Source organism: Vitis vinifera, chromosome 3, assembly GCF_030704535.1.
Source record: "Vitis vinifera cultivar Pinot Noir 40024 chromosome 3, ASM3070453v1".
Taxonomy (NCBI): Eukaryota; Viridiplantae; Streptophyta; class Magnoliopsida; order Vitales; family Vitaceae; genus Vitis; species Vitis vinifera.
The window spans coordinates 9863249-9984542 of NC_081807.1; the positions used below are offsets into that span (position 1 = coordinate 9863249).

General features: G+C 36.9%; 5 protein-coding genes across 10 annotated transcripts; 3 read left to right on the forward strand and 2 right to left on the reverse strand.

The window, feature by feature from the left end:
* The first annotated feature begins 22620 nt into the window (after positions 1-22620).
* On the forward strand, positions 22621-24142 carry LOC100257670 (probable E3 ubiquitin-protein ligase ZFP1). The gene has a single exon (XM_002264222.4). It carries the CDS (start codon positions 22621-22623, stop codon positions 23884-23886), a length of 1266 nt encoding a protein of 421 aa, XP_002264258.1. The 3' UTR covers positions 23887-24142.
* Positions 24143-25580: 1438 nt separating this feature from the next.
* LOC100247582 (exocyst complex component SEC6) lies at positions 25581-69521 on the reverse strand. The gene is made up of 26 exons (XM_002264696.5): positions 69327-69521; positions 67924-68096; positions 66981-67019; positions 66706-66794; positions 66487-66577; positions 65900-65989; positions 65724-65803; positions 64845-64937; positions 63433-63459; positions 44777-44884; positions 44454-44592; positions 44315-44359; positions 41842-41897; positions 41201-41309; positions 40503-40643; positions 40236-40415; positions 38285-38368; positions 38102-38188; positions 36216-36260; positions 34049-34127; positions 31202-31271; positions 27248-27335; positions 27042-27131; positions 26791-26907; positions 26443-26505; positions 25581-26053 (listed from the first exon to the last, which is right to left on the reverse strand). The coding sequence occupies exons 2-26, from the start codon at positions 68050-68052 to the stop codon at positions 25922-25924; spliced, it is 2271 nt and encodes a 756-aa protein (XP_002264732.1). The 5' UTR covers positions 68053-68096; positions 69327-69521; the 3' UTR covers positions 25581-25921.
* Positions 69522-69548: 27 nt separating this feature from the next.
* LOC100252683 (protein RMD5 homolog) lies at positions 69549-86522 on the forward strand. 3 transcript variants are annotated; one of them, XM_002264658.5, is made up of 3 exons: positions 69549-70352; positions 70437-70642; positions 85130-86522. In XM_002264658.5, the coding sequence occupies exon 3, from the start codon at positions 85155-85157 to the stop codon at positions 86304-86306; it is 1152 nt and encodes a 383-aa protein (XP_002264694.1). In that variant the 5' UTR covers positions 69549-70352; positions 70437-70642; positions 85130-85154; the 3' UTR covers positions 86307-86522. The 3 variants fall into 3 exon arrangements, with proteins under 3 accessions (XP_002264694.1, XP_010648051.1, XP_059591961.1); XM_010649749.3 differs by having other exon boundaries at positions 69639-70352; positions 70437-70592; XM_059735978.1 differs by lacking the exon at positions 69549-70352 and adding an exon at positions 73638-73716.
* Positions 86523-87624: 1102 nt separating this feature from the next.
* Positions 87625-88333, reverse strand: LOC100267945 (uncharacterized). The gene has a single exon (XM_002264156.4). The coding sequence runs from the start codon at positions 88206-88208 to the stop codon at positions 87711-87713; it is 498 nt and encodes a 165-aa protein (XP_002264192.1). The 5' UTR covers positions 88209-88333; the 3' UTR covers positions 87625-87710.
* Positions 88334-99067: 10734 nt separating this feature from the next.
* LOC100257829 (phosphoglycerate mutase-like protein 1) lies at positions 99068-118078 on the forward strand. Of its 4 annotated transcripts, none has more exons than XM_059735980.1 (10): positions 99068-99373; positions 110154-110221; positions 110376-110483; positions 110626-110705; positions 114078-114240; positions 116390-116468; positions 116600-116684; positions 117356-117475; positions 117624-117668; positions 117757-118078. In XM_059735980.1, the coding sequence occupies exons 1-10, from the start codon at positions 99247-99249 to the stop codon at positions 117878-117880; spliced, it is 999 nt and encodes a 332-aa protein (XP_059591963.1). In that variant the 5' UTR covers positions 99068-99246; the 3' UTR covers positions 117881-118078. The 4 variants fall into 4 exon arrangements, with proteins under 4 accessions (XP_059591963.1, XP_059591964.1, XP_059591962.1 ...); XM_059735979.1 differs by having other exon boundaries at positions 99120-99373; positions 110307-110483; XM_059735982.1 differs by having other exon boundaries at positions 99332-99373; positions 110297-110483.
* Positions 118079-121294: the final 3216 nt, after the last annotated feature.

Here is a 121294-nt window from a genome sequence, read left to right on the forward strand (position 1 = left end):
ATGATGATGTCCTCCCCTTAAGAAGATAAGAACTTCTTTACCTAGCCTAATTTAATCTATAAATACCCTTGGACCATATCTCCTATTTGACTTAACAACCCTCAAATCCTGTCTTCCCTGTGTTGGAATTTTAAGGGTATGGAAACTAAAGACTAGCCCAAAAGACACAAACAAAGAATATAATGAGTAAAAAGAAAAACTTATCGATTGAGGCGTGACAAACACTGTCCTTGAAATAGATCCACCCTCCTCGAAGACGAACTCGGTGCACTAGGGTACCAGTGGTCTACCTCTAGGATTCAACAGTCAAATCTCGCCTTGGGTGTTGTAGACCCCCCGAGGAGCTTTGGTTTTTTTTTAGGGTTATTATTACTTTTGGGTGCGGCTTCTGACAGGTCTCTCAAGTGGGCTGCTTTGGGGCAGCTAGAGAGGGGGACGACTAGCCACCAGAGGAGACAGGTCTTCTCGTTGCTGTAGAGAGGGGGGAACCAGGGGAACCAGAGGGCTGAGGATTTTTCTGGGGATCTTTCAACGGGAAAACGGACTGGAGAGGTGGGACTGAGAGAGAGACATACCGAGGAAACGAGCAGGAAAGTGGAATAACTCAGGTATGGATTCTGAAAACCGGATTCATTCATTTATTTATTTTTTGTTTGTTTTTGATGCCATGTTATGATAGTTTCTATGCATGAGGATTTTCATTTTTGATGTCTGAACATGCATATTGTGGATCCTTGTAATTTATTTATTTTTTCTGGAATCTGAGCTTACTTTCACCCACTCTGTGCTTGATTCCTAATTTCTTTTCTGAGCTCATTAATTGATATATGGAGTGAGGCTGGTACGGGTCCATTTTGCTCCTATTATTTGTGTTCTGTTTCGCTGTTTTCCCCTGTTCTTGAAATGGGTATTGGGGCCTGGCAACGTGGAAGTCTTAGATATTGTTCATGTCAGCAAAGAGGGTGCATTTTCCATGCTCTCGACTTATCAGAGAAGGAGTTTGTCCGGAGCATTATATTGCCATGGCGAGGGTGTTTGCGCTGTTTCTCTTGGCTCTTCTTGCCATTTCCATGCTTCACACCATTGTTTTAGCTTCGCATGGCCATGGCGGTCACCACTACGACCAAAGGAACCATGGTCCGGGGAGTCCGAAGAGCTTCCAATGCCCGTCACAGTGCTCGAAGAGGCGCAGCAAGACACAGCACTACAAACCTTGCACGTTCTTCTGTTAGAAGTGCTACAAAAAAAAAAGTGCCTGTGCATTCCCTAGGGTATTATGGTAATAAAGTCGTTTGCCCAGGCTACAACAATTGAAGGCCAAGGAAGGAGGACCAAAATGCCCCTGGGTTGTTACCTTATTTACCCTTCTCACCCATTTTAAGTTGGCCCGTTTGCTTGCTTTAATTTTAAAGTAATTTCCATGTTTCCAGCTTAAGTAATGTAATTTTTAAAGCCCTAATTTCTGGGTAAATCTTATAAATCCCAATTTCTAAACCCTACTTACAAAACTTGCATATTTAAATAATTCTCCTAAATTCCGTTTTTTTTAAATTTAATCCAGATTTCCGAAATTCCGATCTTTTATATATTTATCTTTATCACCTTATCCATTTATTTATGTACTTAAATTTAAAATTTACATCTTTAAATAATCCGCTTTTTTAAATTTAATCCAGATTTCGTTTTTCTTTTATATGTATTTATCTAATCGTTATCACCTTATCCATTTATTTATTTGTTTAAATTTAAAACTTACATTTTTTCAAATAATCTTCCTAATCCAAATCTTTAAAATAATCTTTCAAAATTCTAATTTCTAAATTTAAATTCCACTTTCCGAAATTTTAAATTCTCACATCAATTTATTTAAATCATCCTTATTTTATTTATTTATTTGAAATTCTATCATCAAGCAATTCCTCAAAATCCCGTTTTCCAAACTCAATTTCCTAATGTTCGGAATTCTAATTCCCATATTTATTTATTCAATCATTATTCTTGTTATTTATTTATTTATTTGAAATTCTATCATCAAGCAATTCTTCAAAATCCCGATTTCCAAACTCAATTTCCTAATGTCCGGAATTCTAATTTCCATATTTATTTATTCAATCATTATTCTTGTTATTTATTTATTTATTCAAAATTCTATCATCAAGCAATTCCTCAAAATCTCGATTTCCAAACTCAATTTCCTAACTTCCGGAATTCTAATTTCCATACGTATTTATTCAACCATTATTTTTGTTATTATTATTATTATTACTATTTATTTATTTATTTAAAATTCTATCCTCAAGCAATTCCTCAAAATCCCGTTTTCTGAACTCAATTTCCTAATTTTTGGAATTCCAATTTCCATATTTATTTATTTAATCCTTATTATTTTCATTATTATTATTATTTCATTTGTTTATTCTAAAATTCAATTTTAAACAATTCATTAAAATTTCCGACTTTCAAATTTAATTTCTAATTCCAAAATTCCAATATTCACATTAATCTATTTAATTATTATTATTTTGATTATTTATTTCAAAACTCCATTTTAAATCAAATTCTCTAAAACTTCTGATTTTCGAATTAAATTCCTAGTCCCCCATCTTCCCATTAATTTATTTAATCATTAGTATTTTATTTATTTATTTCAAAACTCCATTTTAAATCAAAATTCTTTAAAACTTCTGATTTCCGAATTAAATTCCCATATTCCCATTAAATTATTTGATCATTAGTATTTCATTTGTTTATTTATTTCAAAACCAAATTCTTTAAAACCGCTGATTTCCGAATTAAATTCCTAAACCCGAAAATTCCCGTATTCCCATTAATTTATTTAATCATTAGTATTTTATTTACTTATTTCAAAACTCCATTTTAATTCAAATTCTCTAAAAATTTTGATTTACGAATTAAATTCCTAATCCTGAAAATTCCCATATTCACATTAAATTAATCACTAATAGTTTGTTTATTTATCTTAAAATTCTATCTTAAACAATTCTTTAAAATTTCTAACTTCTAAATCTAATTTCCAAATTCAAAAATTCCAGCATTCTCATTCATTTATTTAATCATTATTTTCGTCCTTATTATTATTATTCCATTTATTTATTTCAAAATTCCATTTTTTTAAACATTTTTTTGAATCCCAATTTCTGAACTTAATTTCCGATTTCTAAAATTCTAATTTCTTTCAAGTTTGACATCCTAAAATTTCAACTCTTAAATTTAATTCCCAATACTCCAATTTTCAAATAAACTCCAATAATCCAGTTTTCACTCGAATAGTTTTTAATCACATTTCAGTTCCTAAATAATCTTCTGATCTTCTTAATTTTACATAAGCAATACTGATTCCTTCATAATTCTAAAACACGGGATCTGTGAGATTAGCTCATGAACAATAAATCGGGCTTTGTTGGGGGTCCTATGTTTGATCCCTTTTTGACTGTCAATTGTCGTGCTTAATGTATTTCGTTTGAGCTTCGTTTCGCACTCTGATATGCATAGGATATATTTTGTATTCATTAATTGTGCACTAATTCCGTTTCTTGATAGCGCGTTGCTGTTTGCTGCCCAGGTACACATTCACTCATTCTGATCATACACTGTACATATTCTGATTCTCATATATGCATGATTGATGTGAGTATCCATTGACTTTCTTATTCGAGTGCCACGTCAGTTTCACTTTATTAGTAGAGACCCGACTTTAGGGACTTAGAGGGGTGCTACGGTCTCTACCGTACCTTCCTGATAAGTAACCTGACCCCTGAACCCGATCCGGTTTTTCACAGACCACCTTTTTCCAAAACAAGGAGTCACACTTAGGGTTTTTCTTTCTTATTTTGTTTACCCTTTAAAAATAAAACAAGAATAAGTGGCGGCTCCAAGTCATTTTCTTAATCAATAAAATCATTTCTTTTCGAATTAAAATCAAGCTCGCCATCGAGTAGGAAACGCATGAGCCGAAATGCGGGGTCCACAAAATGGCGACTCCACTGGGGATTTTTAGAGGGTCAAGCTTGAACTTAAAGTGAAGCAAATGTGGCGTTTGGTGAGTCAATCAGTGGGTACTCATCTCTTGATTGCATATCAAGAGTTCCCGAGGTTTCACTTGGGACATTGACATGTTGATCATGTTGGTTGATCATGTTGGTTGATTATTTTGATTGGGGATTCTAATATAGCCAGTTTCCTAATGCTTCATTGATATATTTGTATGAGATATTTGACATGCTGATTATGAGATTGATTATCTTGATTGAGGATTTTGATTTTTCTGTGCTTCATTGCCATGTTTGTTGAGTACATTGACATGCTGATTATATTGATTGATCATCTTGCCTTGCTTAGCATAGTCATTCTGATTTTGTCATGTTTGTTCTGATTACCTCACATGTATAGACTCACCATTGTATATCATTTGATTTGACATGATTGATTCTCTCAGTTATATATTATCTTGTTTATCATAGAGCATGCTATCATTTGTCAGGTATTCTTCTTGATTGGCTTGTGTGTAGATTTGGATGATATATACCTGTTTTGCATGACTGTCCGTTGCATGACTCTTCTCATCCTGATGCGACTACATGAGTTGTGTGTCTATGTGGAACACACACTTATCCCCTTATTTCCAAGTCCCTAGTCTCGGTCGACATTGTTTTCCTTGCTCTCATATTTGATACGAGACTTGTTGCCTTGTTTGCTCTTCGACCGAGCTAGTGATTAGGAATAGGGTCTAGCGACGGGCTATATCTATGTTTGGGAGCATTCTGGAGGTGGTCGACATATTGATGCTGATTGGAGTCCGAACTTTGAAGACTTGTATAGCCCAGAGCTAGATTTCAGGATATTTGTGTGGTCAATGTGTTTTCTTTTAGTTTCATAGGGTTTTCGGATGCACCCACATACTCACTGTGGACTTTAGTCGATTATTGAGTGCTGAGAGTTGTGAGAGCTTTCCCCATAGGAGCCCCTTAGGATGCGAGGTAGTGCATGTGTGGAGGTGATGACCACCTTGCATGGAAGCACCCCGTCTCTTTGGAGGCGTGCAGAGGGTTGCGTACCGCCGGAGGGTACGATCGCTTCTGCTAGGGATCTTTTGAAGTCTACCCATTTCCTCTTAGAGCCACTTTGACCTTGTAAGTTGAGCCGTAGATCCTTCGACTAGGACTTCATCCCTACGCGTGGGCGCATCTGAGGGCTTTCAGAGCCTCCGTAGTCATAGTTTGGATCGATACTCCATCTTTTTAGTCTCCTGTCGAGAGTGCACTAAGATCAGGAAGAGTTTGAGTATGATCGGATAGTCCGTCTTCGCTTGGATGCCTTGCTTACTTCTGTTCAGATTATCATTTCTTTCATACTCTCCCTAGGACATGTTCTTATTCCGCTCTTCATGCTTTCTGGATTGGGTCTTGGTTCTCAGTCTGGATTTACCTCATTGAATCAGAGTAGAGGGGAGATTGATTCAGTTTTTTTCAGAGAGGTCGGATATGGATCAGCAGCTTGTCACAGTTGATCAGTTCACGACCGCCATGGCTTCTATTCAGGAGGCCTCGACCAGTCCCAAATAGGAGATAGACAGTCAGCAGAGTAGACAGTTTGTAGTTCAGGATGAGACATCTTGTGATTCACTGCCACATCTACCACCACCACTTGGTTCGACAGTGCCACAAGCCCCACCATATATGTTACATGGTCATTTTGAGGTTGCCTCACCTGCGGTAGTCTAGACCACAAACCTTGAGGATGCTCATACATGTATAGATCGTATTGAGTAGCGTATCAGGCAGTTGAGATTATTTGGTAGTTCATCGACTTGGGACGATCTTGATAGTATACCAGTGGCCAGTCTACCAGCCAAGTTCAGGATGCTTGACATTGAGAGGTACATGGTCGTTGGTTGTCTCTACACTTATCTGCGACTCTACAGTACTGTGATGAGGGCCCATGGGTTAGACGGGTCACAGATGATCACTATGTTTCCTTTATCTCTGAGTGGTGTAGCCCAGCGCTAGTTCACATCTTTGGAGTCCTTGCGAGGCAGGACATGGGATGACCTAGCTCAGGAGTTTTTGTGACAGTTTCCATTTAAAACTGTCGTAGAGGTATTGAGGAGAGAGCTTGAGGGTTTGAGACAGAGATCAGATGAGTTCATTTCTTCCTTCATCTCCCATTGGCAAGGGAAGATAGCAGAGATTGTTGATAGACCATTACAGAGGGATGACTCAGTCGTGATGGTCATTAGAGGATTGATCATAGATCCTAGAGGGAAGTTCAGACCCAACTGGAGCGGACCTTATTTCATCAGGGAGTTGACCCCAGAGGGCGCTGCATGGTTGATGGATTTAGATGGAAACCGATTCTCAGAGCCAACCAATGTGGATCAGCTAAAGAGGTACTATGTTTGAGACCATGGTCGCAGGATGGGTGGCCATCATTTCGGTTAGCCATTATCTTGTTATTCCCTTTTGATACATAGTCCGTTGCTAGCCCATTGAGTCTCGCATGCGCATTGCAGCCTTTCTTTCTTATCGCCTTGCTCATATTTTCACACCGGGATAGGGGCCCTTTAATGTATGCATGCATTGTTTGGTAGTTTCATGAGCTTTGGACCTAGGGACATGTTTTTCTCATTATCTTTTCCTATCACTGCACCTCTGCATTTTCATCTCATCTTATTGGTTATGTTATTCATCTCTTCTTCCTTATCCTATCTACTATTTGTTTGTTTCATATTTCTCTTTACCCTGGGTGGTGATCCTCCTTATTTCATCACATGGAGGATAGTCACATCATTTCCACCATCTATCTCGTGGACACTGGTTTAGAGATCCTTAGTTTGAGAAGGTCATCTTGTCGGAGAGAGTTTGTTTGTTACCTTAGCGCTTGGGGGTGTGTTCATTTGTTATCGATATCATCCTTGGGGTTCATTTGTTCATGTTCAGGGTGTGTGTATTTGTATATATGTAAAAAAAAAAAAAAAAAAATGAATGAATAAAAAAAAAAAAAAAGAATAATAAAAAAGCGCATGTGTGTATGTGCATAGTGTTCTTGATCATTGAGTATGTATATTGATGTTTGGGGGTCATTTTTATCGAGTATGTTCGTTATTGGGAGTTCGTATGTGAGCTCTCTGAGATCCCATGTTATTTGTATTGCTTTGTCATATCTATTTATGAGAGAGATGAGTGACCTTCTCCTAAGGACTCCGAGTCATTGTCATTTCCATCATTACATTCATTATTGATGTGACTTCACTTCATGTTTGATTTGAGTCGATCACCACCTTTCTTCACATATTCATTGTTTCGCTGTCGTTTTTATCATTGCTTGTGATTCATCTCATTCCCTTCACGTCTTGTTCTCTCCTTACAGCGACCCATCTCGGGTTCGATGCTCACTTCGCATCATCATTACACATATCACTATCAACTCATTTTGCTTCATTTGTCGCCTTATCTACATCATATTCACGTTAGACATCCTCAGGTCCAGAGCTCACGAGACTTACTATACATGTTGCATTTCATATATGAGGGCATGGTTTTCTGATCATCGGGTATTTGGGCCTAGTTTCTTTTCATTTCTATTACCCTATCACCTTAGCCTACGTTACGTCCCGTGTCTTAAGACCACCCTGAGGCCGTGGGATCAGATGTCGTCTTTGATAGCCTCTACTCGGACAGGTGATTGAGATCTGGTTGACATTTAGATATCATCATGCTTTTTCTTCTGGGAGTCGCCTATTTGATATGTAGGACCGATTCAGTTGTGTTCGGATTACTGGGATCGTGAGTTTGACGATGATTGACTTGGTGTCGCTTGATTTTTGACCTATCGTACCTCTGGTGCCACACCGGGGGCATATCCCACTTCATTTGGAGGTTTATGGATCCTTACAGACTTGCACGATCATTATCACTTGTCGGATGCTCACTGAGACGTGGACATGATCGTTACCTTACGGAGCCCTGAGATCCATCTAGCTAGGTCTGCATTTCTCGACACTTGGATGCCATCATGCCTCTCCATCTGGGAGGACATCTTGGATATATGTGCATGATTCAGTTATGGATTCGGATGACTAGTGTTACATGTGCGACGATAGATGATTTCATGACATTTGTCCTTCAGACCTGTTGCGCACTTGATGTCATACTGGGGCATATTTTCCGTTTCAGATGTGATTTATGGATTTTCACTTATGTCGCATGATCGATGATAGATGATTTCATGTCGCCCGATTTTTTACCTGTCATACGTTCGATGCCCATACTGGGGCACATTTCCTTTTTCGATTGAGATTTACGGATCTTCATGGAGTTGCACGCTCATCCCCACTTACGAGATACACATTGACACGATGTTTCCTCCGTGGAGCCTCTCGGGAGTTACCTAGTTAGGCCTGCACTTCGCGACGCTTCGATGTCATCATGCTTTCCTTCCGAGAGATGCCTCTTTGATCTATGGGTCTGATTCAGTTGTACACGTGGATGACTTGGATCGCGCATTCGATGACGGGTGATCTAGGCTCATCTGGTTCTGTTGACTCATCATGCATTGTGTTTGATAGCTCTTATGTGAGCGATACTTGGGATTGATTTGGGAGCATTCTGTTTGTGATGGACCAGGAGTTATGGTATGACCCTACACTGGGGCATAGCCATCTCAGAGAGTTTTTTTTTCTATCGAATGACCATTATGTCGAGACATACTCTTCTCAGTCGATGACGGATTTTTGAGCTATGTCCATTCCTCGGGGGATATCAGATGTCTTTTTTTTCACATTGGAGCATGAGACATGATTGGCGCATTTCATCTGGTGTGCTTTACACAGGGGCATACCCCTTTTCGGTCGATAATGGTTTTAGGTATGGCTGTTCCTTGGAGGTGTTCAGATTCATTACACATTGGAGTACTAGATATGATTGGGTGATATATTTGATGTGATCACAGGAGCATAGCCTTCTCATCATTGTTGACATATTTTTGAGATGATTGGATCAGGACACAGAGACACTTATGAGAACATGCATTGGAGCTTAGTCATTTCAGGGTTTGATCTTAGAGATATCAGTTCACATTGGGACATGCTCTTTCTTTGGGGGAGGTCAGATATTCTCTTCACATTACCACGATGGATTTGATGAGCAGATGTTCATTTTGATCAGATGATGTATGATTGGTTGTACTCCTCTCATTGATGTTTGATTCAGAGATGCTTACACTGGGGCATAGCCCACTCATTGATGATGATTTTGTGAGATGACAGTTTATGCCAGACACATACTTCCCAGGGTTTATCTTGCACTAAGGACTTACCCATTTTGAGATGATGCATTCATACTGGGGCATACCTACCTTGCTAATTTTGACATTGAGACTCCACTTCCTGTTGATGATTGCTGCTCTCGATGGATTATAGAGTCATTGGCACCCTGGGTTCAATCTTCTCGACGTACTTGGTCCGACTTGGGTACCCACTTTCCTTTGTTACACACCTATACATCCCACATTGGACTCTATTATACCTGCACTCATCTTATCAGAGCCTTACATCTTTTGAGCCCGCATATTTCACCATCTTACATGACCTTATCCTCTTATCTTGATCAGAGGAAGATATGGACTAGTCTTGAGCTTTTTAGTTGAGTTTTCACACGTCTTTGGACATTAGGTTCAACATCTTCCGTGATGGTAGGGCCTGTTAGATTGACGATGTATTTGTGATGATGTTCTCATATTGATAGTTGACACGTCGTGTCTTGATTTGCTTACATTTCAGACCTAGAGTTTTGGTCAGCATTTGTTTGATCCATTATTTTAGTTTTGCTTTGTCAGCATAGTTTTAGTGATGCTTGGACTTGTTTTAGCATTTGTTCATTGAGGCTATGTATGTGTTTTTTCGTTGCATCATCATTGAGCATATCCTAAAGTGTCTTGTTCGATGACATTCTGCGTCTTATCTTGGTTACTATTTTACACTGGGGCATACCCCCCATCCTTGAGTTTACCAGATCTTTTGCGAACTTTCTCACTGTTCGATCTATTTCTTGATCTTTGTGGGTCATCACACTGGGGCATACCCCCCATCCTCGAGTTTATCAGGTCTTTCGTGTACTTTCTCACTACTCGATCTATTTCTTGATCTTTGTGAGTCATCATACCGAGGCATACCCCTTTAGCGCTTTTCCTACTGGGTCATACACCCCTTTCTTTGGGTTTGCCATGCCTCGTGCTGATTTCATAATTGACAGACGCATTTTTCGATCTTTGCGAGTTATCACCTAGGGCATCCCCCTACCGTCAGTTTGTTTAGGGCATCCCTCTATTGTCACCTTGTTTAGGGCATCCCCCTACTGTCATTTCGTTTGGGGCATCCCCCACTGTCATTCTCGTTTTGGGGCATCCTCCCACTGTCATTTCGTTTGGGGCATCTCCCCACTGTCATTTCGTTTGGGGCATCCCCCCACTGTCATTTTTGATTAGGGCATCCTCCCATTGTCATTCTCGTTTTGGGGCATCCCCCCACTGTCGTTTTCGTTTGGGGCATCTCCCCACTATCATTTTCGTTTGGGGCATCCCCCCATTGTCATTTGCGTTTGGGGCATCCCCCCACTGTCATTTACGTTTGGGGCATCCCCCCACTGTCATTTCGTTTGGGGCATCCCCCACTGTCATTTCGTTTAGGACATCCCTCTATTTTCATCTTGTTTAGGGCTTTCCCCTACCGTCAGTTTGCTTAGGGCATCCCTCTTTGTTTCAGATTTATCACCACCGTAGGTCTTCACCTATGGGCCTTCTAGTTTAGTGTTTAGAGTTAGCTTTTTGGTTTGACTTCCAGAGCTATTATTTTCTCAGTTTAGCATTTAGAGTTAGCTTTTTGGTTTGGCTTCCAGAGCTATTATTTTCTCGGTTTAGCATTTAGAGTTAGTTTTTTGGTTTGGCTTCCAAAGCCATTATTCTTCTAGTTTAGTGTTTAGAGTTAGCTTTTTGATTTGGCTTCCAGATCTATTATTCTCCTAGTCTCGGCATTTAGCCATCATCACTTCTCAGTATCGGCGTTCAGAGCCATCATCACTTCTCAGTATCGGCGTTCTAAGCCATCATCACTTCTCAGTATCGGCGTTCAGAGCCATCACTTCTCAGTATCGGCGTTCAGAGCCCATACTGAGGGCATATTTTCGTTTCAAATATGATTTTACAGATCCTCACGGGTTTGCATGCTTATCCTCATTCACGATATAGGTGTTGAAATGATGGCGTGGTCGCTATTTTATGACGATCCTTCAGTGGAGCCTCTTTGGGCCATTCAGCCAGACCTACTATACACCTGATGCCATGCTGGGGCATATTTCCGTTTTGGATGAGATTTGCCGATTTTCATGGAGTTGCTATCCCCACTTGCGGGGTATGCGCTGAGACGATGACGTTTTCACTATTTTATGATGATCCCTCAGTGGAGCCCCGGTGGAGCCACTCATCCAGGTCTGCATTTCTTGACATCGGGTTGTTTTCATACTTTCTATTTTGAGAGACGTTCCCTGGATGTTTGGATTTGATTTGGATCACAGAGATCACATGTCCGATGATAGATGACTCTGTATTACCGGATTTCTGACTTATCGTATATTTGATGCCACACTGGGGCATCTTTCCATTTCGGATGAGGTTTGGAGATCTCCAAAGAGTTACATGATCGTTCCCACTTATGGAGTATGTGCCGAGACGATGACTTGTTCGCTATTGTTATGATGATTCCTCTATGGAGCCTCTCAGGAGTCATCCAGTTAGGCACGCACTTCTCGGCACTCAGATGCCATCTTGCCCCTCTATTTGAGAGATGCATTTTAGCTTGATGAGCGTGATGCTGTTATGGATTCGGATGATCGAGATTACATATCTATTGATGCATGATTCGACGTCATTTGACTTTCCTGACTTGTCACACATTTGATGCCATACTAGGGCATATTTTCACTCTCGATCGAGATTTGCAGATTCTCGCTTTTGCATGATCGCCCTTAGTTACGAGATGTGTCGGGTTGATGATTCGGTTTCATTCTGTCATGACTCTCAGATGGACTTTTCCTTGAGTCGTTTCATCGGGCTCACACTTTATGATATCATTACGATTTTTGGATGGAGTCATCTCAGGCTCGTGGACTCTCACATCATCATTTCATCGGATCACATGTCAGATCTTCTATGCATCCCCATCGAGTTATTCATGAGTCATCAGGACAGATCGGATACATCTGATGGCATACTGGGGCATATTTCCTCCCTTCAGCTATGGAGATGGTCGTTCTGTCATGGATCTGTTACAGTTTTCATCATTTGATCGAGAGATATCGTATTTGCTTCATGGGTCACTATTTTGGCGATATTCATCGAGATGAGCTTTCAGTGTAGCGTGATGTTCGGGTTGCGACTGCCTCGCTATCCATGATTCTTCGGTAGAGGGTTGTATTGAGATCACAGTGATTACCCTATCAGATCGTTTTCTCTGGGGGCTCCTTATTGGATCATTTGGTTTGATCATCCCAACTCACTAGCCGAGCATCTTTCGAGACTTATGGAGTCTCTTCTAGACCCTTCCGATGGATCGAGAGTTGTGGTGACACGCTACACTAGGGCATATTTCCTCCCATCATTCCCTTTCAGTTCGGTGTTCGGAGCTTTCGTGCCTTTCTTGTTATGACGTTCAGAGTCGTCCTTCTCAGCTTGACGTTCATGGTTATTCAGTTTAGTTGGCGTTCAGAGCCATTGTTTTCCATTTGGCGTCCAGAGCCATTGCTTCATTTTGGCGTTCAGAGCCATTGTTCATTTTCCTATTTGGCGTTCAGAGCCATCATCGCTTCTTAGTTCTGGCGTTCAGAGCCATCACTATTTTCCATTTGGCGTTCAGAGCCATTGTTCATTTTCCTATTTGGCGTTCAGAGCCATCATCGCTTATTCGGTTTGGCGTTCAGAGCCATCATTCTTCTCAGTTTTGGCGTTCAGAGCCATCATCGCCTCTCAGTTCTGGCCTTCAGAGCCATCACTATTTTCAGTTTGGCGTTCAGAGTCATCATCACTTCTCAGTTTCGGCGTTCAGAGCCATCATCATTCTTAGTTTGGCGTTCAGAGCCATCATCGCTTATTCGATTTGGCGTTCAGAGCCATCATCGTTCTTAGTTTTGGCGTTCAGAGCCATCACTATTTTCAGTTTGGCGTTCAGAGTCGTCATCACTTCTCAGTTTGGTGTTCGGAGCCATCCTTATTCTCAGTTTCGTCGTTCAGGGCCACTATTTTCAGTTTGGCGTTCAGAGTCATCCTTGCTTATTTGGATTGGCGTTCAGAGCCATCATCGTTCTTAGTTTTGGCATTCAGAGCCATCATCTATTTTCAGTTTGGCATTCAGAGCCATCACTATTTTCAGTTTGGCGTTCAGAGTCGTCATCACTTCTCAGTTTGGCGTTCAGAGCCATCATCGTTTCTCAGTTTTGGCGTTCAGAGCCATCACTATTTTCAGTTTGGCGTTCAGAGTCGTCATTACTTCTCAGTCTGGTGTTTGGAGCCATCCTTATTCTCAGTTTCGGCGTTCAGAGTCGTCATCTTCGTTCTCAGTTTTGGCATTCAGAGCCATCACTATCTTCGGTTTGGCGTTCAGAGCCATCATCGTTTCTCAGTTTTGGCATTCAGAGCCATCACTATTTTCAATTTAGCGTTCAGAGCCGTCATCACTTCTTAGTTTCGGCGTTCAGAGCCATCATCATTCTTAGTTTGGCATTCAAAGCCATCATCACTTATTCAGTTTTGGCGTTCAGAGCCATCACTATTTTCAGTTTGGCGTTCAGAGCCATCCTCGCTTATTCGGTTTGGCGTTAAGAGCCATCATCGTTCTTAGTTTTTGGCATTCAGATTCATCGTTTCTCAGTTTTGGCGTTTAGAGCCATCTTTATTTTCAGTTTGGCATTCAGAGTCATCATCATTTCTCAGTTTTGGCATTCAGAGCCATCTCTATTTTCAGTTTGGCGTTCAGAGTCGTCATCACTTCTCAGTCTGGTGTTCGGAGCCATCCTTATTCTCAGTTTCGGCGTTCAGGGCCACTATTTTCAGTTTGGCGGGCCATCTTCGTTCTCAGTTTTGGCGTTCAGAGCCATCCTTGTTCTTGGTGCGACGTTCAAAGCCATCATTGTTCTCAGTTCGGTGTTCAGAGTCATCACCATTTCTTTTTTAGTTTTGGCATTTAGAGCCACTTTCTGTACCCATTCATGCATTTTGATCCACTATCTTTAGTTTTTGGCGTTCAGAGCCATTCTATAGTCACTTTCTCTCTTAGTTTTGGCGTTCAAAGCCATTTTTCATGCCCATTCATGCATTTTAGAGTCACCATCTTTCTCAGTTTTGGCGTTCAAAGCCATTTTTCATACTCATTCAGGCATTCGATGTCACCATCTTTCTTTAGTTTGGCGTCCAGAGCCATCGTATATATCCCTTCGGGCACCTTGAGTCATCAACTTTTGGTGTTTTGATGTTCAGAGTCATTCCTTCTCATCTGTATCATTCAGAGTCATAGGCCCTGACATTCATATCCATTAGCATTGCGCATGTTGCCTTCATGGATTTGCGTTTATCCTCGTTTTCCTCACCTTGTCACCTTGTGCTTATCGCCTATTCGTCATTGTCCTTTCATATCTCCCTTCTCACTGCTTATGACGATGTCCTTTGAGTTCATGATACGTATTTCTGTCATGTTAGTGAGCACCCTACACTTGTCATTTTCATATAGTTCATTTAGGATAGTCTCCTCCTACCACATTCTTTCCCGTACTTCAAAGTGGTTCGATCGTTATTCGTTCTTGATATGGTTTTTCGAGTCACTTTTGGAGACGTTTTAGGGGGAGCCTAAGTCCTTAGTGAGGCTTCAGAGGCATTTTGAGACGTTTTTCTCTTTTAGGATTAGAGTCTTTGTGTTCGTCTACTAGCTTGATTAAGTTTGCATTTCACTAGCGTCCCTATGGGGGTCTCCTTGATTCTTCGGTAGATTTCACTTCATTACACTCACTATTCACACTTTCTCTTCACTTCAGTGTTCATATTCCTTACACTCGTGAGCTCTACCGAAGAGGGGCATATTTGTAGACCCCCCGAGGAGCTTTGTTTTTTTTTTAGGGTTATTATTACTTTTGGGTGCGGCTTCTGACAGGTCTCTTAAGTGGGCTGCTTTGGGGCAGCTAGAGAGGGGGACGACTAGCCACCAGAGGAGACAGGTCTTCTCGTTGCTGTAGAGAGGGGGGAACCAGGGGAACCAGAGGGCTGAGGATTTTTCTGGGGATCTTTCAGCGGGAAAACGGACTGGAGAGGTGGGACTGAGAGAGAGACATACCGAGGAAACGAGCAGGAAAGTGGAATAACTCAGGTATGGATTCTGAAAACCGGATTCATTCATTTATTTATTTTTTGTTTGTTTTTGATGCCATGTTATGATAGTTTCTATGCATGAGGATTTTCATTTTTGATGTCTGAACATGCATATTGTGGATCCTTGTAATTTATTTATTTTTTCTGGAATCTGAGCTTACTTTCACCCACTCTGTGCTTGATTCCTAATTTCTTTTCTGAGCTCATTAATTGATATATGGAGTGAGGCTGGTACGGGTCCATTTTGCTCCTATTATTTGTGTTCTGTTTCGCTGTTTTCCCCTGTTCTTGAAATGGGTATTGGGGCCTGGAAACGTGGAAGTCTTAGATATTGTTCATGTCAGCAAAGAGGGTGCATTTTCCATGCTCTTGACTTATCAGAGAAGGAGTTTGTCCGGAGCATTATATTGCCATGGCGAGGGTGTTTGCGCTGTTTCTCTTGGCTCTTCTTGCCATTTCCATGCTTCACACCATTGTTTTAGCTTCGCATGGCCATGGCGGTCACCACTACGACCAAAGGAACCATGGTCCGGGGAGTCCGAAGAGCTTCCAATGCCCGTCACAGTGCTCGAAGAGGCGCAACAAGACACAGCACTACAAACCTTGCACGTTCTTCTGTTAGAAGTGCTACCAAAAAAAAAGTGCCTGTGCATTCCCCAGGGTATTATGGTAATAAAGTCGTTTGCCTAGGCTACAAAAATTGAAGGCCAAGGAAGGAGGACCAAAATGCCCCTGGGTTGTTACCTTATTTACCCTTCTCACCCATTTTAAGTTGGCCCGTTTGCTTGCTTTAATTTTTAAGTAATTTCCATGTTTCCAGCTTAAGTAATGTAATTTTTAAAGCCCTAATTTCTAGGTAAATCTTATAAATCCCAATTTCTAAACCCTACTTACAAAACTTGCATATTTAAATAATTCTCCTAAATTCCGTTTTTTTAAAATTTAATCCAGATTTCCGAAATTCCGATCTTTTATATATTTATCTTTATCACCTTATCCATTTATTTATGTACTTAAATTTAAAATTTACATCTTTAAATAATCCGCTTTTTTAAATTTAATCCAGATTTCGTTTTTCTTTTATATGTATTTATCTAATCGTTATCACCTTATCCATTTATTTATTTGTTTAAATTTAAAACTTTCATTTTTTCAAATAATCTTCCTAATCCAAATCTTTAAAATAATCTTTCAAAATTCTAATTTCTAAATTTAAATTCCACTTTCCGAAATTTTAAATTCTCACATCAATTTATTTAAATCACCCTTATTTTATTTATTTATTTGAAATTCTATCATCAAGCAATTCCTCAAAATCCCGTTTTCCAAACTCAATTTCCTAATGTTCGGAATTCTAATTCCCATATTTATTTATTCAATCATTATTCTTGTTATTTATTTATTTATTTGAAATTCTATCATCAAGCAATTCTTCAAAATCCCGATTTCCAAACTCAATTTCCTAATGTCCGGAATTCTAATTTCCATATTTATTTATTCAATCATTATTTTTGTTATTTATTTATTTATTCAAAATTCTATCATCAAGCAATTCCTCAAAATCTCGATTTCCAAACTCAATTTCCTAACTTCCGGAATTCTAATTTCCATACGTATTTATTCAACCATTATTTTTGTTATTATTATTATTATTACTATTTATTTATTTATTTAAAATTCTATCCTCAAGCAATTCCTCAAAATCCCGTTTTCTGAACTCAATTTCCTAATTTTTGGAATTCCAATTTCCATATTTATTTATTTAATCCTTATTATTTTCATTATTATTATTATTTCATTTGTTTATTCTAAAATTCAATTTTAAACAATTCATTAAAATTTCCGACTTTCAAATTTAATTTCTAATTCCAAAATTCCAATATTCACATTAATCTATTTAATTATTATTATTTTGATTATTTATTTCAAAACTCCATTTTAAATCAAATTCTCTAAAACTTCTGATTTTCGAATTAAATTCCTAGTCCCCCATCTTCCCATTAATTTATTTAATCATTAGTATTTTATTCATTTATTTCAAAACTCCATTTTAAATCAAAATTCTTTAAAACTTCTGATTTCCGAATTAAATTCCCATATTCCCATTAAATTATTTGATCATTAGTATTTCATTTGTTTATTTATTTCAAAACCAAATTCTTTAAAACCGCTGATTTCCGAATTAAATTCCTAAACCTGAAAATTCCCGTATTCCCATTAATTTATTTAATCATTAGTATTTTATTTACTTATTTCAAAACTCCATTTTAATTCAAATTCTCTAAAACTTTTGATTTACGAATTAAATTCCTAATCCTGAAAATTCCCATATTCACATTAAATTAATCACTAATAGTTTGTTTATTTATCTTAAAATTCTATCTTAAACAATTCTTTAAAATTTCTAACTTCTAAATCTAATTTCCAAATTCAAAAATTCCAGCATTCTCATTCATTTATTTAATCATTATTTTCGTCCTTATTATTATTATTCCATTTATTTATTTCAAAATTCCATTTTTTTAAACATTTTTTTGAATCCCAATTTCTGAACTTAATTTCCGATTTCTAAAATTCTAATTTCTTTCAAGTTTGACATCCTAAAATTTCAACTCTTAAATTTAATTCCCAATACTCCAATTTTCAAATAAACTCCAATAATCCAGTTTTCACTCGAATAGTTTTTAATTACATTTCAGTTCCTAAATAATCTTCTGATCTTCTTAATTTTACATAAGCAATACTGATTCCTTCATAATTCTAAAACATGGGATCTGTGAGATTAGCTCATGAACAATAAATCGGGCTTTGTTGGGGGTCCTATGTTTGATCCCTTTTTGACTGTCAATTGTCGTGCTTAATGTATTTCGTTTGAGCTTCGTTTCGCACTCTGATATGCATAGGATATATTTTGTATTCATTAATTGTGCACTAATCCCGTTTCTTGATAGCGCATTGTTGTTTGCTGCCCAGGTACACATTCACTCATTCTGATCATACACTGTACATATTCTGATTCTCATATATGCATGATTGATGTGAGTATCCATTGACTTTCTTATTCGAGTGCCACGTCAGTTTCACTTTATTAGTAGAGACCCGACTTTAGGGACTTAGAGGGGTGCTACGGTCTCTACCGTACCTTCCCGATAAGTAACCTGACCCCCGAACCCGATCCGGTTTTTCACAGACCACCTTTTTCCAAAACAAGGAGTCACACTTAGGGTTTTTCTTTCTTATTTTGTTTACCCTTTAAAAATAAAACAAGAATAAGTGGCGGCTCCAAGTCATTTTCTTAATCAATAAAATCATTTCTTTTCGAATTAAAATCAAGCTCGCCATCGAGTAGGAAACGCATGAGCTGAAATGCGGGGTCCACAGTGTACTCTAAAAGCGAGATGTGTACAGCTCAGGTTTTGAATGAATTCCTTCAAAATGATGTATAAAAATATACCTTGAAAAACTCTCTGGAAAAATTGGTTTTTCATATTCATGTTTAGAGAGTGAAGGGTGACCTGCTTTTATAGGCTACTAACACAGTCCTAATAGGAATCTACTTATAATTAGAAGATGACACAAAGTGGAAGGTGATTCTATTTATAAAAGGAATGAGATTCTACTTGCACAATCTCAATAGGACTCTTCCCAAAAATATAACACTAATAGAATAAAATAAAAAATAATTCTCAATAGGACACTTTCCAAAAATAAAAATAGAATTTTTTTTTTTTGGAGGAAAAAAGAATCCAATGCATCAGTACTAGTGCCCAAAGGCTATGAACCAGTCTTAGGACAAATACGTATTGAATCACAAAACATGGTGAAAATAAATTTCTATGAACCAGTGTTTCTTTATGTAACTCAAGGGACTTTTATCCACATTGGTTTTCTCAACTACACTACAAGTTATACAAAATGGGTTGACACAAATAGGTCATGCGCCCTGCCTGGATATTCATGAGAGCTCTAGAGAACCTACCTAAGTTCTCATAGGAAGCGACCCCACCTCCACTCTCATATAGGTGAATCCATCAAGTATGTTCTGCATTTAAACAAACCATCCATAAGGAATATGGTATTCATTAAGAGTGAACACTCAACCTTAGTCAATGCATAATACGCTTTATCTACACCATAGGGATGGACTCTCATACAATTAGAGTTGATAGAGCACATCAAGTCAACAAGTGATTTGTTATTACCCATATGAACTTACTTCATGGAATTTCCATTCTAATAGGTTGGGTTACCACCACTCTTGACTTATGTAATAGGCATGAGCCCTATCCCACTCGATGTTTCTTCCACTAGTTTCTTATTTAGTGGTTTGGTCAAAGGATTGACCAAATTCAACTCTGGCCTAACAAATTCTAGGGATATAACCCCTGTTTCAAGCAGTTGTCATACAATATTGTGCCTTAGGCGTATATGCATGTTCTTCCCATTAAATATTTTACTCTTAGCCTTAACAATTGCAGCTTGGCTATCACAACGCATAGACACAGACGGGGTTGGTCTCGTCCATAAAGGGATATCTGCTAAGAGGTTTCTAAGCCACTCAGCCTCAAAACTTGTCTTTTCTAAGGCAATAAACTCAACCTCCATAGTAGATTAAGTAATGCAAGTTTGCTTGGCAGACTTCCAAGAAATTGCACTTCCACCACAGATGAAAACATATCCACTAGTGGATTTCATCTCATCTAAATTCGAGATCCAATTTGCATCACTAAATCCTTCAAGGACACTTGGAAATCCACAAAAGCACAAACCATAGTTAATGGTGCCTCTCAAATACTTAAGGACTCTACGAACAGCAGTCCAATGGTCCTGATTAGGACTTTGGGTGTACCGACTCAATCTACCTATTGCATAAGCAATGTCAGGTCTGGTACAGTTCATTAAGTACATTAGACTCCCTATGATATGAGCATACTCTATTTGGGCAACACTATGTTCTCTATTTTTCTTCAGCTGTGAGCTGGGATCATAAGGAGTTGATAGTGGTTTATAATCAAAGTGTTCAAACTTCCTTAGGATCTTTTCAACATAGTGCTCTTAAGAAAGTTTAAGCCCATTAGGTGTTCTAATTATTTTAATTCCTAGAATCACCTCTGCCTCTCTTAGGTCTTTCATATCAAACTTAGAACATAGGAATTTCTTGGTCTCACACACAACATCTAGGCTAGTTCTAAAGATCAACATGTCATCAACATAAAGGCAGATGACTACACATGTGTTATCCTCATACTTTTTATAGATACACTTATCAACATTATTAATGGAATATCCATTAGTTACTAACATATGATCAAACTTATTGTGCCACTGTTTGGGAGCTTGTTTTAACCCATATAGTGATTTAACCAATTTACACACATTTTTCTCGTAAGATATTCTATTTTGAATATGACATGCAGATAGGATAGCTTCCTCCCACAAGTTCAAGGGTGCTCCTGAACTTACCAACATTGCATCAAAGGTTTTAGGACCTAATTTTTGCTTTTTAAGTTCAAGGAGAAGAAGTTTAGCTAAACACCCCCACACTTTCAGGTATGCTATATTAGGTGCATAACCCTTCCACAACTCATAAGAAGTTTTACCAGTTTTCTTGGTTGGTAACAGATGAGAACCATCTTCTGGTTTTGGGTCAATCAAAATGTGTTCCAAGTTCACCACATCAATTATAGAGAAAACCCTTTCTTGCCATCTCTTAAAGAATGTCCCATTGAAGGGATCAATTTTAGAGGTGTCAGGACAGGTGTGAACTAGGGAAGCTTCCATTTGGATATATTTCAAGATTGTTGGAATTTTAAGGGTATGGAAACTAAAGACTAGCCCAAAAGACACAAACAAAGAACATAATGAGTATAAAAAAAAACTTATCGGCTGAGGCGTGACAAACACTGTCCTTGAAATAGATCCACCTTCCTCAAATATGAACTCGATGCACTAGGGTACCAATGGTCTACCTCTAGGATTCAACAGCTAAATCTCGCCTTAGCTACACTCTGAAAGCGAGATGTGTACAACTCGGGTTTTGAATGAATTCCTCCAAATTTATGTATAAAAATATACCCTTAAAATTCCAACACCCTGAACATAAAAAATGGGGATTCACAAGTTTCTCTTAGCCATTTACATCTTAGGTTCAACCCTGGCTCATTTCTCACGACACCCACAATGCTGCATAGGCACAGGTAGGAGTGCAGCCCATCACATGGAATGAGACAGCCGAAGCCTATGCCAGGAGATATGCATCTTAGGTCACATCCATGTTTCATATCATTGAAGACCATCCTCTCCATTGTTATTCATGCACTTGAAATTCAACCTTGATCTCACATGCATTAAAATTTCCAACTTTGATGTGCCACCTTACTATGAAATTTCACTTTGATTTTTTAACAAATGCATCTAAATTGGTGGACATCTCCACCTGCCATGGCTGAAATTTAACAAACAATGAGAACTTTACCACTTAGGTGAAACTAATGTCAAGCAGATGAAAGAAATATTTTAAAAATTAAATATTAAAAAAAAATCCTTTTTAATATTATTAAAAATTAAAAATTATTAAATAATAATAATAATGGTTAAAGTCATGCTTTTTCAATAAAAGTTGTAAAAATGTTTTTTGGATGAAACTACAAAAATCTTTTTTAAAAAAGAGGTAATAAAATCCCATTGTGTTTTTTTTAAAAATATTTTTTAAACTCTTTTTTTAAAAATAACATCTTTTAATAAAATTGAAGAATTTTTTTTTAAAACGTTAAATTCAATTTGTGAAATACCTTTTCAATGAAATTAAAAAAAAAAAAAAAAAAACACTCTCTTCTTTCAATTGGGATTGGAGATATTTTTTTTTTTCTAAGGATTATGTAAAAAAAAAATTTTAATAAAAATGAGGTGGGATTTTTTTGAATTGAAGTTGTAAAAATCATTTTCTTAATGAATTGGATTAGAATATTCTTTTTAATAATTTGTAGAAATCACATTTCATAAATAAAAATTTGAATTTTGATTTTTCAATAATAATAATAATAATAAGATTTGGTTTCTAAAAAGTGAAAAGAGAATATTTTTTTCTTTCTATTTCTGAGATGTAAAGTTTTAAACGGTAGAAATATATTAGAATTAGAAGTTTCTATTTTCTATAAATGGAAGATTACCAAATGTTTAGTCCAACAAATTTCCCACACCATGTTTTCAGCTCCAGAGAATTCAAGTCATTTTGATGCGCCTCATTTACCTCAGCATTATGATGGCTCTGCTATGTTCTATGGGATTCGCCTTCATCATCCACTCCCAAGTCTTGATATAGCTGTTGCTCCTCGATCCAACATTCATGATCGAAAGAATGCTCAAGGCATCCTGGGGAATTTTCACTATTTTAATGGCTTTGCAAGCTCTAGTTCTTCGGCTCCCCCTTTCAATACAAGGCATCTTGAATTCGGGGTTCCCGTGATGGATTCTGCATCTTTGGCCTTTGCCCAGCCGCAGTACAGAGGGAATAATGCTCCTTCAATCATGGAAGTAGGATCTCACAGAAGTGTGAGGAACAGATCAGGTGCTGTTGGGCCGGATTCTGTTCTGGCACATAATCATTACCATTTGGTGCAAGGAAACCATATTGGCCATCCTTTTCAGCCTTCTGGCAATCCCTGGGTTGACCAACAATCAGGCAATAATGGTAGTGGTGGGGGAACTTTGGCCTGGAATCATGGACTTGCTTTACCTTATTTGCATGGGAGCAATATCAGTGGAGGTTCTAGAGAGGCTGGGAATGTGGGTATACAGGGATATCATGATACATCTAGTGGCAGAAGTTCCACAGATTACCTTCAACCTCCTGTCCTTCACCGGCACCATAATCTTCATTATCCACCACCACCACCACCACCACCTATGCAAGGAGCAAGAAGACATTTCCACCCTCAAGTAGTGGCATCTTCTTATAGACTTGCCACGATTAGTTCACGTAGTCCTGAGCCTCCTCAGGTTGGTGCAGAGGCAGGGCACAGGCATCCAGGACCTGTTCCACCTACTTGGATCAGGATAGATCGATCTCATCAAGGGGGAGTCGCACCTGAGGCAACATCGAGACATGGTAATCTGCCTTACTTGAGAACGCTCCCAGAAGAAGAAGTTGCCATACTAGATCTTTCAGCATCTTATCAAGTAGGGGAAGTAGGCACAGGGCTTTCAGAGGAATCCATTACAAATTGTCTAAAAACTAGAACTTATATATCTTCAACTTGTCTGAATCTGGAAGAGGGTGCAAGTATGGATCAGGAAAAGGATTCTTGCATTATATGCCAGGAGGAGTATGAGAATGAAGAGAAGATTGGATTTCTTGATTGTGGGCATGAGTACCATGCAGATTGCTTGAAGAAGTGGGTGCTGGTGAAGAATGTGTGCCCCCTCTGCAGAGCCCCAGCAATGACCCCAAAAAAGGAGGATGTATAGAGGAGCGACGATGGTTGAAAGCTTATTCAGGCAGCCCTTTGTTTTCTTATTTTTTTTATAGGTGTTTCTCCTTGTTCTTTGGTAGTTAAGCACCTGTAAACCTCTTCGGTTAAATCACCCGGAAGAGAAGTGTTGTTAACATCCAATTTGATGAGATGTCACCCATGAATAGCGGCTAAAGCCAACAAAGGTTTAACCGTTAGCAATTTAGCCACTGGGGAAAATGTATCTAACATAATCCACACCTTCTTGTTGGGTATATCCTTTTGCAACTAAGGGTACTTTGTGACGCTCCAGTGTACCATCAACTCGAAATTTTAATTTGTAAACCTATTTACATCCCATAACTCGTTTACTAGGAAGAAGGGTGGTTAAGGACCATGTACCATTCGCCTTAAGAGATTGGAGTTCTGCCTGCATAGCTTGTTGCCACTCTGGAATTTCCACAGCATGGGTGAAAGAAATTTGTGAAAGCTAATTCAGGTTCATTATCATTACGAACTGATTTGATTTTAACACCATATATGTGTGGACAAGACTATAAAATGCAGGAAAAACGATAGCAACATCAAACTTAACTTTCAACAAATACACCCAAGTAAAATAAGTAAAATCATCCACAATGGTAAGGAAATAATGGAACCCATCATGGGTTGGTAAATGGAAAGCACCCCAAGTATCCAAATGCAACAATTCAACAGCAGAAATTGACACAAAATTAGAATTAGGAAATGGTAAACATTTCTGATTTGCTAAATGACAAATTGAACAATGAGGTGTTTCAATAACTAGTTGTTTAAAATGCAGTACATTTTTCAAAATATTAAGCCTAACATAAGAGGGATGTCCTAAATGAGAATGCCAAACTTCATGTTCTTTCTTAGAGACATTATTACAAACACCTGAGATAGGAAAAAGGTTGGCTGGATCCAGAATGTAAAGGTTGCCCCTCCGTTTACCCATCTCAATCATCTTCCCTTGCAAATAGTCCTGAATAAAAGAAGATTTAGTAACTCTACCCATGTGGAATAAAAAGGAAAAAAAATCCAAATCTATTTATAACTTCCTTATATTTCTTAGTGAGACAGATCTCTGAAAATATTTGTTCCATAATCCACCCTAGTTCAAAAACCACGAGATGTCTAAAAATGAAGTTGTAGAACTTTTATGTGAGTGACATGAAGGAAGGATAATGAAGAAGGAAAATTTGAAAGTAGAGATGATTATCAATCACAGGAGAATGGAACAAGGGTCACACACAAGACAAGAAAGAGGAGTCAAATGTTAGGAGCTGGTCCATTATAGACAAATAAAACACGAAGAATGGCCCTACAAAGCCAGATTTGAAGAAGCAAGTCCCACAGGAGTAAGGATGTCATGAGAAGGCATATCATCCATGTTAGGGGGCACAACTGGATGAGGATTTGAACTGAAATGCTTGGTTGCTAGGAAGCATACACATTCAAATCTATTCTACTTCATCCCTCATATCTGCATGTAAACCATACAATCTACTCGTTTTTTTGCTTTTCCTAGTAAATGATAAATCTAGTGTTAGGATGAACAACTTTTACTAGTCTATATCAGAAGCTTTTTCCAAATGACTTGGCTTCTAGAAACAGGATTTACTGAAAAGGAAATAAACCAATGGCATTTACGGAGCCAGGATTTGAGGTATCTGAAACAACACAAACTTCAAACACATAATCCATAAGAGGACTAATACATCCATTAGATTTTGCAAGAAAGTAACACTCAATTCCAACATGGCTTCCAAGGAATCAGCAGTTCAAATACAAGAGACACCAAATAGAACAAACCCAGTTTGAACAACACTGAAATTCAATATCTACAATGAATGGAATGCAAAATCAACAATGTAGAGAGTCGTAAAACACTGAAGAAAAGTATACTCTTGGTTTGCAAAAAGAAATACAACTGCAACTTTTCCATCAGGGGTGGCTACAGGCTTGTGTAATGCACTACTTTGTTGTCTATGATCAAAATGAAAGCATTGATACTAGGGAGGGAGCTCTCAAGTCAGCTTCCGCCATAACGATCCCTTGGAAGCTGTAAGACACTTCACCTTTGGGAAAACAAAACCTGCCTTTGGGGGGTTACCGCCAACAAGGGAATTTTCGTAGATTTCTTTGCACTCTTGGACAACCTGTTTGAGAAAGACATGTATTGATATCAAATTTGAAGCAGATGAGCCCCTTCCCTCTAAATCAATATCATATTCATGTGTTGAAACTGAAACTGATGATGCTTCATACTTTGAAACTTGAATTTTAGAAGTGATAAAAGTTTCCCAATTACGCTTTATGGTTGCAGACCCAATCACTAAATTTCAGGGTACTTCCTACAAATGATAGAAAGACTATTTGTACTTCTTAACACTAGTGAAATTGTCATATTTTATGATTTTAGTGTCTCATCCCTGAATATTACACTTCCAACAGAATGCTATTTCATGGGATTTACATCCTCTTAAGGTTCCAAAGTAAATAATTTTGGGTTTGATGTAAGAGAAACTAATTATAAGGTTGAATTTACCTCCTTTGCATCCTTCCGTGGTATGCCTTCTCGCAGTCCAACTAGTTTCTCAACCACCTCAGACTGCAAACCAAAGAAAGTAAAGATGCTTGAGATTCTTAACAGAAACATTCTGAGCATAGGAATTCAGGAATTCCAAGAAAATTCTAATACATCGACAGTTAATTGGAAACAAAATAAAATGAACAGAATACAAATTACTGGGATGGTGACAAAGTGCCAATATTAAATATTATTTTCTTCGATATGAAAATAGCTAGAGGCTATTAGGTTATTTGGAATTTGATACTCAGAACCACAAAACGAAAAATGGTCACTACCATGAACACTATTTTTAATAGCACTTACTGGACAATCGGGTTGATGTTCAAGAATGTTTGTGTAGATGAGTGTGAAAGTATCCAGGCTCTCTGCGGAAGCAAGCTCTCTCAAGTCACTCAGTATCCTGACTCTGTTTTCAACTTTCTGTAACACATAAGTCAAGGAAATGTGGAGGAAGTAAGAAGCATTGCAGATGAATAGATCAAGAAAATTACACTAGAAAAAATATTGAGGTAACTGTATTTCTAGTAAACTTAAGTCAAGGTGGTGGCACTTACGGAGACACTTATGTACTCCCTAAAGAAATCCAAGATAACCTCTTCATCTAGCCTCATCCGTTCAATGGTTTCTTCCTTTATATAGTTTCTCTGCAATCACAAGCATCATTAAGCCATTCATGCAAGGAAACAAAAGATATTACAGGAGGATACATACAAAAATATATCCAACAAATGGGAAACTATAAATTCTTTTCAACAAAAACCTGTGTCAGGAGGTGATCAACATAAACAACCACAGTTTCTTCCAGGCAAGCTTCAACAAATCTCCTAAATGATCTTTCTTCAATGTACCTTTGTCACAAAAGATTTAGAGTAAATAAGAGATGTTTTTAACTTAAATATGAAAATGAGACACAGAAAAGTAGATCAACAGGCTGGATTCAGCAAACTTATTATGGAGCATGAACTTCTTGTAAACTTGAAATTATGCTTCTAGAAAGTGATGGTGCCCCCTACAATGTATTTGTATAATATGCTGCTCACCCTCATAACTTTGCATCTAACACCACCCTTTTCTCCCCCTTAAAAACATTGTTAAAAAATTATTAAAATAGATCAAGCATCATAGTTATTCTCTCTCTCTCTCTCTCCCTCCCTCTATGTATCTACCTATCTATCTACAAACAGAAAATACCACATTCCCTTGAAGAAGATATCAGACATCTTTACATAGCAAAATGCATCCTCTTTTCCATGAGAGTGTGAGCTGGGAGGTGAGGGGAGCAAAGAGATCAGAAGGAGGTTAGGGTTTCTTGAAAGACAGGGAGAGAGAAGAAAGGGATGAGAGGCCTAGGTTTAGGTCCTTTATTTGAGAAATTACCATGGAGTGCACCAGTGCAACATAGCTAGCATTTGTTTTTCATTAGAAAAATAACTAAGGTTTTCTGCAGAACAACCTACACAAATAACATGCCCAATAAAAAAAGCTGCACAAGAATTTGGGTGTCCTTTCATGTGCCTGAGAGGCACGCTCCTGGTGCCTGTTGCCAGGTGAAAGTTGCTGCATCCTGTCAAGTGTCAGGTGTCCCACCTGCCCTAGCCGCTTCTCTGAGCACTTTCAGTAACAGCACTTGCACCCATTACAAAATTCTTCACAATTCCTTGAGAGGAGAGGCCAATGCAATCAAGAAACCAACATCAACCGTCTGCTGCAATTCCTCACCTTCCAAATTAACAGGTGCAATGTCTTTCTATTCCCCACAAATTCTATGATCCTAATCAATCTCCATTCTGATTTCCATTTATCTCAACCAATTGAGTTCTGGAATCATCCCTGATTGATTTTTTCAAAATCCATTTCTTTCTCCAGTGCAGAAATTGGATTCAGTTGGCTGATGATTTCACTGACTTCATCTTGCTCAAACCATAAACTTCTCTCTAATAATGGAAAACCTAATTTCTCCTTGGCCATCTTTTTGCAAATTGAACATCTTACTTTGCACCATACAAAACCTTCTCTCCACTAGCTTGATTTGTTTGGGTGTCAGGAACACTTCAATAGGGGAAAACTTATGTCAAGGAGATTTTGCATCTCACTATACATTCTAAAACTTAACCATCATTAGGTTATCAACCTAATATTTTTTTTTTTTTTTAATAGGCAAACAAAAAGATATATTAAAAAGAGCCAACAAAAAAAGGAAAAAACAGAGGGGGTTTTGGGGGGGTGGGTGGGGGGTGTTGTTGCACCCAATGTACACAATAACCTAATGTGTACACTCTTTCTGATATCATTTTTTTTTTCTTGATAGGTAATGATGTAATATTATAAACACATGCCAAAGAAATACTGCATCGAGGTACATAGGAAATATACAAAGAGTGCCAAAGAGAACAATGCAAAAGAGTTGAGGAACAACTAAGGTGGGATTACAAAAAACAATTCCCTCCCTTACCAAAAACCCAACTTAGTGTTATCAAAGGTGATCGGGTAGCCTAGGCCACTAGGCCAAGGACAGACAAAAGTTGCCTCTTGAAGACTCAGGCAAGGCTGCTTCAAAGAGTTGATGCCAAGGCGGTTGTCTTAGGATAAGACATAAGGCATAGATGGATCAAGATTAAACACTCTTAGATTATAATTTGATTTAATCTAACATCAAATTAAATAAAGTATAAGATGAAATATTATATTATGGATCATAGTGATAATAAGATGGAGAACCATCAATCTAGTCTTGATGGAAATGATGACAATTTTAATTTCAATGATCACTATGATGATGACGCCCAAAGCTTCTTTAAGATGTTTATTCTCTTATTTTGTTTTTTAGATGCCTGGAAAATTAAAATATGCATTTAGATAGGGAGAATTTCTTTACACATCATAATGTTTTCTATGATGCGGAGTAAAATATTTAACACTTTGAATAATTATTACTATTTTTTTTTTTAATTTTATAAGACACAATGAGGGATAAAAAATTAATGATGTTGATTGTTGAAGACAATACTTATATTGGATAGCCATCTAATATGTAAATACATGTATATTTTTTAACTACTTACTATACCTAAGCTATTGCCTTGTTTTTCACCTTCCGCCTTAGGTTAAAACGAGTTCTATAGCCTTGACAACACCTTTTACCTTTTGACAACACTAAACCAACTAATCAACAAATTCAATTAGAGATATTCATCACCCATGTACAACTTTACCCTCAAATGAAAGATTACTAAGGAAAATGCTCTTCATAATCTTGATAGACTACTCCTCACTCTTATACGACTTTTGATTTCTCTTTTTCCAAATATTCTAAAAGATGCATAAAGGAGCAACTCTTAAAACCTTCTTATGCTTTTTTTGATGAAGGATCCATGTTACCTTAACAGAGTCTCTCACTGTGGCTGGCAGAACCCAAGAAACACCACATGAAGAAAACAATTGCCAAAGAATCCTTGCCTTGGACAATGAAAGAGAATATAATCAACTGAGTCCTCTTCCATTTTACATAGAAAGCATCTATTAACTAGCATTCACCTTCTTTCTTGAAGCAAATCTAGAGTCAAAACCTTTTTCCAACAAGCTTCCCACACAAAGAAACTTACTTTAGATGAACCCTATGGATTCCAAACGACCCCTGCTAGAAAAGAAGTTGAACTCTCCAACTCTAAGGCAGCATAAAGAGACTTCACTGAGAAGGTTTCATTCCTCAAATCCATCCACATTGATTTATCCTCCTCTCCGTTAACTATCTTTCCTTGCAATCTAGCAAAAAATTGTTCAATATCATTAAGCTCCTAATCATTAAGATTTCTAGAAAAACAGAGATTCCAATGACCCCTCTCCTCTAACCAATCCCATAATATCCTAATTTTTCCCCTCTAACATACATCATTCATTTTTTTATTTACTACTAGGAATAGGTTTCCACTTCTACATTTCTCTCTCTCAGCTGGAAAAATGAGTATGGACAAACAGCTAGAAGATATAATCTGGTAAATTTTATAGCCTCAATCATGCAACCATCAAATATTGTGGCCCAGCTAACTCAATATTTTTCTCACCATGTTGCTAAAGAAGTTATTGTTTTTATCGCAATCTAGTAACCATATTATGCAAGTGCAATGCTATCTTGTTGTGTTCACAGCTTAATAAGGATAGACATTATAATGCACAAGACTTAACCCTTTGTGCTCCATAACTTCAATATAATTAATCAGAAAACTTCATTTTCATAATTATAAAAGATAATACTGACAATATATTAGTCTATTTTTCATTTTGACTTGTCCAAAAAACGGGATGAAAGCATGGCAGAACATGCTAAGCTAAAACCTACATTACATGGATAGTAAAATCTATCTAAAACACCTGTTGTTGAGCAGGCCAGTTCAGCAAGGATGAGAACCTAATCCGTAGCACCATGGGTTCCTTCAGACACTTTTTTTTTTTTTTTTGATCAGAATTCCTTCAGACACTTTGATAATTCTATTTTTGTTTCAATTATCTTATGCCTTCATGTAATTACCCATATTGGAACTGCAATATACAATTTATTGCACTGAATGTTAAATAATAAAACCTGACCCTTAGATTATTTAGCCTTGTCGGGGGCTTAAAGAATGATAGATCCCCATACCAAAAAATCATGCTTTAGTTCATGTAATATAGGTTAAAGCTAAAGAATAGGGTTATCCAGATCTGAGAGAGGACTTACATCTTCACATCCATAAAATAATCACCAAATGTTGCAACCAAGTACTCTGTAACCTGTCCTTCGCACCACTCTGAATGTAGACAAACAGCGAACCTGGTTAGAATTTAAAAAATGATTCAAGAGATAGTAAAGAAATTCAAGTCGATCTTTTTTCTTTTTTTCTAAAAAAAAAAAAAAAAACTAAAAGAAATTCACCATTAACATTCTTACAACATTACATAAGAATGAAGCAACACAATGGATCTACTTCTCAAGCAGTTATATTTGATGTAACATGAGAACCAAGAAGTTTCATCAAATCTTCCATTGATGCCAAAATTAGGTTCAAAACCAATCTGACTGTTGGAATATAGTACTAATGGACGGATGAATTCTAGCAGGCTGTCGAATGAATAAGAAATTTTATCAAGACAGTCCCGGTATTTTGGCCTAGATACTTAGTATTGCATGTTGTCTAAAGGAATGCTAAGCCACCAACAGTTTGTTTTCCAAAAAATCATTGCATTCTCTCAATTACAACTATTACTTTGAAGACATCACTGAACAACAGTGTGGCGATGAGTTACATAATTGCACATATTGACAGCCAAGGTCAACCACAATAACTAGGCTTCAGGAACATCAGGTATTATCTTCTCATTCAAAAGGAACATGTGCTACAAAGGAAGGGGTTCAGCCAGAAATGGAGATCTTGGATAAGGGGCTGTTTGTCTTCATCAAGTTTTGCAATCCTAGTTAATGGGAATGCAAAGGGTTGGGTTAAGGCCTCTAGAGGTTTGAGACAAGGAGACCCCCTTTCTCCTTTCCTTTTTACTCTAATGGCAGATGTTCTAAGTAGGTTGATGATCAGAGCAGAGGAAACTGGGATAAGTGAGGGTTTCTTTGTGGGGAGGGATAGGACTAGAGTGTCTTTGTTACAGTTTGCTGATAACACCATCTTTTTCTCTAAAGCCTCTATGGAACATCTCCAAAACCTCAAGATTATCCTTTTGGTTTTTGGGCAAGTATCTGGTTTAAAAATCAACTTAGAAAAAAGTACCATTTCAGGTATTAACACTAGGCAAGAGTCGTTGTCTAGTTTGGCATCGGTTTTGGATTGCAGAGTGTCAGAGTGGCCTTTGTCTTATTTAGGCCTTCCATTGGGAGGAAACCCAAAGACAATAGGCTTTTGAGATCCGGTGGTTGAGAGAATTTCGAGGAGGCTGGACGGTTGGAAAAATGACTTTTTGTCTTTGGGAGGGAGGATTACTTTAATTCAGTCTTGTCTATCTCACATCCCTAGCTACTTCCTCTCCCTCTTTAAAATCCTAGTATCAATAGCTTCAAAGATTGAGAAGATGCAAAGGGATTTTCTTTGGTCTAGGGCGGGGGAAGGGAAGAAAGATCATCTTATCAGATGGGAGGTTGTTAGTAGACCAAAGGAGTTGGGAGGTTTGGGCTTTGGGAAGACTTCTATGAGAAATATTTCTCTCTTAGGGAAATGGCTTTGGCGGTTCCCTAGAGAAAGGAGTGGTCTTTGGCATAAGGTTATTGCAAGTATATATGGGACACATCCTAATGGAAGGGACGCCAACATGGTGTTTAGATGGTCACACAGATGACCTTGGAAGGCTATTGCTCAAGTTTTCCAGGAGTTTTCCCCTTTTGTCCGCTTAGTGGTGGGCAATGGGGAGAGAATTCGTTTCTGGGAAGATCTTTGGTGGGGTAACCAAACTTTGTGTTCTCAATTTGCTGATCTTTACAGAGTTATTTCTATGAAAAACCTCACTGTCTCAAATGTTCTTGGCAATTCCTTTCCATTGTCTTGGAATTTAAATTTCGCCGCAATCTTACGGATTTAGAAATTGATCTTCTTCAGAGATTAATGTCCTCCCTTAGTTTTATACTTTTCTCTCTTTCTTCATCAGATTCAAGAGCGTGGTCTTTGTCTTCGTCAAGATTGTTTTTAGTGAAATCTTTTTTCTTGGCCTTGTCAAAAATCTCAAATCCTATATTGTTCTTTCCGGCCAAGTTCTTGTGGAGTTCAAAAGTCCCTTCAAAGGTTAAGGCCCTCGCTTGGTTAGTAGCACATGGGAAGGTAAGCACCAATGACAAGTTGCAATTGAGAAGGGACAAAGCCCTCTATCCTCAATGGTGCATTCTTTGCAAAGGAAATGGAGAGTCGATTGACCACCTTTTTCTTCATTGTTCCGTTACCATTGGACTCTGGCACAGGTTGTTCAATCTAGCAGGGTTGGTTTGGGTCCCTCCAAGGAGTCTTGAGGACATGTTGGTTATTACTTTTAAAGGCTTGGGGAACTCATTAAAAGGGAAGACACTTTGGCAAATTGCTTGCCTTACTTTGATTTGGATGGTGTGGCAAGAGAGAAACAATAGGATCTTTGAAAATAAAGGGAAAACGGAAGAGATGTTATGGGATTTGATTCGGTTTTATTCTTCTCTATGGGCTTCTTATACTAAAGCTTTTAGAGGAGTTCCTCAAAATGTTTTACAACTCAACTGGATTGTAGTTTGCGCTTCAAAAGTTTGAAGATTGTTGGGTTTCTCTTTGTTTTTAGAGTTCTATTGTTGGGAGTTTTCTCCTTTGTTCAATTTGTGTAGGAAGGACCTCTCATCCTTCCCTTGGTTTTTTCTCTTTCTTTTGTTTCTTTTGTCTCTCCTGTTTCTGTTCTTCTATTAATATATTCTTCTTCGTTTCTGATAAAAAAGAAAAAAGAAAAAAAGGAAAGGACAAAGACAATTAGCTTTAATTGCAGACATGAAATATTTACAAGATGAATGAGCACATCTTTACCACAAGCACCATGAAAACCTCAAACAGGAGGTTTATAATGGTAAAATTTTCACCTTTCTGGTACAGCTTGACAAGTAACTCTTGAACTCCTGGGTCTTCAAATATAACACTCACAGTTTGATGCACAGCTTCCTACCATCAATAAGCAATTCAATAGTTCTCCAAGATATATGATGCTAAATCCAATATGAATAATAGCTATAACATTCCAAATGGTACATGAAGAAATAAACCGCCCAAATTTTCCACATTCAAACAAATGAATAAATTAATATCAGCTTTTTAACATGGAACTCTATTATGCATCTATTTTATTGCTGCAGTTAGGCACAGATTACTGTAGTCATAAAGCAAAACATGGTAACATGAGAAGAAGAAAAATCAATAAATTCTAAAACTTCATAGGAAGTAGCTACTTGATGTTGAAAGTAAGTATTCATGAGTAATTCTCCTATAGAAGAAACCTAGCCAGTAAAAGAAACTCTATCACTAATAGAATACATGTCACTACCACACTAATCTTGGGATGGATTTACAAGCATATCCTGGTTGTGGTTTGAGGTATAATGCACATAAGTTTCTAAATGTTCTCCTGGAATAGCTTTCTTTTGAATGTGGATATTGCAGAAAATTTTTGTACAAGCACATTTCAATGCTTGATATATATTTTGATAAAATATTAATGGAGTTTGAAACATTCACTTCAAGATGTGTAAAAATAGCTGTTTGTAGAAACTCATAAGATTATTAACATATGAACGTAACAAAAGACAAATTTTGCGTTGAGATATGCTAACAAAACCCTTTTTTTAAAAGATTAAAGCCCAGTGGAATGAATTCAAAGGAAAAACTAGTTTTATTTCATCAAGTTCAGTTTTCAAACCACCAAACACATTATAGCATTCTCCTATCAACAACGAGGCATATTTACACAAAGTCATGTAAAGAATAATTGGCAATCAACAAAAGAGAGACTTCTAATGTTAAGCTGAAATGGATCCCTCTATCTTAGGGCTCTTTTATGCTAAGATACAGACCATGTTAAGGTACAATGGCGAAGGTAATGACTTGACCTTGCAGTGGTAAAGTAGCCCTTCAGTAATGAGGTGACAAAATCATGGTGAGAGGGTCACAAGGATCTTTCCAGCCTGTCTTTCTGCTGTCTAATATTTTATTCAAAAGTTCACCAAGAGCTCCATGGACTGCATTTCAAGTCTCTAACTTCTTTGATTTTAAGTAATTTTGATATAAGATGTCCTTGGGTTGGGATTTGCGCTACAATGACTGTAAAGCTTTTTCTCAAATAATTGACACAGTTTTCCCTGAAAATTTCAAAATGCTCAGAGCCTATTGATAGGAAGACAAATACCTATCCTTGAAGGCTCGATATTTACCTTTTGTAAGCATATCCTCCAGGAGACTCTTGCCAAGTCAGTTAGTGCCACATGAAACAAAGTATAATATGAAAAATTGTTGTGATTTACTCCTCAATTCCCCTCAAAGAATGATGGCAAGAAGGTGGCCAACCCTGATTATAGAACACTAGAGACAACTAGCTTAATCCCAATCACCAAGTCAAAACTCTGATGCTATTCCACATTCAGTAAGGTACCTAAACTAAAGAAAACTGGCAACGAGTCCCAAAATACATTAGAATTCCTTGGATGTTGCCATGGATCTAGCTAAGCATTAAGCATCAAGATGGATAAAGATAAAAATGCCGTTAGCTGCATTTTATACACAATGTCCAGTGGGACCCACTTCATATCAGACATGGTGTCAGGTGGGCTCTACTTCAAGAGCCCTTCATGTCTACAGACTCATGTTTAGGTTATGTCATTTTTCTTCATCACCTTATGTTCCATATTCATTATCATGTCATAATGAAATAGCCAATTAATAAGCCATGTATATCTTTCTTATTGGCATATAAATGACTCTAATAAAAGATATTCCTAACCAATTTAAAGCAATTTGATACTCAAAGAAACCAATGGTAAAACCAAGCACAAGGAGAAGGATATATACACACATTTATCCACCAAGTCATTAAAAGCTTCAACAAGTCATAGAGGTGTATGTAATTGATATTGGAATAGAAGACCAAGAGATGTAAATGTTGCAACAAGAAACACTGGAGGTGCACAAAAAAATATGGCATGCTATATAATTTAAAAGTAAAAGAGAAAATAAATAAAAATGAAATAACCTTCAACAGACCTTTGCAACCTCCAGGAAACCTTTGCAAGTGTCTTCAAAATTAACCTGTAAATTACAGAAAAAAAAGGGAAACTCAATTGAAAACAAAATCAAAAGGTTCAAAGAAGTATTCTGCAATACATGCAATTTATGCCTCAAACAAAAATATTGGATTTTTTATTTTTTATTTATATTTCTGGGTGTCTTATGCAACCTTATTTACTCTAGTTAGTTTTGAGAGGCCAAGATAAAAAAAAATGAGGTTCATCAAAAGCCATTCAAAAAGGAGTGCAATTAACAAGTGTACTATCACATCAATCACATAAAGGAGAGCATCAATCTTAAGACAGATAGAAGCTTCATGATCTGCATTAAACTGTACAATCCTGAGGCATGTATTTGAGTTTTGCATATATATATGTTTTATGTTTAGTAGGAAATTCAATATACGCATGCATATTGCCTAGTTGATCATCCTTGTGGAAGGTCCATGATTATGTTGCTTTGACCTCATACCTGAACATTATTCATTCTTGTTTTTTCAATGAGAAACCAGAAAGCTTTACAAACATTAAGGGAATTACATGTAGGAAGAAGGATGAGCCGGAAAGAACAAAAGAAAATGAAAGGCAAAACATCTAGCAAAAAAGTCATGGCAACGTCAACAAATCACAAAAAGAATTCAGATTCATAGCAATCCTCTTGATTGAGGAATTGATTTTCTGTTAAGCATCCTCGCCAATCCACCTAGGCTTGACTCTAAGGGCTCATTTGGGAGTGATTTTGGGAAGAGCGCTTTTAGCTTTTAACTATTGTAGGTAGTGTTTCTATCAAAATGTCTTTTTTAGAAAATTGGATAGCATATGAATATAAACTAAACAAGTGCTTTTGAAGTGTTTTAAATAATGTGTTACGTAAGGGGAAAAAAAAAAAGATAATTTTTTGAAGAAACATTTACTGAGTGCTAGTCCACAAATCACTTTATGTGATTCCCTAGATTTTTAAAAATGTTTTTAGAGCTTTGTCAAATACCTGGTTTTTGTGAGGAAAATGCTTCTAAATTTAGAAAGTACTAGCAACCCTCCTAGAGTAACTCCCAAACGAGCTGTAAGTCTTATGTGCAGATTAATATCGCCCATGTAAAGTTTCCATAGTGCCAAGGAGCCAAGGTGCCTAGTCTCACCTTGGAGATGACAACAAAAGAATCTCCTGATGCTATATAATGGAAGAAGCCTCTATTCTGACATTATCTCAAGGCAAATGAAGCTCTATTTTTTACTAGCTAACCCTATCTCAGAGGATGGAAAAGTAAAACAATGTAGCACTTTTACTCTCACAAAGACTCTCACAAAGAGTGCCTTCCATGCCTAGAAGCCAGAGTATCCATTGTGCCAAGAACCAGAATCAGTCACTTTATAAGAGACTGGGAAGCACTTCATCAGAAATTTCAGCAGAACAAAACAAAAACCTCCATCTGAGTTAAAAACGAATAAAGGAAATAAGGGGAAGAAGGGTTATCATCAACAAAATCATAAAATCCTAGAGGAGAGGGAGGAGGAGGAGGGTCCTCATCCAAACCTAATCATGACATTAAGAGACATGCACTCACAACCTAGAATGGGAATAATAAGTTAATAAGTTAGTAAGGAGAGGTTGCTTTTTGTAATTAATAAATAGCTTTTTGCTTTTGGTATTCATTATGTTTAGCCTTTGTTTATGGGAGGATTCCTCATCTCTCCATTGTACTTCTTAATTTCTATTTCAATATAATTCATTGTTGTTTCCTATCAAATAAAAAAAAAAAACATGGGCTGGTCAGATCATGAACTCATTAATTGAAAGCTAACTGGCCTCTTCCTCTAAAGAGTGAAAAAAGATGCAGGGGAAAAAGAAAATAACGGCATAACCTGCTCAGCATAATTCTGTGGAAGAGCTTCCAAGGTGCTGCTACTCAGCTCCAATGCTAGATCATAGCAGCGTAGATTGTTGTTAATCTGGATACAATGTCAATAGCAGTAAAGAATTGGTGACTTAATTTAGTAGAAAACCAAGAGATAGAGTCACGTGGAACTTGTTTAAGAGAGACAAACCATTGCACATAAAGATTCCAGACCAATTTCAGAAGCAGGTTCTTCAAGTCTTCGCTTTTCAGCTGCTTGAAAATCAATCATTACCTAAAAAACACGAAGTGAATCCGAACATCAATTGTGATTTTAAATAGGACATTGACAAACCATGATAGACAACCACAATGAGAAGTAAAAAAAGGGGGTTTATCTATTTAGTATTATTTTGGTTGCATGTCCAAGTGGAGAACCCCAGATGTCCTGATAGGTAGCTGATTACTACCTTCTATTTTAGGGGCAGTTTCTAAGCTTAGCTTTATTCCTCTGGGAAGAATTCTGCTAGGTTGAAGAGAGATCCGCAGAGGCAGTAAGACTCAGGTTGGGTCGTTTATGGATTGGGAGCCCCTCTCCCTTGGGGATTTTGTTAACTGATGCTTACAAAGGCTTCTGAGTTAAATGGAGTTCTGGCGTTTCATTAGAGATCACAGTGGCAGTGTGATTATGGCTTTTGTATGAAGCAAAGCCTGGGATGCCTCCAAGAGGATGGGAAGACAGTGCTTGTAGACAGTACACATGGATTGGCAGAATCTTAAATCTCAGAAGGAGATGTGCTACTGTTCCACTAGAAGACTTGAACTGCCATCCCAGTTGTAAAATGGTTGGTAAACAAGAAGCCATTGTTAGAGGTCTTTATAGGGTACTTCAATCCCGTTAAGTGATTCTAGGATATATTAGGATGTTGCAAGTTCTTTTTTAATATCCTGTTTGTAATTTTCTCTTGGTTTGACTTGAAGAAGAGCACATCCTTCCTTGTAACCTTTTCACCCTTATTTTATAGTGACAAATAGTTAATTACAAAATTAAAAAGAAATAATAATGGAGAAGACCCTAAACAAAAGTATTACATGGTCAGAGTGAAGTCATCAGTTTCTGAAAGTAGCTTTTATCATCCATTATAAAAGGAAAATATTCTCATAAGGAAAACTTGGTGCTCAAGAGCCATCAATAAGCCTTATATAAAATTTTAAGAAGAAAAATTGCCCAGTTGAAGCAAAAATTCTGCAGACTCGAAAAATTAGGGGAAATTTTTTTTGAAGTTTTAACTTGTAAATGCTATAAGGTAACTTTGCAAGATTTCAACTTGTATCCAATTCATTGGGTGCATTGAAGCATCTAAGAGTGTCACCTAAGTTGGGCTTCTTTGCATGGGAGGCGACGTGGAGAAAAGCCTTAAACTTGGATCAAGGTTAAAAAAGGGGTTGGTCTTTAGCTAACAGAGGTTTCCTTTACCAAAACAATGAAGAATCCATACACCACACTCTTGTTCACTATGTAAAGAAAAGGGTTTTATGGCAGTTGCTTTTTGCTCTTTTTGGGGTGTTTGGGATGCTCTCCTCTTTGGTTAGAAAGACCCTTCTAGAGTGGAATGGTTCTTTTGTAGGCAAAAAGCTTAAGAAGGCTTGGAGGACAGTCCCCTTATGCTTCTTTTAGACAGTTTGGAAGGAAAAGAACATAATTACTTTTGGAAATGAGGAGTTTTTGATCCAAAGGGTTAAAAACTCTTTTGTTTGTATTTTGTGGTCGTGGACTAAGATGTTTATAGAAGATGGTCCTTTGTCTTTATTAGCTTCTTTGATTGGTTGGGCACTGGTTGAGGGTGGGTGGTGTTCTTTTAGCCCTTCTTTTTTCTTGGTTGTGCCTTTTGGCGGTCAATGTATACTTCTTGCATACTTTCAGATCACTCTTTTGGTGCCTCCTTTTAATATATACTCTTCATTACCTATATATAAAAACCAAAAAAAAAAAAAGGTAATGAAACTGTAACAAAGGGACCCAATGTAAACGTGAATATGTGGAAAAGCAAGATAGCACCCTACCAGCAGAAACAATATTTCCTAAGTTTCAGTTGTAAAAGGCATTTAGCATAATACATCTGATTTTTAGTATAACCAAACAACTGTGAAGCTGAATCTACCTGAATGACAGCCAAAGCAATTCTGTATAGCATGACATCAGTGCTATTCTCCCGAACAATTTGCACCTGCTCTCCTAGGATCCTAAATAAGTCAACAGCAGCTGGTGTATATAGCTTTCCATCTTCTGTTTTCTTTGGCGGTTGTACTTTATCAGCCTCCAGGATATTTAAATACCATTTCTAGAGAGCAGAATCAGGGAGTGATCTTAGCAATATGATAAGCTTATAGAATAGTAGTACAGTATCATCTATTATAGTATTCATTACCTTTGTTGTGGCTTGCATTCTTTCAACATATGAATTCATGAGAGGATCCATAGCACCACTCTCAGAACAAACTTGAGCTAAAGAATCATCAACACCAAGCCCAATTAGATTATCTTGGTATTCAACAACCCAACCAGTTACCTAGTTGCAAGAAACACAAATTATAAACAAAAAATTATGATGATAAAAGGGAAAAAAGCTAAAAAACAAGAACAAACAGTGATAAAAGTTCTGTGATAAGGTAAACCCCAACTCATGAAAACAGAAAACTCAAATGCAAAAACCGCTCTCATAGGTAATAGAGTAATCTTAGGCTAAACAAGAGGAGGTTCAGGTTATTTCAGTCCACAAGCCATAACTGAAACCCAAACTACAATATTACCATTGTTGCATGACCACATATTGCATCTATCAACTTGGAAACATTCATGCTATTGCTGCTATATAGAATTAATATACATGCCTACCTATCTTCTAAAAAATGGCCATATGAACATAAGCAGATGTGATCGAACCCCATAATATTAACAATATCCTTATTAATAAAAAATATATTTACATACATAAAAAAAACTAGAGCAAAAAGATAAAAAGAAAAAAATACCTTCAAAATCTCTAAATTCATCAGTTAATTTGACAATATCACTATTAATAATAAATATATTTGAATAAATAAAAAAACAGAACAAAAGGAATACCTTTAAAATCTCTATATTTGTCAGTTGATTTGCTCGGTCACTGAGCAGCCTGAGCATCTGAATGAACCTCTCAGTATAAAGATTTACCATCAGTTGGAATATTTCATATCTGCAAACAAGAAAGATTGAATTTGAACAAACAAAACATTTTCGTGGATGAAAATCTTCACAACACACAGATGCACACAAATGCATGAAACAAATGAGCAGCACCAATATAAAAGAAATGTTGTGGTGTCCAGTTCTGATCTGGACACATGATTGGAAAATCTAGGCCTCCAAGAAGCAAAAAGGATGATTTCCCTTGCAAAATACTGAATCCTCCTCAACCAGTGAAAAATAATTTAAATCTCTGATAAAATAGTATCAGAAGCTAAACCAGACCCTCCAAGAACACTGTAGGAGAGAATTTCCCGAGCAACTTAGAGGATCATGCACTACACAATAGAAGCATGAGCTTGTCTCATCACCAATTCAAAAGAATAAAACATAGAAAAGATAGAAGGATAAAAATGAAATTAACGAGCAAAAGATTCTTCTAACCTCAGAACAGAAATCATAAAGAAAATTGGATACGTGGCTAAAGATAGGTGTAAAACCAGAAGAAGTCAGAACAAAGCATATTTCGGTAAGGACCAAACCTTGGGGGAAAACAAGGAGCCACATAGTCATAAATATCTCCAAGCTCTTCTCCAATCTAAAAGTCAAAACAATCAAACCAGAGGCATCATTTGCAGGAAAAAAGGGCTTATGAATAGAGAGGACCTATTAAAGTTTAAAACTAGCAGCATTAAGAAAATTTTAGAAAAAGGAAACACCCTTGCATTTGAGTTTTGAGATGAGCAGGAAAAAAACACAATAGATAGATAAATGTATTTTCCATTGATTTCACGTAATGGTAGATACAAAGAAGGATGAGCATTCCTTCCAAGATCTACAACTGCGGATCAAAGAGTAGAAATGTATATTGCCCCACAAAAACTAAAACCATCTACACAGACTATAGGCAGAAAAAGCAATCTACACACACTACAAAAGCTCCATCAATTCACGGAGGAAAAAAGTCTCCAAATTAGCCTACAAGGCCACCAATAATGCTAGTATCTTCACCTCAATAGCAGAACCCACTCTGGCAGGTAGAGTAAGCTCCCAGTATTACTGCATGAATTAATTGTCTAATTTAATCTACTTCACATTAAGACATACTTAAGATTCCTTGTTTTGCAAATACATCCAGATGTTAAATCAGCTATTAGTAAAACTACTAAATATATTAGCAACTATTGAAGTGCTACCTCACTTTCTCGAAAAATAAGTAGCATACTAGTTCTCTTTAGATGGTTGTGATCATCTGAAAATAAGGACGAACCCTTTCTTCGTCGATTGAAAAAATATATTAACAGCTAAAATCAAGGAGTAAAACTAGAAAAACTAAGGGGAATAAGTTGCCTATACAAATATCACAAACTATGACATTTTGGACAAAGGAATACAGTAAAATTTAGCATTTACAAAAGGGTAGTAAAGTTAATAATTATAAATCCTGATCTAGAGTGTTAGTGGAGTAAGTAACTTGGAAGTCTCGAATAAGATCTATGAGGTTTAGTCAGGATGCCAAAGCATTTTAGATTTTCATTATTCAAATTGGCATGTAGTACCACTGATTTTGTGGTCCATCAAATTTCTATGGAAATCGAAGTTCCAATGCAGGGAAACATGTGTAACAATAAGAAGCTATAAGGGAACCCCTTAGCATAGAAGCAATGTGAAGACAGTGTAGGGGCCAGCAACATATCAATGGTCCATTGCTAACCGTAAAACAAAGATAGCAAATAAATTCTTGATATCCTTGGGATATAGCTTCACAAGTACATCAATGCAACATCTTGACAACAAAGTTGTTACACCACCAATTTACATGCAAATTGTAGATGCTTTTAATCAACTGATACCATGAGGACTCACACTTCAAAGGGCTCATACTTGGGTGTACATTCAATCAAAATGCTTACATTGACAGCTGAAATGTTAGATGCTATTATCAAATATATTATTCTGAACTCAGCCTTCCACCTTAAGAGTTTAACACACTCAAATCAGCTAAGTAGTTGTTATCGTGTAAAGGAGATATCTTGTGTTAAGGTTTCATTTTTATCAGAAGCTTGCCAGAACATTCCTATTAATTAAAAAGATCAAGAAGAATAAGTCATCCCATAACATATAAATCATATCAAAACATTGAGAGAACAAAATTCCTAAAAGAGAAGTAATACAAACATAAGGAAGATTACAAAAAATAAAAAGGTGGAACAAACAATAACTACCACTTAAGGGGGAAAAAAATTCCTCCACCAACTTTTCCTGCATAGAACACATCTTCTATTGCTGATACTTCAGAAAGGCTTCCAGTTCGAAAGCATATTATTGGTATTCACTTTCTTGTAAGACCAGCCATGAGGAAGCTGACTCTAGGGGGCTTGGGTTTTTCAGAAGAGTTTGACCGACAACAAAGAGGACAGCTTATCCTTCGTGGAGAGAGGAAGGATTTGAAGAAAAAGATCTTGACCTGTGCAAGACCTGACCCTTAGTCTGGGGCAGAGGAGACCATGCTTTCAAAGGAGGGAGAGGACTGTAATAAATCCACAATCTCCTGTTTAATGAGATTTCTACAAAGACGGTGCACATAGGATAATTGTGGGAGAAGTAAAACTATGAGATCGAGAAGTTGCTCCACAAAATAGCAAAAAAGAAAAAGAAAAAAAACAGAGAAAGACTGGCAGACCAGCTGATTATCCCAGTAAGGGTGCTTATAGAATCTAATTTTGGATCATAGCCAAACAGTGAATCTAATAAGAGGAAGACTAGCTTTAAACCTCATCAATATTTCTCAGCATCAAAGTCAAGCCATTTAAGTCAAAACATGTCACCTTTTGAAGTTTTCTACTCTTCTTTGTCTTTTCTATAAATGACTTAGTAATTCTCAAGGAAAACATCAAACTCCATCAAGCCGAAGCCAAGTCATATAAGGTTCCTAGATATGCAAATCCCTAAAGTCTAACAGAAAGAAATCAAACAAAGATATCTTAGGGGACTACGGAGATTAGTTCTTCATACCATTCTAGCTTCCTCCAAAGCAGCTTTTAGATCCTCAAAAACAAGCTGATGCATGAATTAATGTTAGAATAAAATACATAAGACAAAGTCAAACTGTTTCAATTCCATTCTCATATAGTAGGTAATATGAAATGTTCACCTCTGTCAAAAGCTTATTAAACCTTTGCTCAACTGTCTTCCTTATTTGCTCATAACACTTATCCTTATAGTCTTTCCCTTGGATCTTCAACTTCTGTTGTGTCAAGTTCCTCGAAGAAGCTGTTGCAGTTGTAGATTTTCTGCAGAGAATAAGGATTCAATCAACATCATGTAATGCATTGCATCCCCTTCAAGGACAGTTAAGTATACAACATGTCAGGACAGATGTATGGAATCCCAATGTCCAGATCAGAATGGGGAGAGATAATCAACATCAAGTGGAGAGATACTAATCAATCTTGGAAATCAGTTCAAGGTAGCTACTTTGCAGTTCTACGAGGATTTGCAATTGATGCCATGGTCCCTCCTCCCTCAGCCTCGGCTGCTTCCTCAGCAAGTTGTTGATCAAGGATTTCTTGCATTTCAACAACCCTACAAAGAGAAAACAAAGAAAAAAAAAACTATGTTCAAACTAAAGTTGAGTAAACTGAACCATGTGGTCAAACATAATAACATGCAGTGATCTATTGCACAACATATCAAATAATTAAAGATAGTGAAAGGACATATTTCTTGAACAAAGATAAGAGTTATAAGGATAAGATGGAGAATCTTAGGATCACTGTCAAGGTTACCTTACAGGCTCCCAGATTTAAAAGATCTACTTGTCCAAGAGATTTTGTTTGGGTGCTAATATGAGATTCGGTAGTCAACTAAATAAAACTCTTTCATCTTAATGGTAACAGGTTGCTCAAGTGTCTTGGTCCTCAGGCACACAATCCTAGAGCAGTTTAGTTTCAGGATCCAGTACTAGAAGATGTACCTAAGTGCCCTGATGGCAGAACAAAATATATATTTCTCGGGAATGAAAGTTACCTTGGATCAACCATCTTGTCAATATCTCAACTGTTAGAAGAATATGCCAAGAAATCGGTAATTATTTTTTCTACATATATATCTGATTTTTCCTTCCATATTTTTCCTTTCTTGTAAAAGTTGACCCATGATTCTTGTACCAAGAATCCAGGTAAATTCCATATAGGACCCTTGCAATCAGGTTGCCTGATTTTAGGGATTTTTTCTTATAGGTAGCCTAATTTAAGGGATCCCATCTGTCATTCTTTGTATATATGTATTGTAAATCAAAATATAAAAAAATATGGGAGATTATTTTTCAGCATGGTATCTGAGCCAGAAGTTTGACTCTGCCAAGATCCACAGAGCCTTCATTGCTTGGTCACATGCAGCCTTCATTCCTCGGTCACATGCAGCCTTCATTGCTGTAGCTTGTTCCCCTTTTTTTACCCAGCCTTTATTGTTGGTTCCTTAGTTCCCAGTATAATTCCCTCAAGGTCATCTCCTATTTACTCTGAAAAAAAAACACCAGAAACCTTGTTGTTTTTTCCCTAAAATGTCTTAAACTAGTGAAAATACACCATCCTCTCAAATAACCCTACCCTTCAATCCCTCCTCTACACTCTAAACCTTACCACTTTTATCTACCCATCATAATGACAGCCCTACACTCCAAATCACCACTCAAAAGCTCAATGGCCAGAATTTCCTACAATGGTCCCAATCAGCCAAACTTTTCATTAAAAGTAAAGGGAGGATGGGCAATATCACAGGTGCCAAATCAGAACCTGACTCCACTGATACACAATATGAATTATGGGAGGAGGAAAATTCCATGATCATGTCTTGGCTACTACACTCCATGTAGCCGGAGATTAGCCAAACATACTTGTTTCTCTCCACCGCCAAAGAGATTTGGGATGCCATCAGTCAAACTTATTCCAAGATTGGAATAACAGCACAAGTATATAAGTTGAAGTGCCAAATTCATGCTACAAAGCAAGGACGTTGCTCTGTCACTGAATATTACAATAAATTGTGAAACCTATGGCTAGAATTAGATCATCACCAGCACATAGAAATGGTAGTTGTCGAAGACACTACTAGATTGAAGAAGATAATGGAGCAAGAGAGAGTATTTGAATTCTTGGCTGGTCTTAATCCTGAATTAGACAAGTAAGAGTACAAATATTGGGGAAAGAACCTCTTCCATCCATCCGAGAGGTTTATGCCTGTGATTGGGCAAGAAAGTCATCAAGTTGTGATGCTAGGAGGCTATACTGCTGGAAATTCCAAGTCAATGGGATCCAAAGTATAAGGAAGAAAACCAGAAGATAAAGATTCGCTTTGAAGTAATTATTGTCACAAACCAAGACATACACGTGAATCTCGCTGGAAACTTCATGACAAGCCTCAGTTAGGAAGTAAAGGGGGAAGCAATAGAGGAGGAAAACCTGTCACAAGATCTGGACAGGCGCATAAAGCTGCCACCATTGACGTTTTTCATGAAAATATCCCTACCACTGAACAAGAACCTATTTTACTCAACAAGAAGCATTATGAAAAGCTGAAAACACTTCTCAACCAGCTTGACACACGTGCTGAAATTCCCATTGCAAAAACAGCCTCATGCTCTTTTGACCAAACAGGTAATATCAAAGCTTTAAGTGCCTCCAATGATTGTTTATCGAGCATTTGGATCATTGATTCTGGTGCTACTGACCATATGACCAGTCACTCCAAATTTTTTTTCCAATTATACGATACTTTCCGGTAGGCCAAACATGAAGGTTGCTGATGGCACTTTTTCTTCCATAATTGGTCAAGGCATAGCCTCCATCACTCCTTTGACCTCGCAAAATGTGTTACATGTTCCAAACTTGTCTTATGATCTCTTGTCCGTCAGCAAAATCACTAAAGATTTGGATTGCTTTGTAACATTTACCCCTTCCCATTATGTTTTTCAAGACCAGATAACGAGGATGATTGGGCATGGTGAGAGGAAAGGTGGACTCTACTACCTCAATACACATTGGAAGATTAGTGATTCTATCCCACAAGCTTTTATTACCACCAACAATCCCTCAAAAGTTGATCAAATATGGCTATGGCACAAATGGTTGGGACACCCACCTTTCTTCATCTTGGAAAAAATGTTTCCCAAATTGTTTGGCAAAGCTAAATCCCATGATTTTCATTGTGAGGTCTGTCAGCTTGCAACACCATCGTGTGCCCTTTCCAATAAGAAATAAAAAAGAAACATCTCCCTTTAGTTTAACACATACTAATGTTTGGGGACCCTCTAGAATTCTAAACATTTCAGGTTCTAGATGGTTTGCTACCTTCATTGATGACTGCACTCGTACCACTTGGTTTTATCTCCTAAAATCCAAATAAGAAGTTACTTCCATTTTCACGATATTCCAGAAATTCGTTTGTACCCAATTTAGCACCAAAATCCATACCTTAAGGTCAAATAATGGGAACGAATACTTCGACCATAATCTTACCACCTATCTCCAAAATGAAGGTATTGTGCATCAATCTTCATGTGTAGATACACCACAACAAAATGGGGTAACAGAAAGAAAAAACAAACATCTCTTCGAAGTTACGAGGTCTTTACTTCTTCAAATGAGTGTTCCAAAGACATATTGGGGGGAAGCCGTTTTGACTGCTACATTTTTAATAAATCGAATGCCTTCTCGAGTCTCATACTTTAAATTCCCTATTGATGTACTTTCAAAGTATTTTCCTAACTTTGAGGGTATTGGAACACTTTCTCCAAAAATATTTGGGTGTGTATCTTTCATTCACATTCCCAAACAATCTAGAGACAAACTTGAACCAAGAGCTCTTAGGTGTGTCTTCCTTGGATATTCTTCCAATCAAAAGGGATATAAGTGCTACCATCCACCCACAAAAAGGTCATATATCACCATGGATGTTCCCTTTTTTGAGAGCCAACCATATTTCACACACACTTATCTTTAGGGGGAGATTGGAGGAATAGAAGATAAGCTGTCAGGAATTTTTCCTAGGAATGGTGAGAATGGTGGGGGTGTCCTTCCACAACTGGTTAATATGCCAAATGTTTCTACCTCAAACACATCAAGTTCCCTCATTGTCCAAGATGTTTCAGCCCCAGAACTTTCAGATTCAGCAGCCCCAGAATTTTCAGATTCTACACCAACAGTCCCTGTTGTTCCAAATGTTCCAGCCTTGGAATCATCTAATGAATCAGCTAGTGAACATAAGAAATTCCAGCAAACTCCCAATGAAAAGCTAATTGTAGAAAATTTGCCACTGAAATTCCAGCCAATGAACTTAAGATTCAGCTCAAAGAAAGGGAACACGTGCTGCCAGCAAACACCTCCAAACTAAAAGTGTATTCGAGGAAGGGAAAATCTACAACATCCTCTCATATCCCATCATCCAACCTTGAATCAGGTAATGAAAATACTCATTCTAGTGTCTATAATGATTTGTATTGGCCCATTGCATCGAGGAAAGGCACTAGAAAATGCACTCAACACCCTATTTCAAATTTTACCTCATTGCATCGTTTATCATCTACATACCGAGCCTTTATTATCCAAATGTCTTCTGTTGAAATTCCAAATACAATCCAAGAGGCACTTAGAGATGAGAACTAGAGGAAAGTAATTAATGAGGAGATGCAAGCCTTGAAAAAAAATAAGACTTGGGATATGGTTGAGCTTTCCAAAGGAAGAAAACAGTAGGTTGTAAGTGGATTTTCACAATAAAATATAAGGCTGATGAGACAATAGAAAGGTACAAGACTAGACTGGCAGCTAAGGGATTCACCCAAACTTATGGCATTGACTACCAAGAGACCTTTGCACCAGTGGCAAAAATGAACACTATGCGTATTCTATTGTCTTTAGCTGCTGATCTTGATTGGCCCTTCCAGCAATTTGATGTGAAGAATGTTTTCTTACATGGTGACTTAGAAGAAGAGGCATACACAGACACTCCACCGGGGTTTGGTGCCAAGGCTTGGAAGAACAAAGTCTACAAGCTTAAGAATCTCTTTATGGAATTAAACAATCTACAAGAGCATGATTTGGGAGATTTACAAATCAATGATAAGAATGAACTACCATCAAAGCCAAGGAGACCACACATTGTTTATCAAACATAACTCCTCTGGTAAGTTGACTTTGCATTGATAGTTTATGTCGATGACATTATTGTTACTGGAAATGATAAGGGGGAAATTCAAAGGCTCAAAACTTATTTGTCTAATGAATTTGAGATCAAGGATCTAGGGAGTCTAAAATATTTTCTCGAGATTGAAGTGGCACATTCAAAAGGGGGAATACTTATTTCCCAATAGAAATATATTCTCGATTTGCTAAGGGAGACAGGGATGCTAAGATGCAAACCAACAAAGACTCTGATTGAACAAAATCATAAATTAGGAGGAAAAATAGAGCATGATCTGGTAGACCACGGCCACTATCAAAGATTGGTGGGGAAATTAATTTATTCATCTCACACTCGACCAGACATTGCATATATTATAGGTGTGGTAAGCCAATTCATGCATTCACCACATGAATCTCACATGGAGGCAATATATAAAATCCTATGTTACCTAAAGTCTACACCAAGCAAGAGAATCTTATTTCAGAAGATAGGAAATATGGAATTGGAAGCTTACAGTGATGTTGATTGGGCTAGATCAATTGTCAATAGAAGGTTAACTTCTAGATATTGAACCTTCTTAAGAGGAAATCCAAGGCCCGTTAGGGAACTTTTTTTTAGAACAATTTTTTATTCTTTATAACAAAGAAAAGAATGACTGTTTTTTGTTTTTTGTTCTTAAGAACAGAGAATATAGTGTTTTCAAATAACATCTTTTAGTTGTTTTATGTTGTTTTCATTTGTTTTTTTTTTTTTTTTTTTTTTGATTGGAAACGTAACAAATATATATTAATATAGAAAAGGAGAACAAGAAGAAGGATGAGAAATCCTCCAACCAAAGACAACTAAATTACATGAAAAAACACAAAAAACAAACGAACACCCACTAAGGCCCAATCCCTATGGAGTACACACCGCTATCCAATCCAGTTGAATCACATTAAGGGGAATCCCCTTAAATGCCTTGGAACAGAAGGCCCAAAGGGAAGCAAGGAAAACTATAGAGTCCCAAAGGTACTCTGAATTCCTTGCTTTATCCTCGAAAATCCTTGCGTTTCTTTCCCACCACACCACCCGAATTAGAGCTATGCTCGCAGCTTGCCACAAAACTATCCCTCTCTTAGAATTACCGAAGCCTTTAAATTTGATGGACATCATGTCATAAATGCTCCTTGGGGAAACCCAATCCAACTTAGCTAACTGAAATAGCTTGTGCCACAACCCAATCGTCAAGGAACAATGAAGAAATAGATGATCTGCTGATTCCCCGTGCTTCATGCACAGGATACAAATATCCGGACTAAGGGCTTTGTAGGGTCTTCTCACTTGTAACATATCATTAGTATTCACCTTCTTGTGTGCCACTAACCAGACAAAGGACTTCACTTTGAAAGGAACTTGAGAATTCCACACGAACTTTGAAGGAAAGTTCTGAGAAGATCCAGAAGATTGAGATAATGCTAGAAAAAAGGATTTGACTGAAAAAAGGCCCTGACGAGGATAAAGGCCATAATCTGGCATCTGGGACCGAAGGAGAGAGATACAAATCGTCAAGAGACCGCATGAGGCCTTCTAAGTCCTCAATCTCAGAATCTGACAGGTTACGGCGGAAATTCAAATTCCACAAGAAAGGCCGAGATGGACCGAGAACTGAAGAAATAGAAATGTTTTTGTCCACGACTACTCTGAATAGTCTTGGATATTGGGTTCCCAAAGGTTGGTCCCCCCGCCACAAATCTTCCCAGAACCGAATTCTATCCCCGTTTCCTACCACATACCGAGTAATCAAAGAAAACTCCTGAAAGACTTGAGCAATAGCCTTCCAAGGACAGCGGTGAGACCATCTGACTACAGTGTTAGCATCCCAACCATTAGAGTGTGAACCATAAATGCTTAAAATGACCTGATGCCAAAGAGCTGAACCCTCTCTAAGATACCTCCATAACCATTTTCCTAGTAGAGCGAGGTTCCTCCAAGAAATATTCCCCAAACCCAAACCCCCTAATGTCTTTGGTCTGCACACAATATCCCACCTCACTAAATGATCCCTTTTGCCTTCCCCAACCCCTGACCATAAAAAATCCCTTTGCAACCTCTCTATTTTTGCAGCCACAGTAGCGGGCATTTTAAATAAGGATAGGAAGTAACTAGGCAAATGGGTAAGACAAGACTGGATAAGAGTTATCCTCCCCCCGAAGGATAAGTAGGCCTTTTGCCACCCATCTAATCTACTTGAGATTCTCTCAACCACTGGATCCCAAAATCCACACCCCTTAGGATTCCCGCCCAAAGGGAGGCCCAGATAAAGAATAGGCCATCCAGACGCCTTACAATCAAGCATCTCAGCCAATCTTGAAAGATGATCCTGATCAAGATTGATGCCATAAATGCTGCTCTTGTTAAGATTGACCTTGAGCCCAGAAATGTGCCCAAACACTAACAAAAGACTCTTCAGAGTCTGCAGCTCTTCCTCCCTTGAGTTAGAAAAGAATATGGTGTCATCAGCAAATTGCAAATGGGACACCCTAGTTCTATTTCTACCCACCCTGAAACCCTCCAACATATTTCTTTCCTCAGCTCTCATGAGCATCCTGCTCATTACATCTGCAACTAAAGTAAACAAAAAAGGGGATAAAGGGTCGCCTTGTCTTAAACTTAACCCACCCTTTAGCACTACCATTCACCAAGATTGCAAAAGATACTGAAGATAAACACCCACTCATCCAATTCCTCCATCTAGGGCTGAACCCTTTCTTTTCTAACACATGATCCAGAAAATCCCACTTCACATGATCGTATGCCTTTTCAAAGTCTATTTTGAAAACGACACCTTCCTCCCCTGACCTTCTTCTCTCATCCACTATCTCATTCGCTATAAGAACCGCATCCAATATTTGTCTCCCTTGAACAAAAGCGCCTTGAGTATAGTGGATGGTCTCATGTAGAACCCCTCTTAGACGCCCAGAAAGCACTTTGGCTATTATCTTGTAGAGACTAGTGATCAAACTAATGGGTCTAAAGTCTGATATTCTCTTTGAAAGACTCTTTTTGGGTATTAGAACAATGAAAGAGGCATTAGTGCTCTGATTGATAATTCCGCTCCTATGAAATTCAGCAAACACTCTCACCAAATCCTCCTTAATCACATCCCAACACTCTTGGAATACGGCAATAGTAAAGCCATCTGGCCCCGGAGCCTTGTCCCTATCCAACTGAAAAATGGCCTTATAAATCTCTTCTTCGGTAAAAGGGGATTCTAACCTTAACGCACTCTCTTCCGAAATAGGGGACCAATCTAAACCTTCAACACCCCAAGACTCTCCTGTAGGATTTGTGTAAAGCTTCTCAAAGTAATGTAAAATCTCCTCTGTGATACTCTCGGCATTCTTCATCACTAAACCCCTCTCATTCTCCAACTCCTTGATATATTTCCTATTTCGCCTGCCATTAGCCACTTTATGATAAAACTTAGAGTTACAATCCCCTTCCTTGACCCATTTCACTTTGGCTTTTTGTCTCCAATGTATTTCCTCCCTCAATATTAATTCCTCTAGCTCCCCTTTTCTTGAGACTCTTTGACTTATCAAGTCAGGATTGAGACCCCCTTCTTGCTCAATGGCGTCAAAGTTAGCTAAATCATTGAGGATACTTTTTTTCTTTTCTTTAAGCTCTCCAAAAGAAGACTTATTCCACTCCTTCAATTTAGCTTTAACATATTGAAGTCTCCTCATAAACTTATGACCTTCCCATCCGATTCCTTGAAACCCACTCCACCAATCTCTAAAGTTCTCCTTGAAATTAGTGTGTTGTAGCCACATATTCTCAAACCGAAAAGGAGTTGGCCCCCACATAAACGGGTTGGTATCCATGACGATTGGCCAATGATCCGATGTCCTTCTGATTAAGGCTTCTTGAAGGCCTTGGGGAAAGAGCAACCCCCACTCATTTGAGTAGAGAAAACGATCCAATCTCTTACACACGGGAGATTCTTGCATATTTGACCAAGTGAATGAAGCATTCCGAAGAGGTGGGTCAAGTAATTCACACTCACTAATAAAACTATCAAAGTCCCTCATACTTGGAGTAAGGCTAGAACCCCCCATTTTTTCTGAGCTTCTCCTTATGACATTAAAATCACCGCCCACACACCATAGCGGATAAGTTAAACCATAAATGTCAAAAAGCTCCACCCAAAAATCCTTCCTAAGTGAGGGGCTGTTTGGACCATAAACAGCAGAAATCCAAAGGGGTCCACAACCGTCCAAAGAGAACTTGACTGAGACCGAGAAAGAACCTATTACCACCTCCTCTCTACTCAGAATTTTTGAATCCCAGATAATCAAAATCCCACCTGAAGCCCCAGACGCCGGAAGAGCAACCCAATCCTTATTTCTGGCCGTCCAGACACTACCCACGAACCTTCTATCACAGTTCTCCTTCTTTGTTTCCTGAATCATCACAACATCCGGATTCTCTGATCTAAGAAAATCTTTAATCATCCTACGCTTATTCCTTGAACCCAAACCCCTAACGTTCCAGCTGATAATTTTCATGGGAAAACACAAAGACCCTAGCCTACCGAGCCAAAACCAACAAGTCTCAATGCCCTGTGGGGCCTCTACTCTTCCTCCTAGAATACACCTTAATGTCAAGAGAGCATAAAACCTCTCGCACTTTGGCCATTTTCCGGGGGGACAGGCCATCAATAAGGATATCACCCGAAACCTCCTTATGTGACCTGACAATAGAATCCTTAGGGGTACAGCTCTCTAACATCTGGTTAGATAAAGCACACTGGTTCTCCTCCTCAACACAGTCGGGACTGTCACCATGGTTTAAATAGTCAACACCACTTTTTTCAGCAAAAATTTTTTATATGCCTTGGTTTTCCGAAGGAAACTGAGTAAGAGAGACTGAGTTGGGAAGAATTGGGCCAGAGGGATTCTTCAAATGAGAATCCGGACTACAGGAAGGGATAGAGGGTGACTCGGGTGGCTGAGAAAGATAGGGCTGACATACCTCCAAATTTTTGGCTCCCGGAATTTCACAAAACCCCTCGCAGATGAGTCCTTTACCTCTGATTATTGAATTAGAAGGTGAACCCATGTCTGAATAGCCACGAGGATCAAACCCCGCTCGTCCCGATAGCCCTCCTTGGACTTCCACGCGGCTCGCCGAGGTGTCCACCTTCGAGAGCTTATCAGAAAGATGACATCTGGAGAGAGAATTCGCTCTGATTCCTCGGTCCATCTGAAAGCCCTTCCCAAACTCCTCTACTATGTTGCAATCTTCACTTGACGGCGACGAACCCCGAGTGAAAAAAGGCTCACTGCAACACCGATGTCCCTGTCGTCGATCTGCGCTTGGAGGGAAGAGGGTAGACCACGTCTTCTTTGAAATTGCCGTTTCTTCCTCCTGCGTAGCATCTCTCGTGTAAACCGCGGGGGCTTTCCCCTTCCTTGCTTCGATTTCTTCCCTCCGCGACCTGGCTTCCATACCATAGGGCTTCGATCCTCCTAATTTTTGGCCCAACCCCGACGGGCTTTTGAGCTTACAGCCCACGATGTTGTCTGACAATGGCCTCGAGTTGGGAAAGGACTGGTCCTTTAGCTCATCGGCCCGACCTTCTTCTCCAAAGAATACCTCGACGCCGGCCCTTGCTCCGTCTTGACATAGCGTCGCGGTCGCCTTTGTAGAAGAAGCAGCTCGCTGGGGAAGGGGCGAAGCCGATGCAGCATCTGGGCCATCTTGAAGCCCACGATGCCTCATCCCACTTTGGGCCCTAACCTGTTGGGCTTTAAAAGAAGACTCATGCTCTGGCCCAATAAAAATTGCTTCAGCTTGGCCCGATCTGCTCCACCCCCCTCCTGTCTCCCCTTTGTCCGCCAAACACGTCCTTGACTGCCGATAACGTGCCCGGGGAAGGCGCCTCTTTCTGTAGCACACAATGTCCTTAACGCTACCTCGTAGCCCTTCTGCAACTTTTGACGACTGAGAGACGCAACCTTCCACTCTCACCCACTCGTTCCTGCTGCGGTTTACCTCCGACGTGACAGCATCGACGTCTTCGTCTTCTCCGGCGACTGAAACTGCTACTGTATAGGACCATTCCCCATCTTCCACCTCAAGCAACGCTGGTAACACTACGTTTGGAAGCATCTCCACCCACAGCTTCGCCCTCGTTAGGTCCACCAACTTCAAGGTTTCCTTTGCCACCTTCGTTACCCTCCCCCATTTCTTCAAAATGAAATTCAACTGAACTTCATCCCACAAATGGAAAGGGAGACCTCTCAATGCTAACCAACCCCTCCTGAACTTTCCTTGAACCACCATGTTTTCCTTGGGCGACCATTTCCTTAGTAGAATCGTCCTCCCTTTCACTGAAAGTCTTCCCTAATCATGAACACTTTCCGCTCTCCTTATTGTACTCACAAAGAAGTATCCTTTGAAAGCGGAAATGGCATTTATGGACACCATTCCTTTCATCCCCATCATCCTCGCAATGGCTCTTCCTACATGAGTCCAGTCATGGACTTCTTCTTGGCTTTCACATATTACAGCTCTGGCCCATTTTCCAGCTGACCACGTACCTCCAGTCCTCAAACCAGCCTCTGCCACCACTTCTGCATATGACCTTCCTCCTCTGAAAGTGTCCCTATTCATCCGGATATCACCATTCTTCTCCTTCGAAGCTCCTCCGTCACGTTCATAATACTCTTGCACTGATAGAATCGCCTTCCTGAGATCTTCCCATCCTTTCCCTTTTACACCCTCGGGGACGACAAGAACTAGAGGTTTCCTTTTTGTAACGAATTCTGTAATTTTCATGAACCTCCCTCTGTTATTGAAGCATATCTCCATCAGGAGGGTCTTAGTCTTACCCCTGATCTTTCTTACAAAACCCCTAGAAGCCTCCACCTCCACAGCTTTCTTCAAATGCTCCATCAACCAATCCAGCTCCTCCATGTCAAATCCTATTGAAACCACGAAATCTCGGCTCCTCTCTGTTACCGATACCCAAGTTCCACCATTCAAACCTTCAAACTCTACCTGAAAATGCTTTTTCTCCACAGTAATACTTTTTCCCATTTTTCTTGAGTAAGAACACAGGTATAGTCAAAAGGGATAAATCTCAACTCTCAACTGACAGTGTTGTTTTCATTTGTTTTCTAAGGGCTGTTTTAAGAAATAATCATACAAACATGTAAAATGATTAAAAATAAAACACAAGGTATAAAAATTATTTTTAAAACATATTTAAAAATATTAAAAATAGGTCAAAAATATTTTAGCTTTCCAAACAAACTTTTGTTCTACAAAAATCAAAGAACAATTTTTAAAAACCGTTTTCAAAAACTATTTTTCAGAATTGTTTTCAAAAACGGTTACCAAACAAGCCCCTAGTTACTTACAAAAGTACCCCATTCAAATCTTGAGGCATTGTACCCAATATCAGTGGTGACTAGATCTAGCGCAGAAGCTGAGTTTAAGGCCATGGCCCAAGGGATTTGTGAACTACTCTAGATATTTATCATTCTTATCGACCTTGGCATCACTTTGAAAGGACCCATGAGGTTATATTGTGATAACCAAGATGCTATAAATATAGCTCATAACCCTGTTCATCATGATCGAACCAAGCATGTGGAGATAGATCAACATTTCATCAAAGAAAAACTTAATAATGGGTTGATTTGCACTGCGTATGTCCCCTCTTCTAAATAGATGGCAGATATACTAACAAAAGGTTTACCAAGTTCAACTTTTTATACAATCTTAGACAAGCTAGAAAATATTTCGCACCAACTTGAATGGGGGGTGTTAGAAGAATAGGCCAAAAAATCAGTAATTATTTTTTCTCCATATATATCTGATTTCTCCTACCATATTTTTCCTTTCTTGTAAAACCTGACCCATGATTCTTGTACCAAGAATCTAGGTAAATTCCATATAGGACCCTTGCAATCAGATTGCTTGATTTTAGGGATTTTTTTTATAAGTAGCCTAATTTAAGGGATCTCATCAGTCATTCTTTGTATATATGTATTGTAAATCATAATGTAAAAAATATGGGAGATTATTTTTCATCATCAACTGTCATCTCTCTTTCTCTCTCTTTTCTTAAACCCTATTAAGGTTGTTAATAGACTAAAAAACTGTAATGGGGGCTTCCATTGTTCCAAGGAGGGAGGAAATGCATGAAGAAGCTTCAATTAGCTTAATTGATATTTGGTTTGAAGGCTCAAATCCAATAAGGAGTTAGGCATCAGTAAAAGACTTCCAAGGAAAAATGGTCCTAACAGGATTCAACAATCAAGAGTAAATACTGCCTTTTTTAAGAATAGATGTGACAGACAAATGCGTGTCCTTGGCAAGGTACTTTTCAAGGTGTGGTTCCTCTCTCAACAAGGTCCATCAAAAGTAGACACACAACTACATTTGTTAGATTTGCCTTGTATTTGGTGATAGATCCTTTTTTCTCTTTTGGGATTTCAAGCTTGAGGGATCTACTTATTGCTAGGCTTTACTCATTTGTGCATGACTACTTTTTGAAATCTCCTTTTTTCTTTCCAAGCAAAGATCAATATATTAAAAGCGCCTAACAAAGGGGCGCACGAAGCGCCGACATGGTGCCAAAAGGCCAAACACAGCTAAGGGCTACACAAAAACAACACCCATGCCTTACTTAGAGCTCAACCAATCAATAAAACAACTCATGGACAATGAGCAATTTCCTACGTACACTCTAACCCACTCCAAAAAGTTGTACATAAATTGATTTTTTGATTGCTTGATCCACTTTTTTAGAATTTTCAAATTCTCACTTGTTTCTCTCCTTCCATAAGGTCCAAAATAAGCACAAACAAGTTGCTCTCCAAGCTTTCTTCTTCTTCCCAACAAAGGATCCCTTTGAGCTAAGAAGAAGATCTCTATTAGCAGGCCTATAAGAGATTGCAAAATTAAGACTATTCAAACTTTCAAAGGGAGTTGGTATTGGGCCAACTTTTGAAGCCAAGATACTTGCTTTACTTGAGAGTCTCAGATTTGCGAGATAGTTGAATATCGCCAATGTACAGGGGGTTTAGTGATCTTTTACCCTAGGTGACTACTCGTGGAGAGGGTCTTAAAGATAAGATAACTAGACGTGGAGGACTGTGGAACCAAGTAGGGAATTCACTTGCCCTTTCTCATGGAAACTCAAACAACAAAACCCCAAGGGAATACTTTTTTTATTTTAATAAATAAAGAAGAATATGTATTAAAAAAAGGCGCCAAAAGAGCAACCCAAGACATACAAGATAGTTACACCTACCCCCAACCAAATAGCTCAAACAAAAAAAATGCTACAAAAAAGGAGGTAGCACCACAACCCCACCCTCAACGAGAGCCCACCCAATTGATGAAACTAACTAGCATCGAGGGACCATCATTGATAAACATCTTAGTCTCCGACCAAAGAAAGAAAACAAATGAGGCTTTTAGCCATCGGATAGAGAGTACATCTTCAAAAGAAATTTTATTTCTTACCTTCTAAATTGTCCAAAAGATGTATCAAGGGTCTGCTCTCCAAACTTTCCTACGATTTTTGCACACAAAAAAACCATGCAAAGCAAACAAAGTCTCTCTAATCAATGAGGAAAGCACCCAGAACACCCTAAAAAAAGCAAAGAGCATCTCTCATAAAACCCTCGTCCACGGTAGAGAAGGAAGTGATCTATGGATTTTTCATCCAAATGGCATAGATAACATCTATTCACAAAGGACTATCCTCTTTTCTGAATTTGATCCAAGCTTAAAGCTTTTCCCCACATTGCCTTCCAAACAAAGAAGCTCACTTTAGGCTGAACCCAAGAATTCCAAATGATTTTCTTGGAACAAGAAATCAAAATGCCCGACTCTAAGGCATTGTAGAAAGACTTGATTGTGAAATTGTTGCTCTTAGTCTCTATCTAAAGCACCATGTCCTCCTCATCCCTAAGCATTCTCTTCCCATGCATACACAATAAAAATATTTCCACTTCATCCACCTCCCAATCACTAAAAGTTCTAGTGAATCTAGGGTTCCAACTCCCTCTTCCATTGAGGAGTTCCAAACATCCTCCACCCACTCCTCCTTGGAAACAACCAAGGCAAACAAGAGGAATGAAAGACACACACAAAGGTATAACCACCACTTATCCCTCCAAAATTTCAGCCTCTTCCCATTACCCACCAAGAAGAAAGTTTGTGTTTGACAAGCCTTCCTTATCGCTTTCCATAACCCAACCCCAAACCCCTCCCTCACTTCCCGAGAACACCACTCTCTTTCTTCCCCACACTTCCTACTGATTACTTGATTCCAAAAGGCCCCCTTCTCATTTGAAAAACGCCTACACCACTTGTCAAGGAGAGCCTTATTGATAGTAAAGAGACATTTAATCCCTAATCCCCCTATCCTTTTGTCTAAGCAAACAATCACCCACCTTGCTAGATAAGGTTTCTGCTTAAGAGCCCTACCCACAAAAGGTCCCTCTACCTCAATCCAAATTATCTCATTTTTATCCAAATTAATTCTTAACCCAAAATGGCCTCAAACCACAAAAGAAACTAACATAAATAGGTCATCTAATCCTAGGAGGCCTCATAAAAAACCAAGCATATCATCAATAAATAAAAAATAAGATACCAGAATCCTTTCACCATCCCTATCCCTCATCTGACAACTTGACAAAAAACCTCTAGCTACTACTTTCTTAAAGAGACAACTAAGTGCCTCCATTGCAATCACAAATAAATAGGGCGAAAAGGGATCCCCTACCTCAGTCCTCTAGAGCTTTGGCAGAAGCCTGAAGGGGTGCCATTGACCAAAACCGAGAACCCAGCATTGGATATGCACCACTTCATCCACTCAATCCATTTTTGTCCAAAACCCCAGTTTTCCATAACCGAAAGCAAAAAGGACCAATCAACATAATCATAAGCCTTCTTTATATCACGTTTGCAAAGAATCACACAATCCTTGTTTTTCAAAATAGAATCAATGGCTTCATTAGCAATAAGAATTGCATCCAAAATTTGTCTTTCCTCAACAAAGGCATTTTTGGACTTGGAAATCACCTTTGCTACCACCACTTTTAACCTATTGGCTAGTACCTTAGCCAACCACTTATATAGCCCTCTTACCAAGGTAAGCAGCTTAAAATCCCTCCAGATCTTCAACACCCCCTTTCTTTGGAATTAAAACTAGAAAAGTTGCATTCAAGCTCTTAACAAAAGACCATGGTTATGAAACTCCTTGAAGAAACACATCACCTCATCTTTCACAAACTCCCAAGAAAACCACCAAAAGGCCATAGAAAACCCATCTGGGCCTAGTGTTTTTATCCCTAATAAAACCCAAAAGGGCATCAAAAACCTCTCCATTGAAAGAGGCTCCTCCAACCATGTAGCCTCCTGAGCCTCTAACTCTTCAAACGACAACCTGTTTAAACTGGGCCTCTACTCCTCTGAATCTGTGAGAAGGCTTTAAAAAGGCACTAACCACTCCTTCCTTGATTTCATTCTCCTTTGCAAACCAAGTTCCATTAATCTTAATTTTGGCCAACAAATTCCTCCTTTTATAAGTGTCAACCATCTTGTGGAGAAATCTAACATTTCTATCCCCCTCCTTCAACCACACTCCCCAGATTTCTACCTCCAAGAAATTTCTTCTAAAAGGACCCATTTTTTTAAGTCCTCCCTTGCATCCTTTCTTTCCTCCTCCTCCTCTACAGACAGGACATTTCACCTCTCCTTTATATCCCAAAAGGCCACTTAGTTCAAAGCCAAAGCCTTTTGGACTTCAATCTTACCAAAAGCTTCTCTATTCCAAACTCTTCTCTTGCTAGAAGAGTTTGGAATAGAGAAGAGGCACCTCTTCTCTTGTTGACTTCAAGACCTTCATACCCCCTCAATCGTTGGTGATTTGTTTCCTTATAGTGGGAAGCTAAACACTTTTCAGTTATGCATACTGTTGCTTCTCTTTTACGTTTACTCATGGACATTTTACAAAAAGCTTTTCTATTATGCGGACTTTTGTTTCTCGTTTACTTGTATTGAAGGATATTTTCCTAAAAGCTTTTCTATCATGTAGACTTTCGGTTCTCATTTACTAGTTTGTTAGAGAGAGTGCATGTCATATTCATAAAAATGGAAGTCACCAATGGGTAAACACTAGTTCCTGGAGGGTATATAAGAGAGGAGTCCAAGGGGTGAACTGCAGTGCATGGGGAGCCTGCAAAAGGAAAATGATCTAATAAAAATGGAAAAAGTGAAATACCTGTTATGAAGCAGAAACAAAACTACAGAAAGTGAGATCAGACCACCCTAGAACAAAAAAGTCTATCAAATAAAGTTCAGAAAGAAACATTCCCATCTCCCAACAACAACAAGGTTTAAATAAATAAGGATATAGATAGATCTATCTTTCAGATTTGAAATATTATTCTTTCTTTACCCTTGATGACCCTTCTGCTCTGCCCCTTCCAAAATCATGAAAACAGAAATAAGGGAGTCACTCTCCATACTTGTCCCTTTACCTTTTCCACAAACTTCCCATGCTAACTAGCAATAGCTTCCTTAATCAAATTAAGAAGCACCACTGCACATCAAATAGAATAAGGTCCAAAGCTCTCAATACACCAGTCAATGTAAACCTTCCAACAAAGCCAGAATCTCTAACTCGATGGTCAAATCCTCTCTTGCAAGTCTGAAAGAAACTCTCGACACTCTATTGTTATAATCTCCCCATACACCTCTAAATCCTGGTCGACTTGTATTTCCCAAAGAACACTCATCAAAGTTAGCTTCACTAATCCTACAGGAAATGAAGCGACTGTTGAGTTTTTTACCCCTCAATGGACTTCCAAAACACTTCAGACACAAACCCATAGAGAAAAAAATAAATCAAGTCCCAAAGAGCCTCTTTGGATCTTTATATTTCCTTAAAATATTCTAGCGTTCATCTCCCTCCAAATTGTCCATGTCAAGGTGCAACAAACAACCCACCAAAAAAATCAACCAAGTAGGAAAACCCCCACTGCTGCTAAATGAGACAATCATCATATCTGTTGATACTTTTAGGGTGAATATAGACTATCCCAGTAAATCTTGACAACTTCTGACAAAATCCCAAAGCAATAAGGCAACGAAGGAAGAGCTCATCAATTGACTCACCACCATTCGACTACATAATATGATCTCGGCTATGACCTTTATAAGGCCTTCTCACCTATGACTAATTGGTTTTGACCTTCTTATTTGCCACTTTCCATGCAAAACCCATCACTCTAGGTGGGGCATTAGAGTTCCAAATCAAACCACATGGAAAGGAAAGATTCAGGTGGTGCAATTTTAGAGAGAGCAAAGAAGAAGGAATTAACAAAAAGCAAGCCAAAGGAGGTGAAAGACCAACCCATCACATTTGAGGATGAAGCTGATAAGTATACATGGGTCAAAGAGGAGAAAATAAGTCCTAGCTCCTCAGTAAGAGAAGGGCTCTAAAATTGAAGAAACATGAAAGTCTCTAGTTCTCGAACCTGAAAAGATTGGGAAATTGAGCACAAAGAGGTTGATCAACCCCACCAAATATCTTCCAAAAATCCATTTTTGCACCATCACTAACTGAAAAAACTAGTAAAACAAGAAAAATAAACGAAACAACAACAACCTTCCAAGGGAAATAGCACATCACTAAATATCCATCACCAGTATCTTATTTTGATTGAACAAACCAAACAAGAACTATACCTCAAACATGCATGACTAAAAAACTTGTTTAATAAAAACTCTAGGAATAAATATCTAAATCAACTATACCCCCTTTTGAGATATGGGTGGCAGGAGGCTAAAATCGTTTTTACCCCCTTAAATCAAAAGCAACAAATTCATTGCTATCAATTAGTAAAAATAGGCAAAAATGTGCGTCAGCAACATACCTCAAAGCACGAACCAGAGTTTGTGGACTGCAAAAAAAGAAAAAAGAAAAAATATACATGTGTAGAAATTTATAATAATAGCAAAAAAATAAAAAATAAAAAATATACATGTGTTATACTTAGAAATTTATAATACAAATGCTTCAACAAAGGGGCTAAGCCAAAATCTCACACCATTTCGGCCAAAATTTTACACCATCTCAAACTAACAAACAAGAATTATAGTAAAGCCCCTATAAAATAATACTTATGACCTAGAGAAACTATTGTCTTAGCAAGGTTGATTTATCAATAAGTGAATAATTTATTAATTTATCGATGAATGAATATTTTTATTAATTTAGAGAGCATCATGTTAATACATGGCTTACTTATCAAAATAAAAAAATAAAAAAAATACATTGCTTATAAATCCAAAAATAATGAATGTGATTAAAAGATAATAAATGGAAGCCTAAGAGGCTTTAAAAAAAAAAGAGAGAGAGATGCCTATTAATTGTAGAAGATAGAAGAAATTTACTTATCAAAAAAAAAAAAAAAAAAGGAAGATATAAGAAATTTAATGCCCTTGAGGATAAAGAGGTTTCAATTAACCAATCATTCCAAGAAAGTCATAAATTGAGAAAAATAGAAGTTCTAAAAAGTTACTCAATATTATATTGTGAATTTTTGCCTAGTATTTTTTTATATAATTCAACAATTATTAATTTATATTTCCTTGAGCCTTTAAGGATTTGCATAAAAAACAAAAAAAAAAAATTATCTTATGCATTTAATGAGATTATTAATTTAGTATATTAGCTCGAGTTAAGATCAAAATATTTTATTATTTAAGCAAGGTTATTAATTTATCGAACATTTATTTATCGAAGTTTTACAATACTCCAATGTTGCATGGGTATGGGTATGAGTGTCGGATGTGGGTGTATGTCTTAAGTGTCTAATCCATCACAAATCAAATTTTAGGATACGAGGACTCAGTTAAAAAGGATCCAAAAAAGGGCACAACTACTGGAATACAACATAATACAAGAAAAGTCAATCAAAAATAAATTGGAGGTGAAGATATTCCTTTTTAAAAGCTCTCGTATTTTCCCTCTAATCCTCTTTTTCCTCTTATTCCTAAATATTCTTATAAAAAATCACTTTTTAGCTAACTCTCCTTTTTCTCTAATGCAAATAAAAGCATATCAATGAAAAAATCACATAGCCACAACCGAAGTATAATAGGAGTGTCTAACAAGCATCACATACCTACACTCATGTCATTTCATGTTGATAGAGGTACATTGTTTAAATTGAAGGATCACCATAGTTGTACTCAATTTAGTCCCAGGTAATCCAAAAAATGTTTTTATATATGTCTTCGATGATGGAAACCCCTACACTCCAAGAAATAAAAATAAACATACCTTTCTTTAGAAAGTTTATAGAAGTTTGAAATATGACCCCATAACGTCTTCTCAAATGTCTCCCAGGTTCGATCTACATCTTCAAAATATTCCCTGTGTATATTCAGCATTTCAATCTCAAATCATAAGAACAAAGCACACAGACATCAACTATCCTTTGTGTTGTGTATTCATCATTACATCCAAACCTGTTTACCATTTTTCAACACTATCAAGGACTGATAAACAGTAATTTGCCAAAATCAATATTCTCACCACTCAGTTCCATTACAACAGAAGCAGAATCAAAATTATGTATCAACTGAATAAGTAATTAATACTTGAATTAATTGGTTAAAAAGGGTGAAATAATCCTCATATCTGTGAATTTAACTCTTCCCATGTTTTTGCTTGAAGAGTAATCATTTTTAACATAAATATCCTTTACCATTTCAAGTATTTACATGTAGGTTTTAAAAGAAAGGGTTATTTTTACAAGAATAGAATAAGGGCCTTTTTGTCGAAATGAGGCCAAAAAAGGATAGAGGGCTAAATCCAAAATTGGGTTTTCAATGACCCTTTTAATCAAATAACCCTTAATACCTCATTCAAATGACAATTGGGAGTTCTAACTGTTAAAAACTTCATTATGGTAAGTAACTTGGTTAACACCACAGCAAGGATGAGCCACGCTGACCCAGCTGTACAATCAAATTCCAATCCAGGTGCTACAAGTTGGTTATTGTTATTACACAGATACATGAACCGAAAATACAAGTTTATTCCTGATCCTATTGATTTATTAGATCAAATAAAAGCACAACAACAGGATTTCTGGCTACACTAAATTTACTCTTAGAATGATCAATGACACAGTGAACTTGAGTAGAGGATACAGACCTCAGTCTGCCAACTTCTTCCTTGTGAGATGCTGCAGCTGCTAAAGCAAACCTCCGTTTTCCATCCAGAGCTGTCAACCTCTATAACAATTAAGCATGAAACAAGAAAAATCAAACTATGATGCACTGTGATTCATTCAACTAAAAACTGACTAAGATGACTAAAATTATGTATACCTCATACGTGTTGATGAGTTCTTTATCATCACTCAAAGAATCCCGAGCCTCGGATGCTTCAACAGAAATTGACATCATGCCTTCCACGTCCTGTAAAAGATTAAGAAGATAACTAGATAGTCACTATGCAGCATTAATAGAAGATAGCGAGGTCAAAAAGTGATAAGTTTCAGGGCTATAAAAAGTGGTGATAGAAGCCTGTTTCACTTAAATAACCATCAAAGTTAAACAACAGAAAACAGTACTCCCATTCCTCTACAGGAATAGGCTGAATCAAGTCCAACCAAGCTCTTCTGCCCCACATTAATGGTCATTGGGCTTATAGCTTCTGGCAGCATTTTAGGATGCCGCATTTGTTCTGTTACCTTGGATAGGTAGAAAAGAAAAAGGGGGAAAATAAATGACACACAGACAAAGAGAAAGAAAAAAGAGGACATATTATTTAGTGGACTGCAAGCTGCAGCTGAACAATAAAATGTGCATATATATAGAGGCAAGAACTTATGTATGTTTGTGTGTGCGTAAGCCAGAAACATATCATGATAAAGAAAAAGTTGATGAAAACAAAGCTCAGACATTGCATTCACCTTCAGTGTGGTATTTAAGTTATTCCTCACATTGCTAAGGAGCTTTATTTGGTCATGATTTTCAATTAAGTTTTGGCACTCTTGACATAGCCTGAGGCAAAAGCAAGTAAACACATTAGTCCTTAAAGTTGAATGCTTTAACACTGAGTCAAAAAGCCTAATAACTGTATACATAGAAAACAACAAGAATCCTCTAGGCAAATCATAAGCAGAACATACCTCTCAATAGAGAGAAAGTTCTCACGAAGCTGGTTTATTGTCTTTTGAGATGAGGAAATTGATTCCAACCCAGCCTGTGCCTGTTCAACCTGAATTCAAGAGTAACATTTCATTAGAACACATCGATATGGTAATACAATTAAGGTGCCCAGGATTCTTCAGCACCGTAGACTCATCAGAAAAAAGTGAAGAACATAAGAGACATAACAGCATCCACATAAAATTAATACAACATAATAATTTCCCTGAAGCTTAGAATATAAGTTTCTGTATACCTGCTCTGCAACCATCGTACTAAGTTGTGCATCATTTGCCTGACATTAAAAAAATATAGCAACATTCAGAAGGCAACATGAAGGTTTTACATAAATTTAATATAAGAAATGTTAGGAATTTAGCATTTTTATGATCCATTAAAAAATCTAGTTAGGTTAGTCAGAGTTCCCTCAGCTGTCCAATGTGATCCAGCATGCTCTGAACTCGATCCTTGAACGCATCATTGAAGACCATCAGGATCAGTCAGCACACATTTTTGGCTATGCCAAATGACCTAGAGAACATAGGACATGGATGGTTTTTAGTTCCCCACCAATCTTTTAAATGCCCTAACTCATTGCATGGGGAATTGGATCTCCACACATGCTAGGAGTATGTTTGAGAATTGATAGATTGAGCCCCTTCATAAATTTAGCTCTAAGGCTTTTCTTTCTCAATCAATTGTCAATAAAGATTCTACATGTCAATTGATGGAGAACCCTATTGATCGGATGCCGAGAATGGTTGAGTTCCACATTAGTTTTAAATCCTCTTACAAGCCTAATTGGACTCCTCCTTGTTGGGGACCATCTTAAAATCTTTCACTTCAGAAACAGAGTAAAAGTAATCCCAAGAAAGCAAAACCTGAGAGATCTTATTCCTAGCACATTAACTCAACTTTCATAAATAAAACAAGCTAGCAACTCATCCAACCTGATCTCACACTTCAATTTCCATGTATCTAGAGATTACCAAGATGATTGTTCATTCCAGTCACCCAAAACCAAAAATTTATCTTGTTTAATTAGTATAGTCTTAAAGCAACACCTCCATAATTTCAAAATTTTGCATGTGTGTAGATAGGCGCATGCACACACACACACACTCACCTACATATGTGATTGAAATTAACTCAATTTAAAATAGAAATTTTGACAATTAAATTGGACAAAGAAAAATCACCTGTTGGCGTGTAATGTAATCAGCCTTAATTGATGAAATTGACTGCAAAAGTTCAGGTAGTGGCAAAAGTTTGGCAACCTCACGAACTGCCGCTTCCTTGGCTTCAATTCCAAGATCCTCTACAATCATTGTCTAAGCTTGATGTATGAGCATGTAATAAATTGATTCAGCACCTGAACAAATGGTGAAAGTGAATTCTTTAGAAATTTTAGGGAGACGAAGCACTACTGAAAATTATTTGTTGGTGATTATCTCCATGAGATCTTTAAGGTTAGTGTTACACTACAGCAATAATGCAGGAACAGAGATAGAAAGGTCAAACCCACAAACAGGGAACTACAGCTCAACCCACTTCCCAACTCATCAATGGTTCCAGAAATGATCTCCTACTCGGGTTTCACAACCTAACAAATAGGTAGATGAATGAAGGGGCAAGTTTACATGCACATTTGCTTATTTCTGATTGCAAGGTCATTGTCCACAAACACAGATTTAGATTTAGAATCCAAGGATGAGAGATTCACCTGTTTGGATGAAAAAATGAAATGGAAGGATACACGACTCCACAAAACAGTTTTCCAGCAACAATTTGGTGGGTTTTTCATCAAACCGATTTGGTACAATTTGAATGTCTCATCAAACAACTTGCATGCACAGTCCAAAACCCAGACAAAACTCACATTAAGAAACAAAATTCAGAACAGTCAAAGCTCCCATTCGAAAGAAACCCAAATAAAATCAATCAAATTCAAGTCAAAAGATCAAACTAATTGATCAAAAGCAAATAAATTGAAAGAAAACATGGAGATAAGACAGAAATTGGTGTACCCACAAATGAGAAAGTTTCAGGCTATAAAATCCAAATCCAAACACAAATTTAAAGAAAGGAAGAAGAAAGAGAAATATAATTAGGGGCAATGACAGCAGCGGCAAGAGAGAAGCTGTTTGTCTTGCTCTAATCACTACTCACAGATGTGAAGAAAAGCAGTTTTTCTGCATTGTTCCAAATCATTGTTCAAGAAAGTGACGAACAGCATTTCAACTTGAAATCAAATAAGTAATAAATTTGTATTAATTGGAGATAAATACCTAGTATTTCAACCCAAAACCCACACTGTTAAATTTCATCCATAATGAGACACTCTGTGCAAAATATATTGATCAAACCCTCACCTAGCTATTCCATGAGGACCACTACCTAATAAAAGGCAGGACACTCTATATTAATTTGACTTTATATTATTTTCCTACACTTTCTCCACAACCAAACACACGCAAGTGATTCAAAATCGACAAATGAAAGAGGCTCCAATATTGAGAAAATTAACCAAAATTGGAATTATTGGGGACGCCATAGAAGCTATAATTCATATACTGAAGCCTAAATCAATTCAACAACTCACCAGCTTGGAAATTCAACTGCGATAATCAACCGAAATCGGTGGAGGAGGGAGAGTTTTAGAAAGAGAAAATGATAGATCAAGGAAGAGTCATGGATCCTGAGAGGATTCTAACTTGAGGAAGTGTCCGATATGGAGTGGCACGTGAGCAACTAATAGTGGCAAGGGACAACGATTGAAAGGGATGAAATTTCCTTAAAATTGCAAATCTGACCTCCCTTACTTAATAGCCTCAAAAATGATCCCTTCGAGACAAAAATACCCTTTGGTGCATTTTCCCTCCAACCCACCCCTTACTCTGTCTGCCCATTTCTAACTCCCTATCTCTTCTCTCTCTCGTTGTCTGTTCTCTTTTCACTTTCTTTCTTTTTTCCACTCACTCTTCTTTCTCTGCTGCAACCATTCGCTTGATTTTTCGCCCCAAACACTAGATACTCGTCTCCCCATTTCGCTGCTTCTTTCCTTCAAGGCCGCTCTAGTCTAGTCCTTGCCCTTGTCCATGTGGAGCCGCTGCTGTTGATGGATTGCTTCCAATCCAAAACCGCCCACCTCCACTCCCCTGACGATCCCTCCTCCACCCCTGAACCCGCCACCAAGCCCGGTTCACGTCTCTATCATTACTCTATCTCCGCATTTTCATCTTTTTTTGGCTTTGATAATGATCCTATTTTGAAATGATTTGTGGGCAACGGCTTCAGCAGCGAGAAAGCTCCTAGTGTTGTTTACTACCAGTCTTGGCCTGAAGCTCAACAGTTTGTGGAGAAGAAGAACAAAATACCATTTTTAGTTAGGATGACTGATTAAAAGGAACAAAATTCCCTTAAAATTGCAAAATTCCCTCATCCAACCATAACTTGAACATTTTAAGCAGAGGAAATTTGAAGAGAATCAGTGTAAAAATTGAAGAAACGTGATGAAGCGGAGGAAACCAGAATTATCAGGACAATGAAAAAGGAATGAGAAAGGGGAAGAAAGAACAAGGGAGGGAAAAATGAGTTGCAAGGGGTATTTTTGTCCGAGAGGAGTCAGGTTTTTCTCTTCCTCTAACCTATTATTAACCTTATAATCTATGTGTTGAGTGCGTTCCCTAATATTTTTGTTTTCGATGATTAGTCGGGAATGAAAAGGTAGAAAGTGGCATAAATGATAACAAAGGAACATTTGAAGGTCATTTTGGGGAGAACACAACCTCCACACGTGTGCGTCTTCTTCAACAAGTTTTCTCTCGAACTCGCACAAACCCCACAAACACTCTCTCCTCTCTCTCAGGTCAGCGAAGAACAGTAACTAGGGTTTCGCATCTGATTTCACCGATTTCGGTACTCCTTTTTGATCCCCAATTTTATTTTTTTATTTTTTATTTTTTTGCAATCTGTTATCTTTTTCCTTTTGGTTTTCAAGATTGATTTATTGAAATGAAGGTGTTTCTTTTGGGATTGATTGGAGAATTTGGGATATTGTTTGCTTTTGTTTTTGTTAAATTTTGCGTTTTTGGATTTTAATTGGATTATTTGCTTTAGAAATTGTAATTAAACAGGGATGGCGTATAGAAAATGACTATGGATTTTGAAGGTTGAGATTGGATTTGATAATAAACGTTGGAAATCATAAACAATATTTGCATATTTGCGCCAAAGAAGAATGGAATTTAGTTTTATATTAAGCATTGGGTGATATTTACTATACACATGTAGATTGATCAAAGCTTCAAGGGGGCCTTGCTTTTCTTGCCATGAAAGGCTTGGTGGGTATGTCAAGGGTTTTCAGGGATCTTCCCCGACTAGATTGGTTTTGAATTGAGGAAAGTGTCATTCCCCTGTATCTGGGTTCAGTTGGTGGGACCATTTTTTTGTGGTCATGGACTTTTATCATCTGCTTAGAAGTTTAAGTCCTAGAATAGAGTTGTGTGATGCCCCTTTCAAAGCGAGGGAACACTCCATTGATAAGGGTCTTATGGACTGATACTATGCATTTTCTTGTCTAGGGTGGACATATTGGTTTCTTTGCTGTCTGATGAATGATTGGCTATCCACTGAATCTTGTTCCTTCTTAATGGGGACCAACTTTGGGCCCTTGAACACAATTTTCTTATATTGATCAGGAAAAATATTGGCCTTTGATACTATAAACCGGGAAAGTTTAGGAATTTGGTGATTGCTAACTGGGAAGCAAGAGTTGAACCAAAAGAATGATGGACTCTTAAGAATTGATTATTGTTGGTTTGCCATGACAGTCAAGAGGTAAATTCTGCTACTCTGCAGTTCAGAGAACCGTCTGCTGATTCTCCCTGAAAATCAAATTCGGTCCCTTATAATAAGTGGTTAACATTCAAGGCAGGAAGAGAGTTTGAGATTAAATTTTGTTTACATGTTTCCACGTGGGACCCACCTGTTGGGAGGAAATTAGAATCAAATGCTGGCTGGTGCAGGAGCTTGAGTTCTGCTAAGCTTAACTCCTTTTCTTTTCTTTCAATTTTGGTCTGGGGAGTTTGTTCAGTAGCCCAAACCCTATTCTATTCTACTAAATGAAATATCAGTATAGAGATGCTGGATCATTTAGTTGCTAACTCAATTGAGCCTCCCTCTCTTTCTCTCTCCCCCTGCCCGCCCCCTCCCCCCCTTCAGTCAGTCAGTCAGTTGGGTTCATGCAATTCATTAACCTAGAGAATGGGGTGGAAGGAGGAATACTCATTTGCAGATGAGTACTTGCCAGCTGGAGTTTAAGCATAATAGGTCTTTGTGCTTTAGTTTTAGAATTTGACCCTAGAATGCACTTCTTGGTTTTTGAAAGGCTAAAAACTTTGGTTATAGAGGTGCAATTCATCAAAGTTGTTTCAGGACATTAATAGGTTGTCATCTGCATCCATGCCCCTTTTGACTGCTGATTGCCATTAGATCAAAGAGGGATTGCATAAAACCAGTTAACGGCTGGATTTAATACATCTGTATGCATGCATTAGGCAAGTGAGCGATGATCTAAAGCCCATTGGAAACCAAATAAGAGACTGCCTACTATATTGCTGGCTGCAACTCTAATATGATCATTGTTAATGTAATTTGTGTTGAACACTATGGGATGCTATAAGCTCCAAATCTCTCTTAGGGGATTGGCTCTATTGGTTTTCAAGAAACGGGGAAAGAAGAAAGTGAACAAATAAAAATTTGATTACTGTTATTCCTATATTGTCACGAAATATTAAAACTATTATTTCAATTAAGTGAAATGGTTTTATTGGTTTTAGTTATTGGAGGTTTTTGCTTTTGATCAAAATTTTGGCAGGTTAAAGCCAATATTTGAAGTCTCTTTTGGCCCAAAAGTATCAAAGGCAAGGTCAAATTCAAAGGGTTGGATTTCCTAGCCCAAAACCACCCGAAACAAAAAGCTTGATGTCGTGAGGACATATCTGGGGAATTGTAGTTTAGCAAGAAACTATGGCCAAATTGACATATTTTCCATTGCAAAATAGGTATTTAGGTGAAGCATTGGTTCAGATTCCTAGAGCATCAATAGATGTTGTTTCAAGTGTATCTGGCCTTGTTGAGCTGTAAATAGAATAGGAGAATTATTTTCCTATTATGTTAGTTTCCTATTTCTGTAAATAGATAGTTTTATTAGTTTTCTATTTCTGTAAATAAATAGTTTAATGATTTAGGAATAAGTTAGTTTCCTATTATGTCTCTTGTTTCCTATTTCTTCTCTTGTAATCTCCTATATAAACTATGTGTATAGTCAATCTAATAGATAGAACTTATTATTTTTCATCCCATATTTTGTGTCATGGTATCTAAGTTGTAGGTTTTTAAGACCTGGGCATCATTCTGACCTTCATCGCCATTTTTCTGGCCTTCATAGTTGGATTTTTTTTTATTCACGTGTTCTTTACAAACCTACTAGAACTTGTTCAATAGTGAAGAAATGGAGAAGCTGAGAAGCTTGTTGGGATCCTTTGACAAACCTAGTGGAACTTATTCTTTGGCTCTTTCAGGTACACCTTCACTCTCTTTTTGCATAAATGCCTCACACAAGGTTTATGATGACTCTTGGATAATAGACTCCGGTGCCACAGACCATATGACCTCCAAATCTCAACTTTTCCATACCTATACCCCAAGCCTAAGTAACAAGAAAATTGTAGTGGCCAATGGCTCTTTAGCTACCGTTGCAGGTTTTGGAGACATATACATCACACCTACCCTTATTCTTAAAAATGTCCTCCATGTACCAAAATTGTCGACCAACCTTGTTTCCATTCAAAAGCTTAACCATGATCTTAAATGTTATGCTATTTTTTTCCCTTCTTATTGTGTTTTTCAGGAACAAGGCTCAAGGAGGAGAATTGGACTTGCTAAGGAAAGGAGCGGTTTTTACCACCTTGAATCATCTCAGAAAACTAGTAATAATTTGTCGTTGTCTTTTCTCAGTTCCTCAAATAAAGATACCATTTGGTTGTATCACCTACGTCTAGGTCATCCATCTTTTAGGGTTTTAAAGGTCATGTTTCCTCATTTGTTCCAAGGATTAAATATTTCTGAGTTTTATTGCGAAATTTGTGAATTGGCAAAACATACTTGTGTATTTTTCCTATTAGCAATAAAAGAAGTTCTCATCCTTTTCATTTGATTCATAGTGACATATGGGGTCCTTCGACTATACCTAATGTTTTTGGGGCTCGTTGGTTTGTATCCTTAATTGATGACTACACTCGGGTTACATGGATCTTTCTTCTTAAACAAAAATCTGATGTTAGCATTGTTATACCTAATTTCCACTCAATGGTTCAAAACCAATTTGGGGTTAAAATAAAAAGCTTTAGGACAGACAATGCTAGAGATTACTTCAACCAGATTTTGTCACCCTATTTTCAATCACAGGGCATTCTCCATGACTCATCATGTGTTAACATATCCCAACAAAATGGGGTAGCCAAGAGGAAAATTGGGCTTTTACTCAATACAACCCAAGCCTTACTCTTTCAAGGGAATGTTCCTAAGTCCTATTGGGGGGAAGTTGTTCTTACTGCCACAAACATGATAAATAGAATTCCCTCACAAGTGTTAGACAACAAAAGCCCCGTAGAGATACTTAAGAGTTTCTATCTACACTTCAGAACCTCAAATGGGCTCACTTTTAGGGTATTTGGGTGCACTGCATTTGTTCATGTCCACAGCCAACATAGAGACAAGCTAGACCCCTGAGCCATAAAATATGTCTTCCTTGGTTACTCATCCACTCAAAAAGGATACAAGTGTTACAATCCCTCAATCAGAAAATTTTATATCTCTGCAAATGTCACCTTCACAAAAAATAGACATTTTTTCCCCAAGTCCTCTCTTCAGGGGGAGATTTCAATGATGGAAGATAGTGTTTGTGAGTCCTTTGAACCTCTTGATCTTCCTCATGTCTCAACCCATGGTGATGAAGAACCTGAGTCATCCGAGTCAATTACACTTGAGTCACCTAATTTTACCATTGAACCCATGTCATCCCCTGTTCCAGCTAGTGTCACTCACAATTTTCCACAGTTTCCTAAGGTGTATTTAAGGGAAAAGGTCATTCCAGAACAAAAGCAGGTCCAAGAACCTAACTCAGACCCTGGGAATGAAATCACGGTAAGATCAGACCCACCTTTACATACACAACCTGGTGAAACTTCCACTGACTCAACAGACAACCTAGACCTAAACCTTTCCATTGCTATCAGAAAAGAAACCAGAGAATGCACTAACCGACCACTCTATCCACTATCACACTATGTGTCTCTTAAACACCTATCACCAGCCCACAAGAATTTTATTGTGAGTCTAAACACCACTATCATCCCTAACACTGTTTCTAAGGCATTGACAAAAAGGGAATGGAAGGATGCTATGAGAGAGGAGATGATTGCATTAGAAAAGAATAAAACGTGGGAGATTGTTGAAAGACCGAAAGGGAAAAACATTGTTGATTGCAAGTGGATTTTCATACTAAAATATAAGGCTGATGGATCTCTTGAGAGACATAAAGCAAGATTGGTAGTCAAATGGTACACTCAAACTTATGGAGTTGATTATCAGGAGACTTTTGCTCTAGTTGCAAAAATGAATTCTGTAAGAATCTTGTTGTCACTGGCTGCCCACTACAATTGGCAACTCCTACAGTATGATGTTAAGAATGCATTTCTTCATGGTGATTTAGATGAAGAGATTTACATGAACATCCCATCGGGATTTGAGGGAAACACAAGAAACAAGGTGTGCAAGCTAAAAAAGGCCCTTTATGGGCTAAAACAATCTCCTAGGGCTTGGTTTGGGAGATTTGCAAAAGTCATGAAAGAGTCTGGGTACAAACAAAGCCAAGGTGACCACACTCTCTTCATTAAGCACTCAACTGCAAGGGGAGTAATTGTTCTTCTAGTCTATGTTGACGACATCATAGTGACTAAAAATGATGAGAGAGAAAAGCATGAAGTGAAGCAAAGATTTTTTTTTTTTTTTTTATTGGAATGAAGTGAAGCAAAGATTAGCAACAGAGTTTGAGATAAAGGAACTAGGGAAACTGAAGTACTTCCTCAGTATTGAGGTGGCATATTCCACACAAGGGATCTTCATTTCTCAACAAAAGTATGTGACTGATTTATTGGCAGAAACAGGGAAGATTGGGTGTAAACCAATCTCTACCCCAATGGATCCAAACTACAAGTTGGGAGAAGTTAAAGAAGAACCAGTGGTTGATAAAAGAATGTACTAGAGGCTGGTTGGTAGGCCCATATACCTTGCTCACACTCGGCCAAACATCGTCTACTTGGTGAGCGTGATCAGTCAATTCATGCATGATTCAAGAGAACCTCATCTTCAAGCTGCTTACAAGGTGCTACATTACTTGAAAGGCAACCCCGGGAAAGGAATTTTGTTCAAGAAGAACAATACTCTTGCTCTAGAAGCATACACCGACGCTGAATATGCAGGTTCCCTAGTGGATCGAAGATCAACTACAAGGTATTATACTTTTCTTGGAGGTAATCTAGTAACATGGAGAAGTAAAAAACAGAATGTGGTAGCAAGGTCGTCTACAGAATCAGAGTTTAAGGTCATTGCTCAATGGTTGCGTAATCTACTTTGACTGAAGATTATTCTAGATGATTTGAGAATCAAGTGGGATGGTCCTATGAAGCTCTATTGTGACAACAAGTCAGCTATCAATATTGCTCATAACCCTATACAACACGATAAGACAAAACATATTGAGATTGATAGGCATTTCATCAAAGAAAAATTGGAGGAAGGAGTAGTGTGTATGTCCTATGTTCCATCAGAACATCAATTAGTTGATATCCTAACAAAAGGGTTGAACAGTTCAATGTTTCACGATCTTGTATTCAAGTTGGGAATGGAAGACATCTATTTCTCAGCTTGAGGGGGAGTGTTGAGCTGTAAATAGAATAGGAGAATTATTTTCCTATTATGTTAATTTCCTATTTCTGTAAATAGATAGTTTTATGATTTAGTTAAGGGTTCCTTCGGTTTGATTTGAGTCTTGCTTTTTGCTTCTCCAAATTACCAAATTGTTGCAAATGAAAGTCTGGCACCCCACTTATTGAACCTGCCTAGTTCACTTCAGTCTAGGCTTCTATTCCCAAATGGTTGTTTTTAGAGAATAAAAGTCTCTTCCTAGGAGTCTGTTTTACATACCATCTTAAGATCTTCATCATAACATTCAAATGATCTTCATTTGGGACAAGTAAATTAGCTTAACAATCAGCCTCCATTAGCTTTTCCTTTCCATGAAAGTTCCTCCTGATAATGTTCTGAGTTTGTGATTAGCATCCATTGGAAGATCTCCTAGTTTGCATCTTAGCATACTAGTTTCCTTAAGTAGGTCCAAAATGTACTTCTATTGCTTGTGGTAGAAAAATTCCTCTCTTTGATCTTGCCACTTTGATTCCACGCATCAAAGGTCATCCAAATTTTTAATTTCAAATTCCTTTGCAAATTGTCTTTCTAGATTTTCCATTTCAACATCAGATTACCGGTCAAGATGATGTAACCCACATAAACAATGAGGACAATAACTTTACATCCATCTCCATGCTTGTAGAACATTGTATGATCACCTTGATTTTGCACATCTCCCAATACATGAACTGTCAACATGAATTTTTCAAACCAGGTCCTTAGAGATAATCAAACCATAGAGAGATTTTCTTAGTTTAAAGATCACCTCCTTTCAGAGAGTTTCTTCAAAATCTGAAGGTAGTTGCATGAATACTTCCTCATCGAGATCACGATGGAGAAATGCATTCTTTACATCTAATTAGTGTAATGACCAATTTAAATCGGCAGCAAGTGACAAGAGAACTCTTACTATGTTTGTTTTAGGGATTGGTGCAAATGTCTCTTGATAGTCCGTGTCATAAGTCTAAGTGAATCTCTTTGCAATGAGTTTGGCCTTGTATCTATCAATGATCCATCAGCTTTGAACACTCATTCATAACCTATTGTTTGCTTTCCTTGTGGTAGTTTTACAAGCTCCCATGTAGGGGTTTCATTTCCTTTAGGACTGGATCTCTCCACCTTGGTTTTCTAGAGGTTCCTGTATAGTTTTAGGAGTACACACACAAGAAATATTAGTAGTGAAGGTTTTGAAAGATGAATTAAGTTGATGATAGGAGACAAAATTGGAGGTAGGTTGATGAGAGTAGGATCTAACACCTTTTCGAAGGGCTGTTGGCACATCAAGATCAGATGAAGATTCTTGAACAAGAGAATCAGATTTGGACTTACCTGAATTAGTTGGTTTCATCATATTCAGAGTAGAGGATTGGACATAAGGAAGATGTTCTATCTTTGTGTTCTTTCCAGAATAATAACTGCAACTTTGTCTCTGTTTCTTTTTAACTCTCATTCCCACAGGTTTGATTTTGAATTTGCATAGGCATAGATGGTGTAGGAACATTCTCCCCCTTGTGATTTTGAATCTGGCCCTTCTCCCTCTCATTTATTTAACCCACATCTTTAGAAGTTTTTTCCATTTTTTTTCTTAGCAGGAGATATAGGTAATGGATTGAAATTAGCAACACTGGTAATACTTCCCAGTGTTAAACCATCTAGAACCTAGGAGGCTATTTACTTGAGAGGGACCCCATAAATCACTATGCACAAGAGCAAATGGAGTAGATTGTTCATAAACTTGTGAAGGAAAATGAGCACAATTGTCTTTGGATATTTCATATGTTTTGCACTGAAAATCAGAAATGTTTTTGTTTTTTGAATAATGATGGAAAAAACAATTTCAGATAAGCAAAGCTTGGATGTACTAACCTATGGTGCTATAATTAAATCTCATCCTCACAAGACAAGTATACCACTGATTGTTATACCTCAGACAAACTTCCCAAAGCTTTAGGTTCTTCAAGAATATATAGGTTGTTCACCTCTCTAGCATTGCCGATCCTTCTCCTCATACATTGGTCCTAGAATTCACGATAATTGGGGAATAAAATTAGCCACACTATTTAGGTCTTGAGTGAGTTTTCTTTTTGAAAGAAGATCATGGGACAACTTTGGAACATGCAAAACAGAGTTCAAAATTAGGTTCTCTGAAATTTGAATAGAACCTTTTTTTCAATGATGGAAGACAACGATCCATCAGCAATCTTAACTTTTTGATGACCAGAACATGGGTTATAGAAGGAGAAGAAATTTGACGAACTTGTCATATGATTTGTTACCCCTGAATCAATGATCCAAGGGTCTGATTTTGATGTATGAAATGTAGTGAGAAAATTACCAGTTTGTGCTAAGTGAGAAGATGAGGAAGGATTAGGACTAATTTGTGATTGACTCTTAAACCTATACAAATGCTCTAGCCACTCCTTGGTGAATAGAGGAGATTTCGGATTCCCTGAATTTCCCGCAGCTTGAGTTTTTGGTGGTTTGGCAGTTGCTTGAAAAGCCAGGCTATTGTTAAGCTAGAACTTGTTCCCTTTGCTCCATCCTTACAGCTTCCCATGCAACTTCCAACACACATCTCTCTTTTGTGGTGTGATTTGTTTGCAGTGGTCACACCATAATTTGTCTTTGTCATCATTCTTCCTCCTAGCATTTCTGTCCTCCATAAGGAGCAGACTCTGATTTGGTGGTAACTAGAGCTGAATTCTCTGTATTGAAGATTCCTATAATTTGTTGGAGATTAAGACTTCTCATCATTAATGGCAACCTGCTTTCCTCTCTAATTATGGAGTATAGCTCCCTCACGGAAGGAACTGGATCCTTTCCAAGAACTTGACTTCGGGCTTGATCTGGTTCCCCATTTAGACCGACCAAAAAATCAAACTCTCTCTTTCTCTTGGACTTACTTATATTTTACACTTTCTTCTGCACACTTCCAATCATAATCTTGATGAATATTCATCTTTTGCTCAATACTATTCATTACATCAAAATAGGCAGTCACAGTCATTACCTTGATTTGTGTTGCACAACAAACCCTTCAATTCATGGAGTTAAGCATCATTCCCCTTATTGGAATAGGTAGGCGTCATAGCCTCCCAAATCTTTCTAGCTATGGATAAGAATAAATGCCCCTAACTGTTGTTAGGTTCCATAGAATTAATTAACCATGACATCAACATGGAGTTTTCTACATCCCGCATTGCAAACCCTAGGTCGTTTGGATCCAGCATAGCATTGACAAGAAGAGGACAGGCTCTAGAACCTAGAACCCTAAAGTGCTCCGATACCATAAGGAGAAATAGGATTCTTTTTCTATATTTATTAAGTCAGATGCATAGTACAAATTTATAATCTCTTTCTTATTCTTTGTAACCATACAAAACAAGAAATCTTGGAACCTTTTAATGAAAAAATAATTCTTATAAATCAATTAAATAGTATTTATTTAGAATTTTAATTTTACCCTATTAAATAATTAAAAAAATGCTATTATGATATATGATACAAAAATTCAAAAATAAATAACATGAAAAAGTAATTCTTATTAATTAATTAAATAGAGATTATTTAGGATTCTAATTTTGTAATATTGAATAATTAAAAATGAACAAAAATGAAAGGTTCTATTTTAAAAGAAATTATCGAGAAGTGAATCTCAATAATCAATTAAAATAAATATTTTTTTTGGCATTTGATTTTATTGTATTAAGGAACTAATAATAAAGTGTTTTAATTTAAAATAAGTGAAATTTGATATAAAATGGATTTGACAATAAAAATCATTATTGTATAAAAAAAGGATAAGGAGGGAATAAAAAAGTTATAAAAATTCATAATTCACTGACCGTGTTTTGATATAAGTGATTAGCTAGATCTCTATTGCTAAATGAAATAAGTGGTTTTTAATTCTAAGTGATTTAAAATTTGCATTATCAAACGCACTTAAAAAATGTGACCCATCATTTTTTCGACTTTTCAAAAGTTAGTTCTTTAATGCAACACCCCCTTAGTCTTTTTTACTTGCTTTGGTCTCTAGCAATCGCTTTCTTAGCATTTTTCTAGACCTTTATTTGTCATATCTACAATGGCTCACCATCTTCCTTTTGCAAGACATCTCTTAGTCTAAAAGGTTTAGCACAATATTTCAACATTAAACATTCCTTCTTTTTATGGTCAGTATATATATATATATATAGATTGATAGATAGATAGATAGATAGATAGATAGATTTAAATATTTGGCTTATTATTATATGAAGATGAAGCAAGGAGAAGATTTTTGCGTTCTTGATAATGGACAACTCTACTCAAGATGAAGCCCCTATTTCCACAAGCCTTCATGAGGTTCTTCTTGGAGGTTTGACTTTTGTATTTAAATGTGTATTTAATTGGTGTTTTACTAAGATCAAGTTTACCGAGCCTAGAGATGTAATTTTAGCCTGTAGGCCCGAAGCCTAAGTTTAGCCCACTCAAAAATTTCTGGCCAAAGCCTAGTCCCTCCCACATCTAAGCCTAGCTCAAGCCAAGCCTAATACCTTTTAAGGCCCAGCTGAGGCTGATTTTTTAAGCCTGAGCTTGGCACATGGGCTGGCCCGATCCTAATGCAAGCATTAAGAAGCCTAAAAGAAAAATCCCAAAATAGTATGAGATCTGAACCCCTCCAAGGGGTGAGAATCGTGTCTTACTTAACCACTAGACCAAGCCTTGTTATTTTTATTGAGAAACCGAATTATATTTATTAAATTTTTAGGCTTAGGACTGGGATTTGGCTAGTATTAAATTCTCAACCCAGTCCAAGCCTGGCCTAAAGGCACACTTGGGCCTGTTAGGGGCAGCTGAGCCCAGCTTGAAAACCAAGAGGGCTCAAGCTTGGCTTGTCCTAGCCTGTTTACATGCCTAAGCTACACTTTGAAGGCCCTTCGTCATGTTTTAGTTTGAGTGTGATGAAGAATTGGTTTTTTGTCCAAGCTTAGTATAATTGATGCTCTAGTGTTTTCAACTGTGCCTGATAAAGAAGCATTGTTAAAGTGTTGGTTTTTCTCAATCTTGTAGTTAGCCCTCTGATTTTTCTTAGTTGTAGGCTTTAGCGCACATGGGTAGTCGATTGGGATCTGCTCCCTCAAATTTAAATTTCTGCCCTTCTTGTCCTTCTCATGGTCATCATGATTTGGATCAATCAGCCTTATGGGGTCTACCACACGTCTCCATTAGCACATGCAGGGTGTAGGGTATTTAACCCCAATTGTTTGCAATTTTTCTCTCCAGCTAGAACACCAGATCTAAGGGAGCTTTACTTGAGCTTAGCCAGATTTTCATTCATAACCACTGAAGAACCCTTACTGCAGTTATTCCTTTGAGCATCCATAACACATTCATTTTGAGAAAACCCTCTGCTTCTAGGGCTTCCATCTGAACCATTGTGAATTTTGTGCCTTTTGTGGTTGGTTGTGGTTTGGGACTTGATTTTATTTCTGAAAACTTGTTGCTAGTTGCTTGGTAAAAAATGTCTTTCCTTTGAACCTTGGTTGGATTTATCTATATGCTCTCTGTGTCTGATATTTAGCCCATTATAACTGTTGAAAATTTCGCAAAGTCCCTCACACATTATTTGTGCACTGTGCTTCGCGTACATCCCTTTTGAGTCCTATTCAAGTCAGAATAATAGTGGATCTTGTGCATTCTTGTGGTTATTTGTGGTTTGACAATTTGATTTTATTTCCATAAACTTGTGCTAATTGCCTGGTGAAAATATTTACTGTCCTTGTATGAATGCTGGTTGAGTTTCTCTGTGCATTCTACATGATTGACATTTATTCCTTGCACCAATTGGAAATTTCAGAAAGTCTCGTACATTATTTCACTTTAGATGCCTCTCATTTATCCCCTTAAGCCCTCTTCAATCCAGATACAATGCGAATTTTGTTCCTTCTTCTTTTTGTTAGTGGTTTGGCACAATTTATTTCCATTAACTTGCTGCTAGTTTCTTGGTGAAAAAACTTACTGTTTCTATATCCTCTAGGTACTCCATATTTAGCCCATTGCATCAATTGAAAATTTCATCTAGTCTTTTCACACATTAGTTCTGCACTATAGGTGGTTCACATTTAACTCTTTGAAGTCCTCTTTAACAAACATCATCACAACCCCACCCCATTCCACACACACAAATCCAGAACCCTAAAAAGGGGGAGTGCAGGGGTGCCGCTGGTCCTGTTTTGGGGGGAAAGAAAAAGAAAACTATGAACATCTACTACATATCAAAAAAAAAAAAAAAACTATGAACATCTACTAATATAAGATTTCTTTAAATCTTAATGATTTGTGTCCATTGAGATTAGAGAATCCCTAGATGCTTGGAATCAAGGAAGCATCAGTAGTTCTTTTCCCCGCCTTCCAACCCTCTGCAAGGGAATAATTTGGCGAATTTTATTAACAGAAGATAATAAGATTTCGAGACTTTTATTGATCAGATCACGCACAGGTTTTGATCTGGGAAAAAAGATTTGCAGGTCCAGGCTTTAACCCTTGGCCATGCTCTCAGCACAATACAAATGAGGTAAGCCATCTCCCTTTCTGCTTGCCATTACATGGGTGCACACACCAGTAGAACAATTCTGATGGGTTTCAGGTAGTACAAAGATACTGTAATTTGATGGGGTTATACAACAGTTATAAAGCTACTGTTAAACCTTTAGCTGCACCTTGATGAACACAAATGAAAGTCATGTTTTGTAGGACAAATTCTTTCTCCTGCTTCAAATTGTCTTGTCCTCATTCTCACCAGTGTGTCACCTCCTCCCTCCTGTTTCTTTGTCCTCTTCTTCTTGAGGATCACTGCCTTCATCTCTTGAGTTTAGGAAGTCTTCTTCTATATATGGTGTTGTTCTCGTGTTTTGATTTTAGGGGTTCACACTATGCACTTCCTCCTTCCACCTCTTGTTTTTTCTTCTCCTGATACATATGTCCCTGTTCTCATTTCATGGTTTTAGGAGGTCATACTAGTGTGCCTCCTCCCTCTTCTTCTTGGTCTTTGATTTTGACAGGACATCTGCCCTTGTCCTCAGGGTCTTGATTTTGGGCTGTACCAGTGTGCCTCCTCCTGCTTCTTCCTCTTCTTCTTGTCCTTCATTTTAGGACAGGAAATATGCCTTGGTCCTAATGTCTTGATTTTTGGAGGTTTTGGTTTTAGGACTTGAAATTTTCATGTCTTGATTTTAGGAGGTCACACACAATTTTGGGGCAGGACATATGGCTGTCTCTTAGACGGGACATAAACTTGTCCTCACGTTTTTTATTTTAGGGCAGGAATTTTGTTTTGATTTTAGGACATCCTACCTGTGTGTCTCATCTTTCTCCATCTCCTGATGATCTTGGAAAGGAAACTAGAACAAGATTAAAAAATAAAATATATTATGATGGGAATTTTATACTCTAATATACAGTTAAAAATATACGTATACATATGGCCTTAACCTCATATCTTGATTTTAGGAGGTCACCAGTCTGCTGTCAAAAGTATATGGAAATGAGGAGAAGATTGAAAATAAAGTAGATAATAATGGGAATTTAGTATTTTAAAATATAAAGCATGTCATACTCATGCATATGGCCTTGTCCTCACGTCTTGATTTTAGATCACCTCATGTCAGTTTTGATGCATGACACTTGCCTGTGTCCCATCCCCATCCCCTCCCCCCAACGGTGAGAGCAAGTTGAGTTGGAGAATTATGTATTGGAGTTAGAGGTACAGGGCTCCAAAACCTATTGATAGTGAGGACTTTGGGCCTCTTATGCATAGAGATCATCATGTTTGGCGAGCTTAAACAATCCAAGCCAAAGCTGAATTTGACTCTACCTAAGAAGAAAAAGATGAGCCTGAATGAAAAGTTGGACTTAGCCTGGTTAAGCTTAATTCATACACGAACCCTCAGAACCTGTTTGGTTTTCAAGCAGCTTTATACTTGAAAGGAAAAAGAAGGTTTTTCCTGAGAAATATAAGAGTATTTCCAATGGATTACTAAAGAGGATGATATCCTCAAAATGTAGTATGTGCATTTAGCATTGTTGCTCCAATGGGCAATGCATTGAAGATGCTCTAAAAGCAAATGTAGAAAAGCCATGTAGCCACATTGGTTATATGCATCTTTTAATTGGTGTTTTGATGCCCAGTTTCCTCAACAATGCATTGATAGTCATTAATATTATGCATTAGATTAAATATTGTATTATCTTTCTTCATGAAAAAATTTGCAATGTATAAAGTCCCACGTTTTCTGAGTGTCTGACAGTTTGCCCATTTAAGGAAATCAATTTATGCAACTCTTCTCATGCAGTTTCACAATCATGAAAATCATGTCTGTCACTTTCCTGCAGGAGCATTGTCATTTTAATTGAAAAAATGGAGTTGAGTAACATCAAAGATGCATTTGATCGTGTTGCCAAGAAGCAAAAATTATCATCATCCAAATCCCAAGAAGTAATTGACCAAGTTGGCCGTGAAATTGAAGATGCACTGGCAAAACTCCAGGCTGACCCTGCCTCTCCTGTGGATCAGAAATCCATCCTCATGGAGCTTAAAACCAAACTTAGCATAATTGGCTCACAAAGCCAGTTGGAAGGGTCACAGAAGGAGCTCAACATGAACCTTAGCAAGTACCCCAGACTCCTTGAGAAATCCTTCAATCCTGACATATCTAAGGCATACAGAAATGTTGACTTTGATTTCCATACAGTGAATCAGATCATTGCAAGCCATTTTTACCGACAAGGATTGTTTGATATTGGGGAGTGCTTGATAAATGAGGCTGGAGAACCAGAGGACACCGCCCTAAAATCTCAATTTCTGGAAATGTTTCAAATACTTGATGCTATGAAAGCTAGGGACCTCGAGCCTGCTCTGAACTGGGTGTCCAATAATCGGGAAAAACTAAAGCAGAATGGTTCAAATCTTGAGCTGAAGCTTCACAGGCTGCAGTTTGTGGAAATTTTGCAGAAAGGAGGGCGAGCTGATGCACTCAACTACGCTAGAACTTACCTTGCTCCTTTTGCATCACTTCACATGGATGAGATCCAGAAGCTTATGGCTTGCCTCTTATGGGTAGGAAGGCTTGACAGCTCCCCATATTCCGAGTTAATGGTTCCATCCCTTTGGGAGAAATTGGCTGAGGAGCTGACCCGCCAATTCTGCAGTCTCTTGGGGCAGTCTTATGAGAGTCCATTGAGTGTGGCAATAGCTGCTGGGATTGAAGGCTTGCCTACTCTCTTGAAGCTGGCAAATGTAATGGCTGCAAAGAAGCAGGAGTGGCAGGCAATGAAACAGTTGCCAGTACCAGTGGATTTGGGTAGGGAATTCCAGTTCCACTCTATATTCGTCTGCCCAGTGAGTAGAGATCAAGGCAGTGAAGAGAACCCACCTATGCTGATGCCGTGCGGCCATGTTCTCTGTAAGCAATCAATCATGAAGCTGTCCAAGAGCAGCACCCGCATGTTTAAGTGTCCATACTGTCCGAATGAGTCTACTGTTGGGCAGTGCATGCAACTCTACTTCTGATTCCAGTGCCCTTTCTGGGCTCTCTCGCTTTCTCTTACTCTCTCTCATGGACTCCCAAAATATGTTCTGGCAGGTGTGTTGGTGGTGCTAGTTGTCTGGGTGTACTGGTAAGCGTGGATTTTACTCGTATGTAAATAGAAATTCGTTCTAAATTCATGTTCTAATTCTTCAAGTACAATTCCGTTTCATAAAAACTAAACTTGTTTCCCCATGAAACCAAGGTGTTGTGATATTGGTCTGACGATATTGCCTCATTTACCATGAGACCAAGTGTGAAAAATGTGCCTTTTAGTGGAAAGAAAATAGATTTCTCAATCCAGAAAGAAGGAACCTTCTGCTGGCCACTTGTGCAGATATTTTCCTCATGGTATGCTTGTGGTTTCACCATTGAGGGTGTGCTTGTGTGCAGGAATCACGATTCCATGTGTCAAATCAAGCATGTGTTAAATATCATTAGGAAAGCAAACTTTTGCTTGTTGGGTTGTTGCAGCTATTAACCTCTGTTTGTTTGGATGGAAAATCACATCAGGACAACTTATGTGCTCATTCTCACAATCAAATCAGGAAAACAAGGCAGCTCATTTCGATGGCATTTCCAACCTATTCAAAAGAACTTGCAGGATGAAAAGAAATTGGGGTTTTCTTTAACATGATTTTGAAGATTTTAGTATTTTACTTATTGAGATGCCAAATGCAGTCCTTTTAATAAATAAAAAACTTAATTAGAAAATGAAAAATATAAGATTTATTTGATAAATATTTAAAATCATTTTTTATTCTTTAAAATAAAAAAAATATGAAATATGTTTGATAATCAAAAACAGGTTTTTATTTTCTATTTTACCTTGCCAATCAAAAACTGTTTTTTTTAAAACAAATATTTTCACTTATTTTAATACTAGACATAAAATTATTCATAAAACATATTTAAAAATACTAAAATCATAAAATTATTCATAAAACATATTTAAAAATACTAAAATCAGGTTAAATATATTTTTGGTTTTCAAATAGATTTTTGTTTAATAAAATATTACAAAAAAAAGTTCTCAAAAATTATCCTTAAAAACAAATTTTCAAAATTGTTTTTAAAGAAATTTACCAAATATACCCATGATTTCTTATCTTCTAACTTCTAAGAAGAAAAAAAATTAAGAAAAAGGGAAACAAAACTTTACCTCAACGTAATCCCTAACAATCCTCACAATATGTAAGGTCTCATTAAGCAAATAGTTTTCTCAATTTCATGAATTTTGTAACTGAAACTGTTAAATGATTTAGCTTCTTCAACCAAAATACAAAAAGGATTAAAATAATATCCAACACCAAGAAGCCAATAAAATATTTTTTAAAAATGGTAAAAAATGAAAAATAAATTTTACAAGCCATCTGCAAATCTTCTTTTTACTTGTTTGATGGAGACCCCATAAACATCCTCTTCAAACCAGGAAACAAGAGTGAAAGAGAAGAAGAGTGTGGAGATGGGTCATCTTCATGCAAGTACTCTTCAACCATTTCTTTGACAGACTTTGCAGACAATGGATGAAAGTTCACACCCCACTCTGAAATAAACCCTTTCAGCAAAACCCTCTTCTCCTCCTCACCCATCTTCCTCCACCTCCTCTTCACTTCTTCTGATCCCATTCCAAGGTACTGGCACATCTCTGTGAACAGAATCTCTCTGCTCTTCTCCATGGCCTCCTTCCTCAGCACCAAATGGGTGTTCATCTTTTTCACTTCTGTGGCCAAGTCTGATGCCAGCTCTGCATCACTGATGCTGTTGGTGCAGTGGATGAGGCTTCTGGGTCCGGGTTTGGGAAGGTTGGTGGGGAGGAAAAAGGCACTGGGTGGGTGGAGTTTTGGCCCTTTTGGGGAAAGAATGTTGATTACCCTCATGGCCATTAGTTGATTGTGATTTTTCTTTTCTTTTCTTTTTTCTTCCCTTTTTTTAACTGGGGGGGTCTTTGAAGAGATTGAGGTTTTGATGTTTTTAGGGTTTTGGTCTCTGGGTGGCTGAATGGATTGCTTTTGCTTTTGCTTTTTTTGTGTTTGAAGGCAAACCCACCTCTCTTTCCTATATAAAAATTAATTAATTAATTAAAAATAATTATGATTCCACATGATTATGAGATTTCTTGTTGAGTGACATTATCTATTTATTTATTTATTTATTTATGTAATATTTGATTAGAAAAATACAAGAAATAATCCAAAATATATTTTAATTAGTAAATATATTTTAATTAATTAATTAAAAATTATTAATTTGTTGATGATAAGTTGATGTTGTTAGATTCCACGAGATTTCTTGTTGAGTGACATTATCTATTTATTTATTTATGTAATATTTGATTAGAAAAATACAAGAAATAATCCAAAATATATTTTAATTAGTAAATATATTTTAATTAAATTTAATTTTTTTTAAATATCATTCTTAATTATAAAAAGCTTTTTTTTTTTTTACCTTTTTTGAATTTTAACGATATTTTGAATCTAGGATAAGAATAGAAAAAGAACATAGGTGGAGATTAATTATAATACCATGCACAAGAGAAAAAGTAAAATTCTTATTAAAGTGTGTTTTGAATTTTATGTAAACCCAAAATGGAACGAATCTCTTCTTACTATTCCCTCCAAACATACCTTAAACATAATTTGATTTGGGATTAAATACCCTTTTGAATTAGTTTTCTGTTTACGAGAAATTTTAAATGCATTCACATAATCTTTTGTACATCCACCTATCTTCATTTTATTTTATTTTTTTAAAATTATAATTTAATCTTTCACATTCATCAATTTAAAACTTTAACCATAAATTTTGTAATTCTTAAAATGTATTTGACAATGAATTTACAAAGTATTTCTAATTTTTCTAATACTTGAAAAATAAAATTTTTTAAATATTAGAAAAATTAAAAACACTTCCTAAAATTAACATCAAACACTCTTTTCGTTTTTTTTTATCTTTACTTTTTTTCTTCATTTCTTTCCATGGAGAGGAAAGGAAATAAGAGAAAATGGAAAATAAATTGATGGCCATGGGAAGTTGAGAAAGAGGTTTGTTTGGTCATTCTCTATATAAAAAGTCATTTAAAAAAAAAATAGGTGGGAAAATGGGATGGATGAACTTGACAATCTTGAGATCAATTTATACATTTAATTTTTTATTTTTTTTAAAGTACTTAGTTTAATAACAATACAAAAGATATATTTAAATCAATTTTGTATATTTAAACAAATGAATAGATTTTTTTAGTATAAAACTTATAACTTAAAAAGTGAAGAAAAAAAAATGGTGTAGACCCCTTTTTTTTGCAAACCAAATCCAGTGTTTATTATTATTGTTTTTATCAATAGCACCAAAAGGTATCTTTTGATCCTAGAGGAGTTGGCAACACCTTGGACGAATGGGGGCACCAACTTCCATGAAGCTTCATGCATGAGACGCGTAGCCTTGGATGTGAGATGGTGGTGGTTGAAGTTTCAGAGGGTGATGGTTGGAGCAGTAGAGCGGGTAGCAACTTGTGGGAGAATGAAGAAACAAGAGAGATTTTTATTATTCTTTCTTGAGACTGGATATAAAGTGGGTGAAGGATATGAGTTTGAGGGAGAGCCTATTCTAGAGGGAATCAAAAGGAGAGGGAAAGCTGCATTTTTAAGGAGTTTTTCAGTTTGCTTGAGACAAAACCAGCGAAGAGCCTTAGAGAGAAACTAAAGAAGAAGCAGGAGAAGAGCTCGTCAGTTCAGTCCAGGTATGATTTCAGCATTCTCTAGTATTTTTATCATTTCATATTATTCTATCCTGGTTCTTGCTTTTTTTTTTTTATTCATTTGCTGATTGGAGTGGATGTTGTAGGCCACTCGTTTGTTTTGTGAGACTCTGGGTATGCTTACTCTTATTTTTTTTTCTTTTTTCTTTTTTGGTGTTTTTTACTTCTCTTGAATGAAACATTCCAGATGATTTATTCCTTCCCATAACTTGGTGTATCAGAACCACACTCCTGCTCCCTTATGATTCCATCTATATTGGCACATGGATGTCACCTGAAATGAGGTTGTATACGTTCATGACTCGCTTTGTTTCCCTGGGTTATTTCTCCAGTTTTTGCCTTGCTTCCGTCTTATTTTGTTCATTCCCCTGTTTTTGCTAAGTCCGGGGTGTGAAGATCTCATCTAGGTTGGCCATGGGACTGCGTTGAAGCTTTGGTATTTGGGGTCACATTGTCGTCTGGGTTAATTAAGCAGCACGGTAGCAATAAAGATGTTTTGGTGTTATTAATTTGGGTGAGAAAGTTGCTTATGTGAATCATGAAGGTTCAGTTTGTGCTTTGAGAGAGGAACAAACCTTTTCCCATGAGAGTTTAGGTGGAGACATTTCAGTTTGCTGTGAGTGCTCCTTGTTGCATTCATCTCTACTCATGCACACAAGAATTGTGCTCCCATCACCATACCCATGTCCCTACTACCCATCTCATCCTTCATAAGCCCCCATGCATATCACTCTATTTAAAACCCATTGACCCACTTCTCCTACCACATTTCCCATTCGTTCCATTGCAAAACCTCCAACTAATTCCTTCCATATCACCACCTTCCCATCCTAATCAATCTTCATACCCATTTTCAAACCCATATCTCATTCTTCCTTAAAACACCCCCTACTAACCCATTTCTCAAACTATACCCCCATCATCTATGCCATCCATGAGCAATATCACTAGCCCATTTTTTTTTCTCACTTTCTCTCACTACCCGTGGCTGCCCATCGCACCCAAGAAGCCCCACCAGCTACCCACTGTTCATGTCTCACTCATGCATAAGAACCATGCATGCATAGTCGTCCCCGTTTCTCTCACTACCTGTGGCTACCCATCACACCTGAGATGCCTCACCAGCTGCCTACTGCTCATGTCTCACTCATGCATAAGAACCATGCATGCCATAGCCACCCTCATCTCTCCACCTTCACACCCATCAAACCCCCTCATACCCATTCCTCTCTCTAAACCTTCATCTATCATATGATATGAAAATTTTGGATACAATGGAGAAAAGAAACACTCTCAAACACTCACCTTGATACAATAAAACTCTCAAAGTTACAAAATAAGAACAAGAAGAAGAAGAACACAAGAAAGGCTCAAACAAGTTCTTGGAACTTTGTCCAAAGACTCTATTTCCTCCCACCTCTAGAATTCTTTAGGGAACTAATGGAAATAGTCTTGGGATTGATCAAACCTTTTCACTTTTCTGCATAAGATTTCAAAAAGAAGAAAAGTCATATATATCACTCTTAGGGTTGAAAAATGGTTACAAAGATGAGAAAAAACTCATTGTCTTCCTCAATCTCTTCATCTTTGTAACATTCAAAAATTAAATCATATGTTTAATTCACACATTAAACATGATTTAATCTCAAATGTGTAACTCTCTTACACATAACCTCTTAAGTTTTATAAAGTTACAAAGATAAGAAGACTCATTGTCTTCCTTAACCTTTCAAGTTTTGTAACATTTCAAAACTTAATCATGTGTTTATTCACACATTAAAAGTGTAACCCTTCTTACACTTTATTTTCAAAAGTTATTTTTCAAAAGTGTAACTCTTCTTACACTTTATTTTTAACCAACAATATATATATAACATCATAACCTCCAAACCCATCCCTATACTCGTTTCTTTATCCTTCACACCCATTGCAACAACCCGCTTCATTCCCATACCCATTTTCACTCTTCCCATATCCACCACATACCTATACCTCCATCCATCATTTCACCACCTCATCCGTTCAAACCCGTTCTCCTAGTCCCATGCATGGAAACCTCATCTCACTCCGTTTTTAAGCATTATACCTATCACTATGCTCCATTTATCACACCTCATGCCCACTGAAACCTTCTCTTTACCCACCAATACCCATCATCATCATACCCACTTCTCTCACTAATACCCATTTTTGGCTCATTCCATTCATTTCCACCACACCCATTTCATACCCGCATGCATAGGAATCATGCGTGCATGGCCAGCTTATGTTCTCCTCATCCCCATTTTCTCCATTCCAACGTTGCCATCGTCCATGTACAGCCATCATCCCTCTCCATCAACTTGCCATCCATGGGACTGCAACCTAAAGGTTTTAAAAGTGAGGAAAGGTTGTCTTTTGATCCTCACAATTGGTATTTTGAGCATTGGGCTTTTATTGGTGGACTCTCAAGGCAGTGGGTTGAGTTTATTTTTGGGCCTAAATTGTCCCATGTGGGCTTTGAACTCCATGTATTAAGTTTAGGCTTGATTAGCTTATATTCAAGTTGAGCTTTGTATGATTGGGCTTCATTGAAGGCTACTGGGTATGTTGATTTTTTATTGTTTTGAGTCTTTGTTCGTTTGGTGTAGACCCCAATGGGCCAAGTATTTGGCCCTCTCAAGCTTTTTTTTTTTTTTTTTTTTTTTTTATGATAAAAATGTAATTTTTTTTAAAAATTCTATCTGCAAGTAACCTTTCAAAATTCACTTTTTTTATATATTCCAATTTTCAAATCCTTTTCCAAAATTCCACTTTTCAAAGTTTAGTTTACAAAACTTTAATTCTCAAAAATTTTCCAAAACTCCATTTTTAAATTTAATTATCCAAAATACCATTTTCGAAATAATTTCCTAAAATTTAATTTTAAATTTAATTTATAAAACTTCAATTCTCGAAAATTCAATTTTCTTAAACTTCATTTTTTTTTTAATTCAATTTTTCCAATTTAATTCTCGAAATAATTTTCTAAAATTCTAATTTTAAATTCAATCTTTCAAGATTCAAATTTTTAAATTTAATTTTCCAAATTTTCACAATTCCAAATTTAATTTTCAAAACGCCACCTTCAAATAAATTTTCAAAACTCCGATTTCCGAATTTAATTTCCAAATTCCGAAATTCCAATTTCCACATTTATTTATTTAATCATTATTATTTTTATTATTTCATTTATTTATTTTTAAAATTCCAATTTCCATCATTAAGTAATCCTTCAAAATTCCGATTTCCAAATTTAATTTTCAATTTCCGGAATTCTAATTTCCACATTTATTTATTTAATCATTATTATTTTTGTTATTATTATTATTATTTTATTTATTTATTTTAAAAAAATTCATTTTTAAACAATTCTTCAAAATTTTGATTTCCAAATTCAATTTCCAATTTCCAAAATTCCAATTTTCACATTTATTTATTTAATCATTATTATTATTATTTTTTTTTAAATTCCATCTTTCAATAATTCTTCAAAATCCAGATTTCCAAATTCAATTTCTAATTTCCAAAATTCCAATTTTCACATTTATTTATTTAATCATTATTATTTTCGTTATTATTGTTATTTATTTATTTATTTATTCATTCATTTTTAAAATTTCATCTTTAAATAATTCTTCAAAATTCCGATTTTCAAAATTCAATTTCCAATTTCCAAAATTCCAATTTTCACATTTATTTATTTAATCATTATTATTTTCGTTGTTATTATTATTTTATTTTATTTATTTATTTATTTATTCATTCATTCATTTATTTTTGAAATTCCATCTTTAAATAATTCTTCAAAATTCCAATTTCCAAATTTAATTTCCAATTTCAAAAATTCCAATTTCCACGCTTATTTATTCAATCATTATTATTTTCGTTATTATCATTATTCTATTTATTTATTCAATTATTTTTTTTTTAAATTACATCTTTAAATAATTTTCAAAATTCTAATTTTTTCAAAATTTAATTTCCAACATTCTAATTCTTAAATTTAATTTCCAAAATTCCAATTGTCAAATAATTTTCAAAATTCCAATTTCTTTCAAATTTAATTTCCAAAATTCCAATTCTTAAATTTAATTTTCAAAATCCCAATTTTCAAATAATTTTCGAGACTTCAATTTTCAAATAAATTTCAAAACTCTAGTTTTCTTTCCACTCCATTTTTCAAATATTTTTTTAATTCACAAATTTTCTTCGATTTTCAAATAATCTTTCGTTTTCCTTGATTTTTTTTAATAAGCATGAATGAATTTTTCATAGTTCCAAAATAATGAAATTTGCGATATTAATTCATGCAAAATAAATTGGGTTTTGGTGGGGGCCCTACATATGAGTTTTCTTTTTTGATTGTTAGTTGTTATGCTTAATGAGTATTATTTGATCTTTGTCTTACTCTTTGATATGCATGTGATGGTTTTATACTTGAGCTAATCTTGTTCCATGATAGTGTACTATTAATTGCTGCTAAGGTACGATCTCATTCTCACTTTGCTTATTCTGATGCATGATTCATTTTATTATTTGATTATTTCACTGGTACCCATTGATTTGTTCATCAATTGTCACATCTGCATCACTTTATTTAGTATAGACCCGTTTTTAGGGACTTAGAGGAGTGTTATGGTCTTTATCGTACTTTTTCGATAAGTAACCTGACCCCCAAACTCGTATTTAGTTTCTCACAAACTACCTTTTCCAAATAAGAAGTCACACTTAGGGTTTTTTTTTCTTATTTTGTTTACCCTTTAAAAATAAAACAAAAATAAGTGACGACTCCGACTTTTCTTTTCAAAATTAATTTTTCACCAACTTAAAAGCGAGTCTCGTCGATCGAGTGGGAACGTATCGAGCAAAATGCAGGGTTCATAGGTGGGTCTCATTTTTTAAACCCCTTAAGATTAAACACCACTTAAAAACATTGAATATATTTTAAAATATTTTAAACCCCTTGAGAAAAATTGTTTAAATTATTAACAAAATTTGGAACAAATTAATTTAAATTGTTAACAAATGCATTTCCTCAAACTTTCTTTGTATTTTTTTGAAAAATATTTTAAAATTGTTCATAATATTTTCTTTCTTATTTTTTTATTTTATTTTCCTTAAAAAAATAATTTTCCTTATAATGAAGAAAATTAAATAATTCACTATTTTTTCTATTTTTTTTTTATCATTTGCTATTTCTCAAACATTTTTAGGGTAAAATTAAAATATGCTTCATCATAAATCTACATAAATTTTATTTATTATTTATAATTAAATTAATTAAGAAATTAAGCGCTTGTTGGGATACACTCCATTTTTTTTTCTATTTTTAAAATTAGAAAATAATAATAACTTTTATGTGATATAAAAACTCTCAAAGATTTATATTGAAAAAGTAATAGTTTTAAAAACTATCTGAAAAGGTTAAGGCATCGAAAAATATTTACTATCTCAAATTTAAAAACTTTTAAAGGAATTTTTAAAGATATAGTCTAAATATATGCTTTTTGTATCATATGTTATATTTTTAAATAAATATTTCTAATTTTAAAAACAAAATATAGAAAATGTATCCAAATAGAAGCTAAAATGACAATAAATTTTACAGTTTTAAGTTTTTAACCGCAACGTGTGAAATTGTATTATTAAATAAAGATTTTATAAATTTACTTAAATGATATATTTTTATTTCCTATGAGGTTAGTGTCCACAATGCTTAAATTTTAAAAAATGTCATAAGATACCTATAAAGTTAAATTTATAAAAAAGTATCATTTTTTGGTGAACTATTTTCCTTATTAAACAGTTAAATTACATTCAACGTTTAAATTGAGATCATACCAAACACTTTTCACTTCTATTAGTTAATACTAAGGTGGTGTTTATTTTTTGGCTAAATAGAAAAAGCCAAAATATTTTACCTTTTATATTAAATTAAAAGTAATTTGTTGATATCAACGAATATAACTAGAGTGAACCTATTGATATCTACGTATTACTTTTAATTGAAAAGAAAAAGTCAAATATTTTAATTTTTTTATTTAACCAAAAAAACAAACATCACCTAAATATTTTTTAGTACATATTCTCGATTTTATTAAACACTATCTTAGTTGGGAATCAAAAACAAATTATGTTCATAAATAATAAAGTGGTGCAATATCTAAAATTAAAATATTATTCACTATTAAAAAAAATCAAGAAAGAATTGGGTCAAAGGATGAGAGATACATAATCATTGTCTAAAGTCATGACATCCTCCCTCTACAAAGTAACCTCCAAGCATATTTGGAATTCCATGAAGTAGAAGTATCTAATGTAAGTCTCATTAGTAGATACATGCATATAGTGATTTTGAAGGAGATTCCAATAATAGAAGAACCATATCCAAAATATGTTTTATGCTAGGCTTAAGGGTTGTTTCTTGGTAGAAAAAATAATAATTTCTTGGTACTCATATTTTCTCATTAAACAAATACATGCTAAATGAAGCAAAAAATTCATGAATCAAAATTGGTCTAGAATATCTATGCTTGTTTATCCTCTATGTATAATATATATATATATATACTTATTAATGAAAAACTGTTGTCCAGTAGGATAACATCCAAATGGGGTAAATGGATGTATTTTAAAAGATTATAATTTAAGAATTGAATTATTAACCTAAATTAATTTTAGGATGATATCAAGGATAAACAGAACAACCAAAATCAAACAAATGAATATGAGACACAAGAATTGTTACATGCAAAACCCTCACTAATTGTGGAGAGAGAAAAAAAAAGTCATGGGGTCTAAGACCTCTAATCTAAAATCTACTATTTAAGATCAAATCACATAAAATTACCAAGTTGCTTACTCCTAAGAACACAACAATTTTCAATTACTCCAATGAATTCTCCTCAACATCACTCAAAGGATGCATGCCCCCTAACCAAGGTTTAAAATATCGGTAAATATGAATATATTGGTACTTGGATTTTACGGATGTATTGGGATTAGAGATATTTCATGACTCGTGTTATGTCATGATAGTTGTTTAACACATCAAGAGAGCCTGAAAGTGAGGCCACCAACATAAATTAGAGTGATAATTTCGATATAAATCCTCAATCTCAAAGATTATGACAAGCCTAATTAGGTATTTCATTCTCAATATGTTACTTCATGTTATTTTATATTTTCTTACTCATTTTATCATTGTTAGAATGGATAGTCGCGGAGCCAGAAAGTTTGGTTATGAGGGGCAAAACATAATATCATCTTTATCGGTTAATAAAAAATATTTTAAAAAATAGATTATATATATATATATATATATAATCTACCATTTAAAAAAAGAAAAAGAAAAAAAGAATGTCTACTTTTCCATACCTCTAATAAACTAAGACACATTTTTAGGTGGTTGTCATGCTATGTCGGTATATGAATATAATAGAAGGGAATCCCTTTAATAGACACTTTTCCATCCATACTTTATGGTAACCTTCCTCTTACTATTATATTCAATGTTGTCCCCCATTAAAAGTCTCATATCTAACTTTATTTACACATTATGTTAACATGCTCACAATGACATTGCATAGGAAATAGGTGCTTCCATCAATATATCAACCTTAAAATCTATACTCGAGAACATTGGGAGTCTAATATATTGGTCTTCAAGGGTGTGAGTGGGTAATTCATATGCAACAATATGATTAATCATTTATACATCAAAAACCAATAAATTTGGTTACGTAAAATTGACCTTAGCTTAACTTTGGCATGAACAAGAACAAAATGACATGATGACATCACATCCTTTGTGTCAATTAAACCTTGTTTATTTTTTTTTATTTCTTAATCAATACTTGATAAATATTATTTTGGTATCTAAATATTATTTTTTTTATTCATGTATTTAACTATACACCAAATAAAAAATATGACAAAATAAAAAAAATGAAGTTTATTACATTTTACCCCTCAACTTATACCGTGTTTTGTACATTACCCTATCAAGTTTAAAATTGAGCAATGTATCTTTTATACTATATAATTACATGCAATGTATATTTTTTTAATCACGGTGTTCTCCGTTTTGTAAATGGAAGATGGCTCGAGTGGAATAGAAGAGAAATGAGGGAACATTAAAACAGCAAGGCATGTTGGTAAAAAAAAGCAAGGGTGGCTGGCCTCACACTCCACGGCACGACACCCTCTGTATCGTCACCATCTTCATCTCCATATCACCACAAACCATGTGAAACCATTTTTCAAGAGAGGGTGAGATGGTTGCCCCAGATCTAGGGAACAACCCAAGCTTTGTAGGAAAAAGTTCTCACCTTTTAAGGGTCTTCTTCGTGATTCGTAGGTTGTTGGTGGGAATGGAATATAGGCCAGACCTTTAGGTTATGTTTGGTTCTCGAAAAATACTAAGGAAAGAAAAAAAATGCAAAGGAAAATGATTTTTTCATGTTTGGTCGTCCTATGAAAAATATAAAAGAAAATAAAATATAATTAAAACTAATTAAAAACTTGTGTATTTTAAAATTATTTAATCTTTATATTAATGCGTTAAAATAAATAAAATGAATTTGAAGTAAAAAATAAAAATAATTTATCAACTTTTAATTTATTTTTTATTTTCCTTCATTTTTTATTTTCTTCTATTTTTTTTTTTGTATTTTCTTTTCTTTGCATTTTTCCTCAAATTTTATGAGAACCAAACATAGCCTTAGTGTATGAAAGCTCCAAGCATGTCAATGATCAAAATTAGGTTGGGTTGGGTTTTCCGTAGAATGAATGCCAGGTTTGGCGTTGCATTTCATTTTCAATGAGGTTCTATTTGATTTTGTTTTTAGCCTTACGTGGAATGCTGATGTGGCGCATGCATTCATGATAATGTTATGTAGTATCATATTCCGTGACTATTACAAGTTGGTGGATTAGGTTTTTTTTTTTTTTTACAAATATATATAAAAAAAGCCCATAATTCTTAAAAATAAAAAAAATAAAAAAATGGTGTAGATGGCACCATCATTTTCCACTTGGACACAACAGACGAAATCTGACGGCGATGAGGACACCGGAGTGAAAGCTGAGATCGTACAAAACTCTGGAACTCCGCATAGCGCCAATACCACGCAGATGGAGGCATGCTCACTGCTATTAACCTCACTTCTCCTACCTGCTGTAGCATAAGCCTCTTCTCTTCCGCTTCCTCCAAATCCCCGTCGCCACCACGAGCTCGCGTCTCCGCTCTCTGCCGTTCCTCTCTCTCCGGTAATAAATCACTCCGATCTCAATAATCCCTCTTTTTTGGTTCTCTAGGAAGTGGAATGGAAAATCTTGCGCTAACCATATGCGTTTTCCTTTCTGTTTCCGAGAACTGAACGTAGCTTCGAATATGCTTGATCGGATCTCTCTCTTGGCTATTTCAATCGTAGTTTTTTGTTTTCGTTTACTTGTGTGTGGATCCCTTGATGTGGTGATTCGGCAGGAGTAAAATGTCGATTTTAGGAAAATGAGCAAGAATTCGTAGTAGAATTTGAGAAATTTTGATTGAGGATTTTAAGAAATCGGCATTATTTGAAATTCATATATACTCTTTGGTTCTTTTAATGCGCAGGAAATAGTTAATCTAATGTAATATATTAACTCATACCCTACTCAGCCGAACCCAAAATTTGTTATAATCTTTAGATTAAGTATTACAAGCTCAAAACTATTGAAGCCTGTAAATAAAACTCGAACTTTAAATGGGTATTACCGCAACAGATGTTTTGAGTTCCCTAACAGAGTACAACTTTTTCACCTTCAAGGAAGGTAGATCTAGCTTATGCATGAAATATATGACCCAATCAAGCAAAACATGAGGTAAATTTTGGACAAAATTGAGCCTCTTACCTCAAAAAAATTGGCTTTTTGCCTTTCCCCCCTCGATCTTTAGTTTTGATTTTAAATTTGGTGTAATAAAACTTAAAAATAGTTTAAGAGGCTTTGGAAGAGTGAAATTTGGAATTACACGGGAAAATGGGGCTGAAGAGTGAAAGCCCATTGTCATGTTCACTGTGAGTCTTCCCTAGTCCCCTTTGTAGATTTCTAGCTTTTCAAGTACCCACATAGCTAGAAAACTGACAGTTGTTTGACTGGACATGAGGCATTAGCAATGCAGCCTCAAAAGAAAAAGCAAAATGGGTGTTTGTGCCCTAGAAAATGGCTGGGAAGTATCTAGCAAGATAAAAATTGTTGAGATACTTGTGCTCTTATTACATGCCTAAAATGCTAAATGTTGTAATAAAAAGGACAAGAAGGGGGAGCAAATCCTTTTCCTTTATCTTTCAGTTATAACAGAAAAAAAAATTAAAAAAAATTCTAATCTGTTAATGGAAGTGAATCATATACTTTTGCTAGTTAAAAATTGCTTAAGCTTAGAAAGAGCCTGAACTAAGTATGACTAGGAAAGTTAAACCTTTAACTTCTTTGAACTAAACCTAATTGTTTTTCTTTACTCTTTTAATGGATAGAATAGTTGTTGAAGTTATGACGACCAAGGCACACACAAATACTGTTAGATGAACCCATGGCCTTTCTGGCCAGGCCTGATTTAAATTTGTAGAGTACAAGTTTTATAATGTGATAAGAGCCAAAGTGATGGGGCTATCTCTTTGGAAAGCCACAAATATTAAAATTAGTAGACCTGAGAATACATTTAATAATGCGGTAAAAAAGAACTGTTTTGATGATGTTTTGAAAAACATATTTTTTGTTCCTATGATAAGGATATTGAGCTTGTAAGCTATTTTCTTAGAAATTTTATATTAAAAACCATACTCTGTAGCGGATATTAATTGATGATCTATGCAAGTAGTGTTGGCGATACTCTAGTGAAAGTGATTTGTTGTGGAAGAAAATGATAAGGGGAAAGTTTGGGGAGGAAGAAGGGGGTTGGAGGTCAGATATGGTGAGAGATTCCTATAGGGTTGGGGTTTGGAAAGTGATGGGGAAGCAATGGGATTTTCTTAAAACAAAGATTTCTTTTGCAGTGGGTAGTGGGAGCAGTTTTGGAAAGATGGGTAGTGTAGTGAGGAGCCCTTATGTGAAATTTTCCCATCCTTGTTTGCCCTATCTTTTTTGAAAGAGGCATGAGTGTCTGACTTTTGGGAGCAAAGAGGGGATGGAGGAGCTTGGAACTTTCATTTTGTCAGGAATTTGAATAATTGGGAGTTGGTTGACATGAAGCGGTTCCTTCATAAACTCCAAGATAGACAATGAAGAGGGAGGAGGAGGATAGGGTAGTTTGCAAGGGTGATAGCAAAGGGGTTTTCTCTATAAGAGGGCTTTATTCTCTTTTGCAGATAGGTTGTGCCACCCCATTCCCTTTAAAGATTATTTGGAACTTGTGGATGCTACAAAGGTGAGTTTCTTCACAGGCTTGTTGGGGTTAGGTGTTGACATTGGATCAACTTCAAAGAAGAGGGTGGACGTTGGCCAACAAGTGTCCCTTGTGCAAGAAGGAGTCACAATCCATTGATCATATTCTCTTACATTGTGATAAGGCTAGAAATTTATGGCAGTTCGATTATCTTTGGTTCAATTAGGGATACTCTTTTGGAGTGGCATGACTCTTTCGTTGGTAGAAGGCGTGTTAAGGTTTGGAGGGACTGCTCCTTTGTGTATTTTCTGGACTATCTAGAAGGAAAGAAATCAAAGATGTCTTGAAAGTAAGGAATTGTTAGATCAAAAACTAAAAAGCATCTTCCTTAACAATTTCTCTATGTGGGTTAAAGTGTACATAGCCGGAGGCTATATGCCTTTGGTGGACTTCATAGATTGGTTGGGTATTTGTTGAGGGAGGGAATACTTTTGTGTCCCCTCTTTTTTGCTTCTTTTTTAGTGCTCATCGTATATGCTGTCATGTGTTTTTTGCGTTTTTATAATACACACTCCTATTCATCAACAAAATAAAAATAAAAAAAGAAAAAAAGAAAACAAATTTGGCAGTGTTTTGGTCGAATTAAAAAATATTGGTGTGGACCTAGTGGTGTGGTGTGGACCTCATACCATGCAGCATGGATCTGCTTTTGATCCCTGCTTCAAGTCTTGAATAGATTTTGAAAATGTGAGGATTGCATTTTAAAATCACTATTCTTCTTTTCAGGTTTCTGTTTAAATTCACATTTAAGATATCAAACCGCCTAGGCTGTCAGTCTTAATCCCAGATAACTGAATACTCCACTTAAAACGTTATTGTTGTTCCCATGGAAGGGGATTCCTTGGTTATTTTTCTTGAGGCTTGGCTCAAGTGGTAAAGGGATGGGGAGGGTTTGTGGGAGGTTCTAGGTTCAAGTCCCAATGGGGATAAAAATTTTATCTATCAAAAAAAAAAAAAAAAAAATTCCTTGGTAATTTTTTTGTGGGCCTACACAGGAGGCAGAGTTCCTTCTCTCTCTGCTTGTTGGGTATGGAGGTATCATGCTCTTTCTAGGGATACTGTGTCTTCATTTATAGGATATTTTGATTAACTAACAAGATGACTGAGTTTTTGGCCAAGATAGATGCTAGATCTCTAGAGTTGTTTATTTGGGAATCTCCTACTCCTTGATTCATTTTGAGGCATAGAATGGTTGCATTGTATTGGTTCCCTAGTTGGCAATTGCTGTTTTGCATCTTCTTTTTCCCCCCCTTTTTTGCTGGTTCTATCTTGCTTTTTGCTGTTGTAATGAATATCACATCCTTCCTGTTTCTTTCTCTTTTATTCAATAATTCTCATTTTTTATGAAAAAAGAGTTGTTGCATGTGGAATTTGTTTCAACTGAGAGATATTGTTTAATTCTCGCTGCACTTTGTATACTTTGAACGCATCTTTGGTGGACTTAATCTTGAAGCTGTACTTAGCTGTGATATTTAGCATCTTAAAATTGTTACATGTGGAATTTGCTTCAATGGGAAGATAATGTTTAGTACTCCTTGCATATTATATACTTTGAGCATGTTTTGGTGGACTTTCCTGACAAGCCTTATAAGAGATGAGTTCTTGCTTCTCTTCCATTCATTGTGAGACTTGGCCCTTATGCCATTGGTTGTGCAACAAAAATCCTAACATCCAAGCCAATAAAACTGCCAGTTTGCTCCTGAGTGCTGACTAATAAATGCAATTAGCCTTTTCAAAGCTAAAAGCCACTTCATATTATCCCTGATTCTGGACAGGCAAAAAAGATCATGTTCTGTGATTTGTTTGATTCTGACTTTGCTTCTTTACAAGTCCTTCTATGAAAAGTGTTGATGTTTTCCAAACTCAAGATTGTTAATAGTTAATCCCATATCACTTAACTTGTTAAATTTGTTAGTTACCAACTTTAAGCTTAAGTTGTGAGGATCTGGGCCCAAAATGTATATTATGTTGAGATTGTACTCCCCAATTTTCTAGGAAGAATAATCCATCCCTTTGATGAAGCTTGCTTAACTACAATTTTCTTTCTCCATGGTGGTTATGACAGGCCTTTCAAGAAAGCTATTACAAGTTTACAACTCTGTTATTGAAATTTCTTATGGAGACTTAGATGAACCCCTTTCATTTCCTGCACTGTGACACTATTAAGTTTTATCATTTCATATCTTTGGTGGAGGGCTTCCTAAAAGAGATGGGAGAGAGAGAACGAGAGAGAGAGAACGAGAGAGAGAGAGGGGGCGTGAGGGAGAGTGAAAGCGCGTGCGACGGCGATGATGATGAGATCGGCGAGGCGAGTCGACGGCGAAGCTTCACGGTGGAATCCAAGACCTTCGAGCTTGCACTGGATGGAAGGAAAGGCAGTCGTCAGATCCTCATCGTGAAAAAGAAGCGGGGGGTCTCGACATGGATTCGATTAGGGCTGGAGAGCTTAGGGCTTTTCAAGAAGGGGCTAATCCACTGTATACGAGATGAAAGCGAAGGGAGATGGGAAATGGAGTGGAGAGATAGAGGTAAGCGATTCACTTTGGTGCGGGGATCCAACAGAGCGGGTGGTTTTCTAAGGCTGGGGGTTGCGGATCTGGAACGGAAAACCTTCTGCATCTTTTTACCGAGAGGTAGGAGAGACAAAAGAGGATGGATGGCTATGGCGGAAATGATTCATCAAATGGAAGAGCTGGTGGGCCGACGAATGGAGCTGCAGGAAGTGAGGGCCGACGGTAAATCTTCTACGACAAAATCATATGCAGAGGCAGTTTTGGGTTCAAATCGCAAATACACAAATGTAATCAAGTTGAAGTTGAAGGTTTCGAGGGAAGAGATGGAAGGAAATTTGCAGAAATTGCAACAATGTCTCGTCGCGAGTTGGAAGCCCAACAATAAGGAAGATGAAGATATGGAGAGGCTGGGAAATCTTTGGGCGTATTCCTGGGGTTTAAAAAGCAAACTAGGGCTGGCTAAATTGGAACGAGGCAGGGCTCTGTTGGAGTTTGAGGACAAAAGAGAGGCTTACCGTGTGGCTTCATCAGGGAGCAGAGAAATGGGAGGAGTACAGTTAGGGTTGGACTTCTGGAAGCCACAGACGGGCTGTTGGGCAGAGGAGGAGAGGGCACAGGATGCTTGGGTTAGAATTTTTGGTTTGCCAGTCTCGTTATGGAGCCCGGCGATTCTGAAGAAAATAGGAGAGGAATGTGGGGGGTTTGTTGAAATTGATGAGAGGACAAGGTCGATGGAGGAGATCCAATGGGCTAGAATACGGGTCAAAATAACAGGCGAATTTAGACCGAGCATGCTAGAAATTGAGGTAGAGGAGGAGTTTTACTCTTTGGCGTTGTGGTGGGAGATTAGGCCGGTGGTGAGACGCCTTCTCTCTGCGGTGGAGATCAGAAGGAGAACCGAGGACAGGGGTGACACGTTCTCATGCGCGGAGAAGCGCGTGGGGAGTGTTCTGTTAGACACGGGAACCGAGGGTCAGCTTTTGCCAGTTGATGGGAGGCTGTTGCAGGATAATGGGTCGGGTTTAGAGTCCAGGAACCAGATCCATGGATCGAGGTCCCGGGAATGGGCCTGTTTGGATGGAAAATTGAATGGGTCGTCCTCACATGGTCCATCTTTGGGCCTTAAAGAGCAGGAGAAGGAGGGTGGGCTGGCTAAGAGAGATGGGTCTTTGGGCCGAAAATTAAAGGATAAATTAAAGGTGGCTGTTGTGCCAGAGGCAGGCCCATCGTCTAGCAATTGGGCTGCTGGACTGGGCTGCCACTCTTCTGCTGTGATGGAAGGATTGGAAAGGGAGGGCCCTAATGATGTCCAGGAGAAGGCTGGGTTATTGGGCTGCTTATTCTCCAGAAAAAGACCCACTCCAGAGGATGTTTTGACGTGCTGGGTGCCAGAAGAGATCAGTAGGGAACAGAGGGTTGATGGTTTCTCCACGACTGACTGTGCGCTCCAAGAAGAAGCTAAGAGGTATGCCCTGCATTTCTATACTAAAGGAAATCAGGTTATGGGGACGTCTCTTCTTCTCTCTTCTAATTTTGATCGGGCTCCGGAGGGGGAGTCTTTCGATCGTTCAGGGGAATTAGAGGAGGATTTATGGGGGGACAAATCAACTTGGCTAACAGTCTATGAGGGGAATGAAGTGAATGTGAATGGACCTTGGAAGTTGGGAGAGGCCAACAGAAACAGAGACAAGGTTAGGGGCAAGGAGGGGATTGATGGTGCCTCAGGGATTCAAGCCACGGAAAATGAGAAAGGGGAATTATGGGAGGAGTGTAGCTTGGCGAAGTTTAGCCAATTTCTGGGTTTCTCTACGGAGGGGATAGAAAAGGAGATATTGAATTTCCTGACTAAAATCAGGAAGAGAAGGGAAAAGATTCACAACAAAGAACTATTGGAGAAGACCAAGTTTGAAAGGGAGCTAAAGAGGCTGGAATGCTCTGTCAATTATGAGGGGGGGAATAAGCAGAAAGCTCTCTCACAGGGCAAAGGGAACCAATTGATAGTTGTCCAATGAAGCTGAAGATTATAAGTTGGAATGTGAGGGGAGCTAATGATAGCTCTAAGAGGAAAATTATTAAGAACTATATCAGGAGTCAGAGGGTGGATCTAATGTGTATTCAGGAAACCAAGATTCAGGAGATGTCGGAGGGTATAGTGAGAAGTCTGGGCACTGGGAGATTTTTAGACTGGAGAGCTCTAAATGCGGAGGGGGCTGCGGGTGGCATTCTGATATGCTGGGACAAGAGGGTCTTGGATATCTTGGACTGGGAGGAGGGTCACTTCTCTTTGTCTTGTAGATTCAAGATTATGGTAAATGGGGTTACTTGGGTTTTCACGGGAGTGTATGGACCCTTTACTAAAATGGAAAGGGAGGGTATGTGGGAGGAATTGGGGGTGGTAAGAGGGTTGTGGGACGATCCCTGGTGTCTTGGTGGGGACTTCAATATCACTCTGTTCCAACAAGAAAGGAGCAGCCAAAGAAGAATCACTTCAGCCATGAGGAGATTTGCAGAGACTGTGGATGAGTTAGAGCTGGTGGACATGCCTCTTCAGGGGGGAGAATTCACCTGGAATGGGGGGCTCAACAATCAGGTATGGGCGAGACTAGACAGATTTTTAGTCTCCCCTACCTGGCTAGAGATGTTTAATGGTGCCACTCAGATCAGATTGTCTCGGCCAATCTCAGATCACTTCCCAATCGTGTTAGAGGGGGGTGGAATTAGAAGAGGTCCAACCCCGTTTAGATTCGAAAATATGTGGCTGAAGGTTGAGGGGTTTCAAGATGTTGTGAGAGCATGGTGGCAGGGGATTGATGTCAAGGGCAACGCTAGCTACAGATTGGCTATTAAAATGAAGGAAATTAAGAAGAGGTTGAAAGTCTGGAACAAAGAGGTTTTTGGGAGATTGGAAACCAATAAAGCCACAGCCCTAGAACAAGTAGTCTTTTGGGATCGGGTGGAAAGTGAAAGAACTTTGACTGTGGAGGAGGCTGAGCTAAAAAAGGGAGCCAAGGACTCTTTTAAGAAATGGGTCCTGTTGGAGGAAGCCCATTGGAGACAGCATTCAAGGGAGACTTGGCTAAGGGAGGGGGATAGAAATACGGGGTTCTTTCACAGAATGGCGAGTGCGCATCGAAGAAACAACGCTATGGGCAGAATTAAGGTTAATGGGGAGTGGCTGGTAGAGGAGCAGGAGGTGAAAGAAGGCATTGTGAATTCGTTTCAGCAGTTGCTTACTGAAGATATGGTTTGGCAGGTAGATATTGGCAATATTCAGGTGGGTTGTATCAGCCAGCAAGATGCAGAGTGTATAGAAGTCCCATTTGCAGAAACTGAGATTCACTCGGCGTTGATGGAGATGAATGGGGACAAAGCCCCTGGCCCGGATGGGTTTTCTGTTGCATTCTGGCAAAACGCATGGGCCTTTGCCAAAGAGGAGATCATGGAGATGTTTAAAGAATTTCACGAGCATAATACCTTTGTTAGGAGCCTCAATAATACTTTTCTGGTGTTGATACCTAAGAAAAGCGGGGCGGAGGATTTGGGAGACTTTAGACCTATCAGCTTGTTGGGGGGCCTATATAAACTTTTGGCTAAAGTCTTAGCTAACAGGCTCAAAAGAGTGATTGGTAAGGTGGTCTCTAGTGCTCAAAATGCCTTTGTAATGGGGAGACAAATTCTGGACGCGTCTTTAATTGCTAATGAGGTGATAGACTCGTGGCAGAAGAGAAAAGAAAAGGGCCTTATCTGCAAATTGGATATAGAAAAAGCCTATGATAGCATTAATTGGAATTTCTTAATGAAGGTCCTCCAAAAGATGGGCTTTGGGAACAAGTGGGTGGGATGGATGTGGAGCTGTGTATCTTCTGCAAAATTCTCCATTCTTGTTAATGGAGTGCCAGCTGGGTTTTTCCCTAGCACTAGAGGGCTTCGTCAAGGGGATCCCCTATCCCCTTACCTCTTTGTTATGGGAATGGAGATTCTGGACGTTCTCATCAGGAGAGCAGTGGAGGGGGGATATCTTTCAGGATGCAACATTCGGGGTGGTAGTAGAACCTCATTGCATATTTCCCACTTATTTTTTGCTGATGACACGATTGTATTTTGTGAGGCAAGCAAAGATCAAGTCTCCCATCTAAGCTGGATTCTCTTTTGGTTTGAAGCAGCCTCGGGTCTTCGTATGAATCTAGCCAAAAGCGAAATCATTCCAGTTGGAGAAGTGGAGGAGATTCTGGAGTTGGTTGCTGAGTTAGGGTGCAGGGTGGGGTCTCTGCCCTCCCATTATTTGGGTCTCCCTTTAGGGGTCCCAAATAGGGCTTCTTCTATGTGGGATGGAGTGGAAGAGAGGGTCAAGAGGAGACTTGCGCTTTGGAAAAGACAGTATATTTCCTAAGGGGGGCGGATCACTCTTATAAAAAATGCCTTGGCCAGTATGCCAATTTACCAAATGTCTATCTTCCGTATGCCTAAGTCCGTTGCTAAAAGAGTGGAGAAAATCCAAAGAGATTTCCTTTGGGGGGGTGGAAATCTGGGAGGAAAAATTCATCTAGTAAAATGGGATGTGGTCTGTTCAGATAAACGCAATGGAGGGCTAGGATTAAGGAGAATAGCCACTCTGAATAGAGCCTTGTTGGGCAAGTGGACTTGGAGGTTTGCATGTGAAAGGGATAACCTTTGGAAACAAGTGATCTCTACGAAATATGGGCAAGAGGATTATGGGTGGAGGGCTAAGAAGGTTAGTGGGGCAGCCGGAGTTGGGGTCTGGAAGGAGATTATGAAAGAATCTGAATGGTGCTGGGAAAATTTGGCTTTTCTGGTTGGGAAGGGCTCCAAAATCAAATTCTGGAAAGACAGTTGGTGCACTGATACTCCGTTGTCCCAATGTTTCAACCATCTTTTTGTCCTTGCCGTGCATAGAGATGCTTCGATTGAGGAGATGTGGGATCATCATTCGGGCCAAGGAGATTGGAATCTGGTTTTTGTGAGGGACTTCAATGATTGGGAGCTGGACATGGTTGGTGATTTGCTCCGTACTTTGAGGGGTCATAGGCCTTCCTTGGAGGATGACTCAGTCAAATGGAGGCAAGGAAGAAATGGTCTCTTCAGGGTTAAAGAAGCTTACAGGATGTTGGATAAACCTAATGCCACATTGTTTCCCGCAAGGGGAATATGGGTGGATAGGGTACCAACTAAAGTTAGCTTTTTTGCTTGGGAGGCTACTTGGGGGAAGGTGCTCACTCTGGATAAGCTTCAGATAAGAGGGGTGCAACTCCCAAATTGTTGCTTTTTGTGTGGTTGTGAAGAAGAGAATGTAAATCATATTCTTTTACACTGTATAGTGACTAGAGCCCTTTGGGATATTATTTTTGGGTTGTTAGATATTAAGTGGGTCCTCCCAGAAACGGTTAAGGAGGTTTTAACCTCCTGGAGGGGTTCATTTGTTGGGAAGAAAAGGAAACAGATATGGAAATCCATTCCGTTGTGTATTTTTTGGACGGTTTGGAAGGAGAGAAATAGGTTAGCCTTTAGGGGGGGTGTGGTGAATGTTCAGAGATTAAAGAATTCTTTTGTTTGTAACTTATGGAATTGGGCCAAAGTGTACTTAGGTGAGGAGGCTTTCTCCCTTATAGGTTTCTTGGAGTGGATAGCTTCCACTTGAGGGGAGGTAGTTCTTTCTGGTCCTTTTCTTTTTTGAGGTTGTATCCATCTTGTATACTCCCTGTATGCTTTGTGGCGCTTAGCCTTTTTTAATGCAATCTTGTTTACTTATCAAAAAAAAAAAAGTTTTATCATTTCAACAATCTTACACAGTCTCAGAATAAAATGAGTACTTTATCATATGCTGACATGGTCTACTATTTTTTCTACTGAGTCCCCCAATGTGTTCTGTCCATGCACTTTGCCTGTAATGATTGTTAAGTTGGCAGTTTATGTTCTGGAACTTGCTTATAATTTCATTATTGATAGATTAAATGTTTTGAATTAGTGATATATTTATAACTTTGGCTAAAACAGTATTGAAACCCTTCGTATCCTTGAACCTTTTGTGAGAAACCGACTCTAAATTCTATTTTGTTTGTTGCCTTCTTTTAAAAGCTATTTTCTATTTTGGGTTCAGTTGCAGATATGGACAGTGGTGCAGGTCCAAGTCTGTTTCCATTGCATCGTTGCAAAACTCTTCACCTGGTCAGTGTCAAATTGTTTTCACTTTATATAGTATGTGCACCGCATATTTGAAGCTGCTATGTCTTTGGTTTGAAGGACTTTCAAGATTGCCTTCTTTCTTGGCTTTTGCTCGCAAATTCCAAGGCATTGTGGTCTTATAAAACCATACATTCAGGTGAGGCATGCACAAGGGATCCACAATGTAGATGGAGATAAGAATTACAAAGCCTACTTGTCTCCTGCATTTTTTGATGCACAACTTACTCACCTAGGTTGGCAGCAGGTATGAAGCAATTCATATGTCCTCATGCCAATTCTGTTTTGAAAATAAAAAGACTCATAATAGGATTTCCTAGTATTCCTGAACAAAGTGTTGTATTCCCTGGAGGAAAATATCATAAAAAGGTTTTTGCCTACTGTAACAGGTTGATAATCTGCGTAAACATGTTCATGCATGTGGGCTTGCTAAGAGGATTGAATTAGTTATTACATCTCCTTTGTTGAGGTATTGATGCCGGCATTTCACATTCCTGTTTCAGTCTTTATTGGATATCTTTTCACATTATAGATTGATTATGTTTGAAGTCCAACTACATGTTTTGTTTTATTTATTTTTATTTTTTTATTTTTAAAATTATGTATTTATGAACAGTTTTTACAGATTGCTACCTTTTAAATTGAAGTCGAGCAATCTTAGCTGAGGATTGTGAAGCTGGTGAATCTTGTTACTCACGCTAAAGTGTGAATTTTCTTCTAGATGTTTAATAATTCTCTATTTTCCCTTATGAATGATTATAAAATTGGTATTTTAGCTCATGCTTCTACACTGAGAAGTTAGTCTCACTTATTGTGTCCTCTGAACATTTTTTTCATAGTTTTGTGATAAATTTAGCTTTTAACTCAATTCTTAGATTTGTTTTAATAATTCAATTAAGTAGAATTAAGGAGGGAAGTATGTATTTGTCACACAGTTTCCTTGGTTCACTTTATGAACCTTCTCAGATGTACAGAGAGTAGTGTCAGTCCAAAACCTGTCCTTTCAGGTGCTAACTATTGTTTAATTGTTTTCTTGTAATGTATTTTATTTGGAAACTCTCTTGCAATGTGATGGGAAAATGGAAGTCTTTGATAATATTGGTGTTGGAGAATGGGTGCCATAATTCTTTGTTTCTTTTCTGTACAATTGACTTGAATTATTTTTAGTAATTAAAGACTGATCTAGTAGTTAATTTATTTCCTGTAATTAGTGGTTAGTTTAGTGGAGTAATTCTAGGCCTAGAATAGAGTACTTTACCTTTTTGCATTGTAAGCATTATAAATAGGTTGTAAATATATCTAGTGAATTCACAAATATTATTCAGACATCATTCTCTGTTTTCATGGTATCAGAGCCTTGTGCTCAGTAGCCTTCATTGCTGGTGTCAGCTCAAAACCCATTTGTTGATGTCTATTGTTTCTGACTGTGTATCCTCTCCATTACAGTAATCTCATCCTATCTCCAATCAACCCATGATTACAGAAAAATCTAATTCCCCTTCCACTACTATCCAAACAGCCATAAAGACTCACAACCCAGTTCCAATCCTAGGAAAATTGAAGGCAATTGCTTAGAGTGGTTGCAGTTGATTAAAATGTAACTGAAAGGAAAAGGAAAATTGAGTCATTGACTCGGGCCAAAAAAGGGTAAGGAAAACCTGAAATTCTATGCTTGGAATGAGGAGGATTCTTAGATAATATCTTGGTTATGGAACTCAATGAAGCTATAGATCTGCAAAACCTATGCATTCCTCTCTACATCAAGGGACATTTGGGAGACCATTGACTTACTCAGAGACTCAATGGTTAGAGATGTTGCTCAGGTTTATGAACTAAAGATTAGAATTTATAAACAAATAAGGTAGTTTTTCAGTCTTTGAATAATATAATGTTATACAAGGGTTGTTGCTTGAATTAGATCAATATCAAAATTTAAAAATGGAATGCGACAATTATGTGACAATGTATTAGGAGTTTGTTGAAAGGGATAGAGTTTCTCTATTTCTTTGGTAGATCACGATCAGAGTCCAAATTCTTTGTAAAGAGATGCTTCCTTAAGGAAAGTTTTTGTGATTATTAGAGGGGAAGAAGGATAAGGAGGCATTAGGCTAGATCAGAACCCTATGGATGGCTCAGCATTAGTTGTTGTCCAATCGAAAAACAATGTTGTTGTCGCTGCTGGCCAGACCACTGGTACAACTGCTGGCTAGACCACCGATACTAATGCTGCTGCCTCAACCACAAACCCGGGAAGGAATGAAGGCAAAAGGTCAAATGACAAGAATTCTCAGTGGTGTATCTACTATCAATAGCCGAGACATACTAGAGAGTCATGCCTCCAAATGTTTTTGGAAGAGGAAATATAGGCCGAGAAGGAAACCAAGGGCATAAACCTCAAGCTAATCTTGCCAACACTGATGAAAATCCCGCATAGAATAATGCGAACCAAGGGGGAGGATTGAATTAAGAAGATATCAAAAAATTGAAGCAATGCTTGTCACTACTTGAGAAGTCAAGGGGGACAACATGTTCAAACAAGTATTCTCTTGCTGCCCTAAATGTCTTGAAAGAACAGTTTTCAAGCCTGTGGGTCATCAATTCAAGAGGTTTGAACCATATGATCAATTCTTTATTTTTGGGAAATTATATCATGCCCTTTGGGGCACTTCCAACTTTTGATTGCGCATGACATTGCTACTAAGGATGTTTTGGTGGCCTCATTTCCGTCATTTTAAACTTTTGTCCCTTGTTTTTTACCATGCACAGTGTTTGTATGGTAAAAAATTGTTTCAAACTGTTTAGAATACTCCTTGCTTTGACATTGTTTTTAGTTCAAAGAAGGTGAATAAGAGTGTGCTTCTCTTTTTCTCCTTTTTAATTCAGAAACAATAAAATTCATTAAAATGAATTAGAAGGTACAAAGAAGGATAAAATATTTTTCCTAAAGATAAATTAAACCTTATTCATGCCAAAATAACTTCACCTTTTGGTCATTTTGTACCATTTTTTTCTTAAGTTTTGCTCATATTGCTTAGTTCCCAAAAAAGTGAACAAAGTGCCTGTAAATACCAGTCAACTACATCAGTCAGAAGACCTAAGTCTAGTTTCATTCCTGAAGATATTCCTATGTTCAGAGGTAAAAGTGAAACTAAATGAAGAAAGTAGAAATCTTGGCCAAGCAAGGGAAGCAGGAAATGGCAATTCCTACCTATAGATGAATGCTTTAGAATTAAGTCTTGTGGATTGTTGAACCTACAAATCAATTCAACTACTTAGTTATGTTATTTCTGAAAATTAGGAATTTCTAGTTTGAATTCTCTGGCAGGGAGCAAAGCCTAAGAGAAGATAATGCAGAGATAAATATTTTCTCCTTTTGGTCAGAAACTAATAGCTTTTGATGGTTAAACACTCAGAACTCTCATAGTTTTGGATCTTTGATTATTGTGGTAGACAGTCAAACATCAATCATGGTTGGCATGCTCATTTATTTGCGTAATTTGAGTCTTATTAAGGTTTTATTTTGCTTTGTATTCATTTTGGTCAAAATGGTGTTCAGTTGGAGTTGGTTGCTTTTAGTTAAAAAGAGAATCATTGGACCATACATTGGTTCAATCAGATACACAAACAGAGGTAATGTAATCTATAAGATTTGCAGAGAAAATGTAAAGTGTCAACTTCCAAGAATAGTTATAAAACACATTTGTTCGAATGCACAGTTATTGGATTCAGGTTTATCTGTTCTCCTTTTGAATACAAGTGTATTCAGATTCTTTTTCCTTGGATCCACATGCCTTGAAGGTTAAACATTTTGTACTTTGGTATGGTCACTTTGACATTGCAGGACCATGCAGACAGCTGTTGGAGTATTTGGTGGTGAGGGCTACAAAGATAGGATGGATGTGCTGCCACTGATGGTGGCAAATGCAGGGGAATGTAACCGATCTGCAATTTCAAGTTTGGACTCCCCCCCATTCCTTGCAGTAGAACTTTGTCGCGAACATTTGGTAGGTCTTGTTACTCTGGTGAAGTAAATTTTTTTCCCCTGTTGGGTTTTGGTAATGCTTGTCACCCTTTGTGGTTGTCTATTTGCCGCATCAGTGCAACATCTAGAATGCCAGAAAGTCATAGAACCTGATGATTATATTCTATAGCCATCTAGGTATTCTTTCTCTACCTCCTCCATCTGCTAAACTCTTCCTCAAAACAACGTCACACCTCTAGAAAATTATAATTTTATATGCTAGAGAGCCTACAATACCATTTATCCTGGCTAATCTAAATACTTAATGACCAACTAAGAAATTCCTTTGGCTTGAGTGCAACAAGAATTTGTCTTGAAATCCAGAAAAGAATAGATCCTTCTCCAGATCTTGGAATCACCAAGAGTCCATAGACTCCATAATCATTTGAAGATTCATTACCGTCATCAGTTTTCAATTATGGTGCCTTGATTGATTAAATGTTATCATGCAAGTTTCTCTTCAGGTGTGGCCAATCCAAAAGGAAAAGGTTTCTCTTCAGGCATGGCCTATCCAAAAAGGAAAAGGTTTCTCTTCAGGCGTGGTCATGCCACATACCCCCTTTATATGTAAAGGTTGGGCCATCCTCAGTGTCATTCCTCCAACACTATAGGTGCTATACTATGAAAGTCAACCATGTACTAGCCTCAATACCTGCTGTCTTATTATTAAGCCGTTCTGGAGCTGTCTGGAAACTTTCCAGCCTCATTAAACTTCTTTTAGGTTGTCGATCTGGCTTGCAAAGAAACCTCGACTGAGTGCTTGCCACAAAATTTTGTTAATTTTTTAAACCAGTTACATCTAACTGTGGATTTCTGCCCATTATTCCCGTTGAAACTGGGAGATGGTTCACTATTGGTCTCCGACATCACTAGATCAAAATCTTGACTCTTGAACTTTTACATGTTCTCAACTATGATCAATGCTCTTTTGCTCAAGATAGGTAATGACAAAAAGTTCATCCTAATAATTATATGGTAGCTAATTCTGCTTTAACCGTAGCTTCATCTCCTCTCAATTAATAATTAGAGGCTGGTCCTGCATACCAAGCCCATGCTCATCCACTAAATCTGTGCTTGTCGTACAAGTTTCATTAACAAAAAGTTGAAGTTGTCATTAACATCAGGGGGAGGACTTCTCATCCTTATCATGTTTTTTCTCAATTAATACAATTGTTGGTTTCTGATCAAAAAAAAAAAAAAGTTGTCTTTTATCTTTCAGATTGGATCAGTCAATTTACCTATCCTAAGTAGCTAGTCAATCAGAAAAAGCTTGTGGGTAAATTTCCCAGAAAATCCAGCCATTTAATAATGCTGGATCAGTCATTTTCTAGTTGTCATAATGCTGATCTTTTGCTGTTATACCAGATGTGATGCAAAATGATTTAGCATTCAACATTATGATGGGTTTGCTGGGGAAAGGCTTGGGGAGTTTACTAGGGTTGATTGATTAGACGTGGTTTAAACGATTAATGGCAAGGCTATCTTCATTACAATGAAATTAGAAGAGAAGGGAAAAGTGGAGGACAAACCAAGGCAATTAGAGAAGCAATCTCACCTGGAAAAGAAGGCAATCCTGCCTCTGAAGAACTTCAGACCTGTAAACTCTTATGATCATTCATTTACTTCAAACGAGACAATTGATACCCTTTGTGGACTTGTAAGCTTCATCCTAGCCATTGAGTCAAACAATCTCAAACCTTAATTTAGACCAATTAAAAGGACTCAAATATAAACTCAGGCCTTGTTTAGTTCACTGATATAACCTGAACAGTGATATTACAGTAATTTTGAACATAAAAGCCAAACCTAGCAATAGTAAGACTCGATGGAAATCAACTACATTAGGGCTAATAAACACATCTAAGAAACCTCTAAAGTCAGCCCTGTGCAATCTTGAAACTGCCATATGAGAGTTTAAGCCTTTGAATTAAGGTATCTGGGATGAGGTTCTATCCACTCACAAGACGGTAAAACATAATCTACTTGAACTTAAATCTGGCATGTGTTGTCTGGTGCTTCATTTTTTTATCATCCAAGGAAAAATGAAATATATTATTGTATGTATGGATAGGTTTCTTAACTGTATATTTTTTGTATATTTTGCATTTTTATCTGTATACTTGTGGTTGCAGGGAGTTCATCCTTGTGATAAGAGGAGAAGCATCAGCGACTATCAGTTTCTTTTCCCTGCCATTGATTTTTCACTGGCAAGTACTAAGATATCTATGATATACTTGCAAGATAGTTGTTATGGATTCATATGATATGCTTGCTATCTTTTAGTTCTGGCTATTTTCATGTGAAGTGTTATACTAAGAGGTTTCGAAATTTTGTTCAGATAGAAAGTGACGAGGACATATTGTGGAAGGCCAATGTTAGAGAAACCAATGAAGAAGTTGCGGCTAGGGGATTGAAGTTCATGAATTGGTGAATACCCTGTTTACTATTATAATATAGATAGAACTCTAGCTTTGGTGTTGATTCTTTTCAACCCTCACAAACATTGAAAGAGTATGCTAATTTAGGTACCTTGTGCTGTGAATGCAAATTGCATGGGAACTTTAGGGTGAAACTCCAGTGTTCCTGAATTTTAACCAATCATCCCATTTCACTATCCTGTGATGAAAACCAAGATAATTACCATAGATCCTGAGGTGTTTCTTTAACTGGCATATAGGCTTTACGTGATATCAGCCTGCTGGTGGCTCGAGTTCTAGTTCAAGCTTCTTTTTATTTTATTATTTTGTAAGAACAAAAATCAGATTGATCACATTCTGTGTTCTAATTCAAGATGTTTTGTTAATTACTTTCAACATTTGAGGTTGCAAGTGCGTTGGAAAAAATTATCTTCCACAAGAAAAAAAATTTATTGATAGCTTTTTGTCTGTCTTTGACTTCTATTTAACATGAGTTCAAAGAGCCAGTAGTTCCCAGTAAGCACAAAATTTGTACCAACATGGCTGATTTTATAGATACTGATGTTTCCTTTGATCCGATGTTGATCTGCTTAAACTTCCTTTTCCTGTTGTTAGCATCCAGATGTTCATTTTGAAATAGTGAGATGCACAACCTTATGCCTTTACTATCCCTTTCTTCAGGTTGTGGACACGGAAAGAAAAGGAAATAGCAATTGTCACCCATAGTGGATTCTTGTTTCATACACTAAATGCATTTGGAAATGACTGTCACCCTCTGGTGAAAACCGAAATATGCAAGCAGTAAGTGTTGATGGAGCCTTTTTATCTGGTACTATTATTTGATACTCAACTAACATCCATTGAGCATAAACCTTTGCTCAGTTAGAAGAGTAAAGCTTGCCATCTTACCTTCTCCATAACAAATGACCCCTGGACATTGTACTTGCAGCTTTGCAAATTGTGAACTCCGATCGATGATCATTGTGGACAGAAGGTGAGCTTGTTATTTTCATTAAGCCTATTAGAGAATTCCTGTTCCTAATTGTTGAGCTGTATAATTATAATTTGCTTTGATTATCCAGTATGGCAGGGTCAGATTCATCAACAACTAATTATCCCGGAAAAATTCCTCCTGGGCTTGACCTCCCTAGTGATATTGCTGATGGAAAGCTTGAAAACGAAGCACGTAATTCTGGATTGACATAGAAAAAGTGCGCCTAGTTCATTAGCCAAACTGGAATGTGGAGGTGAATTTCTATAATTTGTCAATATCATTGTTGGAAGCACTGTCTTGTTGAGGCTCTATTTCATACTACATATGCTGTTGTGCCTTTTAATGAGGCCATTTTAAGACCTAGTTACATGAAAATTGTGGCCCTGCCAATAGTGAAATGCCTTTGATCATGAGATTGAACATTTAATTAAAGACTGGGAAATAGTTTTGGGAACATTTGGAACGTTGGAATGGGAAAAACATATGGAGCACTTACTAGATGCAAGAATATGAATTAAAAATTCATTATCATGGGTATCGAAATTTTTATTAGGATTTCGATTCCCTTGTGTTTAGGGGTATAATTGGAACCATGGATGAAAATGTTGGGAAATTTTGTTGAAATATCGTTGAAATTTCAGATATGGTCGATACGAAATCAGCCACCGATTATTGATCGGCCGATATATCCCCAATATTTCCCAATATTTTTTTATATTTCTCAATATTTCAGCTGAAACTTGCCTTCTTGCTTGGTCAACTCCATCAAAACATGCTCCAACCATGCTTCGCTCCTCTTGCCCACTTGGTCAACTCGATCAAATTACAAAAATGATTTAACTTTACACAAGGAGATTCCAATCGAGGTTAAAAGGGATCCCTTCATCTAATAATGTGATGAAACTACAACGATATTCATTTTGGTACTAAAGGGACTATTGTCATGTAATATGTATAAATTGTTCTCATTGAATGAAATCAAATATTTTTTATCCTAATTCTAAAAGTACACTTCCAAAACTCATATTTTTTATCCTTAAAATTCAACTATTGATATATCCGTGTTTATTGCTATTATTATCCTTGATCATACCTATATTAATTACAGTTACAAAATAACTTTAATATGTATATTATGATTTATTTTATCATTTTTTTGAAAATTTTTCAAACATTTTTATGAATTTTAAACTATTTTTGTCCTATTGCTATTTTGTCAAAATATCTATTGATATTTTCAATATATCCATAAAATTCAAGTATTGATATATTCATGTATCAATAATTTTTATCCTTAATTAGAATATGTAATTATTTTAAATACTTAGGTTGAACTTGGGCTTTTCTCAGCTTGAAATGAATTCAGGTTGGGCTGAGGCAAAGTATCTTATCGGCCTTCGATTTTTAATAGTGTGTATAATTTATATTGTTACATATAATTATTTTCATTTATAAAAAAAAAAAAATGGAAGAATGTGCAAACTATTCTCCAATCCCAACAAGGTAACAGACAACCACAAGTTCTTATTAAACCATTGTCTTGTGTTTGTGAGAAGATTTGAGTGAAAATGAGAGAGAAAAAAAAAAGAAATAAAAAGTAAATTTAAATTTAATAAATTAAGTTTTTATGTTGTTTTAAGTTTATTTTATTTTATACATAAAGATTATATAATTTAAATATATAAAAATTATAATTAATCTTACTTAGATCGTATTTTCTTTTAACAATTTTTTTTGTTAATATTTTCCTAAAATCAAACATATTATTAGAGTATATTTGAAAGTGATTTTGAAAGAGGTTTAAAACATTTCTTAATATTTAGAAGCATTTTCTTTAAGAAGCATTATAAATATATTTTTTAAAATTTTTGAAAATTTTTTTAAATTTTATTCTAAGCATAAATTTTTTTGGTTTCTCAAATTTTCAATTTTTATGGCAGCAAAGCATTGTGTTATATATGAGCAGTGGGTCAAATTTGGTTTTTTGAATGAAGATATGAGAATAAATTACAAAAATTTGGTTCTTGACCAAATTATTAGCTTTCATAACTATTTTTTAGAATAATTTTTTTGTTTCGAGAACAAATATATATATATATATATATATATATATATATATAACAACCAAAAAACTATTTACAGTTTTCTGTTTTTAAGAACAAAAAATAAAGTATTTTTAGATAATATATTTTAGTTATTTTCGTTATTTTCACTTATTTTCTGAGGATTATTTTAAAAAATAATTATAAAAATATATATAGGATGATTACAAATAAAATACTAGATATAAAAATTATTTTTAAAACATATTTAAAAATATTAAAAACAGGTTAAAAACATTTTAGATTTTCAAACAAACTTTTGTTCTACAAAACATCATATAACAATTTTTAAAACTGTTCTTAAAAATTATTTTTTAGAACTGTTTTTTAAAACGGTTACTAAACAGACCCTTAGTTTCTATATCTACATTTTGGTATTTTTTATGATGAAGATATTTTAAATGATTTCAAGTTTTGGTTCCAAATCTTACTAAAAATGTTTCTTTTATTTAACTGGATTAAATGGGTAATATTTGATATAAAAAATTATCTTTTATTTAATTATTATCATTATTATTTTATTTATTAATTTATTGCTAAGTTTATTAATTAATTTGTATTAACTGATTGATCAATGAATCAAATTCTCCTTTTCCTAGATGATTTAATTACTGTTCTTCTTCTTCTTTTCTTTTTTTTTTTCTTTTTTACCAAATTTGGAATTTTTAATTCGTATTAATTGTTTAATTTGTATTAGTGATTCACCAAAAAAAAATTGGAATTTCAGCAAACCTTAGACCACAAATTTTCATTTTTCCTCATCACTCTCATCTTTTGCACTTTCCTATGCTTTCATTTCATCAGACTATATTTACATATGACATGGATATATAATATTTAAATAAATTGTTTCCTCATAATTTGATTTTTTTTTTTGCCTTATTTCTACTTTTAATTTTCATTTATTTATAGTTTTATTACTCACAAAATGATGTTAGAACCTGAACTAAGCCAAGTGGTAGGAATAGTGGAAAAATGCTAGGATAAAGCCAAAACTAGAAGAATTCTTCCCCATGAGTATTATCTTGGGGTAAGAGTTCTAAGAAGAGGTTTGAATGAAGTTGTGTACTGTTTTACACTAAAAAAAAAAATTCTCACACAATGATAGAAGTAGAAATGATATTAAAGACAAATATTTCTATTGGACAAAGCTATCCACTCTCTCTCTCTCTCTCTCTCCCCTCTCGTTGCTTTCCATTCAACCATTTAGAGTCCATAATACAAGTCATTATAAAGAAGAAGGTGTTACATGACATGTATGACTCTTGTCATCCTCATCAAAAGGTATCACACCTAACCTTCCTATATTTCAGTTATCTTGCTTTCTGCAGTTGCTGGTTTCTGCTAAGTTGGTGCCTTTTTGGATCCACCAATTGTGTTGTTGATCCATCAAGTTGATCATAGTCTTAGGTGGCCATTGCCACCAATGACGAAGCTAGGGATGTGCTCTAAGAGAGGCATAAATAGAAGAATTATTTCGAGAGGGCAAAAAAAGAGAGATAATGGGATATAGTGCAGAAAAAA

Coding starts and splice junctions, on each gene's coding strand:
- LOC100257670 (XM_002264222.4), top strand. CDS start 22,621: ATGTTTTCAGCTCCAGAGAATTCAAGTCATTTTGATGCGCCTCATTTA.
- LOC100247582 (XM_002264696.5), bottom strand. CDS start 68,052: ATGATTGTAGAGGATCTTGGAATTGAAGCCAAGGAAGCGGCAGTTCGT. Junction 41,898..44,314: donor CTTTGGAGGAAGCTAGAATG/GTATGAAGAACT, acceptor TTTGACTTTTAG/ATTGGAGAAGAGCTTGGAGA. Junction 27,336..31,201: donor TATTTTATGGATGTGAAGAT/GTAAGTCCTCTC, acceptor TTTGTGACAAAG/GTACATTGAAGAAAGATCAT.
- LOC100252683 (XM_002264658.5), top strand. CDS start 85,155: ATGGAGTTGAGTAACATCAAAGATGCATTTGATCGTGTTGCCAAGAAG.
- LOC100267945 (XM_002264156.4), bottom strand. CDS start 88,208: ATGGCCATGAGGGTAATCAACATTCTTTCCCCAAAAGGGCCAAAACTC.
- LOC100257829 (XM_059735979.1), top strand. CDS start 99,247: ATGCTCACTGCTATTAACCTCACTTCTCCTACCTGCTGTAGCATAAGC. Junction 116,685..117,355: donor GGATTGAAGTTCATGAATTG/GTGAATACCCTG, acceptor CCCTTTCTTCAG/GTTGTGGACACGGAAAGAAA. Junction 117,669..117,756: donor ATGATCATTGTGGACAGAAG/GTGAGCTTGTTA, acceptor TTGATTATCCAG/TATGGCAGGGTCAGATTCAT.